The following is a 144,179-nucleotide window of genomic DNA, read 5'->3' on the forward strand; positions in this document are numbered from 1 at the left end:
CCTGGTTCCAGTGTAGCACAGTTTGTCGTAAGGGTTCTGTGGGAACAAATAAATTATCCTTAATGTAAACTAAGTTCCCCTTTCAATAGGTATCAGAAGGAATTGATACAGTATGCAGTGCCTGTTGTAAGGTGACTAGGAAATCCTTGGAATCGCACAAAGTAACTACCTTATGTTCAGGAATAATTGGATCAGCGGAACCATTTAGTTTATCTGCATTTGGATAGTTTAGTCATGAGAGAGTGTCAGCTTTTGTTGTTCTTTTGTGGGTCTATAAGTGATAATGAAATCAAATTCATTAAGCAACAATAGCCATCTTAATTGTCGTGGTGTTAAAGCCTTTACGTTTTGATAAAACTGGAGGTTACGATGATCAGAATATATTGTGATCGTATGACGAGCTCCTAGCAAGTAGTGCTGCCATTCCAGAAAGGCTAGTTTATTTATTTATTTTTTTAAATATTTTTCTTTTTTTACAAGGCACGGTCAGTCATGAAAAAACAAAGCCAGTACATCTGCGAGCCAATATGTAAAAACACAAAAACAAACATGAGCATGAGCTGAGAGCATTTATAACATTTGCGTCTTAACTGGATCTGTACATATGTTCGTGAATAAAATTGAAAAGACATACATTTATACACAGGTCAGCCTAAAAGTAATTGCAATATAAATCAATCAAATAAAATAAATAAAGGGAGTAAAGCATAAGACGATAAGGGGGTATGGAATTAGCTAGACAGCAGGGGCTTGCCTTTCCTTCCAGTTATTGAGGGGCTCCCATATTTTTAGCCCTAGCATTCTTCCCCTTTTACCTTTCTTTGCATAAATCCCCTTCTCAAGATTATAGGCATTTAGCAACCTGGCCAACCATTGATGCAGAGTGGGTGGAAGTGGGTCAAGCCATGCTGAAGCAATACAGCTTCAGAGCACTGCCATAGCAGCGAATAAAAAATGTTCAAATTGAGGCTGAGTGGTGTCTCCGCTTACCCCAAGCAGAATTCTTGCTGGCGTCAACCTGACCTCTATTCCCAGGGAGCTTTTAAAAAAGAATTCGATGGAGCCATGTAGAGGCTGCAAGTGCGGACACGTAGCAAAAACATGTATTATGTCTGCTTCTAAGCTATTGCAGCTGGGGCAATTGATTCCCTGTGTTCCCCCCATTGTGCAATCCTTGCTGGTGCATACTATAATGAGTAAATTGTCTTGTAATGTTGTGCCTGGGGGCCACTGAGCAAAACATTTTCTGACCTAAGTCCAATGACAAACAGAAGACCTCCTGTCCTGTTCCTAGCTTGTCTGCCCATTTGATTTCGTATTTCTCAAGATCATCTTCTCTATTCAATAAGCTCAGCATAGAATTTTTTAATCATCCAGCCAGTTCCACCTTGGATAGCTTCCAAAATTATGTTTTTCCCAAACCCCTTTGGTCCACCTTTTTTAGTGGCTACGAAGCTCCTAACCTGTAAGCACTTAAAAAAATTCCTTGAATTGAGACCATATGTTAACCGAACATCAGCAAATTGACGCAGTCCCTCCACCCCAATCATATCCCCCACCTTTGTTAGCCCCCGCCGCCCCCAGTGTCTGAAAAATCTTCTACGGTAGTGTAGGATTCTGAAATTTCCTAGAATATGCATTAAATCTCCCTAAACCAAACTTTTTTACAGTTTTAAATTTCATTCTTTTAAAATAACTGGGGTCGGTATATTTCAAGAAAGCGTTCTCTGCCTCATCACCAAGCACAAGCACATATATGGTAATAGATCCTAGTGTATCCTCTGTTTCGGTCTCTGCTCCTCCTAGCAGCCCCATCATGTATGGTTGTTAAACCACTTCACCTCAAACATAAGCTGGATTGCCCTGAACAGATAGAGGAATTTTGGGAGAAGGATCATTTTAACGATATTGGTGTGCCCTACTATGGACAAATGTAGATTATGAAACCTATCCAAATCCTTCTTGGCTTTATTGATTATTGGCCCTATGTTTGTCTCTACCAGATTGTCCAGGTCCACGGAGATATTTACCCCCAGGTAAACTCCAGATTGCACCACACGAGGATCTGCGCAATCTGCCTTCCCATTTTTAATGATTTGGGTTTTAGATTTGTTCAGGGCATAATCTGAAACCTGGCCAAATCGCACTGCTTCCACCTCCACCTCTCTTATAGCCTCCGTGGGTAATATAGTGATAACCGCCACGTCATCGGCATAAGCCAAGTTCTTACAAAGACCTCTTTGGGTCTCCAGTGGGGGAATCCTGCTGTTCACCTCCAATTTATGAACTAATGGGTCTATGTACATAGCAAAAAGGAGGGGAGAGCACAGACACCCCTGTCGCGTACCCCGTTTGATCTGGAGGGGCGAGGTGTATCCTGCATTCACCCGAATACATGCTGTGGGAGCTATGTATAATGCTTGTACCGCCCTAATAAAGCCTTCCCCAAAGCCAGATCACCTCAAAACTGACCACAGGAATTCTCAGGAGACCCGATCAAATGCTTTTTCAGCGTCCAGAAGCATAACTGCCATCGTGTCTCCTGGAATTTCCGCGGCGTCGAATAGAGTGATAACTTTACGTACGTGATGTGTTGTGCCTCTTCCTGGAATGAAACCATGTTGGTTAATGCTAACCAGTGTGCCTATTACCCTTGAGAATCTTATTGCCAGTGCTTTAGAGAAGATCTTCGTGTCTGAATTCATAAGCGTAATTGGCCGGTAGGACCATGGTTCTCTGGGTGGTTTCCCTTTCTTTAAAATAATTACTACATATGCTCCTGACCAGGTATCCGGTACTGACAGGCCTAGCTGCGCCTGTTGTATTGTGGTGACCAGATCAGAAGTGAACTGGTCCTACTGCCTTGCCTGAAGGGAGACTTGACAAGGCGGCCATAATCTCTTCTTTCTCCAGAGGTGAGTCTAATATTTCCTTATCGTCCTCAGACAATGTAGAGGTGGGGATGCCATGCAAGTATACTTGGATTTCTATGGGATTTTTTAGTTGTTCTTCCTTATATAATGTAATATAAAACTGTCTAAAAGCTTCACGAATTTCCTCAGTATCTGTAACAACGCGTCCGGTGATATCCTCTATCTCTTTCACTTCACCTAGAGCTGCTTTCTGCCTAACCCGAACCGCTAAGGTGTGGCCCACCCGTTCGCTAACTTCATAGCACTGTTCCCTTTTAGCTAGAAAGGTATCAGCAGCTTTAGTGGCTATGATCTCTTCTGCCTCCGCTTTTGCCCTAGCAACTTTAAGAAGTGCTTGCTCGAGCAGTGCGCCAGTTGCCGTACAGTGTGCCAGATTCTCTTCAGCATCTTGTAACGCCCTACTTAACTCTTCCACCCTTAATCGCTCTCGCTTCTTTTTAAAGAGGCTAAAAAGTAATGTCCCCGCGGACCCCTGCCTTAAAGGCATCCCAAGCATTTCCTGAAGCCGTACTACCCCTATTGACCTTCCAGAAGTCTTTAATCCAAGTTTTCATATGTCTGATATAGTCAACGTCCCTCAATAATCCCATCCCACCCGATCCTGCCTAACTTTTGCTAATACCTCTATTGATAACATTAAAGGGTTTTGGTCGGAAACGATCCGGGGGAGCCTTTCAATCTGCGATTTTGATATTAAAGAGCTCGATATCAAAAAATTATCTAATCTGACACATAGTTTATGAGGAGCAGAGTAATAAGTAAACCCAGGATCACTAGATTTTAATTTCCCCCATACATCCACTAACGCATTGTTCTTTCCAAGGCTCAGAATTGCCCGACAGACTCTCTTCTTTCGGCCCTTTTATCTCCCAATGGAATCTAAACCGAGCCCCCCTGAAAGGCTAGTTTAATTGCCAACAGTTCCTTCTCGGCAACTGTATAGTTCTGTTCTGCAGGCAAGAGCTTTTTGGAGAAAAACGCTACTGGATGAAGATGACCCAAGTCAGGATCCCTTTGAGAAAGAAGCCCTCACACAGCCACCTGAGAAGCATCGGCTTCTACAAAATACGGTTGAGAGGAATCTGGATGACGTAAGATTGGTGCTTCAGTAAAAGCCCTTTTTAGAACCTGAAAGACTTGTTCTGTTTCTGTAGACCATGTTAACTTAACTCCTTTCTTTAACATACAAGTGATTGGAGACACTATGGAAGAGAATTGGGGAATGAAGCGTCGGTAGAAGTTAGTAAACCCCAGAAATCGTTGGACATCTTTTACATAACCTGGGGCTGTCCAATTCAATATTGCTCGAACCTTGGAAGTGTCCATAGCAATTCCCTCAGGAGAAATGACATATCCCAAGAACTCAAAGTTGGTAGCATGAAAGACACATTTTTCGAGTTTGGCAAATAAATGATGTTCACGCATCCTTTGTAGGACAGCCCTGACATGACCGATGTGTTCCTCAGTAGAAGAATACATGAGGATGTCATCTATGTAACAGATGACAAAAATATCCACAAAGTCCTTTAGAACTTTATTAATAAAGAATTAAAATGCTGCAGGAGCGTTGCACAATCCAAAGGGCATGACTGTGTATTCAAATAGACCAACTTTATTCTGGAAGGCGGTTTTCCACTCATCTCCAGCCTTAACTCTTATTAGGTGGTAAGCACCTCTTAAGTCTAATTTTGTAATGATGGTAGAGTTTTGAATCTGATCTAATAGAACTGGGATCAGAGGAACAGGAAATCTGTTTTTAACAGTAACCTTGTTAATTGCACAGTAGTTAATACAGATGCGCAATTCTTTGTTCTTCTTAGGAACAAAGAAAAGTGGAGAACTCATAGGAGAAGTGGAATGTCGTATAAATCCCTTTAATAGTAAGTCTTTGAGGTATTCTCTCAAATACAAAGTCTCTGGTTCAGAAAGAGAATAAACCAGACTACACGGAAAGGAGGCCCCTGGTACCAAATATATACGACACTCATAGGATCGTGGGGGGGCAATTGAGTGGCCCGTGACTCAGAAAAGACATCCTGGAAGAAATTTTTTGAACTGGTATAGAGACTGGTTACAAGAGTTCAGTTGACTCACTTGTGGAGGCACAATGTAAGGGCATTACAGATTGAAGCCTGTTTGTATAACAATGATGCCAACAATGAGGGAATTTAAAGTGATTTTGTGTTTCACCCAGTCAATTTTTGGGTTATGTGTTTTGAGCCAAGGGATACCTAAAACGGCCCCAAACACAGGCGTGTCAATAAGGTAAAACCGGATCTGTTCCGAATGACCATCTGCACAGATCATTGTCAAGGGAGCTTTTTCATGGAGAATTAGACCAGATGACAATTCTGAGCCATCTACAGCTCTTACGGGTTCAGGGGTATCTTTTTTACAGTAGGTATATTCAAGGTGTTGGCCAGCCTAACATCTAGGAAATTTCCGGTAGCCCCTGAATCAAGTAGTATTGGTATTACCTTCCGAAGATGATTTGAAAAAAGCAAGGTCACAATGAGAGTCATATGACACGGAGCGGCTGTAATATCGTCCGCCGGGTATGAGACCGTATTGCCCGAGGTGGTTGATAAGGAGGTCTCAGACCTTATGGGGCTAGGGAGTTTTCCAACTGAGAGTCTTTTGGAACACTTGGTGGAGTGTCAGTAAGACCAATTGCCTCATAAGTAGTGTTTTTTACTGAACATTCCTTAGCGAAGTGTTCGGCTCGACCACAATATAAATACAGATGAAGCCTACGCCTCCTATCTTTCTCCTCTTTTGAAAAAGGTCCCCTGATTCCTCCAATTTGCATTGGCTCAGAAGAATCGGTCAAGGTAAGATCTTTCTTTTCGTTTTTTACTACTACCACTCGCGTTAGATCCCCCCGTGTCTTTTCTCCTCGTCGTTCGCCTAAATTGTGATCAAGACAAACCACTTAATCAATGAATTCTGAGCTATCTGTAGGAGGGTCAACTATTTGGGCTACTGCATCCTTTAATTCGTCTCGAAGACCTCGGTAAAATATTGAAGTCCTCTTTTCTTCTGGCCGCTCTGTTTCAGTGAGAAGTCGATTAAAAGTGGGTATATAGGACAGTAGATCTTGTTTTCCCTGTTTTAGGTTTAGTAACTCGTTATTGCTTGCCTTTACAAAGCGATGTCTAGCAAAGAGTTTCTGGATAGTGTCCTTAAAACGTTGGAAATTGTGTAAGATTGGATCGTCTCGATCCACATACGGAATGGACCAGGTAGTGGCAGTGCCCCCCAAATAAGAAAGAATAAACACAATTATAGTTGTGTCATCAGGAAATGCAGATAGGCGACACAAAAAGTGCAACTGGCACTGATTCATAAAGATGTGGAATTTTGCTTGATCTCCGAAAAAGTGTTTGGGCCGGGCTAAGGGAACCGGAGTAGGAGTAGTGACAGAAACAGTTACTGGTTGACTACTAGAAGTGGATGTGTCTGAGCTAGTAGGCGTAAACTGAAAACGTGGTGCAAGAATCACCTGCTTGGGACGCACTGAACCATCATCCCAAGGTAATTCCCTAGGTTTATACCACTGTAACTCGCACTGTAGATGGTGGTTTGTTTGCTTTCAGACAGTAACCTCAAAACCCTTAGCTAGGTCTTGAACGTAAGGATTCTCAATAGCAGGGACATCCATTGTCCAGGAAAATAGTATTTTTGTGGCTTGGCATTATGTCAGGTGAGACTCCAGCCACTCACCTGAATGTCCAGGAAGATTTGCAGGGGCGATGCTGATTCTCCTATCCTCTTGAAACAATTCCCAAGGCTACTGAAGTAACAGCAGGCTTGGCAATTATTTAAAAAGGGAAGGGGATTGGGATAAACAGAGAGAAAAGAGAATACACTGCAAATGTCTGCCACCTGGACCAGCCAGGATCCGAGTACTTGTAAGCAGGTGTTTTGTGTTGTATCTTCTATCTGTGGAACAATAAATGGATTGAAATTAGAGATCTAATCAGCATAAATCACTTCTAAATAAAATGGAAACTACACTAAAGATACCTTATAATGACTGTAGTTTCACCTTTACTCTCTCTGTGTTTAGGACTGACTGTATGCTGAATTGCCGGCAATCTTAAATGACTAATTACTGTTCAAGGAAACACAACACACTATGAGAATGGGCATATACTTTTCCACATTTGTTGAATAAAATTCCTAGAGTTTTACCCAGTGAAATAAGTAGAAATGTACCTAAACTCCAATGTGAAAAAATACGCACTTGAAGATTCACCCAAGTGTCCTCAGAACCAAAATGGAATTTTCCCATAAACATTCACATAAATATTTATCTGGATCTGCTTCTCTGGAACCTCACAAAGTTAAATATCACTGCCGAGGTTTAATCACAATGTCCAGCAATGCTGGTCTTTCACAAGTCTTTGTGTACGTGACCCTTATTAAACGTCCTAAGAAGCTGGTTTTCCTTTAAAAACACAAGCGCACTTTATTTGTGCTTGATTTACTCTATGAAAGTCACTCAATCCTTGGAAATTCTGAAGCGCGTAGCTTCAAGAGCCTTTTCAAGTCAAACACGCTTCAATTGCCTGGAAACACTCATGCGCTATTAAATGTGAACTCAAAAGCGTTTATAAATCACACGCGCCTTTTAAACACGAGTGCTTCCTCTGTAAACAGCGTGTTCTGTCAAATACGCTTCAAAATTCTAACGTGAGTTAAACATGCTTAGTATTCCTTGACAACGCGATGCTGGTGGGGGTAACATCACCCATTGAACCTAAACAATGTATCAACAACAACAATTAGGAAGTGGATGGCGGTCAGGAGCCACAGCCACTCTGTACTAGCAGAGGCCGCCCCTGAAGGGGGCCTCGATGGCCAGCACTATAACGGCCATTAGAGCCCCTAGAGAACGAATCCGGTTGGCGCTGGTTTGCACCACCCGGCGGAAAGCACCGAGGCTTGCTCCCTCCCCCTTCCAAGGACAAAGAGAAGAGAAAAAGTGGAAGGAGATATAAGGCGACGCATCCGCTGGGCACCTCATTTTTCAATCAGGGAGCTGGGGGGGGCAGCGCCAGCGGAATTCAAAGTGCTGGTGAGCAGCGTGGTAAGAATTTTAAAAAGCTGCTCCGCTCACCTAGTGCTGGACTGGTTGTTGGCCGGTGTTTGCCCAGCTCACAGTGCCCGTTTTGCTGAGAACCGGGCTTTTTGGGTCCAGGACGCAGAATGCCAAGATCCAAGATCACGTCTCACCATGATTCCCAAGATGGGGGCCCAATATTTGTGATTGGCTCTATTACATCACATGTGAGGTTATGAGCATTATAAAGGCCTATTGCTAGGCTCTGCCACAACAAACTGAGGGTTGATAACCACCTATGTGCACACACTTCAGACGTGTGGGGTGGTTCACTGTAGGCTCTGGCATTCAGACAGACACTGCACTCAACCACCCATGGACAGTCATCCCCTTCAGCACATGGCCTTTGACCATGCAGCCTGGATTTACCAAAGAGCCTGGCTTAGCATCAAAGCCTCTGTATGAGCCCCAAGACCAGGTTCAAGGGCCTTTGAAGCAACTCTGGGGTATATGAACACAGCTATGGCATCAGTTAATCCTGAAACAAATCAAACATTTTTATTGACTTTTAACTTAAGGGGTGTTAGGAATTCTCAGGTTCATGTAGGAAACTCACACCTTTCCTGTATCATTTGCCAACATCCTTCTGGAATATATCTTAATCATGTCATGTGTTGTTAAAGAAAACATCTTGTGGCTATAAATCATGTTCACATTGTGCTAAAATTCTTGTTCTTAAACTCTTGTTCTTGCCAATGCTTGTTTGTATATTGTACTGTGCCAATGCTTGTTTGTATATTGTTCTGTGCATCATTGTCAGTTAAAATCAATATCACACTTGGAACACGTAATGGAGGTAGAAACCACACCCTTGGTTCACCTATAAATAGACACACCCAAAAAAAAACAGTGCTTGGCTTTAAACCGCGATGACAGGAAAGGAAGAAGATCAATGTTTTTGAAGACCCACGAGGAGGACTTCCTGGATTCACCCAAGCCGCAAGAAAGCAGGTAGACTCTCCTCCCAGACATAGCTAAGTGGCAATTTTGTGTGCATGCAGTTACGTATAGAATTATGGCCACAAAAAGCGTTGACTGCGTTTCGACCGCTGTATTATTGTACGGTCATCATCAGGACTGGAATTCGCTTGAGCATTACAAAGCTTTCTAGGAAGAGGACGGACCAAACGATAATGGATGGCTGTCAAGATAATTCCAGCTTGCGAAAAGCAGAATTCAGAAGAGACACACTGTGTTCAAAGATTGCAATTTTATGGATAATTGATGTCAATAGTCCACCATATGAAGCGCCCAATAAATCGGCGGTTTAAATTCCCGGCACACGATTAAAGTTCCAAAAACGCCTCGATAGAATACTGTATGCCGTCAACGCTTTTTGTGGCCATAATGTTTTAAGGACACATTATTTTTGTTTGTGTTGTTCCTTTACACATGTAATGTTCTTTGTTAAGCCACATGTTTGGTTTGTGATGTTTGTTTTTTTGTATACTAACATTCTGTCTTGAGCGTAACCATCCTTTTTAACTTTTAAATATATGGAATAAACTATAATGTTTCTTGAAATTTAAACATTCTTTCTGAATTTATCTATTAATAGGCTTCTTTTTCTTTTTCCTTTTCTTCTTCATTTTCGATTTTTACTGTATGTGGGAAGTTGTATTATTTATGTGATCTTTCCCCCTGAACCTTCTGTTAGGTGTATCGATTGTCTGTCCCTGGTTCAGGGTTGTTGGACTGCTTCCAAACAGGGCCAATCAGAATGAATGCTTACATATTTGCCATGCTTTGTAATGAATATCGAAACTGTTGCAGCAATATAGAATTGCGATATGTTTTGCTTACACAGATATATCCGCTACGACTTGCAAAGCATATACAATACTTGTGGCATTAATTTTTGAATTTTTTGTCATTTAATGTGAAATGGTCAAATGTGTCGTAACAATAACGAAAATAATACATCATTTGGTAATATGTTATCAAGACATTGGGTGCACTTATATGTTGCGCAATTGTTGTATATTAATAGAATGCCTGAAGTATATGCTTATTACAATAAGTCTGCCGCTTTTTCGTGTTGTAACTTGTGCACAAGGGTGTTGGGTGTTTTAAAAATGGCTGTCAGCACAAACTTGATGAGCGTGACCAAGCCTTATAGGCAAAACGCGTTGTGGAGACTTTTCATCTGCCGCAATAAATTCCTTAACAGAAGCTCTGGGTGTCCTGTGTTCTTCTTTATCGTGAAGATTTTTTAAGCAAATTTAATAGCCTGCTGGTGGCTACGCAGGACCGCCCATTGACAGCCTGACCTTCTCACCAGCACTAGTGGAATATATATATATATATATATATACATATATTCACTGAAAAAAACATAGGTTTCACACCAGTTATAGTTAGCTGGAAATTTTACTGACATAAAACCATTGAAATTCCCACGTTATAGTTAGTTGGACTCACTATAACTTGCGCGCCTGCAATGCACTGCTGATGACGTCACATATTACATCACTCATGACATGGTCAGTGACATCACTCATTTTAATAGCAAATTTCTATAGCTATGAAATGTAATATTTTTTATAATGAATCATATATTGTATATTTATGTAATACTATTTTTTTATGTATATTGTTCATGTTTTTTTTTTTTTTTTTTTTTTTTTTTCCCTGGAGCGGTTCCGGTGCGCGTCCCGGTGAGCGCACCGGTAAGCGCAGTCTTGCGGCGCGCCCCGGAGCGCGTACCGGTGAGCGTCCCGTTAGCGCTATTGCCGCGAACGAAAACATCATCGTGAATTATCGCGTAGCCGCGTCCGCGTGATACGCACGGCGTAAGCGCACCCGGAAGCACTCGAGCGCATACGATCGTGCTACGTAACCATCCGACGCGCTTACGCGGCGCGCCCCTGGGCGCGCTCCGGGGCGCGTAGCATAAGCGCGTCGGGTCATGTGACCTAAAAATAACACTTTTTATTGGTTCAGGACATTTTTGGTTTCCAAATGATGAAAGCCCTGGTCATGTGACCTGAAAATAACACTTTTCATTGGTTCACAACAGTTTTTTTTCCTAATGATGAAAGCCCCCACCTTTTTTCCTCATTCTCACTTTGTACTTTGAGTGAGGAAGACCTGTTTCCATAGCTATTACTAATTTGTACTCAGAAATGGCTTTAGTAGCAGCAGCAGCAGGAGCATTTCAGCCACCACCACCACCACCAAGAGGACCACCACAACACCACAGTGGTGGAGATGAAGAAGAGGAGAAGGAGGAGGAGGAGGAGGAGAGGAGGAGGTTCCTGCCAAAAGATAATACCCCATATAGGCCAAAGCAGCACATTATCTGGGAGTTTTTTTCAATCCCAAAGGACCTCAAAACAGTAAATGCGCCAAGGGTCATCAGTGATGTCATCAGTGATGTCACTGACCATGTCAAGAATGATGTCATTTGAGATGTCATCAGTGATGTCATCAGTGATGTCACTGACCATGTCATGAATGATGTAATATGTGACATCATCAGCAGTGGGTTGCGGGTGCGCGATATATAGTTATTGCATCTAACTATATATGCGAATTTCTATGGTTTTGTGCGAGTATAATAAGGTTTTGTAAATGCTAATCCCTAACTATATATGGCCTAAAACCTATGGTTTTTTCTGTGAATTTCAATGGTTTTTTAATAGCAAATATCTATAGCTGTAACATATATTTTTTTATTCTAATTCACAAATATTTTTTATATATATTTGTATTATATGTTTTTAATTCAATTTATATTATAGTTTAAATTATTTTTTCTTGTTTCGTTGCCGGTCCGCGAATCGGTAAACGTTCCGTTAGTGTAAATACCGCATTAGAAAGGCACATCGTGACGCGTCCCATAAACGCAACATATCGCGTTACTACGTAATGCCCCTTATGACGTGCTGCGTTAGCGCACCCGGAAGCATTCTGGAACGCGAACAAAGGCGCGAAACGTAAAGCCCCGGAATCGATTTAAGGCGCGGTGCGGAACGCGGAACGTAAGCATAACAGGTCATGTGACTAGTTAATAAAACTTTTCATTGGTTGATTTTACATTTAGTTTCCTAATGATGGAACGCTTGATCATATGACGTAAAACAAACACTTTTCATTGGTTTAGAACATTTTGTTTTCTCAAATGATGAAAGTCCCACCTTTTTTCCTCACTCCGACTTTCATTTTTATGAGAGAAAGACCTGTTTTTGTTTGCTAAGACATGGCATTTCTATTAGCTGCAGCTGGTGGATCTCCACCACCTCCACCACCACCAAAGAAGACAGGACCGACTAGCCAGGTCATCTTCGACCAGGAAGAAGAAGAGGAAGACGAGGAACAGGAGCAAGGGACAAGTGGCTTTCTGAAAGAAATGCCAAGAACGTCCCGTGTGAAAGTGAATTTTATCTGGCAATTTTTTTCTTTTCCTTCTCATGAAAAGAAAGTTAATGCTAGGTACGTTACCTGCCTCATCTGCAAAAAAACACTCTCGAGAGGGACCGAAAAAAAATATAGCTTTGGTAATCATACCATGCATCGGCACATGGAGACTTGGCATCCTCTTAATTATTCTAGAGCGCAACTTCGAGATTTGGTGGATAACCCCCGACCGGCAAAAACATCCACCAATGACTTTACAATAAGTGAGTCAGAGGCAAGGGAAACGATTCCAAATCTGCAAAAGAACTTTAGACAGATGAGATTGACCTGTGTACAGTGTGGAAAATTAATTTCATGCGGAGAAATGAGTATTACTTTAATGTATAGATCATTTGAAAATCATCAATGTCCAAAACGTCCTAGAAAGTAATTTTTTTTTTGTTGCTCCTGTTGAGCCCTTTGAAGTAAATCATTTTTGTTTCTCCTTCCTCAAAAAAAACACAAAAAATATAAAACATCAAAAATTTAAAAAAAAGTTCTTTTCAGAACTACCTTCCCTTTTCCAAAAAAATTGCAAGAATGTTTAGCATTCTAGCATCCTCTATTTCTATTGATACGCTTCCCAATTAGTGTCCGAGTACGCGAACCGGGAGCGAAGTAAAAAAAATATTTTTTTTAAAAAAGACAAATTAATAAACAGAGAGTAATGTGAAAACAAAGAAAAATAGAGTGAATAACACACAGTTACTGTAGAAAGAGGAATTGATAAAAAAAGTGAAAAGAGTAGTATAAATAAGTAATAGAAAAAGAAATAAAGGAAGTAGCAAAGACAGGAAACTAAGGGTTACAAAAAAGAAGCAGAGGAACTAATAAAAGTTAAATCTGATAGACATGTAACGAAAAAAGTAATAAACGCTTACCTTATAATTGTCATTACCATACTGTATTGTCATTTTCATACTTTTTATCTGTGTAAAAAAGAACAAAAAAATTTAAATTAATACAAGATGGTAAAAAAAGAGTGAGCATAAGACAAAATGAATGTTAAATGTTAAATGTGGTATACTAGTAAAGCGTACAGCTGACCCAGCAAAGAAGCGTCCCGGCGCAGTATTTTGCTGGGGAACCCATCCTGGCTTTCCATGTGAGATAAACCCTCCTGGGCATCCCCAAGGTGATGCCAGGCATCCCCGGCGCTGATGGAGCTGTTAATTGAGATTAAGCAAGCTATTACCCAAAGTTGCTGAGTGGGACCTATGGTTGGAGTAGGCACCGAAGCAAAAATTATCAAGTCTGCTGACCAAGGCCCAGGCCGACCTCTGCTTCTGGGTCTACCGCCTCTAATCAGTGAGCCACACCAATCCATATACATATTACAAAATCACAATTCAAAGTAGAAAATTAATTAAACATATTTAATGGTTTATTTTTGCTGTTATCAGAAAAAATCAAATTTCACTGAAAACAGTGAGTTGAAGGTATTCATCATATAACAGCGGGGAAAAAAAAAACACAATCAAAATGATTGTGTTTAAAAAACCCAAATAATATAAATAAGCAGAAATAGGAACTTCTCCAAAGTAACTTACTTTCTATGACGTCAAAGGATATCCTATGAACAGCTTATACTCAGTTGTGCTGTTACTATTTTCTGCCCGCCACTTTCTGAAAAATAAACTCAATTGTTTTAAGAAAACTGAGACATACAAAGCAATTTGAAACAGCACACTAAGTTACAGCAACACCTAGATTCATTGTAGTCCAATTACCTACCCTAAATTCTGACTTCAAAAATCAAGTTAAAAGGCAACATTGCTTCATACTCAATTAGTAATGTTTGCTGAAAGAATAGCCATTTTTAAAATTTTAAATAAGCTGTGTAATATCCAGATGTTGTCAAAGTACCAGCATATTATGTAATAACTGCAGTTGCAAATGTTCTTCCTGAAATCGATGACTGTGTAGCAAAAACATTTTTAATTAGACTGGACAACTTATTTTCTTCTAGTTTATGTAGTTGAAATTGTAAAATGACGTTTCATCCATAAGTTTTCAGAAATAATGTGGACAGCATTGCAGACTTACATTTCCTCTACTCCTTTTTTTGATCTGCTGCTTGACTTTGCTTATAAAAACAAATAGTTTTCGCTCTGTACTACAATTATCCACAAGGCCATATATAGTAGGAGCCATTAGAACCTCTGTAAATTCCTCTAAACAAATCCCAAGCTTCCTTTCCTAAAATTTTGGTTGTAAGAACACCAGGTAAGAATTTTGAAGGTGGAAAGGCAATCTTTTTTTAAAAGTTAAAACAGAATCATTGCAGAATGACCATCCGTTTCCAGATTTCAAATAAGCTGTGTAATGTCCTGAATTAGTTGAAGGACCGTTATGATATATAATTGCAGTAGTTTTAAAAGTCCTTCCTGATATTGACAACTGCGAAGCCACAAAATTATTAATTAAAGTTGTCAATTTAGTTCCATCAGGCCTACATCGTTGGAACATTAAAATGACATACTGGCCATAACTTCGTAAAATTAGCGTGGACAGCATTCCAGACTTACATTGCCTGCACTCCATGTTTTGATCGGCTGCATTTACTACCTCATTGAAGGATACTGATTTACTGTCAGGCAAAGTTAAATATATAAATCTTTCTGAGTCTACACTAGTAGTACTTGATAGCCTACAGTTCTCGCAGTCATGCTGCCATTGATAAGAAAGGCCAAATAGATAATCTACATCTACACCCTCATCTTGCAATACATCAAGCATATACATTAAAAACTCCTGACAATCCTGCTGAATATTTTCAGAGAATTCTGTTTGACCTGAACATTCGTCTAACAGAAAACGAATTTCAGACACACTTTCTACTCTTGTTTTATCAGCACTACATTTCTCTAACACAGAATTCAACAAACAGCATAAACTTTGTTCCAAATTGATCACAATCTGTTCTTTGAAAGTCTCTAGTGAAAAGAGAACATTAACAACTACATTAGCATAGCAGTTGACACCAGAACTATTTTCAAATTTAAAACCAACAACATTTTCAACAGAATTCATTTTATTCCTGCTTCCACTTTTGGGTTCATCGACTTTTGCTCTTTTTGCTACAACCTCCCTACTATTACTGATATTTATTCGTTTCCGGCCTACCACACGTTTCTCAATCAAAGGATATTGAGGCAAATGTGGCGCATACTCTCTTCTTAACCTATTGTATTCCTTAACACAATCTAGATCTGCACAAATGTTTGTGACATCACAGTCAATCAAGTACAAACCCAATAAAGTTTTGACTCGTGACAATGCTACATAAGCCATACCCTCTTTGAATACAGAACTGCCAATATTCACTAAAGCAGTGTCTACACTTAAACCTTGCGATTTATGAATTGTCACTGCATATGCCAAGCAAACAGGAAACTGCTTACGACGAACATATAAGTCTTTAACAAGCAAAAACCTAGCAGAGCAACGACCAATTAGCTGTACTTCCTCAATGCCATCAAATTTAATTTTTAAAAATCAATTCCATCTCCATTTCTGTATTTCTCGAAATCAACAACATTACCCATTGATCCATTTACCAGACCTCTTTCAACATGTAAATTCCTTCTCAAAATGATTCGGCAATTTAAACACACATTCAAAGTCTTTTCAAAACCCGCAGTTTTAGATATAGTCTTCTCTAATGAATCCAATTTAGATTTCAAATTCACTGACAAAATAATTGTTGCTCCCATACGCTCTATTTTACAATCTCTTGTTTTTCTAAATTCAACATTTTGTTGTTGAAGATGGAACATTCTGCAAGAGTTGGCATCAAACATATTCCAGATTTCTTCACAGTAATTTTCTGAAAAATATCCTCTGGCAAAACGTCTTCTTCTGGATATAAATTTGACAGTAATCGTGCATGTAAAGCTTGTTTACCACGCTCAGTCACTCTCCCGATTCTAATATCTTGTAGAATATTCTTGTAATCTTCATCCTTCGCCTGACGCATATTTTCACGCAGCTCAGCATAACTGAAGTTTAACCATATGTTAACGTTGCCAATGCTCCCTAAGCACTTCTTGGTATCTTCATGTGTAAGCAGTTTAAACACTGGTTGTCCTTTCACTGGTGTCAGCTGCAGAAGATCACCAAAAACAATGATGTGTTTGCCACCGAATAACACATCATACTCTGTTTTAAGAACTTCCTGCATTCTTAAATGCACAAAAGCAAGCATGAGATTGGAAACCATGCTTACTTCGTCAATGATAAGAAGTTTCATCTTCTTCAAAACTCGAGATACTTCACAACAAGCATCTCCAGATAACTTGTGGTATTGTAATTTGTTATCATGCTCCACTGGCAGCATCAGTAACCGATGCAAAGTAATCCCTTTAATGTTATGAGCTGCCAGTCCAGTTGGAGCGGTCACAACACAAGACAGTGATGAATCAGTCCTTTTCTGCATATAACATGAAATTGCTTTAATAAGGAAACTTTTTCCAGTTCCTGCTTCTCCACTCACGTACAGTCGGACAGGCTTCAACGACGTACATGAGCACTCTTTCTTCTCATGACTTAATCCATGCTCAATTTGGTTGGTAACTTCAACATATATTTTCCTCTGCTCAACGTTAAGTTGTCTTTCCAATTCTTCTAAGTTAACCGCATCCTTCTGAGCATGTGCCATGGCTCTTTCCACTTCAATCATGGCAGTAGCAGCTTCATTTTCAACAACTGGTTCTCCTAGTGGATCCTGACTCAATGAAACAGAACTCTGACTGTCCTGAGAACTGTCTCTAGCAATCTCGGCTGCAATTGTTGCTTCCTGCTCAATTTCTGCATTCAACATTTGTAGATATTTTGGAAAAACAGGACATTCTATGGACTCCTTGGCTGCATTGAAAGAGTCTTCATAACAGAGGAAATCTCCAAGCAGTTCCTCTTCTGCACGCCAAGGCTTGAAAAGTTGCAAAAGAGCTAAATAGAAAAACTCTTTTCTTTCGGGAGATTCGCAATCCAATTTTCGATGATTTATCAATTGACATTTTTTTTGCTTCACCAGACATCCCTCACTTCCAATTACAGCATACACACCTTTATCAATATCTTCTTTGATGTTCCTCTTGAAAATGTAATTTTGAAGAACTTCATACAGACAAGCATTCTCCAGGTGACTGCTTCTATTTGGATAATATGTATCCAACATGTTGCTCTTCAAAATATCTGTACTGTTTGGCTCCTTCTCCGCCAAATACTCAATTTCCCGTACAGGTTTCAGAACTCGATTACGCGTTGCAGCAAGACCAAGACTCGCCCAAATGATACTCCTAGATTTGGCATACAGACTTGCTGAAGATAACCGGTCAGAACATTCATAAGCTCCAATTTCTCGATGCGACAACATCTTCAGACTGAAACTGTACAACTTCTTACTGAGGGTCTTTTCATGGGAAATATACTCCCACATATCCTTCAGTTCTGTCTTTTCTTTTTTAGTGATGTAAGACGTCACATACCGAGCAACAGCCATACAGTTGTCAGCCACAAACTGTATATCCATGTTAGCATTCCACATGGACAAAATCACTGGGTTGTAGTCGTTGATGTACTTGGACTCTTCGTTTCTTTTCAAATTGTATGTGTTTTTGGGTGATTTACTCGTCACATTATGTCGCAGTGATGACATCAAATTGTTAACTCTTCCTTTAGATATCACCGACCGTGGAAATGAAAAACGACATTTGGTGTAGTATTTGTCCTTGTTTCTGAATTTTCGACGACAGTACTTTCCACAACGATGACTTTGAAACCGTAAAACTTGTTCTCTTAGACTTTTGTCTTCATTTGTCTTTGGAACAGCACATGTAGCATACTGTTCTATGAAACTCATCACTAAGTCATCCGGATCTGTTCCAAATTTAGGTGCATCTTTGATCCATAGTAGCATATGTATAAGAGGAGCACCTCTTGCTTGATACTCCTTTCTCCAGAAGAAATCCAACACCTCTTCAAGAGGAGGATTTTTCTTGTTTGTGATGAAAGACATCATAGCTTCAAATCTATGATTGAAGTACCTGCAAACATTCACAGGATCCAAAGAGCACGGTTCTCCAGGTGTCTTAAATTCAATATTTTCAATGTTTCCATTTACCTCTCGTAGAAATTCAAGTACGTCTTCCCAGCCATACTCAGCACAGCTGAGAGTGAGGAACCATGTGGGAGTTCCTAAGTTCCTCAGCATACATTTTAAGTCACCATGACGGCGGTACCAATACTCATTAGTACCACGCTGACAAGCCATGAGATTAATCAGGTGAGAATACAAAATACTGTCTTGCACATTGACTTTATCCATAAAGTCCCTTGCCGAGATATTTCGCAGTTGTAAACCACTTTTCAAGATGTGGTTCACTGCATAAGACAATCCAGAGAGATCACTTTCAAACAATAGATGAAATAAATAGGGAATGCATTGTCGAAACCTAGGATCTTCTGTATACAATCGTAAAGTCTGGTATTCTGAAGCAGGAATTTGAACAGGTCGCTCATCATAACGTCCTCCTCGACCTGTGGGAAATAACTGTGGGAAACACCGAGCTTCCAAACTTTCCTCCCAAACACTAATAGGACTCCCTTTGGCTTGTTTCATTTGAAACAACTCAATAGCATTCCCCATGACTTCCTTGGAATGCAAAGGATGAACACTATAATGTTCATATATTTCTTCCTTTTTAGAGGATTCTATTTTCTCAATTTGACCCACGCTGCCCATGCCTAGCGCCGGCCCTAAGTTAAGGATAGAGTTACACTTCTCTAGTATAATTCAGAATTGACTAAGAGTTTATTTGATAATTTTCTTCATATTTCTACTTCCAATTTGATACCATACACTGCCCAAAGAAAAAAACACTGTATAAATAACCAAACTGCCTGTCTGTACTGAAACCCAACAGTGCCCTATCTGTACTGATATATTTTAAAAAAATTCATATTTCAGAATTCAAAATGGAAGGAGAAGTAAACAACTTTAAAACTGAAACAGAAAAAAAAATGAGACAGAAGTTGACATGGATTTCTACGACGACACAATAAACAATGAACTTGTACAATGTGTAGATGCAGTAGATTTTCTACTGAAAAATGAAGAAAAAAATGATCACGATTTTTTAGATTTTCTTTTAAATTTTGAAAAACAATCTGAAAAATAAATTTTAATTTCTTAATTCAAAAATTGTTTGACACATTATTTATTTTATATATATATTGAAAACTAGTAGCAAATTGATTATAACGTGAAGTCAGACTTTAAATATACTGTGCAACTTTTTGGTGTTACATACTAACTTTGTACATAGTTACTTCCTTTCTCCCACTATATTATCTCCAATGTGTATTTGCAAAAACAACAAGTGACATCAACAACATCTCTTTATCATCTCCTACCTCCATGTTGTTTCGGCTTTCCAGACAGACTATGGTATGAATTCCATATACCACAATAACTTCTTTAACAACAAACACATATCTACAAAGGAGACGGCGTTTATTAAATTATACACTCTACATTGATACCTACATGTAGCTTCCTAAATAAAAATAAACAAAAAAAAACAACAAAACGAACAATCATTCAAGTTTCAATATAATACGTACGCTATCTAGGACGCTGTCACAGATATATCTGTTTTTTTAAATGTTAATTTCTCAAAATCCACTGGAGCACATATATTGAGACCCAGCAAAGGCACATCGGGCTAACAGTCCCTACAATTTTGCCAAGTTTTGTGTAAATCCATTCAGCCGTTCGAGCTAAAAGTGAGGCCAAACGCCCTATGGAAATTAACATGGGAAAAACGCGTTTTGGGACCCCCCTTTTTTCTCGGCCCCCCCTTGACGAAACCCCCCCAAATTTTCAGGGGCTGATCAAAAACAAAATGTGCCATTTTCCTGAAAATTTCAGCCGATTCCGTCCACAAACGCCAAACTTATTAGACATAGAATTTTCAAAAGTTCCATAGAGAAAAAATCCTAACTATATATACCTACTGGTGACCGCCAGTAGGTAATATATATATATATATATATATATATATATATATATATTCCAACGTAAAGGTTACCCCCAAATGGAAAAGCCAACTTCCAGGTAGGTGAATTCTCGTTTTTATTTGCAAGTTACCAGCGTGATGCAGATGAAACAAAGTCCAATTCCATTTGATAGCCTGACGCGTTTCATGCTCGGTGAGCATTTCTTCAGAGGCTTTTAAACACTGTGTGAAGCGCCAGAATCTTCAATCACTAACACCTGCCCCAGTGGGCGTTGGCTCACCTCGAGCCTGCTGGTGTTCGTAGTCCAAAGTATAGCTGCAGTGAGCTGCTTCCCAAACAGTGTTCTATTCAAAAAATAAAAAAGTCTAACCCCAGTGGGTGTGGCAGTTGTCACACTGTCTCTGCGCTGTGAAATAATTCTTGCAAACACGACCTTCCTGGCAGCGCTGTTTGTCAGGTGACTGCAGCTTGTACCACTTTCAAGTGGCAGGGCTTTTCCGCGACCGGGGTCGGCCGCAAAACATTCCAACGTAAAGGTTACCCCCAAATGGAAAAGCCAACATCCAGGTAGGTGAATTCTCGTTTTTATTTGCAAGTTACCAGCGTGATGCAGATGAAACAAAGTCCAATTCCATTTGATAGCCTGACGCGTTTCATGCTCGGTGAGCATTTCTTCAGAGGCTTTTAAACACTGTGTGAAGCGCCAGAATCTTCAATCACTAACACCTGCCCCAGTGGGCGTTGGCTCACCTCGAGCCTGCTGGTGTTCGTAGTCCAAAGTATAGCTGCAGTGAGCTGCTTCCCAAACAGTGTTCTATTCAAAAAATAAAAAAGTCTAACCCCAGTGGGTGTGGCAGTTGTCACACTGTCTCTGCGCTGTGAAATAATTCTTGCAAACACGACCTTCCTGGCAGCGCTGTTTGTCAGGTGACTGCAGCTTGTACCACTTTCAAGTGGCAGGGCTTTTCCGCGACCGGGGTCGGCCGCAAAACATTCCAACGTAAAGGTTACCCCCAAATGGAAAAGCCAACATCCAGGTAGGTGAATTCTCGTTTTTATTTGCAAGTTACCAGCGTGATGCAGATGAAACAAAGTCCAATTCCATTTGATAGCCTGACGCGTTTCATGCTCGGTGAGCATTTCTTCAGAGGCTTTTAAACACTGTGTGAAGCGCCAGAATCTTCAATCACTAACACCTGCCCCAGTGGGCGTTGGCTCACCTCGAGCCTGCTGGTGTTCGTAGTCCAAAGTATAGCTGCAGTGAGCTGCTTCCCAAACAGTGTTCTATTCAAAAAATAAAAAAGTCTAACCCCAGTGGGTGTGGCAGTTGTCACACTGTCTCTGCGCTGTGAAATAATTCTTGCAAACACGACCTTCCTGGCAGCGCTGTTTGTCAGGTGACTGCAGCTTGTACCACTTTCAAGTGGCAGGGCTTTTCCGCGACCGGGGTCGGCCGCAAAACATTCCAACGTAAAGGTTACCCCCAAATGGAAAAGCCAACATCCAGGTAGGTGAATTCTCGTTTTTATTTGCAAGTTACCAGCGTGATGCAGATGAAACAAAGTCCAATTCCATTTGATAGCCTGACGCGTTTCATGCTCGGTGAGCATTTCTTCAGAGGCTTTTAAACACTGTGTGAAGCGCCAGAATCTTCAATCACTAACACCTGCCCCAGTGGGCGTTGGCTCACCTCGAGCCTGCTGGTGTTCGTAGTCCAAAGTATAGCTGCAGTGAGCTGCTTCCCAAACAGTGTTCTATTCAAAAAATAAAAAAGTCTAACCCCAGTGGGTGTGGCAGTTGTCACACTGTCTCTGCGCTGTGAAATAATTCTTGCAAACACGACCTTCCTGGCAGCGCTGTTTGTCAGGTGACTGCAGCTTGTACCACTTTCAAGTGGCAGGGCTTTTCCGCGACCGGGGTCGGCCGCAAAACATTCCAACGTAAAGGTTACCCCCAAATGGAAAAGCCAACATCCAGGTAGGTGAATTCTCGTTTTTATTTGCAAGTTACCAGCGTGATGCAGATGAAACAAAGTCCAATTCCATTTGATAGCCTGACGCGTTTCATGCTCGGTGAGCATTTCTTCAGAGGCTTTTAAACACTGTGTGAAGCGCCAGAATCTTCAATCACTAACACCTGCCCCAGTGGGCGTTGGCTCACCTCGAGCCTGCTGGTGTTCGTAGTCCAAAGTATAGCTGCAGTGAGCTGCTTCCCAAACAGTGTTCTATTCAAAAAATAAAAAAGTCTAACCCCAGTGGGTGTGGCAGTTGTCACACTGTCTCTGCGCTGTGAAATAATTCTTGCAAACACGACCTTCCTGGCAGCGCTGTTTGTCAGGTGACTGCAGCTTGTACCACTTTCAAGTGGCAGGGCTTTTCCGCGACCGGGGTCGGCCGCAAAACATTCCAACGTAAAGGTTACCCCCAAATGGAAAAGCCAACATCCAGGTAGGTGAATTCTCGTTTTTATTTGCAAGTTACCAGCGTGATGCAGATGAAACAAAGTCCAATTCCATTTGATAGCCTGACGCGTTTCATGCTCGGTGAGCATTTCTTCAGAGGCTTTTAAACACTGTGTGAAGCGCCAGAATCTTCAATCACTAACACCTGCCCCAGTGGGCGTTGGCTCACCTCGAGCCTGCTGGTGTTCGTAGTCCAAAGTATAGCTGCAGTGAGCTGCTTCCCAAACAGTGTTCTATTCAAAAAATAAAAAAGTCTAACCCCAGTGGGTGTGGCAGTTGTCACACTGTCTCTGCGCTGTGAAATAATTCTTGCAAACACGACCTTCCTGGCAGCGCTGTTTGTCAGGTGACTGCAGCTTGTACCACTTTCAAGTGGCAGGGCTTTTCCGCGACCGGGGTCGGCCGCAAAACATTCCAACGTAAAGGTTACCCCCAAATGGAAAAGCCAACATCCAGGTAGGTGAATTCTCGTTTTTATTTGCAAGTTACCAGCGTGATGCAGATGAAACAAAGTCCAATTCCATTTGATAGCCTGACGCGTTTCATGCTCGGTGAGCATTTCTTCAGAGGCTTTTAAACACTGTGTGAAGCGCCAGAATCTTCAATCACTAACACCTGCCCCAGTGGGCGTTGGCTCACCTCGAGCCTGCTGGTGTTCGTAGTCCAAAGTATAGCTGCAGTGAGCTGCTTCCCAAACAGTGTTCTATTCAAAAAATAAAAAAGTCTAACCCCAGTGGGTGTGGCAGTTGTCACACTGTCTCTGCGCTGTGAAATAATTCTTGCAAACACGACCTTCCTGGCAGCGCTGTTTGTCAGGTGACTGCAGCTTGTACCACTTTCAAGTGGCAGGGCTTTTCCGCGACCGGGGTCGGCCGCAAAACATTCCAACGTAAAGGTTACCCCCAAATGGAAAAGCCAACATCCAGGTAGGTGAATTCTCGTTTTTATTTGCAAGTTACCAGCGTGATGCAGATGAAACAAAGTCCAATTCCATTTGATAGCCTGACGCGTTTCATGCTCGGTGAGCATTTCTTCAGAGGCTTTTAAACACTGTGTGAAGCGCCAGAATCTTCAATCACTAACACCTGCCCCAGTGGGCGTTGGCTCACCTCGAGCCTGCTGGTGTTCGTAGTCCAAAGTATAGCTGCAGTGAGCTGCTTCCCAAACAGTGTTCTATTCAAAAAATAAAAAAGTCTAACCCCAGTGGGTGTGGCAGTTGTCACACTGTCTCTGCGCTGTGAAATAATTCTTGCAAACACGACCTTCCTGGCAGCGCTGTTTGTCAGGTGACTGCAGCTTGTACCACTTTCAAGTGGCAGGGCTTTTCCGCGACCGGGGTCGGCCGCAAAACATTCCAACGTAAAGGTTACCCCCAAATGGAAAAGCCAACATCCAGGTAGGTGAATTCTCGTTTTTATTTGCAAGTTACCAGCGTGATGCAGATGAAACAAAGTCCAATTCCATTTGATAGCCTGACGCGTTTCATGCTCGGTGAGCATTTCTTCAGAGGCTTTTAAACACTGTGTGAAGCGCCAGAATCTTCAATCACTAACACCTGCCCCAGTGGGCGTTGGCTCACCTCGAGCCTGCTGGTGTTCGTAGTCCAAAGTATAGCTGCAGTGAGCTGCTTCCCAAACAGTGTTCTATTCAAAAAATAAAAAAGTCTAACCCCAGTGGGTGTGGCAGTTGTCACACTGTCTCTGCGCTGTGAAATAATTCTTGCAAACACGACCTTCCTGGCAGCGCTGTTTGTCAGGTGACTGCAGCTTGTACCACTTTCAAGTGGCAGGGCTTTTCCGCGACCGGGGTCGGCCGCAAAACATTCCAACGTAAAGGTTACCCCCAAATGGAAAAGCCAACATCCAGGTAGGTGAATTCTCGTTTTTATTTGCAAGTTACCAGCGTGATGCAGATGAAACAAAGTCCAATTCCATTTGATAGCCTGACGCGTTTCATGCTCGGTGAGCATTTCTTCAGAGGCTTTTAAACACTGTGTGAAGCGCCAGAATCTTCAATCACTAACACCTGCCCCAGTGGGCGTTGGCTCACCTCGAGCCTGCTGGTGTTCGTAGTCCAAAGTATAGCTGCAGTGAGCTGCTTCCCAAACAGTGTTCTATTCAAAAAAAAAAAAAAAAAAAAAAAGTCTAACCCCAGTGGGTGTGGCAGTTGTCACACTGTCTCTGCGCTGTGAAATAATTCTTGCAAACACGACCTTCCTGGCAGCGCTGTTTGTCAGGTGACTGCAGCTTGTACCACTTTCAAGTGGCAGGGCTTTTCCGCGACCGGGGTCGGCCGCAAAACATTCCAACGTAAAGGTTACCCCCAAATGGAAAAGCCAACATCCAGGTAGGTGAATTCTCGTTTTTATTTGCAAGTTACCAGCGTGATTCTGGCGCTTCACACAGTGTTTAAAAGCCTCTGAAGAAATGCTCACCGAGCATGAAACGCGTCAGGCTATCAAATGGAATTGGACTTTGTTTCATCTGCATCACGCTGGTAACTTGCAAATAAAAACGAGAATTCACCTACCTGGATGTTGGCTTTTCCATTTGGGGGTAACCTTTACGTTGGAATGTTTTGCGGCCGACCCCGGTCGCGGAAAAGCCCTGCCACTTGAAAGTGGTACAAGCTGCAGTCACCTGACAAACAGCGCTGCCAGGAAGGTCGTGTTTGCAAGAATTATTTCACAGCGCAGAGACAGTGTGACAACTGCCACACCCACTGGGGTTAGACTTTTTTATTTTTTGAATAGAACACTGTTTGGGAAGCAGCTCACTGCAGCTATACTTTGGACTACGAACACCAGCAGGCTCGAGGTGAGCCAACGCCCACTGGGGCAGGTGTTAGTGATTGAAGATTCTGGCGCTTCACACAGTGTTTAAAAGCCTCTGAAGAAATGCTCACCGAGCATGAAACGCGTCAGGCTATCAAATGGAATTGGACTTTGTTTCATCTGCATCACGCTGGTAACTTGCAAATAAAAACGAGAATTCACCTACCTGGATGTTGGCTTTTCCATTTGGGGGTAACCTTTACGTTGGAATGTTTTGCGGCCGACCCCGGTCGCGGAAAAGCCCTGCCACTTGAAAGTGGTACAAGCTGCAGTCACCTGACAAACAGCGCTGCCAGGAAGGTCGTGTTTGCAAGAATTATTTCACAGCGCAGAGACAGTGTGACAACTGCCACACCCACTGGGGTTAGACTTTTTTATTTTTTGAATAGAACACTGTTTGGGAAGCAGCTCACTGCAGCTATACTTTGGACTACGAACACCAGCAGGCTCGAGGTGAGCCAACGCCCACTGGGGCAGGTGTTAGTGATTGAAGATTCTGGCGCTTCACACAGTGTTTAAAAGCCTCTGAAGAAATGCTCACCGAGCATGAAACGCGTCAGGCTATCAAATGGAATTGGACTTTGTTTCATCTGCATCACGCTGGTAACTTGCAAATAAAAACGAGAATTCACCTACCTGGATGTTGGCTTTTCCATTTGGGGGTAACCTTTACGTTGGAATATATATATATATATATATATATATATATATATATATATATTACCTACTGGCGGTCACCAGTAGGTATATATAGTTAGGATTTTTTCTCTATGGGATTTTTGAAAATTCTATGTCTAATAACTTTGGCGTTTGTAGACGGAATTGGCTGAAATTTTCAGGAAAATGGAACATTTTGTTTCTGAGCAGCCCCTGACAATTGGGGGGTTTCATCAAGGGGGGGCCGAGAAAAAAGGGGGGTCCCAAAACGCGTTTTTCCCATGTTAATTTCCATAGGGCGGTTGGCCTCACTTTTAGCTCGAACGGCGGAATGGATTTGCACGAAACTTGGCAAAATTGTAGGGACTGTTACCCCGATGTGCCTTTGCTAGGTCTCAATATATGTGCTCCAGTGGATTTTGAGTAATTTAGGTTCAAAAAAAGATATATATCTGGGCGGAGCCTAACCACACATCTGATCTGATTGGCTGTCAGCACTTCATCCAAGAAGTGTTGACAGCCATCTTGGGACCAATATACATGATAGCACCTCATTAAAAAGCATTGTAGTTAATAGAGGGTTTTAGGACTTTAGTTACATTAGAAATCATTTGTTGATGGTACCATACTCGTTTTAGGAATTGTGGTGGGTTCTAAGGTGATTTTACCATGTGAAAAAACCTTCTGCTGTGATATCATGAATATTGTTTGAAAGAAAACTAATATCTCATGATTTTCCCACAGTGGTTTGGAAGGGGATCTATAAGCTAAACTGAAAGCATATTTTCTGTAAATTCACATTATCTTTCTCAGTCATGTGAAAATGAAGTCTGACATTCTCAGTAAAACATGTACATCCAACAAGGACAGAGACTGTCAGTTGATTCCTTTGTGTTCTACTGCAGCCTCCTAGAGTGTTCTAAAGAACAACTAGAGCGCTAACAGTCCTACTTATTACAAAGGTATGGCACACCTGAAGCCATCTTGATTGGAATAAAGTGGTAACTCTTAAAACATTTAATTTAAAAAGAAACAAAATGAGGGGGCATATTTTGCCATCGAAAGTATGATTAGTGCTGCAGAATGAAAAATTAGGGCACATTTTGAGTGACTTCTCAAATCCTTTTCTATTTCATTAAAACATTCTGACATGCAGTCTCCCAAAATGGCCACCAGAGACAAAAGAGCCCAAATGTAGCCCAAATATCACCCAGATGTAGCCCAAGTATAGCCCAATGACAGAATGTCCCAGAGTGTTCTAAAGAACAACTAGAGCGCTAACAGTCCTACTTATTACAAAGGTATGGCACACCTGAAGCCATCTTGATTGGAATAAAGTGGTAACTCTTAAAACATTTAATTTAAAAAGAAACAACATGAGGGGGTATATTTTGCCATAGAAAGTATGATTAGTGCTGCAGAATGAAAAATTAGGGCACATTTTGAGTGACTTCTCAAATCCTTTTCTATTTCATTAAAACATTCTGACATGCAGTCTCCCAAAATGGCCACCAGAGACAAAAGAGCCCAAATGTAGCCCAAATATCACCCAGATGTAGCCCAAGTATAGCCCAATGACAGAATGTCCCAGAGTGTTCTAAAGAACAACTAGAGCGCTAACAGTCCTACTTATTACAAAGGTATAGCACACCTGGAGCCATCGTGATGGGAATAAAGTGGTAACTCTTAAAACATTTAATTTAAAAAGGAACAAAATGAGGGGGTATATTATGCAATAGAAGGTATTATTAGTGCTGCAGAAAGAAAAATTAGGGCACATTTTGAGTGACTTTTCAAATCCTCTTCTATTTCATTAAAAAATTCTGACATACAGTCTCCCAAGATGGCCACCAGAGACAAAAGAGCCTAAATGTAGCCCAAATATCACCCAGATGTAGCCCAAGTATAGCCCAATGACAGAATGTCCCAGAGTGTTCTAAAGAACAACTAGAGCGCTAACAGTCTTACTTATGACAAAAGTATGGCACACCTGAAGCCATCTTGATTGGAATGAAGTGGTAAGTCTGAAAACACTCAATTTAAAAAGGAACAACATGAGGGGGTTAATTTTGCCATAGAAAGTATGATTAGTGCTTCCGAAAGAAAAATTAGGGATCATTTTGAGTGACTTCTCAAATCCTCTTCTATTTCATTAAAAAAATTCTGACATGCAGACTGACACATGCACTTTGAATACCAGCAGCAGACGTCCCTGGTGAGCAGTAGCTTTACTACAGTGATCTAATGTGCAACTAGAGTGCTAACATTCAGAATTTATGGCAAATGTGTGACACATCTGAATGCCTTCTTGATGGAACCAAAGTAAACAAGCATTGAAAATGCAATAGATCTCGCCCTCGTTTAAGTTAAAGCCATTCTGTTTGTAATGAGGTGGCTTTTTAGCTTTGCTTTTATTAGTGTTTTTTCAACTTTCATGTAAATAACATGCATCTGTATGCATATAAGTATATGTATGCATGCATTTATGTTTGTATTTATATAGATATACAGATGATATATGTTTATATATGAATGTATATATATATATTCACTGAAAAAACCATAGGCTATAGACCATATATAGTTAGGAATTAGCATTTACAAAACCTTGAAAATTCACTGAAAAACCATAGGTTATAGACCATATATAGTTAGGAATTAGCATTTACAAAACCTTGAAAATTCACTGAAAAAACCATTGGTTATAGACCATATATAGTTAGGAATTCGCATTTACAAAACCTTATTTTACTCACACAAAACCATTGAAATTCCATATATAGTTAGTTGCACTAACTATATATCGCGCACCCGCAATCCACTGCTGATGATGTCACATATTACATCATTCATGACATGGTCAGTGACATCACTGATGACATCACTGATGACATCTCAAATGACATCACTGATGACATCACTGATGACAACATCCAGTGACTGTATGTTTCTGTAAAGTTAAAATATGTCTTACATATTGAAGAATGAGTGGATGTATAAGTGTCTGGATGAAGGATTTAGTAGGTTCATGACTGACTGTATGATTGAGTGATTAAATGTGTCTCACTGAGTGCATGGGTTAGTGACTAAACTGTCTTAATTTGTGCATCATTATGTCTGTTGTTCTGTAAACTGTTGCATGTGTTGATAAGTAGCTATATGAGTAACTATATGGGTTATTGATTGGTTGCCCAAGTATTTGTATGGGAGACTGAGTGTGTGTGTGGGTGGCTGGGAGGTGTATGACTCTGTGCATAGATGTGTGAGCAGTTGATTCACTAGATGTATGGTTTCAAAAGTGCATGTGGAAACAGCTGTATGGGCGGTTGACTGTGTGCATGAGTGTATTGGTGAGTGAATGGATATCTCAGTGGTACATGTCAAAGTAAGTACATATGTAAAACACAGTACATGTGAGAGTTGACATATATAAATAACTGTGCATAAGAGCCAGTGAATGTGTGAGTGGCTGTATGGATCATTGTGAACTTGTATCAGGGATTGTATAAGAGAGTAAATATGTGTTAGTATATGTTTGAATAAGTAAAGTTTGTATAACTGTATAGTTGAGGAAATGGAGGTGTGATTGATTCTTTGCATGACTGACTAGGTGTGTGAGTAACTCCATGGATGAGTGACAGTCTGTGAGTGTCTGTTTACACTGATTGTATCTAAGGTTATATTAGAGTCTGAAGAGGTTCATCGTATTATCACATGAATGATATCATCAGTGATGTGATCAGTAATGTCAAATGAGATGTCATCAGTGATGTCATCAGTGATGTCATTTGAGATGTCATCAGTGATGTCATTTGAGATGTCATCAGTGATGTCACTGACCATGTCATGAATGATGTAATATGTGACATCATCAGCAGTGGATTGCGGGTGCGCGATATATAGTTAGTGCAACTAACTATATATGGAATTTCAATGGTTTTGTGTGAGTAAAATAAGGTTTTGTAAATGCGAATTCCTAACTATATATGGTCTATAACCTATGGTTTTTTCAGTGAATATATATATATATATATATATATATATATATATATATATATATATATATATATATATATATATATATATATATATATATATATATATATATATATATATATTACCTACTGGCGGTCGCCAGTAGGTATATATAGTTAGGATTTTTTCCCTATGGGATTTTTGAAAATTCTATGTCTAATAACTTTGGCGTTTGTGGACGGAATTGGCTGAAAGTTTCAGGAAAATGGCACATTTTGTTTCTGGGCAGCCCCTGAAAATTTGGGGGGTGTTCGTCAAGGGGGGGCCGAGAAAAAAGGGGGGTCCCAAAACATGTTTTTCCCATGTTAATTTCCATAGGGCGGTTGGCCTCACTTTTAGCTCGAACGGCTGAATGGATTTGCATGAAACTTGGCAAAATTGTAGGGACTGTTAGCCCGATGTGCCTTTGCTAGGTCTCGATATATGTGCTCCAGTGGAGTTTGAGAAATTAACGTTCAAAAAAATATATATATCTGTGACAGCGCTCCGGGTAGCGCTCCGGTTCGCGTACTTTTCGCGTAACGGAACTTTGCGAAGCGAAGCTGATTGGCTCTCCGGTGTCTGTCATCATTCTAAACAGTCCGGAGCGGCCGCCATCTTGTCTCTCGGTAGGATCCAGAGACAAGAGGAGGCCAAAACGAAGGGGGAAATGACCATAAGGGGGCATAGTAGATCCTCCCTGACCCCCTAGGTTTGATGTGGAGGCTTTAAAAGGGCCCCGCGGGGCAAACCAATTTTTTTTTTTTTTTTTTTGCGTGGGAAGCTCCCGGTTCGCGAACCGGGAAGCGGCCTGGGGAGCGTTCTATGAGGAAAAAAGAATGATAGACTTTTAAAATATTGTATGTTAATTGATTGTTTGTTTTGTTGATTTTTTTTTTATTTACTATGTAACACAAAAAACTTGCACAGTATATTTTAAGTCTCATTTTATATAATATCTTTTGGGTACTTTTTCAGCATTTTCAAATAAAAAAGAATAATGTCTGAAACAATTTTAACTTATAAAATTTAAATTTATTGCTCTGATTTCTCAAAATCTAAAAGTATTTGCAACATTATTTCATCTGGTATGTCGTCCTTTTCATTCCATTCTTCAATTTCATCAACACATTTAATTAATTCTTGGTCCACAGTCTCATCCAAAAAGTCTATGTCATCTTTTTCTTCCAAAGGATTGTTATCCATATTTATTTCAAATGAAATATTATTTCCTTTGGTTGGGCTTCCATTTTCTTGCTGTAAATTGCATAAAAAATAATTATATCAGTAGAGATAGGGCACTGTTGAGTTTAAGTTCAGAGAGGTACTTGTGAGTTTATAACAGAGAAGTTATCTTTGGGCAGTGTATGGTTTCAGGCGTGAAGTAGTACTATTAAAAAGAGCCTGTGAAGAAGCCTAAGTAAATTCATAATTATACAAGCCTTTCTCAATGTTTAACTGTTACAGAGGGACAGTATATAACTATCTGAAAATGTTTTTCCAAAATAATTTAAAGTGCATAACATACTTCTCCTTTCAAATTTATAAAATAACATCTTACCTTTAAAAAAAAGTTGAAGTTATTAGTGAAAATCCTATTGAAATGTACACCAGGAAGTAGTAGTCAAAATGGCTGTGTTTCTTTCTCTTCCTTTATATATATTCAGGTACATAACCAATCAAATGTCAGGTAAAAAAAAAATGAAAATGAAAGTAACATTTTCATTGGTTGTCAATTCCAACACTTCATATGTGTTTTGTGAAGTAATTTACCTCAGGGTATTTAGAGAGGTCTACAGGCTAAATGGCTAAATGTAATTCCAAACAAATTTATGAAAATGGTAGGGATTGGTATGTAGTATGAGCTAATCTATATTTGGTGATAGTGTTTCCAGTCATTTTTCTGTAAATTACTTTCCCACCTTTTTTAATGGAGCGCTTCCCGGGGAGCGTCCCGGTTCGCGAACCAGCAGCGTTACGGGAGTCCACCATTTTGTGTTTCAGTCGAATTAAGATACAAGATGGAGGGCAAATAATGTTGAGAATGGGTAGAAGGGGGCACGGTAGACGTATCTTGACCCCCTAGGTTTTCTGAGGGTGGCTGAGGAGGCCCATATGTGCGGGAAAAAAAACATTTTTTAACAAATTTTGCGCGGTTAGCTTCTGGTTCGCGTACCGGGTAGCGCTCCGGGGAGCGTATTTTGTTAAAAATTAGTGAAAAAAGTTAGAGTAAAACAATAATTGTGAGTGATTAGATGTAGGGTAGCTCTGAGAAGAGCTTTTGGGTTTATGGTACATTTAGGTACTTATAAGTAGGTACCAATGCACAGTCTTAAATTCAAAATGAAAATTCTGTTGCCTTCATCTGAGAAGTGAACTCCATCTCGTCTGTAGATTTCTTGCATTCAGTAACGCAAGTTATTGTTGTACATGGAGCCCATTCCATGGTCTCTCATGTAAGCTGAAACAGATTTGTTTACATGCTTCCTCGACTTCTCAATTTGTGGACAAAATTGGTTCGACCACCTCCATTTCTGTCTTTGGCATATATTGGAATATACCAAGGCAGTTTGAGGAAAAAGTTTCATTAATTGCTCAAAGGTGTCCTTTAAAAGCATTTCCAGACCTACCCCAGTCAAAGTGCCCAAATCATTACCTCCACAGTGCACAATTAACAGGTCAGGTTTTGGCAAATGCATAAAGGTTTTCACCAATGGTATCAATTGGTGACATTTTAATCCTCTTTGGCCAAACCACTTAATTTCCACATCTTGTAAATTGAGGTTAGGTAAATTTCTGTTCTCAGCATACCTTTGAGCCCAGTAGATGTAACTATGTCCAACAATCCAGACAGTACACATGATGAGTGAATTTTCTGCTGCAGTCAGATGAAGTGTGGTAATGAAATGGCAATTGAAATAGTAGGAGTTTGTGAAGAAAAAAAAACTGTGGAGTTTCAGTGCTAATGATTCACTAGCAGTGATTGGTGTATTTCCATTTCTGAAAACAGAAAGTTAGGGTGGATGGATTTGTTCTTTGAAAGATGTAATTTGAATGGTCAAGGAAATAACATTTAATGAAAGATTGCACTGGATAAGCAGGTGCACTGAGAGTTCAGAGTTCAATTGAAACATTGTTGTGTGAACTTGCAAACATCAGAGGTCTTTCAGGAGGTGGTTGCTATGCAAAAAAAGGCAGAGAAGGCAGAGGGGGGAAGGGTTTTGATTTGAAAAAAGTGAGGGAAGAGTTTTGATTGGCTAACATGAGAGATATGTGTAATGAATATCAGCATTTCTGTGCTTTCTATAGCTGCAGCCTCTGGAGTGCATACTCTTTGTTCTGCTGAAGACAATTTGGTGTATTTCTGAGACTGTTTTGAAACTCATAAAAAATTTGTTAAGGTGAGAAAAGATTTATTTAATTTACATAGACTATAGTATGCTTTAAGGACAAAATTATGAAGAAAGCTGTGTTTTTAAAATGTTGCTTTGTCTAAAGTGTTTTACAAATAGATTTTGTTTCTTTGAGAAATTGTAATTGAAAATAATGTGAAGTATTAGCACTGTCAGGGTGTTTCTGTACATAGGAGCTGTGCAGTGTTTTCAAATTATTACTTGAAAATCGCTTTTGAGGAAAAGGAATGCTTTTAAAATTTACCACAAGGAAATAATGGTGTCTGCTTCTTTATAAGGCATTTGAGTGTCTCTGATGTTATTTTTCTCATTTTAATTGAAGAGCTTTCTCCGTGGGGCAAGTTTCTTGTAAATATGCTCCCACCTGTGCTTGGCAAATTTAGATTTTGATTCTCTGAGTTACATAGCCATGTTAAAAGTGTCCCAATAAATGGTGCAAGGACAATCAAAAACCCTTTTCATGTGTCTTAAGGATATTTTAAGTCATTTCTTCTTGAATGTAGGTATACAATTGATTTATATGTTGTGTTTAAAAACGTTTTTTTTTTAAATCAATTACATTTCTGGATATGTACTGCTAGAGCTTCATAGGTTGTTTGGGGCATATTTATAAGGCATTTAAGTGTCTCTTATGTTATTTTTCCCATTTTAATTTAAGCCTTTTCCCCGTGGTGCACGTTTCTTGTAAATATGCTTCCATCTGTGCTTGGCAAATTTAGATTTTGATTATTTGACTTATATAGGCATGTTAAAAGTGATCCTAAAATGGTGCAAAGGCTTTAAAAAACACTTTCATGTGTCTTGGGGCATTTTAAGTCACTTAGGAAACACAGGTGATGTGATTGTGCAATGAGGAAAAGAAACTCCTCATTTTTCAATTTCATCACCTGTGTTTCCTAAGTTTATGAATAACATTGTGCAATTGAAGTTTAGGTCTGTCCACGGACACAAAAGAGGTCTGGCCTTTGTTCAAAAGTCAAGTGGACATGACTTACTTCATTGGTAGGCCTTCACATGTATTATCTCCTCTGTACTCTGCAGCTGATTTATTTAATTAAGATAGACTATAGTATGCTTTAAGGACAAAATTATGAAGAAAGCTGTGTTTTTAAAATGTTGCTTTGTCTAAAGTGTTTTACAAATAGATTTTGTTTCTTTGAGAAATTGTAATTGAAAATAATGTGAAGTATTAGCACTGTCAGGATGTTTCTGTACATAGGAGCTGTGCAGTGTTTTCAAATTATTACTTGAAAATCGTTTTTGAGGAAAAGGAATGCTTTTAAAATTTATCACAAGGAAAAAATGGTGTCTGCTTCTTTATAAGGCATTTGAGTGTCTCTGATGTTATTTTGCTCATTTTAATTGAAGAGCTTTCTCCGTGGGGCAAGTTTCTTGTAAATATGCTCCCACCTGTGCTTGGCAAATTTAGATTTTGATTCTCTGAGTTACATAGCCATGTTAAAAGTGTCCCAAAAAATGGTGCAAGGGCAATCAAAAACCCTTTTCATGTGTCTTAAGGATATTTTAAGTCATTTCTTCTTGAATGTAGGTATACAATTGATTTATATGTTGTGTTTAAAAACGTTTTTTTCAAATCAATTACATTTCTGGATATGTACTGCTAGAGCTTCATAGGTTGTTTGGGGCATATTTATAAGGCATTTAAGTGTCTCTTATGTTATTTTCCCAATTTTAATTTAAGCCTTTTCCCCGTGGTGCATGTTCTTGTAAATATGCTTCCATCTGTGCTTGGCAAATTTAGATTTTGATTATTTGACTTATATAGGCATGTTAAAAGTGATCCAAAAATGGTGCAAAGGCTTTAAAAAAATACTTTCATGTGTCTTGGGGCATTTTAAGTCACTTAGGAAACACAGGTGATGTGATTGTGCAATGAGGAAAAGAAACTCCACATTTTTCAATTACATCACCTGTGTTTCCTAAGTTTATGAATAACATTGTGCAATTGAAGTTTAGGTCTGTCCACGGACACAAAAGAGGTCTGGCCTTTGTTCAAGAGTCAAGTGGACATGACTTACTTCATTGGTAGGCCTTCACATGTATTATCAAGTCAAGTTAAGTCAAAAAGCTTTATTTCGATAAAACAATTATCATAAAAGCAACACAGTAAATCACATGGTACAATTAAGAGCAAATATAGGTTTAAAAAAGAATTTTTTGGCCTGTGTGCTTAACAATATAAAGGACAATAGTTTCAGTAATAATTGTTTTGCACAAGTAAAACTAGTCGATTAATTGATTGAGTTTTTACAGTTTAGTAAATCAGGACAAAAATGGCAGTTCATTTAGTTAGGACATTTTTAAAATAGAATTAAACAGTTAATTTGAGCCTTTTGGCTCGAATGGACCAAGCCCAAGATAAAAATTTAGCTAAGGCACAAGCATAGGACACACGGCTATCGGATATAAGTATCCTAATTGCAGCCTCATGGCTCCTAGTACCCAACTGGCGACATAAGTTTTTGAGCCAGACCCTCCTTGGAGTTGCATACTCGCTGCACTCGAACATAAAATGTGCCAATGACTCCGGTTTGGCGAGGCATACTGGGCATAACTCGGACATTTCCACATGGGATTTCCATCTTGCGGTGAAAGAGTTAAGAGGAAGGGTTCCTGCTCTGAATCTGAAATACAAGGCCCTATCAAAAGGTTTTCCAATAACATCGAAGTACAATTCCCGTCTGGGACGATCTTTGAACCTCAGGAAATCCTCCGTGAGCCTGCCCAAGGTGGTACTAGTATTCCTTTGCAAGCGGATCCAGTCCCAGTAAAGCTTTTTAAGGACTAGCTTCGGGGGTGAAGTTCTGTTAGTCCATGAATCAATTTGGCCCAGCTTTGTTAGCAAGATCTTCATGTCTCTCAGCCATTTGATTTTGTGCCAACTTGGCGATGACATGATTTCTGCTAGACCTCTGGCATATCCACTTAGTTCTTCCACCCGCCAGATGCGTGCCCATAACAATAATGGGCGAAATTTTGCAACATCATCAATCTGGCAGCAGCCTAGGTCCAGCATTAGAGGTAGTGTAGGGGTGCCCTGCGGGAGGGACATAATTGCTCTACAAAATTTGTTTTCGGATCTCGGCAGAGCATCAGTAATGGATGAACCCAAAAGTTCGGCCCCGTAGAGGGCAGAGCTAACACCTTTAGCTGAATAAATCTCGAGGACTGTAGCTATAGGTCTTGTTGTGCAGGATAGTTGCTCTTTCAAAAGGGCTCCTGTAATCCTCTTGTGGCTCATCAACATTTTATCCAAGTGTGGGGTCCAATCCATTTTGTGCGATAGGCGTATCCCAAGATAGTCAAAGACCTCTACCCTTTCCAAGAGCTCGGCATTCAGAGAGGGAGAGCGAACTTGTTGTTTAGGAGGATTCAGCACAAGGTACTTAGTTTTACTTGTATTTATTACCAGACCTCGTTTGGTGCAAAAGGATTCAAAATTGTCCAAAAGTCTCTGTAGGCCCATTGGGGATTTAGAGATTAAAAGCGTATCATCCGCGAAGAGGAGGGTCGGTATTCGTTCGCCAGCCAGGGATGGTTCATCGGAAGGATGTTTCTGGAGATGCTCAACCACCCCATTGATGTAAAGAGAGAAAAGGGTGGGAGCTAGGACGCATCCCTGGTGGACACCTCTCTCAACCGGGATACTACCCGTTTTCTCCACTCCATGGCCCCACCTGACTTGGGCAAAGCTATTTTGGTGCAACCTAACTAATAGGGAAAGCAAATAATGGGGCATCCCCATATCGGCAAGTACTTTCCACAAAGATTCCCTAGGTACAAGGTCAAAGGCAGTCTTTAACTCGATAAAAGCGAGATAAAGACTGCCTTTGCCTATGACCACCACCTTCCAGTACACCATCATGAGTCTGAAGGCTTGCTCAATCGTCCCAGTGCCCACTCTGAAACCTGCCTGATAGTCAGAGAGAATTTTGTTTTCTTCTACCCAGTTTAAAATTCTGACTAACAGGACTTTGCTGACTACTTTTTGGCCAATGTCTAGCAAGCTGATCGGCCTATAGTTGGATGGATCACCCCTCGATCCTTTTTTGTAAATAGGGACCACCTTGGCCCCTTTCCACGATGAGGGAATAGGGGCACCTTTACAGATGGCAGCAAGGAGAGAGTGAATCAATTTACCCCATTTTGCGCTGTCAGACTTTAAGAGGTCACCAGGAATGCCATCGGGGCCAGCCGCTTTTTGTGGAATAATAGTGCTTATTGCATATTCCACTTCCTTGATCGTGAAATGAAAGTCAGTAGGCCGGATAACATAATTTGTAGTGAACAATGGTAGAACCACCCCGCCCTCACCTAAATCACCATGACAGGTGTAAAGTTTGGAAAAATGATTGGCCCACGCCTGGCTTGGGATATTGCAGGTTATCAGATCACTATCTGGTCTATTACGGGCTCTTATGGTATCCCAAAACCATTTCGAGTCTTTTTTAGAACTAGCTTTTTTGAGAGTTGACCAGTAGGCATCTTCCCACTCCCTTTTTGCTAGCTCCAATGCTCTTTTATGTTCTTGCCTAGCCATCTGTATTAGGGATTGGGACTTGCCCTTGACCGCCTCAATTAGGCGTGTCTTGGCTTTCCTACATGATGCAGAGTACCAGTCGTGTCTCCCTTTAGTTTTGTTTTGGGGCATGGTTTTCCCTGCGGTCCCTTTTACCCACAAAAACCTCCCCTATTGTTTTTACGGCTGCTTCATATATAGATGTTACCCTATCTGCTGCCATAAGTGGGTCTATTGAACTAATTTCTACTTGTGAGACTTTAAGCACTTCTTCAATAGTGGAGAGTTTATCAACATTGCTCGAGATTTTGTTCCACTTAAGGCGTCTTCCACAGGAGGAGACAGTAATCCCATGTGGACGATTGGATGATACTAACGGCACTCCGGAGGACCAAGGATTCATTATGGATAGAGAAAGTGAATTATGGTCACTCTCTATGGTCGGTATAATAGCCATATCAATGACCGAGCTCCAGAGCCCCCGGTCCAACAGAATATAGTCAATCCTCGAGGAATGACCAACTCTGTTGAATGTTGGGGCACCCATCCAGTCAGAAGATGTGCGGCCATTAGCTGCTCTTAGTCCAAACTCCAGAGTCAATGCGTTTAGCTGTATTGCACTACGAGTCCAGCGCTTGATAGGAGGGATAGAAAGTGTGGGAATACCCCATCTGCTGTCCTCTTCTCCTAGATCAGGAATTCCTTCCAGGGGAAGTGGCTCATATGTGCAGTTAAAATCTCCTGCTATTAGAATGTGATCAGGTTCTTTATGATCCCTAAGTTGAGCCTCAAGTTCGGATATTACAGGTGAAGTACACCCATTTTTGGAACCTCTAGCATAGACATCGTAGAGATCTAAAGTCAATCCACCACGATGGCCAGATAGAGAAATACCAAGAATATCTGGATTATCTGTCCGCTTGATAGTTATTCGACAGTTGAGTGAGATGCTTACCCAAATGATGAGCCCCCCTGAGGGACGCCCCTTCCTTTGCTTGGGTTTTTCAGCTGGTACAAAAATGGTGACAAACCCAACCCGGTACAGTGGCTCAGTGCTCCAGGTCTCCTGAAATACACAGATCTTATGATCTTCAATCAGGTCGTTCCACTCAGGCAAACCTAGTTTCCTAGTGATCCCGCAAGGTTCCAACTAAGAATTTTTATTTCACCTTTTGTTAGTTTACCTCCAATGTTGGTAGTAATTTTGGGGTTAGTTAGATCTTCACAGTCCCTAGTTGGGGCATGGGATATTCGTTTAATAGCTGCCAGAGTTGGAGATTTGGGACAATTAGAATGAGAGTTGGCTGAGGAAGCATCCTCCTTATCCCTATTAATAGCAGGGTTTAGGGCTGAAGCTTCCGTAAGGTTAAGTCAGTCAACCTCGTCTAACACACAAAATCTGTTTGGATGGGCAAACTGTGAAACAAAGGGATCAAAGGGAGGGGGCAATCCTTGCCACGGTTGTTGCCACTAGTGGTTAGCATGTTGTGTGGGTTGGGGAGGTTGCTGCCACTGCTGGGTAAGTTGTTGGGGGGGTTGTGGAGGCTGAAAGGGTTGTTGCCACTGAAGAGTAGTGTATTGTGGAGGTTGTGGGAATTGTGGAGGTTGCTGCCACTGATAGGTGGTATGTTGTGGAGGATGCATGAACCCTCTGCTAGTTGAGAAAATAGGCCTATGGAAGTTTTGTCTTGGGGGCATGGGTAGGAAGTAGGACAAGGGGAGTGGATTGATTTGGGTGGCAGGTCCGCTGTTAGGTGTGCTACATATATAGCTTGCTGCCCCTATATCCCTGAAGTTAACTGTAATTACATCGCCTGCTATGGTCTTCGTGTTCCTACCCACCCAATCACCTCTACGTACAGAGAGAATTTCGCCACTCATATGGCTAGGTAGGGGCTTGTGTAACTGGAGCCACTGGGCGCATTTATTTCTTAGCTCTACAAAAGATTCTTTTACTCCTTCCTTCAGTGGCGGAACGGCCGTCAGGACAACCACAAAGGGAGAGACTTCTGCCGGCAGGCTAATTGTCTTAAAGCGTGCCTGCTTTGTCTTAGATTCTTGAGGCTTGTTTAGAGAAGAAGATGCTGTTGAGTTAGTGGCATTCCCATTTGGCTTGTGGATTGTCTGTTTTAGTTGGACCAGTAGATGTTTGCGTAGCTGAAGCAGAGCCTACCACATTAGGGGTAGGTAGGGGTGCAACAGGATTGTTCCCTGTTTGGGTCAAATGTTGTATAACTGGTGCCTTACTAGCTGATAGAGTATTAACCTTGATAGATGGGTCTTTTACATGCTTGGTGCAAGGTATGTTTTTAGAAGGTACTTCTTTTGCCCCTTGCGGCTGCGTAGACCCAATCCCACTTGTCTTGTTAGCACATTTTGAGTTTATTAGCGACGTTAATCTGTCAAGCTTAGAGATTAAGGGCTTGATTTGCGCCGCTATTGTGGCTTCAAGATCCGATTTTAGGTCTATTACCATATTTTCGACCCAGCAGGGTATGCCTGATACAGAGTTCGGGGTGGGCGAAATCAGGTTGTGATTCCTAGCTTTGGCTTTAGGTTTTTCCTTAGTCTTAGGCGCAACCTTTGCAGTAATAGTAGCCCTTCTCCCAGAATCAGTCAATGCAGGAACCGCTCCTGTGTCAGGTTGCCTATCTGTGCTCAGTTCTGGCTTATCAGATGGTTGACAGGCTTCTAGATCTGGAGTGGCTTCAAGGTCAACATAGGACGGATCGGAGTCAGATTGAGTCACTGATAAATCGACAGCGTTCGGGACTCTGAACGTGCCAGCAGCAGTTAGGGGTAGGGGTAGGGAACAATTGTTTGAGGCTTGCTGGGAGGGAGAGTTTGCAGTTGCAAGAGAGCCCAAAGACGAGCGTTTAGCGTTCATAAGGTCCAAGGAAACTCTTTTTTCCAACAGGATGATGCTCTTGTCGATGGTTTCATTTACCCGCGAAATAAAATGGTCTATAGGTCCAGTCACTTGCGCCACGGCCATAGCTTTTTTGGTGCTACTTCTGGTTCTATTGCGCATGGTGGACATCTGCACTATGTAGCCAAATACAACAAAATAGCCCTCACAAAGGGTAGATATTGAGACTTGTGGACGGCCACTCTATACTGGAGAATAAGATGAGAATCACAGGGCCGCCTACCTTGCGTATGATTAGGAGAAGATAATGCAGGGGTTCTGGGCCAGGGCCATCCTCTGCCGTCCTCGAACGGCCTCAAACGGCCCTGTCTTTGCCCAGTCTTCGCCCGGGCTGTGTCCCGCGCTGCGGGAATAGGATGCTATGATATAGGGGGCGTAATGGGCGGGCCAGCAGGGAGAGCAGACCGGAAGCTAGCCATCGGTCTTGCAGGGACTTCTGGGTATTGAAGTCTCCGCACGCTCGCAGCCCCGCTGAAGCCTCACGCCCGTTACCACCTTGCCGCCTCTGCCAAGCAGTGCTCCTCTGTGATGGACAATGCCCCGTCACCTACGGGCGAAGGGGCACCCGCGAAGCGGCACCCGCGAAGCGGGTGCGGCGAGAAGTGGGCTTGGTGGGCTGGTGCGCTGCTATGTCTCGCTGGTAGAGCCAGGGATTTCCACCAACAAACGATCAGGTGAGTGTCCCACATGCTAAAAGTGAGGAACACTTTAAAAGAGCCTTCGAGGGGCGGGGGCGGGCCAGCAGGGAGAGCGGACCGGAAGCTAGCCGTCGGTCTTGCAGGGACTTCTGGGTATTGAAGTCCCCGCACGCTCGCAGCCCCGCTGAAGCCTCACGCCCGTTACCGCCTTGCCGCCTCTGCCAAGCAGTGCTCCTCTGTGATGGACAATGCCCCGTCACCCACGGGCGAGAAGTGGGCTTGGTGGGCTGGTGCGCTGCTGTGTCTCGCTGGTAGAGCCAGGGATTTCCACCAACAAACGATCAGGTGATTGTCCCACACGCTAAAAGTGAGGAACACTTTTAAAGAGCCTTCGAGGGGCGGGGGCGGGCCAGCAGGGAGAGCGGACCGGAAGCTAGCCGTCGGTCTTGCAGGGACTTCTGGGTATTGAAGTCCCCGCACGCTGGCAGCCCCGCTGAAGCCTTACGCCCGTTACCGCCTTGCCGCCTCTGCCAAGCAGTGCTCCTCTGTGATGGACAATGCCCCGTCACCCACAGGCGAGAAGTGGGCTTGGTGGGCTGGTGCACTGCTGTGTCTCGCTGGTAGAGCCAGGGATTTCCGCCAACAAACGATCAGGTGAGTGTCCCACACGCTAAAAGTGAGGAACACTTTTAAAGAGCCTTCGAGGGGCAGGGGGCTGGCCAGCAGGGAGAGCGGACTGGAAGCTAGCCGTCGGTCTTGCAGGGACTTCTGGGTATTGAAGTCTCCGCACGCTCGCAGCCCCGCTGAAGCCTAACGCCCGTTACCGCCTTGCCGCCTCTGCCAAGCAGTGCTCCTCTGTGATGGACAATGCCCCGTCACCCACGGGCGAGAAGTGGGCTTGGTGGGCTGGTGCGCTGCTGTGTCTCGCTGGTAGAGCCAGGGATTTCCGCCAACAAACGATCAGGTGAGTGTCCCACACGCTAAAAGTGAGGAACACTTTTAAAGAGCCTTCGAGGGGCGGGGGGCGGGCCAGCAGGGAGAGCGGACCGGAAGCTAGCCGTCGGTCTTGCAGGGACTTCTGGGTATTGAAGTCCCAGCATGCTCGCAGCCCCGCTGAAGCCTCACGCCCGTTACCGCCTTGCCGCCTCTGCCAAGCAGTGCTCCTCTGTGATGGACAATGCCCCGTCACCCACGGGCGAGAAGTGGGCTTGGTGGGCTGGTGCGCTGCTGTGTCTCGCTGGTAGAGCCAGGGATTTCCGCCAACAAACGATCAGGTGAGTGTCCCACACGCTAAAAGTGAGGAACACTTTTAAAGAGCCTTCGAGGGGCGGGGGCGGGCCAGCAGGGAGAGCGGACCGGAAGCTAGCCGTCGGTCTTGCAGGGACTTCTGGGTATTGAAGTCCCCGCACGCTGGCAGCCCCGCTGAAGCCTCACGCCCGTTACCGCCTTGCCGCCTCTGCCAAGCAGTGCTCCTCTGTGATGTACAATGCCCCGTCACCCACGGGCGAGAAGTGGGCTTGGTGGGCTGGTGCGCTGCTGTGTCTCGCTGGTAGAGCCAGGGATTTCCGCCAACAAACGATCAGGTGAGTGTCCCATGTATTATCTCCTCTGTACTCTGCAGCGGTGGTGCAAAAGATTTGCTATGTGGCGACATATTTTCAACTTGATGCATCTAGACAGATGTGTCATGCTGTAAAGTCCTGTGCCACATGAAATTTGCGTTATGTTTCATATAGGTGTTTTGTTGCAGGGTGGGCATTCATTTGCATGAAAGCCCTGTAAAAGTAACACAGTGAAATTTAGAAGATTTCACTGAGTCAGCTTTATAGCATTCCTGAATCAAATCCTTATGGCTGTTTGAAACAGGCATAAGGAGTGAAGCACCATGCAATGTGTGGCTTCCACCTGTGCATTGCAGTAGACATGTCGTGTTTACGACGTGACTTGTGCAATGTGTTGCTTTTGCGGCACCGATGCGTGACGCATCTGTGCTGTTTTTATTCAATGGTGTTCCACAATGTAAATGTGCCACACCATGAGTAGCAGAGCAGTGGTGCACATTAACTGGTGCATTCCTGGGGATGTGTCAGTCAATATAAATCTGTCCCTATACATTTAAGTATGTGTAGGGGACACAGAGTCAGTGAGGCTTATCTTAGGTTAAGAAGAGATAAGTCCTGTTTACTAAAGACTTAGACATAGGCCTCACCTCTTCAGCATCGCAGGACATGGCTAAATAAAAGCTGCAATATGATTCTCTTGTTAAACAATTTTACTATTCTAGCCTCTGAGATTTGTGTCTTAGTCTCCAACATCTCATTGTTGTTCTCTTTTTTTAAAGATAACGACAACATCAAGCATGAGTGATAATGAGCAATCAGTTGATCTCGATCTTATCGTTGAACTTGTCATTGAAACGTCAGTGGAAGTAGATCCTTTAGATCATTTAAATCCTGAGGATGATGAAGAATATGATGAGAATGCCGATTTGTCAGAATTGTATGATATAGGGTGGGAAGCTGATCTGCTTGAGCCTATGTAGTAAAAATGTAAACCATTTCATTTAAAATTAAACAATAGTTTAAAAAATAGTTTGTGTGTAGTGTTTTTATTAAAATAATTAAATATGCTCGTAAAATTAGTTCTGATTCACAAATAAAAGAACACAGGTAAAACAATTAGCAATTGCTACTATTTGTGATTTCTAAATTTGCCAATGCACTAAAAATTATTCTATGTTAAAATAACAAGGAGGGTGTTAAGTTTTTGATGACTGTTATTGATTTACTGTTTGGTAATAGTGATTAATAAATTTTTTTATTATATTTTAGCACAGATTCAACTGCAGATTATTTCAAAATTTGAAAATGCCAACTAAGAATCGAATTAGAAAGGCTACAAGACGTCAAAGACAGCAGGTCCATCAATTACTGCAGCAGTCCTCTACAAAAAAAACTTGTCAAGTCACCAAGAAAGCACCGGGTAAGACCACGAAAACATTCATAAGAAAAATTTGTAGTAAAAAAAGTATTTCTACAGAAAATGTTTCAGTCCAGAAAAAGAGAAGCAATTTAAACGAAAAGGAAGGGCCAATCAAAAATGTTACTGCTAGAGCAAGAGATAACTCTGTGCATGATAGCAGAAGGAAAGAACAGTTTAGGGACATTCGTAAACGAATGTTCCGCAACAGGATAATTGGCAATTTGTTAAAAAATATTAACAAAGGTCAACAGAAAGTGGTTTTTTATAAGAGAAAAAAAAAAGTTGAGAAAGTTATTGATCAAGCATTTGAAATTAAACGAAAGTTATTTATTTTGATAGTCAACAGAATTAGGAAGGTAAACAAGGTAATTTATGATTTCAAAACTAATAGTAGATGGAAGAGAATAATTAATCGGAGTAATTTTTGTGATGTTTTCTCAGGAGACTGGATGCATAGTTCAAGTTCTGAGGCATTTTTAATGAGGAGAGTTATTTCCAGGATAATGATTTGGTGCATGCAGTTGACACCAGTGGTCGAGCTTATGAAGTGAAAGATGGATGTCCAGTTGAAAAAGAAAAACTTGTAACAACAGACACAGAAGAGGTGTTAGGTAATGAGGTTTTAGGAAGATGTCCTAAGGGTCCTGTGTACACCTGGAAGTGTAGTAGTATTTGCAGTGTGCGACAGGATTCAATTGATTTGCTTTGTGATTTTGTACGGACATTTAATAAGAAAAGTTTGAAGCAGAAAATGAAGTTGTTGCAAGAATTAGATACTTGCAGAGTGAGAGAAGTGACAGGTTTGCATGGTCATTCACTGGCTTGTCTTTCCAGGAGAGTGTGCCAGAGTGTTTTTCATAATTTTAGGATGCTAGCAGTGCATCATAATAAAGTGAGGAAATTAATTAGAATGTTGTATTATGCTAAGAGTCCAGCAATTATGCTTAAACAATGATGTGCTGCTCTTTTCCATGGTTCTGAAATAGATGTGAAGAATATTTGTGAAGAAATTGAGTTTTGTTACTTTGGAAGTAAAGAGGAGAATGTTCAAATTGACCCAGAAGAAGAGGGTAATGTTGAAGATAATGTACAGGTTTCCAGTACAGATAATTTTCAGAAGGAAATTGCCACGTTTCAGGTGAAATCAAGTGAGAGGCCTAATTTCACTTGTGTGTGTTGTCGACGGACTTATTATAAGAATCAGACTAAGTTAGTGGATTTATATGCAAAAAGTGAAAGGGAAAATAATAGTGAATGGAAAGATTTTGCAACATACTTGATGGTAGAAAATTGTTTTGATTTGGGATCGGATCAACGTGTGTGTACTTATTGTTGTAACAAATTAAACCAAAACCAGATGCCAGCTAGGGCGGTTCATAATAATCTGGAATTGGTAGAGATTCCTTCTGAATTGAAGGATTTAAATACTTATGAATCTATTTTGATTCAAAGTATCCATCCCTTTCAAGCTATTGTAAGAATGGAGCCAAAGACAGGGAAGTTGCCTCCCTCAGATTTACAGAGAGGATTAAAGGGAAGAGTTGTTTATTTGCCTCTAGATTTGAACAAAAACATTAACACAATTGGAGTAGAGAAAGTGGAAGAGGAACCTCTAGTTATCATAGTTAATGGTGTTCCGACAAAGAGTAAGAAAATATGGCAAGATTTAGTGGATGTTAGGAAAGTCAAAAATGCAACATTGTATTTAAATAAAAATAATAAGTACTATAAGAATGTATATGTTGTAGAAGAGGAAGTAAGTGAGGAAGAGGATAGCGATTTGTGTCCTGGTCAAATTGAAAAAGTAGAAGCCTCTAAAAAGGAAGAAATTTATGAACATTATAGTGTTCATCCTTTGCATTCCAAGGAAGCTATGGGGAATGCTATTGAGTTGTTTCAAATGAGACAAGCCAAAGGGAGTCCCATTAGTGTTTGGGAGGAAAGTTTGGAAGCTCGGTGTTTCCCACAGCTATTTCCCACAGGTCGAGGAGGACGATATGATGAGCGACCTGTTCAAATTCCTGCTTCAGAATACCGGACTTTACGATTGTATGCAGAAGATGCTAGGTTTCGACAATGCATTCCCTATTTGTTTCATCTCCTGTTTGAAAGCGATCTGTCAGGACTGTCATATGCAGTGAACCACATCTTGAAAAGTGGTATACAGATGCGAAACATCTCGGCAAGGGACTTTATGGATAAAGTCAATGTCCAAGACAGTATTTTGGATTCTCACCTAATTAATCTCATGGCGTGTCAGCGTGGTACTAATGAGTACTGGTACAGTCGTCATGGTGATTTAAAATGTATGCTGAGAAACTTAGGAACTCCGACATGGTTCCTCACTCTCAGCTGTGCCGAGTATAGCTGGGAAGACTTACTTGAATTTCTACGAGAGGCAAATGGAAACATTGAAAATATTGAATTCAAGACACCCGGAGAACTGTGCTCTTTGGATCCAGTGAATGTATGCAGGTACTTCAATCATAGATTTGAAGCTATGATGTCTTTCATCATGAATAAGAAGAATCCACCTCTTGGAGAGGTGTTGGATTTTTTCTGGAGAAAGGAGTACCAAGCAAGAGGTGCTCCTCATATACATATGCTGCTATGGATCAAGGATGCACCTAAATTTGGAACAGATCGGGATGACTTAGTGATGAGTTTTATAGAACAGTATTCTACGTGTGCTGTTCCAAATGCAAAGGAGAAGAAAAGCCTAAGAGAACAAGTTCTACGTTTCCAAAGCCATCGTTGTGGAAAGTATTGTCGTCGTAAATTCAGAAACAAGGACAAGTTCTACACCAAATGTCGTTTCAACTTTCCACGACCGGTGATTTCTAAAGGAAGAGTCAACAGTTTGATGTCTTCACTGCGACATAATGTGACGAGGAAATCACCCAAAAACACATACAATTTGAAAAGAAACGAAGAGTCCAAGTACATCAACGACTACAACCCTGTGATTTTGTCCATGTGGAATGCTAACATGGATATACAGTTTGTGGCTGACAACTGTATGGCTGTGGCTCGGTATGTGACATCTTACATCACCAAAAAAGAAAAGACAGAATTGAAGGATATGTGGGAGGATATTTCCCATGAAATGAGCCTCAGCAAGAAGTTGTACAGTTTCAGTTTGAAGATGTTGTCGCATCGAGATATCGGAGCTTACGAATATTCTGACCGCTTGTCTTCAGCAAGTCTCTATGCCAAATCCAGGAGTATCGTTTGGGCGAGTCTTGGTCTTGCTGCAACGCGAAATCGAGTTTTAAAATCTGTCCGGGAAACTGAGTATTTGGTGGAAAAGGAGCCAAACAGTACCGACATTTTGAAGACCAACATGTTGGATACATATTATCCAAATCGAAGCAGTCACCTCGAGAATGTTTGTCTATATGAGGTTCTACAAAATTACATATTCAAGAGGAACATCAAAGAAGATATTGAGAAAGGAGTGTATGCTGTCATTGGAAGTGAGGGATGTCTGGTCAAGCAAAGAAAATGCCACTTGGTAAACCATCGAAAATTAAGTGGCGAATCTCCAGAAAAAAAAGAGTTTTTCTATTTAGCACTCTTGCAACTTTTCAAGCCTTGGCGTGCAGAAGAAGAACTGCTTGGAAATGTTCTTTGTTACGAAGACTCTTTCAATGCCACCAAGGAAACCATAGAATGTTCTGCTTTTCCCAAATATCTAGAAATGTTGACTTTGGAAATCGAGCAGGAAGCAACGATTGCAGCCGAGATTGCTAGAGACAGTTCTCAGGACAGTCAGAGTTCTGTTTCATTGAGTCAGGATCCACTAGGAGGACCTGTTATCGAAAATGAAGCCGCCACAGCCATGAATGAAGTAGAAAGAGCCATGGCACATGCTCAGGAGGATGCGGTTAACCTAGAAGACTTGGAAAGACAACTCAACGTTGAGCAGAGGAAAATATATGACGAAGTTACCAAGCAAATTGAGCATGGATTAAATCATGAGAAGAAAGAGTGCTCATGTACGTCGTTGAAGCCTGTCCGATTGTACGTGAGTGGAGAAGCGGGAACTGGAAAAAGCTTCCTCATTAAAGCAATTTCTTGTTATTTGCAGGAAAGGACTGAGTCATCGCTGTCTTGTGTTGTCACTGCTCCAAATGGACTGGCAGCACATAACATTAAAGGTATTACTTTGCATCGTCTACTGATGTTGCCAGTAGAGCATGACAACAAATTACAATACCACAAGTTATCTGGGGATGCTTGTTGTGAAGTTTCAAGAGTCTTGAGGAAAATGAAACTTCTTATCATTGACGAAGTAAGCATGGTTTCAAATCTCATGCTTGCCTTTGTGCATTTGAGAATGCAAGAAGTTCTCAAAACAGAGTATGATGTGTTATTTGGTGGCAAACACATCATTGTTTTCGGAGATCTTCTGCAGCTAACACCAGTGAAAGGACAACCTGTGTTCAAAATACTCACGCATGAGGATACCAGGAAGTGCCTAGGGAGCATTGGCAATGTCAATATATGGCTAAACTTCAATTATGCTGAACTGCATGAAAATATGCGTCAGGCGAAGGATGAAGATTACAAGAATATTTTACAAGATGACCGACCATGCGAAAGAAGCTTTACATGCACGATTACTGTCAAATTTATATCCAGAACAAGACATTGTGCCTGAGAATATTTTAAAGAAAATTACTGAGAAGAAATCTGGAATATGTTTGATGCCAACTCTTGCAGAATGTGCCATCTTCAACAACAAAATGTTGAATTTAGAAAAACAAGAGATTGTGAAACTTGAAGCTATTGATAAAATAGAGCATATGGGAGCAACAATTATTTTGTCTGAGAATTTGAAATCTAAATTGGATTCATTAGAGAAGACTATATCTAAAACTGCGGGTTTTGAAAAGACTTTGAATGTGTGCTTAAATTGCCGAATTATTTTGAGAAGGAATTTACATGTTGAAAGAGGTCTGGTAAATGGATCAATGGGTAATGTTGTTGATTTTGAAAAATACAGAAATAGAGATGGTATTGAATTTTTAAAAATTAAATTTGATGGCATTGAGGAAGTACAGCTAATTGGTCGTTCTTCTGCTAGATTTTTGCTTGTAAAAGACTTATATGTGCGCCGTAAGCAGTTTCCTGTTTGCTTGGCATATGCGGTGACAATCCATAAATCGCAAGGTTTAAGTGTAGATAGTGCTTTAGTGAATATAGGCAGTTCTGTGTTCAAGGAGGGTGTGGCATATGTGGCATTGTCACGAGTTACAACTTTATCGGGATTGTACTTGATTGACTGTGATGTCACAAACATTTGTGCAGATCTAGATTGTGTTAAGGAATACAATAGGTTAAGAAGAGAGTATGCGCCACATTTGCCTCAATATCCTTTGTTTGAGAAACGTGTGGTAGGCCGGAAACGAAGAAATGTGACCAATAGTAGGGAGGTTATAGCAAAAAGACGAAAAGTTGATGAACCTGAAATTATAAGCAGAAAGAAAATGGATTCTGTTGAAGATGTTGTTGGTTTTAAATTTGAAAATAGTTCTGGTGTCAACTGCTATGCTAATGTGGTGGTTAATGTTCTCTTTTCACTAGAGACTTTCAAAGAACAGATTGTGATCAATTCGGAACAAAGTTTATGCTGTTTGTTGAATTCTGTGTTAGAGAAATGTAGTGCTGATAAAACGAGAGTAGAAAGTGTGTCTGAAATTCGTTTTCTGTTAGACGAATGTTCAGGTCAAACAGAATTCTCTGAAAATATTCAGCAGGATTGTCAGGAGTTTTTAATGTATATGCTTGATGTATTGCAAGATGAGGGTGTAGATGTAGATTATCTATTTGGCCTTTCTTATCAATGGCAGCATGACTGCGAGAATTGTAGGCTATCAAGTACTACTAGTGTAGATTCTGAAAGATTTATATATTTAACTTTGCCAGACAGTAAATCAGTGTCCTTTCATAAGCTAGTAAAAGCAGCTGATCACAACATGGAGTGTAGCCAATGTAAATCTGAAATGATGTCAACATTATTTTTACGAAGATATGGCCTGTATGTCATTTTAATGTTCCAACGATGTAGGACTGATGGAACAAAATTGTCAACTTTAATAAAAAAAATTGTTGCTTTGCAGTTGTCAATATCAGTAAGGACTTTTGTAACTGCAGCAATTATATTTCATGACGGTGGTACAATAACATCAGGACACTATACAACTTATTTAAAGTCCAGAAACGGCTGGTCATTCTGTAACGCTTCTGCTTTAACTTTCAAAAAGAAATTGCCTTTTGACCTTAAAAATTCTTACCTGGTGTTTTTAAAACCAAAATTTTAGGGACAAAATCTCGGGATTTGTTCTGAGCAATTTCTAGAGATTCATGGAGTAGAGGGAATGTAAGTCTGCAATGCTGTCTAGATTATTTATCCAAACTTTGGATCATAATGTCATTTTAAAAATTCAAAAATATAAACCTGATGCAAGTAACTCTGCTTCATAGTAAGCAGTATCACTGTCATAGGAAATGTAGAACATGAGTGAGCAACAAGGGTAAGATATTAATAATCCAGGATTGTGAAAGTAATCTTAAACATTCTCTTTCTGAAAGTTGCGAAAATAGAAAATGACGGGATTTGCGTACAAGAATTCCAAGAGTTGTAAATCGCTCTAACATGATTTGGCCATGTGGAAACATGTGGTAGAATGTGAGAAGTATTTTATCGTATGCAACATATTTTTCAAAACGATGGAGGTTTTCTTTCAGAAAGTGGCGGGCTGAAAATATTAACAGCACAACAGAGTGTAAGCTGTTCATAGGACATCCTTCGACGTCATGGAAAGTAAGTTAATTTTAAGGAGTTTTGAATTCTGATTTCTTATGTTGTATGGGTTTTTTAAACACAATCATTTTGATTGTGTTTTTTTTCCCCGCTGTTACATGATGAATACCTTCAAGTCACTGATTTTAGTGATATTTGATACATTCTGAGAACAGCAAAAATAAACCATTTAACATGTATAATAAATTCTCTACTTTTTGTACTTATGATATACATTTAGAAATGTGAGGTAGACATGGAGAAACTGAGGCTTCTGTAAGTGTCAAAGTTAATGCATACAGTGCTGCACTTCTGGGTACTGTTTTATTTTGATACCTGAGTAGGCCTCACCTCAAACAAACCTCTGGAAAGGACACATCTTATTTGCATCCTGAAACAATCATTTAAAATGTTAGGGACAAGTTTATGATGGCTTTACATCTCTTTTGCGCTGCCATTGCATCACTGTTGTGAGACATCAGCAGTGCAAAAGATGAACCATGTTCCAAAATAGGCCTCACTTCATCAGCATCAAGATACTGTTAGTTTAAAATATATATCTTTAGGACTGTGTAGGGGGCCTAGAGAAGCAGAGGCTTCTGTAAATGTCAAAGTTGTTGAAAAACTGTTTGTCCTTCAACCTTTTCCCTTGTCTTTTCTAATTTTTAAATTCATGTTTTAATATTTTTCAAATGTTTGTTCTCTCTTTCACAGATTGAAAGTATGAAAAAAAAGTGAATGATTATAAGGTAAATGTTTTCTACTCTTTTTGTTACATTTCTATCACATTCACCTACTATAGGGCTTCAGACTAAAGAGCTTTAAACAAAGTTTAACTAAATGTGGCAATTTGGAGCTGTGCCCGTGGCTTTTATGTCAATGCGCAAGTGCATTGACCTAAAATTCATGTGCACATTACCAAATCGCCGTCTGTTCCCTCAGGCGCACTCCTCCCACACCTTTGAAGTGAAGATTAGCTTCACTTCAAAGGCCCCGGCTGCTTTACACCCTCATTCTGCTGTCCCCGCTCCGTCCCCTCCCCTGTCCGCCGTGTGCATTTCTCGTCCCCCCCCCACAGTAACGCCACTCACACACGCAACGCCACTCACACACGCAACGCCACTCACACACGCAACGCCACTCACACACACAACGCCACTCACACACACAACGTCACTCACACACACTACGCCACTCACACACGCAATTCATCCACGCAACGCCACTAATCCACGCAACGCCACTCATCCACGGAACGCCAATCATCCACACAACGCCAATCATCCACGCAACACCACTCATCCACGCAACACCACTCATCCATTTGCAAAACAAAAAGGACAAACTCTTCTATTGTGAGACCTATTGCTTTTTCAATGCTTGATTCTTTCACTTCCTTATCTATTTTGTTTTCCACAATTATATCCTCTTCCATCTTTTCTTCGGTAAATAAATCTATTAAACAGCATCTCTGGTTTAGTCCCTATAGCTCTCTTTCTTTTAACATTACTCTCTGTTTACTTCCCTTGTACTTACTCCTTTATTTTTATTTTTTTTAATTTTGGGTTAGCTCCCGGTTCGCGTACCGGCGAGCGAACCGGAAAGCGAACTAAAAAAAAAAACAGCTTGCCAGAGTGTTACACTTTCTAGCAATTTTTGTATAAAGGGGAGGTAGTTCTGAAAAGAACTTTTTTTTAATGTTTTTGTAGTTTTATATATATTTTTTTTCTTTTTTGAACATTATTTGTTTTTTTTGTTTTTTTTGAACAATTTTATGTTTTTTTTGTTTTTTTTGAAAGGGAAAGAACAAAAAACAGGCATTGAAAAGGGCTCAACAGGAGCAAAAAAAAAATTATTGCATGGGGCGTTTAGATCATTGGTGTTTTTCAAATGCTAAATTTATTAATTTAACACTCATATTAGCACAAGAAATTAAAGTGCCACAATATAAACAAGTAAACTTCATATGAACACATTTTTTGGGGATATTTGGCACTGTTTCTCGTGCCTCTGCAACCGTCAGAGAAATATCAGCTGATGTCCTGGCCGCAGAAGTTGGAGGGTTCTCTTGCAGGTCACGCATCTCTGCCCGGCTATAATTAAGTGGATGCCACCTCTGCATATGACGGTGCATTGTGTAGTTTCCAAAACTGTACTTTTTTTCAGTGCCCCTGGATAATTCATCTTGGCATATAAGGCACGTAACATAGCGTGCATTAACTTTTTTCTTTCCTGCTGGAATAGAAAAAAACTGCCAGATAAAACTATTTTTGTAATGAGATACCCGGGGTAACTCTTTCAAAAATCGTGGTGCCTCTTCTTCCTCTTCCTCTTCTGGATCCTCTTCCTCCTCTGGGTTTCCAAGGAACTGTGGAGGTGGTCCACTCTTCTTAAAGGGAGGTGGTGGTGGTGGTGGTAGGGGTCCAGCAGCTGCAGCTACTACTGAAGCCATTTTTTTCACAGAGCAAAATAGGTCTTCCTTTCTCAAAGTTGAAAGTCAGAGTGAGAAAAAAGGTGGGGGCTTTCATCATTTGGGAAAAAAATTGTTCTAAACCAATGAAAAGTGTTATTTTTAGGTCACATGACCTAGTCTTACATCATTAGGAAACCAAAAGTGAAATGAACCAATGAAAAGTTTTATAAACAAGTCACATGACCTGTTCCGCTCATGTTACGCGCTGCGCGCCGCGCCCCGGATCGCTTCCGGTTCGCGGTCCGGAGCACTTCCGGGAGCGCTAACGCAGCACGTCATAAGACGCATTACGCGACAACGTGATATGTCGCGCTTCCGCGACGCGTCACAATGTTGATTTCTAATGCGGCAGTTGCGCAAACGGAACGTTTACCGGTTAGCGGACTGGGTCGCGGCATCAAATTGAGCTAACGGAAAGCTTCCCGGTTCGCGAACCGGTAGCGAAACAAAAAAAAATAATTAAAAAAAATATAAATAAAAACATTCAATTACAATAATTTTAAATATATTTTTGAATTAGAATAAAAATACATTTTACAGCTTTTGATATTTGCTATTAAAAAACCATTGAAATTCACTGAAAAAACCATAGGTTATAGACCATATATAGTTAGGAATTAGCATTTGCAAAACCTTGAAAATTCACTGAAAAAACCATAGGTTATAGACCATATATAGTTAGGAATTAGCATTTACAAAACCATATTTTACTCACACAAAACCATTGAAATTTCATATATAGTTAGTTGCCCTAACTATATATTGCGCACCTGCAATCCCCTGCTGATGATGTCACATATTACATCATTCATGACATGGTCAGTGACATCACTGATGACATCACTGATGACATCTCAAATGACATCACTGATGACATCACTGATGATATCACCCAGTGACTGTATGTTGCAGTAAAGTAAAAATATGTCTTACATATTAAAGAATGAGTGGATGTTTAAGTGTCTGGATGAAGGATTTAGTAGGTGCATAACTGACTGTATGAGTGAGTGATTAAATGTGTGTCACTGAGTGCATGGGTTAGTGACTAAACTGTCTTATTTTGTGCATCATTATATCTGTTGTTCTGTATACTGCAGCATGTGTTGATCAGTTGCTATATGAGTAACTATATGGGTTATTGATTGTTTGCCAAAGTATTTGTTTGGGAGACTGAGTATGTGTGTGAGTTGATGGAAGGTGTATGACTCTGTGCATAGATGTGTGAGCAGTTGATTCACTATATGTATGGGTTCAAAAGTGCATGTGGAAACAGCTGCATGTGCAGTTGACTGTGTGCATGACTGTATTGCTGAGTGAATGGATATCTCAGTGCTACATGTCAAAGTAAGTACATATGTAAAACACAGTACATGTGAGAGTAGACATATATAAATAACTGTGCAGAAGAGCCAGTGAATGTGTGAGTGGCTGCATGGATCATTGAAAACTTGTATCAATGATTGTATAAGAGAGTAAAAATATGTTAGAATATGTTTGAATTAGTAAGGTGTGTATAACTGTATAGTTGAGGAAATGGAGGTGTGAATGATTCTTTGCATGACTGAGTAGGTGCATGAGTAACTCCATGGATGAGTGACAATCTGTGAGTGTCTGTTTACACTAAGTGTATCTAAGGTTATATTAGAGTCTGAAGAGGTTCATCGTATTATCACATGAATGATGTAATCAGTGATGTCATCAGTGATGTCATTTGAGATGTCATCAGTGATGTCATCAGTGATGTCACTGACCATGTCATGAATGATGTAATATGTGACATCATCAGCAGTGGATTGCGGGTGCACGATATATAGTTAGGGCAACTAACTATATATGAAATTTCAATGGTTTTGTGTGAGTAAAATATGGTTTTGTAAATGCTAATTCCTAACTATATATGGTCTATAACCTATGGTTTTTTCAGTGAATGTATATATATATATATATATATATATATATATTACCTACTGGCTATCGCCAGTAGGTATATATAGTTAGGATTTATTCCCTATGGGATTTTTGAAAATTCTATGTCTAATAACTTTGGCGTTTGTGGACGGAATCGGCTGAAATTTTCAGGAAAATGGCACATTTTGTTTCTGAGCAGCCCTTGAAAATTTGGGGGGGTTTTGTCGAGGGGGGGCCGAGAAAAAAGGGGGGTCCCAAAACGCGTTTTTCCCATGTTAATTTCCATAGGGCGGTTGGACTCACTTTTAGCTCGAACGGCTGAATGGATTTGCACGAAACTTGGCAAAATTGTAGGGACTGTTAGCCCGATGTGCCTTTGCTAGGTCTCAATGTATGTGCTCCAGTAGTTTTTGAGAAATTAACGTTTAAATCAAGATATATATCTGTAACAGCGCTCCAGGCTGCGCTCCGGTTCGCTTACTTTTCGCGAAACGGAACTTTGCGATGCGAAGCTGATTGGCTCCCCCGTGTCTGACAACATTCTAAACAGTCCGGAGCGGCCGCCATCTTATCTCTCGGAAGGACCGAGAGAGAAGAAGAGGTGAAAAACGAAGGAGGAATTTAATGAAAGGGGGCAAGGTAGACCCTTCTTGACCCCCTAGGAATGATGTTGGGGTTATTAAAGGGTCCCGTGGGGAAAATGAAAAAAAATTGATTTTTCACGGTAGAAGCGCTTCTCGGGCCGCGAACTGGGCCGCAAACTGGTAGCGAAACGGGAATTCGCCATTTTGTGTTTCGTTTTAATTAAATTACTAGGTATAAGGGGGTGCGGGAGACGTATCCTGATCCCTTATGTTTTCTGAGGGTGGCTGAGGAGGCTCATATATGTTGATATATGTCTTCCAGCGGCTGTGCGTGCGCCATCTTGTCTCTCGGTAGGATCGAGAGAGAAGAAGAGGTGAAAAACGAAGGTGGAATTTAATGAAAGGTGGCAAGGTAGACCCCTCTTGACCCCCTAGGAATGATGTTGGGGTTATTAAAGGGTCCCGTGGGGAAAATAAAAAAAAATTGATTTTTCACGGTAGAAGTGCTTCTCGGGCCGCGAACTGGGCCGCAAACTGGTAGCGAAACGGGAATTCGCCATTTTGTGTTTCGTTTTAATTAAATTACTAGGTATAAGAGGGTGCGGGAGACGTATCCTGATCCCTTATGTTTTCTGAGGGTGGCTGAGGAGGCTCATATATGTTGATACATGTCTTCCAGCGGCTGTGCGTGAGCGTTTTTTTTTTTTTTGCTGCGTGACGTCTGTTAACGTTCGATTCGATGGAAATCAGGAAGTGTTGACCGCCAATTTGTCACTCCGATAAAATATTTTGTTATAAATGAATCCTTATTGATAAACATTGTATGCGCCATCTTGCCTTTTTTCCAATGGCACAATTTTGTCGTGCACGGCAGCCATTTTAGATGCCTTGACCAGACCCACTCTCTGCACGCCGTCGATTCTCAGCACGGCTCCCCACCCTCGCAAGCATCTCCCCCACGCACTGGTCACCCCCGCTCTCTCTCTCAAGCATGGGCCATAAACTTCCCCCCATCTGCGCTGCTCTTCCCTGAGAATCACACCCTGTGCCCGCCCGACACCTCCCTTTCACCCTATTCACTACCGCACCCTCTGACACTCCTCTTCCTCTGTGTCCGATTGTCCAGGCCGGACCCAGGCTATCACCTAGCCCTGCGGATGTAGTTTATGGCCCCAGCTGTAGAGAATCCAGACATGCCAACCCTCCCGATTCAGGCGTGAGACTACTGATTTCAGTGCTAGTCTCCCGCCTCCCGATTTCTGCAAGCAAAAACCCGGGGGCATATTACCAACAACTAGCGATAATTTTTGTCTCTAACTTGTTTAGAGACAAAAATTATCGCCGCACATCGGCGATTTTTATCGCAGATAAACCTTGCTATTAGCAAGGTTTATCGCAAATGCGATAAAAAACGGCCGCAATGCATGAATATCGCAGAAAAGTCAGCGATATTCATGTATTATCGAGCAAATGCTCTTAGCCATGTTATCCACCTCCCATTGGATAACATGGCTAAGAACTGCTCAGGGCACTATCACTGACATGCAAAGCGGGGCCCACGATGGTCGCTATCTCCTTTTAGCTGTCACTAACTGGTGTTAGCGACAGCTTGGTAATAGGGAGATAATTTTATCTCCGCTAGCTTGGCTTTTAAAGCCAAAAAAGCGGAGATAAACCCCCTTGATAATATGCCCCATGATTCCTCGGGGGTTTCAGCTGACAGGGCTTGGTATTGTGTTACGTGGTAATTCTTCCAGGAAACGTCAGAGGGTCGATGCAGGGGTTCTAGAAGGGGTGATAAACCATTTAAGCCTCATGAACAAGCGCATGGTCTTTTAAAGATCTGTGAAGTACTCGGGGCGGCGGTGTGTGTGTGTCCTCTTTCAGGAGCGGGCGGGGGGGGGGGCACTGCCAGCAACTTCCAGGCCAGGCAGTGTTCAACACTTGCATCACCCTTTCTCTGCCTGCTATTGCGCTCCATGCTTCGGAAAGGTAAGAAAAAGAACGTGCATTTGAGTTTGAAATGTCCGATCCTGTAGCAGTACACTTTCAAAGCCCACACATGACAATAACCCGATTCAAGGCCCCATTCACCCGTTTAAAAAAAAATTTATAACACTCCAACAAAGTAAGATTATAAAACGTTATTAACTTTTAAATATAATGAACGGAACAAAAACTGTAAAAACTTTTAAACATTTTTCACCAAAAAAAGCAACAATTGTCAGAAGCTGTCTTTTGTGCGAATAGTCCCAAGGCAGCACAACGTGCTGAGTTCTGGACGGCACCCAGGTGATGTCGCCTGGGTGCCGCACTGGTTTTGGTATCCTACAATGCTGCTCCGAAAATTGGCGTGGGGCGTCCCGGGTGGTGCGGGGGGAGGCCTCGTCAGTAGCGGTCTGTTGTGCGAATAGTCCCAAGGCAGCAGAACGCGCTGAGATGTTGATGGCACCCAGGTGATGTCCAGTAAACTGCCGCACTGGTTTTGGTATCCTACAATGCTGCTCCGAAAATTGGCGTGGGGCGGCCCGGGGGGGGGGGCGTGGGGGAGGCGGCGTGAACGGGCCTCCCCAGGTGGCGGCCATCCAGCTGAGTTGCGCCCGCTCTTGCGGCTACAGCGTCTCGCTCACCATGTTGTTGAGTTGCTCCCACTCTTGCAGTGCAGCGATAGGCGGCTGCCACATGACTCTTAAAATGGCGGACGGCTCTTCGGTTTTGGGCCTGGTCCACTGAAATGGCCCTGGGACACCTTGGAACTCGGACGCTTGCCTGCTAGGGCTTGGGCTCCATTCTCGAAAAGCGTCCCCTCAGCCGTGAAGATTCTACAAAAGTCTTGGGGGCCCCCGACTCCCGCAGGCTTCCGGTGGGGAGCGGCTGCCATGATTGCTCGCGGAATGACCACGACGAAGCTACGAGATGGTGGTGCTCTCATGCTGACGCCAGCTTTAGTCTGAAACATCCAGAAACAAGGTGGGGCTTTCATCGTTTGGGAAAAAAAAATGTTCTAAACCAATGAAAAGTGTTATTTTTAGGTCATATGACCAAGCCTTCCATCTTTAGGAAACCAAAAGTAAAATGAACCAATGAAAAGTTTTATAAACAAGTCACATGACCTGTTATGCGGCATAGGGCTACAAAAAGCGTAGAAAATCCGTTGACACGTGAGGCGGCGTCAGTAGCGGACCGATGTGCGAATAGGCCGAAGGCAGCACAACGCGCTGAGATCCGGATGGCACCGAGGTGGTGTCCAGCAAATTGCCGCACTGGTGTGGCCATCCTACAATGCTGCGCCGAAAGACGGCGTGTCCAGCTGAGTTCCGGTCACTCTTGTGGTACAGTGAGTCGAACGCGCCGAGATCCGGATGGCACCGAGGTTGTGTCCAGCAAGTTGCCGCACTGGTGTGGCCATCCTACAATGCTGCGCCGAAAGTCGGCGTGGGGTGCCCCGTTGGCTTATGAGGTGATGTCAGTAGTGGACCGATGTGTGAATAGGTCGGAACCAGCACAAGGCGCCAAGATCCGAATGGCAAGTCCTGGATGTTGAGTGCCATAGTTGAGAGTTCTGAGCAGTGCTTGTAAGACTATCTGAAGCTTATTTGCACCTGCTGCAGCTTCACTGTTGCCCAAGGTGGTGTCCAGCAAATTGCTGCACTGGTGTGGCCATCCTACAATGCTGCGCCGAAAGACGGCGTGTTCAGCTGAGTTCCGGTCAGTCTTGCGGTACAGTGACTCGAACGCGCCGAGATCCGGATGGCACCGAGGTGGTGTCCAGCAAGTTGGCGCACTGGTATGGCCATCCTACAATGCTGCGCCGAAAGACGGCGTGACCAGCTGAGTTCCGGTCACTCTTGCGGTACAGTGACTCGAACGCTCCGAGATCCGGATGGCACCGAGGTGGTGTCCAGCAAGTTGCCGCACTGTTGTGGCCATCCTACAATGCTGCGCCGAAAGTCAGTGTGGGGTGCCCCGTTGGCTTATGAGGTGATGTCAGTAGTGGATCGATGTGTGAATAGGTCGGAACCAGCACAAGGCGCCCTGCACTGTTGAGCTTTTTTCAATGCCTGTTTTTTGTTGTTTCCCCTCCATCAAAAACAAAAAAAAAATATAAAACTGTGCAAAAATACAAAAAAATGTTTAGAAAAGCAGTGCTTGTAAGACTGTCTGAAGCTCTTTTGCACCTGCTGCAGCTTCACTATTGCCCTGGTGTGGACAAAGATCGCCCATGACTTAGGCTGATTGAGAGTTTGTAGAAAAATGGCTTCAGATTTTCCACATATTACTCTTCAACATTCTTCCTAAATGTAACAATGTGAGATTCACTAGGAGAACGGCTGTTTATCTTTCCTTTCAAAATGCTGCCAACAATATTTTCTGAATGGAAGACACCATCTTGTAGCATAAAGGGCCAAAAGGGGTTCTGGTCTGGCCGATTGTTGGTGGAGACATTTTGACTATATCTTGGACCTGCCCGGCCTCGCCCAAAATGGCGCCGGTATAAATGGGACTCGTAACTCCTTGCCCGCAAATGTATATCTAGAAAATTTTATTGTAAGTGGCCCTGTCTTATTTTAATTACAAAATGTACGTCCACCGATTCCGCAACTGTTAGACACCTTAGTTCTTGCAACCTAATGGCCCGCTCGTTACGTTCCTCTACAGTGTAAATGTCTCCTCATCATATACGATTTAAGTTTGCTCCGTGGCCGGCCCACGTGGTTATAGGCCCGTATTTGTATACTGACATTTTCACAATAAAGGTTTTTAAAACAAAACACGGTAGTAGTATTTACATTGGTAAAGTTTTTACTTTTAGTCACTGTTTTCGAATCAGTAAAAGGCAAGTGAAATAAAGCAGTCCAATTACATGACGGATAAAAGGTATAATATGTAGGAACGTAGTAAAGATAAATGGTCAAGGGCATTTGTGTTTTCCACTCCTGCAACATAAAGTGATCGATAAGAATCTGATAATCAGGCGTATCGGCGACTAAGACAGCAGGCCGAGTCTCTTTTACTCAACGGCTCCGTCATGGAACGAAGAAACGCCCTTTTTCTCGAAAAAGGAATATATTTTACTTGCAGGACAGTTGTAAATTTTCCGGGAAAGTACATTAGCCTGGAATATTATAACATATATGTTATAAAAAAAATAATGTTCGAAAACAATAAAAAGCGTAATTTTTAGGTCATATGACCAAGCTTTTCATCATTAAAATAACAAAAGTAAAATGAACCAATGAAAAGTTTTATTAACAAGTCACATGACCTGTTATGCTTACGTTACGCGCTGCGCGCCGCGCCCCGGATCACTTCCGGGTGCGCTAACGCGGCGTGTCATATAACGCATTACGCTACAACGTAGGTCAAGAATATAGTCAAAATGTCTCCACCAACCAGCGTTCGGAACACAACCCCTTTCAGCAGTCCAAAAAGTTCTGTTAAATGACAATTGAGGGGACAGGCAACAAGAACCATCAGTCAAAGAGGGGAGGGCAAGTTCTTTTCTTCCGGGTCATGTTGGGGCGCTACCGGAACTGATCGAATTGGTAGTCTACAGTGTTTCTGGATGTTTCAGACTAAAGCTGGCGTCAGCATGAGAGCACTACCATCTCGTAGCTCCGTCGTGGCCATTCCACGAGCAGACATGGCAGCCGCTCCCCACCAGAAGCCTGCGGGAGTCGGGGGCCCCCAAGACTTTTGTAGAATCTTCACGGCTGAGGGGACGCTTTCGAGAATGGGACCCAAGCCCTATCAGGGAAGCGTCCGAGTTCCAAGGTGTCCCAGGGCCATTTTAGTGGACCAGGCCCAAAACCGAAGAGCCGGCCGCCATTTTGAGAGTCCTGTGGCAGCCGCCTATCGCTGCACCGCAAGAGCGGGAGCAACTTAACTACATGGTGAGCGAGACGCTGTAGTCGCAAGAGCCGGCGGTAAACAGCTGAATGGCGGAAGAGGCACAGTGTAGCAAAAGCGGGCGGAATGGCAACTAAAACGGTAAAGGGGCGCCCCACTACAGCGTGTCTTCAGGTCAAACGGATTGTGGGACAAAGTCCAGAATAGAAGAGTCATCAAAAGGCAAAAAGTTCCGCCGGACCCCGGGAGCCGGCCGCCTATGTCGGGGGCGATCTCAGGCTACACCAGTGCTATAAGACTTGGGGAGGGGGTCGGAGCCAAGCGTCTTCTCCGAGTCCGTGCCATCACACCGCCCCTCGGGGGCCTCCGTCAAGCGGTTTAGGGAGGTACCATATAACATTGTTTTCAAATGCAGTCAGGTCCACAAACGACCCTCACTTACTTTGAGAATAGTGAAGCTGCAGTAGGTGGAAATAAGCTTCAGACAGTCTTACAAGCACTGCTTTTGTAAACATTTTTTGATTTTTTTGTATTTTTGCACAGTTTTATATTTTATTTTTGTTTTTGATGGAGGGGAAACAACAAAGCACAGGCATTGAAAAAGGCTCAAACTCAGAACTCTGAACTATGGCACCCAACATCCAGGACTTTCCATCCGGATCTTGGCGCCTTGTGCTGCTTCCGACCTATTCACACATCGGTCCACTACTGACATCATCTTATAAACCAACGTTATGTAAATAGTTATTTAATAAAATGTTTTACCCTGTTACTTTGCTGGTGTGTTGTCTATATTTTTAATATTTGCATAGGGTTTGTCGTTATTTTGGGCGGGGTGGGTGACGGAGCCGAGCTGTCTTGCAGCCCTCATGGTGTGGAGCTCAGTTCATCTCACTATTTTCGTATTTCTCATGAAGGGTTGTTTATAATATTTCTATTTTAGCGAGGTCAAAAAGAGATCCAATTAGTGGCCTACTGATTTTGCTCGATTACTTTTATTTTTTTACATGATTTTTCACGATCTGCAAAGACTAAACAGAGTATTGCGACTTTGTGCTTGTTTGTAAATAGAGAATGAACCAAAGAGAATCAATTGTAAAACAGTAAATGCTTGGATAATAATCAATCAAATGGAGAGACAAGCAGGCAGGACGGATTACAACGGGGGCAAAGGCCTGCGTTAACTACTCTTCACTATCTGCAAAGAGAGAGTACTACTAAGAGAAAAGAGGGGAGGGGGGCAGCGTTCAAAGCACATCAGCGTGCATAAATACGAAAATGTTTTTATCTATCACGTACTTGACATTTTAAAGCTTTTCATATTTGCTATTAAAAAACCATTGAAATTCACAGAAAACAACATAGGTTATAGTCGATATATAGTTAGGAATTTGCATTTACAAAACCTTGAAAATTCAATGAAAAAACCATAGGTTTTAGGCCATATATAGTTAGGGATTTGCATTTACAAAACCTTATTTTACTCGCACAAAACCATTGAAATTCCATATATAGTTAGATGCGCTAACTATATATCGCGCACCCGCAATCCACTGCTGATGATGTCACATATTACATCATTCATGACATGGTCAGTGACATCACTGATGACATCACTGATGACAACTCAAATGACATCACTGATGACAACATCCAGTGACTGTATGTTTCTGTAAAGTTAAAATATGTCTTACATATTGAAGAATGAGTGGATGTATAAATGTCTGGATGAAGGATTTAGTAGGTGCATGACTGATTGTATGAGGGAGTGATTAAATGTGTCTCACTGAGTGCATGGATTAGTGATTAAACTGTATTAATTTGTGCATCATTATATCTGTTGTTCTGTAAACTGCTGCATGTGTTGATCAGTAGCTATATGAATAACTATATGGGTTATTGATTGGTTGCTCAAGTATTTGTATGGGAGACTGAGTATGTGTGTGGGTGGCTGGGAGGTGTGTGACTCTGTGCATAGATGTGTGAACAGCTGATTCACTAGATTTATGGTTTCAAAAGTGCATGTGGAAACAGCTGTATGGGCGGTTGACTGTGTGCATGAGTGTATTGGTGAGTGAATGGATATCTCAGTGCTACATGTCAAAGTAAGTACATATGTAAAACACAGTACATGTGAGAGTTAACATATATAAATAACTGTGCATAAGAGCCAGTGAATGTGTGAGTGGCTGTATGGATCATTGTGAACATGTATCAAGGATTGTATAAGAGAGTAAATATGTGTTAGAATATGTTTCAATAAGTAAGGTGTGTATAACTGTATAGTAGAGGAATTGGAGGTGTGTTTGATTCTTTGCATGACTGTCTAGGTGTATGAGTAACTCCATGGATGAGTGACAGTCTGTGAGTGTCTGTTTTCACTAAGTGTATCTAAGGATATATCAGAGTCTGTAGAGGTTCATCGTATTAACACATGAATGATGTCATCTGTGATGTTGTCAGTGATGTCATTTGAGTTGTCATCAGTGATGTCATCAGTGATGTCATTTGAGATGTCATCAGTGATGTCATTTGAGTTGTCATCAGTGATGTCATCAGTGATGTCACTGACCATGTCATGAATGATGTAATATGTGACATCATCAGCAGTGGATTGCGGGTGCGCGATATATAGTTAGCGCATCTAACTATATATGGAATTTCAATGGTTTTGTGCGAGTAAAATAAGGTTTTGTAAATGCAAATCCCTAACTATATATGGCCTAAAACCTATGGTTTTTTCATTGAATTTTCAAGGTTTTGTAAATGCAAATTCCTAACTATATATCGACTATAACCTATGTTTTTTTCTGTGAATATATATATATATATATATATATATATATATATATTCACTGAAAAAACCATAGGTTTCACACCAGTTATAGTTAGGAATTAGCATTTAAAAAACCTTTGAAATTCACTGAAAAAACCATAGGTTTCACACCAGTTATAGTTAGGAATTAGCATTTAAAAAACCTATTAAATTCACTGACAAAACCAGTTATAGTTAGCAGGAAATTTTACTGACATAAAACCATTGAAATTCCCACGTTATAGTTAGTTGGACTCACTATAACTTGCGCGCCTGCAATGCACTGCTGATGACATCACATATTACATCACTCATGACATGGTCAGTGACATCACTCATGACATCACTGATGACACCATCCAGTGAATGTGTGTCTTTCTGAAAAATAAATTTGTTTTATATATGTATTTGTAAAGGTCGATGGAAGAATAAATGTTTAAATAAGTATGTAAATGGATGATTTTTAAAAAAAATTGGTTGGTTAACTGGCTTATTAAGTGTATCTTAGTGAATACATATATTAGCGAGTATTGTTTAAATATTTAAATGTTTGTATCAGTGTTTCTCTTTGTGTATAAGTGGCTGCAGGGGTTGGTGACTGACTCACTGTTTGTATGTGTTTTGAAGACAGCATATGTGCAGGACTGTATGGGTGGATGAGTGTGTATATGTGTGTGTTAGTGAGTGAATGACTGTCTCACTAGTGTCTTCATTAGTAACGACATATGTTTTAATCTAGTATATGTGAGTATTGATGTATATAAGTGAGTATAGTATATATAGTGAGAGATTGTAGGAGTTCCTGTTTAAATAAGTATGTGTTTCTATAAGTGATTGTTTAAGAGAGTAAGTATGTGTAAGTTTCCTTAGAAGTAAGGTGGTAGTGTGTGTATAAATGTATATGCAAATAAATGGATGTTCAATAGTTTATTTGCATGTGTGAGTATGTGTGTGAGTAACTTTTGGATGACTGCTGATGTGTAACAGGATGTATAGGTGTATCACTACATATGATGAGTGAGTATATATATGAGTGACTATATAGAACTGTTGGTGAATGAGTGGATGTGTATATAGATGGTGGAATTACTGAATTGGTTGTTGTTACTGGTTTGGGTACCTCCATTTTTTTGAAAATGTTTGTTTCTATTTATGAATATGTGTTTCAAGCGTTACATTACACTGAAATTAGGTCTGTCACTCTGTCACAAGGATGGTGTCATCAGTGATGTCATGAGTGATGTCACTGACCATGTCATGAGTGATGTAATATGTGATGTCATCAGCAGTGCATTGCAGGCACGCAAGTTATAGTGAGTCCAACTAACTATAACGTGGGAATTTCAATGGTTTTATGTCAGTAAAATTTCCTGCTAACTATAACTGGTTTTGTCAGTGAATTTAATAGGTTTTTTAAATGCTAATTCCTAACTATAACTGGTGTGAAACCTATGGTTTTTTCAGTGAATTTCAAAGGTTTTTTAAATGCTAATTCCTAACTATAACTGGTGTGAAACCTATGGTTTTTTCAGTGAATTTCAAAGGTTTTTTTAATGCTAATTCCTAACTATATAAGACCTGAAAGCCCACCAGGAATCTCCAGTATGCGCCAGGGGACTGCATTGCAGAGAGGTGTAATGAAGCCAGAACCCTTTTTACACCTCTCTGCAACGCAGCCCCAGTGCATGTTTGAAGAGGGGGAACTAATTCCCCTTGCATACTGGGGGCCCCTGGGGGCCAACTAGCCCACCTGGAACCTCCAGTATGCGCCAGGGGCTGCATTGCAGAGGTGCAATGAGACTATGCCCCTTGTTACACCTCTCTGCAACGCAGCCCACTGCCGCGTTTGCAGAGGGGGAACTAATTCCCCTTGCATACTGGGGGTCCCTGGGGTCAACTAGTCCACCAGGAGCCTCCAGTATGCGCGAGGGAGCTGCATTGCAGAGAAGTGTAATGAGGCCACACCCTTGTTACACCTCTCTGCAATGCAGGCCACTGGCACGTTTGCAGAGGGGGGACTAATTCCCCTTGCATACTGGGGGTCCCTGGATCATATCTGCCCAAACACCGATATTCCGAACGATTGTAAATGACTTTTCTTGAGAAACATTTGGATTTGGATTATCATGTCCTATACTTTGGAATTTTTGAAAGACTGACTTTGAGGATGCTATAAATTACTCAAGTCTGCCCGAATTGTGTGGGTAAAATTGATACCTAGTCACTTTGAATAAGAATATACTTATGTCTCGTCTAACATTTGGAAGAAATATCTAGTTATATGACAACTGGATACCGACATAACTTGAAGGAAATAAGAACGCCCTGAAGAAGTTCTGTTGTACAGAACGAAACCTTTCGGCTGGCTGTGGTACATAAACTTAAGGAAAATAAAAGCATTTGAATATACACCAAGATTCAGCGCTTCAATAAGGACTCTAAGTGATATGATTTGATTGGACTCATTGTGAAAGTGGTGCTGTGCCAAACTTTGGAATATTCTCCACTACTCTCTACTACTTACTCTCTCCGACTCCACTACTCTCAAATACTCACTGTCTACTACTCATTCTCTACTACTCTACTACTCTCTACTACTCTCTCTCTACTACTCACTCCCTACTACTCGCTACTCGCTACTCCCTACTACTCACTATCTACTACTCTCTACTACTCACTCTCTACTACTCTCTCCCTACTACTCACTCTTTACTACTCACTACTACTCTCTACTACTCACTCTCTACTTCTCACTCTCTACTACTCTCTACTACTCACTCTCTACTTCTCTCTCTCTACTAGTCTCTACTACTCACTCTACTACTCACTCTCTACTACTCACTACTATTCTCTCTGCTACTCATTCTCTTCTTCTCTCTACTACTCACTCTCTACTACTCACTCTCTACTACTCACTCTTTACTACTTACTCTCTACTACTCTCTACTACTCACTCTCTACTACTCACTCTCTACTACTCTCTACTACTCACTCTACTATTCACTCTACTACTCTCTACTACTCACTCTCTGCTACTCTCTCTACTGCTCTCTACTACTCACTCTACTACTTACTCTCTACTACTCTCTACTACTCACTCTCTACTACTCACTCTCTACTACTCTCTACTACTCACTCTACTATTCACTCTACTACTCTCTACTACTCACTCTCTGCTACTCTCTCTACTGCTCTCTACTACTCTCTACTACTCACTCTCTACTCTCTATTACTCACTCTCTACTCTCTACCTCTCTACCTCTCTCTTCTTCTCTCTCTACTAATCTCTACCTCTCTACCGCTACCTCTCTACCTCTCTACCTCTACACCTCTACCTCTCTACCTCTCTCTACACGCACACATATACACATATATGCATATATATATGTATGTGTATGTATAAAAAAACAACAAAACATTTTTTTAAACAGCTACTTATAAAACTGTCATTCTTTTTCCCCATGGTACACTCCCCGGTACGCGCACCGGTGCGCGCACCGGTGCGTGTACGGGGCGCTCCCCCCGCGAAAATCAAAAAAAAATTATTTTTTTTTTGCCCCGCGGGGCCCTTTTATGGCCCCCACATCAAACCTAGGGGGTCAAGGGGGGGTCTACTCTGCCCCCTTATGGTCATTTCCCTCTTTGTTTTGGCCACCTCTTGTGTCTCGATTTTACCGAGACACAAGATGGCGGCCGCTCCGGACTGTTTAGAATGTTTACAGACACCCGAGAGCCAATCAGCTTTCCTCACGCAAGTCGCGTGGCGCGCACGGTACGCGCACCGGTGCGCGTACCGGTGCGCTGCTATAGATATATATATTTTTTTGAACCTAAATTACTCAAAATCCAGTGGAGCACATATCTTGAGACATAGCAAAGGCACATCGGGCTACCAGTCCCTACAATTTTGCCAAGTTTGGTGGAAATCCATTCAGCCGTTCGGGCTAAAAGTGAAATCGACCGCCCTATGGAAATTAACATGGGGAAAACGCGTTTTGGGACCCCCCTTTTATCTTGGCCCCCGCTTGACGAATCCCCCCCAAACTTTCAGGGAAGGACCGGGGCGCCGCGAGGCCATTTTCAGGAAATTTTCAGGCAGATTCGTCAACCGGTGCCAAAGTTATTCCAAATAGAATTTTGAGATTTAACATTGAAAAAAATCCTAACTATAACTACCTAGGTAGGTAATATATATATATATATATATATATATATATATATATATATATATATATATATATATATGGTGTATCATGCCTCCACAGGCGGTATCTGACTGTCTCCCATTTTGATTTCATGTACGACCCATGGTGAGAGGAGACAGTGCTGTAAGACTCGAGAGTGCCACGACAGAACGGCAAGGACGGAGCAGAGCAAACCATGGCATTTGTGGGAAGACAGCGGTCAGAGCTTACCAGACGTTAGCCTCCCAGGGACACAGCTAGAGTTTGGTGTCCTAGCACGCGAGAGGATTAACGGCAGGGGCAGGCCCGCAGAAAGAGCAGCAGGAGGCGCGAATGGACGACATGCAGTAGGGTGAAGACGTAAGCCTCCCTGGTGGCGTGGCGAAACAAAAGGTGTATTGGTTTGGTTATGGAAACACACCAACAGGGCGGTGTGTAGAAGGAGGGTCACTCACCCTGGGATGCCTCACGGCTGGGTTAGTATGCCTGACAAAAGTCGGGGTACCAAACGGAGAAAGCCCTCGCAGCCCAGTCCCGGCCAGACGGCAGGGCACAAAAGAAACTAGCAAGGTAGCGAGTTCGGGCCTAACTAGGGGGAAAGGTTACCCTCACACGCAAAGGGGCATGGAAAATAACAAAGAACAATCTACGAGCTGTCAGGATGATTTACGACCCAGCGAGATGCATATGAGCAAAAAACAAACCAGTCATTTATGGCCAGACGATGATTTATGGCCGATGATTTATGATGCCCATGCAGAATTATTTATAACAACAGAATGATGACAGATTTGTAACAGAATGATTTATGACAGTCCGATGATTTATGACCATGTTTTATGATGAACAGGCAGAGTGATTTATAACAACGAAATGATGGCCGATTGCGGCTGAACAATTTATGATACCCGATGATTTATGACACCTGATTTATGATATCCAATGACACCGGAAGGTGTCCAGGGGAATGTACAAATATGATATATGTAATGAGTAATAAAAACTGCGGCCAAATACCACCACAAAATACAATGACTGTTGGCTGTGTTCATAATGCAGGTACACAAGTATGGTACGGTCCCCGGAATAGGCGCAGTATGGACATTATGAGAACAACAGGGTAAGCAACCAAGAACATGGTGGAAATTTCATGGGCTGTGGAGAAATAAAGAGTGTTTTGAAGTGCAGCTTTAAGCTCTGTCCCTTAAATGTAAAGTAAAATAGGGTTGTTGATAAATAAATAAAGGCGCGCAGACATGCGGTGTCGGGAGGTGTGATGGGTCTGCTTTGGAGGAAATCCCACAAACAACACTGCAAGCAGACGAGCCCAAAGGGAAATCAGCGCTGTTCTAAAATTAATAAAGGTGCGTGTCCATGCTGTGTCAGAGGTGGGAGGGGTCTTCTTCAGAGAAAAGGGTAGAAACTATTTTGAAGCACGCAGGACTGTTAATGATTAAATAAAGGCAAGCGGGAATGCCTTGCCGGAGGTGTAAGCTCTGCTTTGAAGGAAAGGCAAGAAACAATTTTTAAACACACAGGCGCTTTTAATGAAAAAATAAAGGAACATGACCACATTGTGTCGGGAGGTTGGAGGTCTGAAAGCCGCACTGTTAATAAATAAATAAGGATGTGTGGCCATGCTTTATCGGAGATTGGCGGGATCTGCTTTGGAGAAAATCCAAGAAACAATATAGAAGCACATGGGACAGTTATTAAATAAATTAAGGTGTGTGGGCATGCTTTGTCAGAGGTGGGAGGGATCTTCTTTGTAGGAAAGGCAAGAAACAATTTTGAAGCATACAGGACTGTTTAAAAAAATTAATAAAGGTGCACAGGCATGCTGTGTCAGAGGTACGAGTGTTCTTCTTTGGGGGCCAAACCAAGAAAATGTTTTGAAGCATACAGACGCTGCTAATAAATAAATAAATGCTCGCAGCAAGCTTGCTCAATGACAGCAAAACAAATAGTGCTTAGAAGTGTTAAATTAACATGCAGCGTATGAGTCCATGTAAGAGGGTCAGTCCATATGAGAGGTTACAAAATTTGAAAAGGAGAGCCTAGAAAGCTACTTCACCACTGAAAAGCCCATGGGCAGTAAAAGGAGCCAATAGAAAAGATGAGAGTGGCTAGGAAAAGTTGAGAGGGGCTTCAAGCCCGTATCCTGAAAAGAATATGTCTCAAAAAGACAGTGCAAATAGTGGGGGCCTTCTGGAAAATAATTTTCCTTGTGGTCAAACTTTGGTCAACATGTTTCTTGCCTTATAATGGTCTAATGTCCCTAGCAGGATCAAATGCAGTTCATCAGGACCAGTTTTATGTTACCTCATCTATGTGAGGTGCTCTGCTTAAGCTGTGTGATGTCTCTACACTCAATTCGATAAACCCACACCAAGTGTGGCACTGTAATGAGCCCTGTATCATGTCAGTTTCAGGTTACCCAGTTTCAGGGAACCTAGATTTGTGCAGCAACTGACCTACAACATAAACTATATATCAGAGATTGTGCTTAACACATAGTGTGGGAAAATGAAACAAGATAAAACCCTGAGCTTGTCCATGACACAAATAATCCAATGTCATGTTTCTTAAAGTTTTTGTTTACAGTCATATGCCTGTTGTCCGGAATTGTGTATACTCGAACTTGCAGCATGTAAAATCGTGCCCATTGACACTGTATGTGTGACTGCACTCAAGCCTTTACTTCAAAAAAGCTCACCCAAAACTCAATTAAAGGCAGGCCTCAGGGGTTGTCATGAAGGAAGAACTGTAATGGTAAACATCTGTATAAAGAAGCGAGAACACTATATTTAGGGGATCATTACGATGTCGGGCGGAGAGCCTCCTCCCGACAGTCGGAATGTCCTCGACCACATCGGAGCCCTTCCGACCGACTTGGTTGGTTTACATTCCAACTGCCCAATCACGATGTTTGCGGTCGGTTTGTAAACTGCGCAGTCATTCCAAATTTGTTCTGAGCTACTCACAGAGTATTCGTGACAGTCGAAACCGCATCGTACACCCCTATGGACAGCTTTTCCGCCCTCGGGGTTACTATGTCGCTTTCAAACAGCCTTTCCACGTTGGCCTGTCTGACATGAAAAGGTTGTCGTAAAGTGATTTTGGAGGTCCCTGGCAGGGCCTCCTAGGCCCCGTGGCCTACATTTGGTGGCCAAGGGGGTACCCTAGGTACCCAACTGTAAAACCCAGTACTGTGTGGCAGGTACTGTGGGGTGCCTGCCACAGGGTGCAGGGTTTTCTGCAAACACCCCATTTCCCCATAGGAGCCTGTGTTATGGTCGGTTGTTCAGCGGAACATGAGCTCCCTTTGGAAACAATGGGAATCCGTCCGAACAGTGTTCGGTTGCATAGTAATCTGGCGGTCAGATCCGCCGACTGCAAGTCGGTCGGTCCTGAATCCGAATCGGGTGTTGGTCGGCGGATTTCCACCGGCATCGTAATGAGCCCCTTAGAGTAGAATTAGGTATCATTATGACCCAAAACGGGGGAAGAAGATGCCAATACTTACTTCATGAAAATTTCCTGCCATGTGTCTACCCGTCATAATGACCTCATGTAGGTCAGGCTTCAGTTAGTACATCTTTAAGAGAATAGAAAATCCCAGGCTTCATTAAGACTATTTGATGAAGTGCACCCATCATCACCCAGAATAGAGGGTGTTCTCAAAATGGCTTCTACCATACCATCATTAAAACTTAAACCTTGTAATTCCACCATACCGTGAACAGTCGGGAACCCAGGAGAAGCCTGTAAATTCTGAATTGTTATATCTATATAGAACAATGTAGGTTGTGGTACGAGCTCAGTACTCACTTACAACTAAATTGCTATGGCGGATATCCTAAATAAATACAGGTGTGACATTGTAAAGGGGGGTCAGGCATGGACAGGACACGTTGCCGTGGTAAAGAGGGTTTTATTTTAACATACAGTTTCTTTTTCCTAAACGTAAGTCTCTCTTTGGCAAACCCTGCAGGATCCGTGATGACAACAAGGATGTATAGGTCCTTTCGTGGTCGGGATGTCAGGCCGGCGTCTCTTCCAAAGGAACTCTCGCAGGGGTTGTGCCGAAAACAAAATAAAGAAAAGGACCAATTACTGCCACGTCCTGATATACTTTTGTTCCCAGGTACCAAGGGGTGAGGGATCACCGTTAAGTGTTTCACATTCTCTTACGGAAAGCTCTGGTGAGGGTTGTGAGGGTCGGGATTTACAGGGCGGGGTAGTGTAGGGATACTAGGGAGGGGTCAGGTCTTTTGAGGTGGTTGAAGTTCCCCGTCTGCCCACCCAGTTTGAGATACGGTCCCGTACCTGTCGGAGCCACACTCCTCCCTCGGGAGCGTGGCACGGCGCTGCGCGGAATCGTTGGCCTCCTGGCACGTCTTCTTCAGACAGGGCTTCACCTTGCTCGTCTGCTTCTCGTCCTCGCGTTGGGGTTTCCACGTCCCGGGCTTCACCCTGCTCGTCTGCTTCTCGTCCTCGTGTTGGTGTTTCCACGTCCTGGCGGCGATCTTCCACGACCTCCTCTCCCCGGTCCTCGCCTCCGGTGGTGACGTCACACGCCGACCTCCACGATTCCGGTCCTTTAACCAATGAAAGGAAGGCTACGTCATCAGGGGCAGTCCCGGCGTCCTGCTCCGTATTCCAGTTAAAGGAGCCGTGTTGCATTTCCGTTGACGATGTTCCCCACGTGAAAGGTTCGTCCTGTGGAGAAGGAGCAACGATTTCTTCAGTGTTTACAGACCACCAGTTACTCTCATTACAGCCGTCCTGACTATCGGTCCTCGACCCGGTCACCTGGTTACAGACATGTACTTTCAGACGTGGCAATAAATGCAGAATGCAAAAAAGAGAAAGAAAAAATAAATAGGCACCAAAGCTGGCCAGAGAAAGCAAGGCTGTGCTAGAAAAAGAACGCAAGCAGGAAAATTACTCTTTCCTTTCAGGAAATACTTTACTGATTCAGAAGTGTATTTTAATAAATAAACACTTTACTATTAAACATGTCACAGTAGAAATAGTGGACTATGCTGACTATCATCAAGAAGACCCTTTCGACTCTATGTGCAAGCCCTGTCACCAAGATATTTGTCAAACACAAAGTATAAATTGCAACTGTGCATAAAATGAAATCAGAAAATATATTGTTTGCCAGTGATCGATGCAATTTCTGCTGGCTGATTAGCATCTCAGTCCATTTTGCTGTCAGCAAGTAAGTTTGTGTCTGGGTGCAATCAGATGATAAAGTACAGGTTTTGAATGAGCTTAGAAGTTCATAGAGACAGCCCTTTGTCCCTCAGGGCGCCCACACACCACGGGATGTAAACTGAATCTCACGCTACAAACAACACAGCTTTCCTTTAATGCCCACACAATGTCTTTTATAAGGTATCCGATTGACAGAATGTTGGCGTGTGTGCCTCAATACGTTGCGTTTCGCCACTTTTTCCCCAAAAGAAATGTATTTTACTTTCAGAGTGCTCGCCTTAGTACATGGTATCAAATGAGCTATACTAAATCATGAGAGGTTACCAGTACAATCACAACTAATTCAAGAAGAAGTTGTGCATCTCCAGATATGTAATAATAATATTTTGCTTACATTGTGATTAAACCTGTTGTGTGACGATAACAGGAATCGATAATTTATACATTAATGGCACTTATTTTATTAATCATGATTGGAGGCCAGGCAGATTTAAGATGTGAAGTCATGACCTGCAGGTCATGAGAAAAGATAGGTGAGAGCACCTAACCTGAGGTTCCATTTTTGTAGAATACACATGGTCAAACCCCACTACATGTTTTGTGTTACATCATCTGACAAAATTCTGCACCCATTTCATTGCCATACCACTACACTACAAATTAAGTATATACGGATTTAAGAATAGTAATTATATACTTAACTGCCAAGGTAAGTATAGGTAAAAAGAATAATTGTATACTTTTCTTGTAATGTAGAGGTAGGGTAGGATGGAACTCTATTGGTTCCTTTAACAGCCACGCCATCTTCAAAATCAGCAGCATAATTTTCAAAGTTATCATAATAGCATCACCACTCTTCTTGCAGACAAGCTAACAATTTCGGGTGTCTGTCGGCACACCCACAGTCAGGACATCATTAGGCTGAGGGCTAAAAATTGTAAATAAAGAAAAATAAGTAACACTGGCCTTTTCCATCTATGCACCTGGTGATCTGGAACAATATCTCTGAATCCATTAGGACTTCCCCAATTCTGCTTCAATATAGGAAAGACTTAAAAACTCACTTCTCTAAAGAACACTGCATTGCAATGCATTAATTTTCCACAACCTAGCGTCCTGTTCTATTTCTCACTCACTTTATGCTCTTATGTCGCAATGAACAGCACTCTGCTGCATTTTGCCCACTTTCTCAATAGAAAACTGCCATATATATATATATATATATATATATATTACCTACTGGCGTTCGCCAGTAGGTATATATAGTTAGGATTTTTTCCCTATGGGATTTTTGAAAATTCTATGTCTAATAACTTTGGCGTTTGTGGATGGAATCGGCTGAAATTTTCAGGAAAATGGCACATTTTGTTTCTGAGCAGCCCCTGAAAATTTGGTGGGGTTTCGTCAACGGGGGGCCGAGAAAAAAGGGGGGTCCCAAAACGCGTTTTTCCCATTCATTTTTCCATAGGGCGGTTGGACTCACTTTTAGCTCGAACGGCTGAATGGATTTGCACGAAACTTGGCAAAATTGTAGGGACTGTTAGCCCGATGTGCCTTTGCTAGGTCTCAATATATGTGCTTCAGTGGATTTTGAGAAATTAACGTTTAAATCAAGATATATATCTGTAACAGCGCTCCGGGCAGCGATCCGGTCCGCTTACTTTTCGCGACACGGAACTTTGCGCGCAGAAAGCTGATTGGCTCTCCGGTGTCTGTCAACATTCTAAACAGTCCGGAGCAGCCGCCATCTTATCTCTCGGTAGGATCGAGAGAGAAGAAGAGGTGAAAAACGAAGGGGGAATTTATTGAAAGGGGGCAAGGTTTACCCCTCTTGACCCCCTAGGATTGTTGTTGGGGTTATTAAAGGGTCCCGTGGGGAAAATAAAAAAAAAAAAGATTTTTCACGGTAGAAGCGTTTCCCGGGCCGCGAACTGGGCCGCAAACTGGTAGCGAAACGGGAATTCGCCATTTTGTGCTTCGTTTTAATTGTTTAGAGACAAAAATTATCGCCGCACATCGGCCACAATGCATGAATATCGTTGAAAAGTCAGCGATATTCATGCATTATCCAGCAAATGCTCTTAGCCATGTTATCCACCTTCCATTGGATAACAGAAAGCTGATTGGCTCTCCGGTGTCTGTCAACATTCTAAATAGTCCGGAGCGGCCGCCATCTTATCTCTCGGTAGGATCGAGAGAGAAGAAGAGGTGAAAAACGAAGGGGGAATTTATTGAAAGGGGGCAAGGTATACCCCTCTTGACCCCCTAGGAATGTTGTTGGGGTTATTAAAGGGTCCCGTGGGGAAAATAAAAAAAAAAATATTTTTCACGGTAGAAGCGCTTCACGGGCCGCGAACTGGGCCGCAAACTGGTAGCGAAACGGGAATTCGCCATTTTGTGCTTCGTTTTAATTGTTTAGAGACAAAAATTATCGCCGCACATCGGCCACAATGCATGAATATCGCTGAAAAGTCAGCGATATTCATGCATTATCCAGCAAATGCTCTTAGCCATGTTATCCACCTTCCATTGGATAACATGGCTAAAAACCGCTCTGTGCGTGAGCTTTTTTTTTTTTTGCTGCGTGACGTTTGTTAACGTTCGATTCGATGGAAATCAGGAAGTGTTGAACACCATTTTGTCACTGCGAGTAAATATTTTGTTATAAATGAATCCTTATTGATAAACATTGTCTGCGCCATCTTGCGTTTTTGTCCAATGCCACAATTTTGTCGTGCACAGCAGCCATTTTAGATGCCTTGACCAGGGCCACTCTCTGCACGCCGTCGATTCTCAGCATGGCTCCCCACCCTCGCACGCATCTCCCCCACGCAATGGTCACCCCCGCTCTCTCTCTCATGCATGGGCCATATACTTCCCCCATCTGCGCTGCTCTTCTCTGAGAATCACACCCTGTGCCCGTTCGACACCTCCCTTTCACCCTATTCACTACCGCACCCTCTGACACTTCTCTTCCTCTGTGTCCGATTGTCCAGGCCGGACCTAGGCTATCACCTAGCCCTGCGGATGTAGTGTATGGCTCCAGCTGTAGAGTATCCAGACATGCCAACCCTCCCGATTCAGGTGTGAGACTACTGATTTTAGTGCTAGTCTTTCGTTTCCCGATTCCTGCAAGGAAAAACCCGGGGGCATATTTCCAACAACTAGCGGTAATTTTTGTCTCTAACTTGTTTAGAGACAATAATTATCGCCGCACTTCGGCGAATTTTATCGCACATAAACCTTGCTATTAGCAAGGTTTATCGCAAATGCGATAAAAAACGGCCGCAATGCATGAATATCGCTGAAAAGTCAGCGATATTCATGCATTAGTCAGCAAATGCTCTTAGCCATGTTATCCACTTCCCATTGAACAAGCGCATGGTCTTTTAAAGATTTGTGAAGTACTCGGGGCGGCGGTGTGTGTGTGTCCTCTTTCAGGAGCGGGCGGGGGGGCACTGGCAGCAATTTGCAGGCCAGGCAGTGTTCAACACGTGCATCACCCTTTCTCTGCCTGCTATTGCGCTCCATGCTTCGGAAAGGTAAGAAAAAGAACGTGCATTTGAGTTTGAAATGTCCGATCTTGTAGCAGTACACTTGCAAAGCCCACACATGACAATAACCCGATTCAAGGCCCCATTCACCCGATTTTTTAAAAAAATATAGTACTCCAAGACAGTTACATTTTAAAACTTTATTAATATTTAAATATAACGAACGCAACAAAAACTGTAAATATATTTAACCATTTTTTGAAATTAACCAGAACTATAACGATAACAACAACAACAACAATAATATAACTTTTATGCCTAAATTACGCAAACATTTAGCTAATCTGCTAAAGGGGGGAGTCGCCATTTCTTTACAATAATCAATAATGAAAAATCCACATCAATAGGGTTGCCCGTTTTCTCGATGCAGCACTATAGTGCAATATACACAGCACCTGGGGTGTCAAGAGTGAACAGGTCTTTCTTTGTTCCTTAAGATGTTATCTCCGAGAATGCTGATGCATTGGTGTCTGTACACTTCTTTGTCAATTCTGTCAAGATGATAACTGCTTTATAAACAGACGATATCTTTGTTTCATCATTAGTGTTAAGTGTGTCCGAAACTACAGTGCCCTTCTGTTTTTTTTTCTTCAGGCTCTACAGAGTTTTGTGTGTTGTTCTTTTGAGCGACAATTATTCCAGAGGTTTCAGGTTCACTTGTTTTGTTCTGCAGTGAGTTAACAGCTTTAGAGAGTTCATGTTTATTTGCTATGTCCTGCTGTTCGTGAACTGCTTCAGAGACGTCAGCCTCATTTTTTATGTTTCAGTAGATCCTGGACCTGCCCGGCCGCGCCCAAAATGGCGCCGGTGTAAATGGGACTCGTAACTGCTTGTTCTGTACTGATTGCCCAACCTTGATATCACGAGATACATATGCAGTTTTGAAGCACATGGCGGAGGCTTGTCTGCTGTAGTGGGGCGCCCCTTTATCGTTTCAGTCGCCATTCCGCCCGCTTTTGCTACACTGTGCCTCATCCGCCATTCAGCTGTTTACCGCCCGCTCTTACGGCTACAGCGTCTCGCTCACCATGTAGTTGAGTTGCTCCCACTCTTGCGGTGCAGCGGTAGGCGGCTTCCACAGGACTCTTAAAATGGCGGCCGGCTCTTCGGATTTGGGCCTGGTCCAGTAAAATGGCCCTGGGACACCTTGGAACTCGGACGCTTGTCTGCCAGGGCTTGGGTTCCATTCTCGAAAGCGTCCCCTCAGCCTTGAAGATTGTACAAAAGTCTTGGGCGCCCTCGACTCCCGCAGGCTTCCGGTGGGGAGCGGCTGCCATGATTGCTTGCGGAATGGCCACGACGGAGCTACGAGATGGTGGTGCTCTCATGGTGACGCCAGCTTCAGTCTGAAACATCCAGAAACAAGGTGGGGCTTTCATCGTTTGGGAAAAAAAAAGTTTTAATCCAATGAAAAGTGTTATTTTTAGGTCACATGACCTAGTCTTACATAATTAGGAAAAGAAAAGTAAAATGAACCAATGAAAAGTTTTATTAACAAGTCACATGACCTGTTATGCTTACGTTACGCGCTGCGCGGCGCGCTCTGGATCGTTTCCGGGAAGCTGCGCCTTGCGCACCGGAGCACATCCGGGTGCGCTAACGCGTCGCGTCATATGACGCATTACGCGACAATGCAGGTGCAGAATATAGTCAAAATGTCTCCACCAACCAGCGGTCGGAATTCCACCGCTTTCAGCAGTCCAAAAAGTTCGGTCAAATCTTAAGAGCGGGAGCAACTCAACTACATGGTGAGCGAGACGTTGTAGTCGCAAGAGCGAGCGGTAAACAGCTGAATGGCGGAAGAGGCACAGAGTACCAAAAGCGGGCGGAATGGCAACTAAAACGGTAAAGGGGCGCCCTACGACAGCGTGTCTTCAGGTGAAACGGATTGTGGGACAAGGTCCAGAATGAAAGATTCTTCAAAAGGGAAAAAATTCCGCCGGACCCCGGGAGCCGGCCACCTATGCCGGGGGCGATCTCAGGCCTCACCAGGGCAACACGACTTGGGGAGGGGGCAGGAGCCAAGCGCCCCCTCTCAGTCCGCGCCATCTCACCGCCCCTCGGGAGCCTCCGTCAAGCGGTTTAGGGAGGCACCGTATCACATTGTTTTCCAATGCAGTCAGGTCCACAAATGGACCGCACTACTTTGAATAGTGAAGCTGCAGCAGGTGCAAATAAGGTTTAAACAGTGTTACAAGAACTGCTTAGAACTCTGAAGTATGGCACTCAATAACCAGGACTTATGCCATTTATGTAAGGCAGTGACATGGAAGCAACTCAGGGACAAAAAGCATGAACGAACATTCACGTATGAAAATCTTATTTGGAGAAGGGGTAGAATCCAAACGCCCCCTGCCAGTTCGCGCCACTACACTGTATGTGGAAAATCTGAAGCCATCATTCTACAAACTCTCAACGCTTGTTATCAGTGCATGACTTTCATGCTCGATCGATTGAGCTAGCCGGATCGGGCAATAAAAAGTATAAAATAGTTATGTAAATAGTTATTTAATAAAATGTTTTATTCTGTTTCTTTGGTGGTGTGTTGTGTATATTTATAATATTTGCATAGGGTTTGCCGTTATTTTGGGCGGTGTGGGTGGCGGAGTCGAGCTGTTTTGCAGCCCTCATGGTGTGGAGCTCAATTCATTTCACTATTTTCGTATTTCTCATGAAGGGTTATTCCTAATGTTTGTATTTTACCGAGGTTAAAAAGAGATCGAATTAGTGGTCTACTGATTTTGCTCGATTACTTTTATTTTTTAACACGATTTTTCACTATCTGCAAAGACTAAACAGAGTATTGCGACTTTGTGCTTGTTTGTAAATAGAGAATGATCCAAAGAGAACCAATTGTAAAACAGTAAATGCTTGGATAATAATCAATCAAATGGAGAGACAAGCAGGTACGACGGATTACAACAGGGGTAAAGGTCTGCGTTAACTACCCTTCACTATCTGCAAGGAGAGAGTACTACTAAGAGAAAAGAGGGGAGGGGGGGGCAGCGTTCAAAGCACATCAGCGTGCATAAACACGAAAACGTTTTTACCTATCACGTACTTGACATTTGACAGCTTTTGATGTTTGCTATTAAAAAACCATTGAAATTCACAGAAAAAACCATAGGTTATACTCCATATATAGTTAGGAATTTGCATTTACAAAACCTTGAAAATTCAATGAAAAAACCATTGGTTTTAGGCCATATATAGTTAGGGATTTGCATTTAGAAAACCTTATTTTACTCGCATAAAACCATTGAAATTCCATATATAGTTATAAGCGCTAACTATATATCGCGCACCCGCAATCCACTGCTGATGATGTCACATATTACATCATTCATGACATGGTTAGTGACATCACTGATGACATCACTGATGACATCTCAAATGACATCACTGATGACATCACTGATAACATCTCATTTGACATGACTGATCACATCACTGATGATATCATTCATGGGATAATACCATGAACCTCTTCAGACTCTAATATAACCTTAGATACAATCAGTGTAAACAGACAGTCACTCATCCATGGAGTTACTCACACACCTAGTCAGTTATGCCAAAAATCAATCACACCTCCATTTTCTCAACTATACAGTTATACACACCTTACTTATTCAAACATATACTAACACATATTTACTTTACTCTCTTATACAATCTCTGATACATGTTCACAATGATCCATACAGCCACTCACACATTCACTAGCTCTTATGCACAGTTATTTATAGATGTCAACTCTCACATGTATTGTGTTTTACATATGTACTTAATATGACATGTAGCACTGAGATATCCATTCACTCACTAATACACTCATGCACAGTCAACCGCCCATACAGCTGTTTCCACATGCAGTTTTGAATCTATACATATAGTGAATCAACTACTCACACATCTATGTACAGAGTCACACACCTCCTAGCCACCCATACACACACACTCAGTTTCCCATACAAATACTTGGACAACCAATCAATAACCCATACAGTTACTCATATAGCTACTGATCAACATATGCAGCAGTTTGTAGAACAACAGATATAATGATGCACAAATTAAAACAGTTTAGTCACTAACCCATGCACTCAGTGAGACACATTTAATCACTCACTCATACAGTCAGTCTTGCACCTACTAAATCCTTCATCCAGACACTTATACATCCACTCATTCTTCAATATGTAAGACATGTTTTAACTTTACAGAAACATACAGTCACTGGATGTTGTCATCAGTGATGTCATCAGTGATGTCACTAACCATGTCATGAATGATGTAATATGTGACATCATCAGCAGTGGATTGCGGGTGCGCGATATATAGTTAGCGCTTATAACTATATATGGAATTTCAATGGTTTTATGCGAGTAAAATAAGGTTTTCTAAATGCAAATCCCTAACTATATATGGCCTAAAACCAATGGTTTTTTCATTGAATATATATATATATATATATATATATATATTCACTGAAAAAACCATAGGTTATAGACCATATATAGTTAGGGATTAGCATTTACAAAACCTTAATTTACTCGCACAAAACCATTGAAATTCGCATATATAGTTAGTTGCACTAACTATATATCGCGCACCCGCAATCCACTGCTGATGATGTCACATATTACATCATTCATGACATCATCATTCAGTCACACACCTCCCAGCCACCCACACACACACTCAGTCTCCCATACAAATACTTGGGCAACCAATCAAAAACCCATATAGTTACTCATATAGCTACTGATCAACACATGCAGCAGTTTACAGAAGAACAGACATAATGATGCACAAATAAAGACAGTATAGTCACTAACCCATGCACTCAGTGAGACACATCTAATCACTCACTCATACAGTCAGTCATGCACCTACTAAATCCTTCATCCAGACACTTATACATCCACTCATTCTTCAATATGTAAGACATATTTTAACTTTACAGAAACATACAGTCACTGGGTGTTGTCATCAGTGATGTCATCAGTGATGTCACTGACCATGTCATGAATGATGTAATATGTGACATCATCAGCAGTGGATTGCGGGTGCGCGATATATAGTTAGTGCAACTAACTATATATGCGAATTTCAATGGTTTTGTGCGAGTAAATTAAGGTTTTGTAAATGCTAATCCCTAACTATATATGGTCTATAACCTATGGTTTTTTCAGTGAATTTTCAAGGTTTTGTAAATGCTAATTCATAACTATATATGGTCTATAACCTATGGTTTTTTCAGTGAATTTCAATGGTTTTTTAATAGCAAATATCAAAAGCTGTAAAATGTCAAGTACGTGATAGGTAAAAACATTTTCGTATTTATGCACGCTGATGTGCTTTGAACGCTGCCCCCCCCCTCCTCTTTTCTTTTAGGAATATTCTCTCTTTGCAGATAGTGAAGGGTAGGTAACACAGGCCTTTTCCCCCGTTGTAATCCGTCGTGCCTGCTTCCCTCTCCATTTGATTGATTGTTATCCTAGCATTTATTGTTTTGGAATTGGTTCTCTTTGGTTCATTCTCTATTTACAAACAAGCACAGAGTCGCAATACTCTGTTTAGTCTTTGCAGATAGTGAAAAATCGTTAAAAAACAAAAGGAATCAAGCAAAATCAGTAGGCCACTAATGGGATCTCTTTTTGACCTCGCTAAAATAGAAACATTATGAACAACCCCTCATGACAAATACGAAACTAGTGAGAGGAACTGAGCTCGACACCCTGATGGCTGCAAGACAGCTCGGCTCCGCCACCCACCCCACCCAAAATAACGACAAACACTATGCAAATATTATAAATATATACAACACACCAGCAAAGTAACAGGGTAAAACGTTTTATTAAATAACTATTTACATGGCAGCCTGCTGCAACATCGATCCAAACAAGCCTTTGTATTTTGGGCTCAAAATAAACCATCAATAGTAAGATTTTCATAGGTGAGTGTAGGTTCATGGTTTTCCATCCACAGACTAAAAGCCTGGAGTGGGAGTGAAAGAACAATAACTAGGTAAGAAGGAAGGCAGAGGTTGTGGGAAGGACTCTGGATATGGTATGTTGCCCGGTCCCTGAGATGCTTCAATGTCACTGCCTTGCACAAATGGCATAAGTCCTGGATGTTGGGTGCCATAGTTGAGGGTTCGGAGCAGCGCTTGTAACACTGTCTGAAGCTTATTTGCACCTGCTGCAGCTTCACTATTCTCAAAGTAAGTGGGGGCTGTTTGTGGACCTGACTGCATTGGAAAACAATGTGATGCGGTGCCTCCCTGAACCGCTTGACGGAGGCCCCCGAGATAATTGCGCCTGCTCCACACCTTATCCCACAATCCGTTTGGCCTGAAGACACGTCCTGCGGTGCCCTGGTCCGACCATCACATATACCTGCACCAGGAGACGGCGTGGGGTGCAGTAGAAGGGAGAGGCGGCGCGAACAAGCCTCCCCCACCTCCCCAGGTGGAGGTTTCTCAGCTACACCCCAGCGCTTCACTCGACCAGCTGACTTGCGCCCGCTCTTGCGACACAGTGTCTCGCTCGGCCAGCTGAATTGCGCCTTCTCTTGCTATTACAACGTCTCACCCGCCATCCAATGGAATTGCACCCAATCTTGCGGTACAGCAACAGGCGGCTGCTACGGAGCTCACGAAATGGCGGTCGGTTCCACAGACTTGGGCCTAGCCTGCAAAGATGGCTCTGGGCAACCGTGGAACTCGGACGCTTGACTGCTAGGGCATGGGCCCCATTCCCAAAAGAGTCCCCTCAGCCTTGAAGATTCTACAACAGTCACCGGGACCCCCGACTCCCGTAGACTACCGATGGGGAGCAACTGCCATGATTGCTCGCGGAATGGCCACAACGTAGCCACGAGATGGTGGTGCTCTCATGCTAACGCCAGCTTCAGTCTGAAAAATCCAGAAATGAAATGAAATGAAATGAAATTTGGGTTTTCTATAGCGCATGGCTGCCCGTGAGCGTCCCAGCGCTGAGATTGCAGAACCTCTGGGGGTGGAGGCCGGTGGTAGGGAGGATAGTTATTGCGGAAAAAGATGCGTTTTAAGAAGCTTCCGAAATTTCATATGATTAGTTTCGGAACGAAGATGAGATGGCAGAGCATTCCAGGTGGTAGCCTCTGTAACCGAGAAGCGACGTCCTCCGGTTCGGGCTTTTTTGATTCTGTGGACTGTAGCCAGATGATCTTGGGCTGAGCGTAGGGGCCTATTGGGTCTATATGGGAAGATCATGGCTTTAAGCATTGGAGGCCCTTGATTTTGCATAACTTTATGAGTGGTACAAAGGGCCTTAAATTTGACCCTCTCGCGGATCGGCAGCCAATGTAGTGCTTTAAGGGCAGGTTTGGCTGAGGCTCTACGGGAGGTCCCTGTGAGGATCCTTGCCGCAGCATTCTGTGTTCTTTGAAGAATGTTCATCGTAGATTCTGGGGCAGCCAGAAAGAGAGCATTACAATAGTCCAGTCTTGATAAGACTAGACCTTGAATTAGCAATTTCTGTGAGGGACCCGGAAGTAATGGGAGGATCTTTCTGGTGGAACGCAGTAACCCCACACATGTACCAGCTGTTTTTTTTGCTTGCGTTTTCAGGGATAGGTCTTGTTCAAGCCAAAAACCCAGGCTTTTTAATTCAGTCTTGGGTTGTGGGAGAGGGCCTAAGCATGCTGGCCACATGGCAGAGGGGAGAGATGATATTTTGTTTCCCAACAGCATGAGCTCGGTTTTCGAGCCATTAAGCTTGAGCCTTGAGGTGGACATCCAAGCATGAATTCCTTCTAAACAGTCATGGGGATTTTTGAGCTTGTCCTCTTCCAGTGAGAATGATACGATCATTTGGGTGTCGTCAGCATATGTGACGGCTTTTATTCCAAAAGGGGAGACCACATCTTCCAGGGGGGCCATGTATGTATTAAAAAGTGTAGGGCTCAATGAAGAGCCCTGGGGGACCCCACACTGGAGAGGGAGGATGTCGGATCGCACATTCCCTTCGCAGACCTGAAATGTTCTGTCTTTTAGAAATGATGAGAGCCAGCTAAGGGCTGTACCCCTTACTCCCAGACTGGAGAGGCGGTCAATCAGAGTTTTGTGATCCACTGTGTCGAATGCAGCGCTTAGATCCAGGAGGATCAGTAACACTGATACTCCCGAATCCAAGATGCATCTGGCCTCTTCGACCACTTTTAGGAGGGCTGTCTCGGTCCCTTGACCAGGTCGGAAGCCTGTCTGTGTGGGGCGAAGAAGGTTGTTGGTTTCAAGGAAGGCAGACAATTGCTGGTTGACCACCTTCTCTGCAATCTTACTTAGGCCCGGTAGGAGGGAGATTGGGCGGAGGTTAGTCAAATCTGCGGGGTCCATACCAGGTTTTTTCTGTAAAGCCTTAACAATGGCGTGTTTCCAATTGGGGGGGACCACTCCTTGATTGAGAGAGGCATTGATAAGGCTAGTGGCCAGCTGCGAGATGGAAGGTCCGACTTGTTTAAGGATGCGAATGGGTGCTGGATCGCTAGGGGAGCCACTTTTCAAGTCAGAGAGGGCTTTCAAAAAGTCGTCATTAGACAGTTGGTTGAAGCTGTCTAGAGTTGGACTAGTGACGAGAGCTGGTGAGACGGCCTGGGGGTTGTGATCGATTAAAGAAACACTGTAGAATACCAATTCGATCAGTTCCGGTGGAGCCTCAATGTGACCCGGTAGAGAAGAACTTGCCCTCCCCTCTTTGATTGATAGTTTTTGTTGCCTGTCCCTTCTCTTGTCATTTAACAGAACTTTTTGGTCTGCTGAAAGGGGTTGTGTTCCGACCGCTGGTTGGTGGATACATTTTGACTATATTCTGGACCTGCGTTGTCGCGTAATGCGTCATATGACGCGCCGCGTTAGCGCACCCGGAAGTGCTCCGGTGCGCGAGGCGCAGCTTCCCGTAAACGATCCAGAGCGCGGCGTGCAGCGCGTAACGTAAGCATAACAGGTCATGTGACTTGTTAATAAAACTTTTCATTGGTTCATTTTACTTTTGTTATTCTAATGATGAAAGGCTTGGTAATATGACCTAAAAATAACACTTTTCATTGCTTTCGAACATTTTTTTTTCCCAAATGATGAAAGCCCCACCTTTTTTTTTCTCACTCTGACTTGTAAAGCAAAGGACCCAGATGCATTTACAGTTTATCACTAACAATGTTCCAGGCTAATGTATTTTCCCGGGAAATTTACAACTGTCCTGCAAGTAAAATATTCCTTTTTCGAGAAAAAGGGCGTTTCTTCGTCCCATGAGGGAGCCGTTCAGCAAAAGAGGCTCGGCCTGCTGTCTTAGTCGCTGATAGGCATGAATATCGGATTCTTATCGATCACTTTATGTTGCAGGAGTGGCAAACACAACAGCCCTTGACCATTTATCTTTACTGCGTTCCTGCGTATTATACCTTTTAACCGTCATGTAATCGGGCTGCTTTATTTCACTTGCCTTTTACTCATTCGAAAACAGTGGCTATTATTCAAAACTATACCAAAAAAGGTACTACTACCATGTTTTGTTTGAAAAACCTTTATTGTGAAAATGTTAGTATACAAATACGGGCCTATAACCACGTGGGCCGGCCACGGAGCAAACTGGAATCGTGTATGATGAGGGGACATTTACACTGTAGAAGAACGTAACGAGCGGGCCATTAGGTTGCAAGAACTAAGGTGTCTAACAGTTGCGGAATCGGTGGACGTACATTTTATAATTAAAATACAACAGGGTCAGTTACAATAAAATTATCTAGATATACATTTGCGGGCAAGTATCATGGGTGACGTTAATTCGAACTTTCAATAGTACAGTAATCAATAACACATCAGAACTTAATATCAGTAGGGATGTCTAAATGTTCAATCAATTCTCATCCCCGCCCACCATGTGCTTCAAAACTGCATACGTATCTCGTGATATCAAGGTTGGGCAACCAGTACACAACAAGGAGTTACGAGTCCCATTTATACCGGCGCCATTTTGTGCGAGGCCGGGCAGGTCCAGGATATAGTCAAAATGTCTCCACCAACCAGCGGTCGGACCGAACACCTTTCGGCAGTCCAAAAAGGTTCTGTTAAATGACAACAGAAGAAATAGGCAAGAAGAACAATCAGTCAAAAGAGGGGACGCTTTCGTGAATGGGGCCCTAGCCCTAGCAGGCAAGCGTCCGAGTTCCAAGGTGTCCCAGGGCCATTTTAGTGGACCAGGCCCAAATCTAAAGAGCTGGCCACCATTTTGAGAGTCCTGTTGCAGCCGGCTATCGCTGCACCACAAGAGTAACCGCAATTCAGCTAGATGGCGGGTGAGTCACTGTACCGCAAGAGCGGGCGGAACTCAGCTGGATGGGGGGTGAGGCACTGTGCCGCAAGAGCGGGCGGAACTCAGCTGGAAGGCGAGTGAAACGCTAAGAGGCGCCCCACTGCAGATGAGGTGCCTCCACCTGGGGAGGCGGGAGAGGCCCGTTTAAGCCGCCCCCCCCCCCCGGGCACCCCACGCCGTCTTTTGGCGCAGCATTGTAGGATGTCCACACCAGTGAAACTTGCTGGACACCACCTCGGTGCCATCCGGATCTCGACGCGTTGTGCTGCCTTCGGCCTACTGTAGCAGCAAATGCGGCCGCAACTCTGCTGAACGGCGAGTGAAACGGCAAAGGGCGCCGCACTGCACATGAGGTGCCTCCACCTGGGGAGGCGGGAGAGGGCCGTTTGCGCCGCCTCCCCCCCCCCCCACGGCACCCCACGCCGTCTTTCGCCGCAGCATTGTAGGATAGCCACACCAGTGCGGCAACTTGCTGGACACCACCTCGGTGCCACCCGGATCTCGGCGCGTTCGAATCACTGTACCGCAAGAGTGGCCGAAACTCAGCTGGATGGCGGGTGAGTCGCTGTACCGCAAGAGTGGGAGAAATTCAGCTGGATGGCAGGTGGGTCGCTGTACCGCAAGAGCGGGCGCAACTCTGCTGAACGGCGAGTGAAACGGCAAAGGGCGCCGCACTGCACATGAGGTGCCTCCACCTAGGGAGGGGGGAGAGGCCAGTTTGCGCCCCCCCCCGGGCACCCCACGCCGTCTTTCGGAGCAGCACTGTAGGATAGCCACACCAGTGCGGCAACTTGCTGGACACCACCTCGGTGCCAGCCGGATCTCGACGCGTTGTGCTGCCTTCGGCCTATTCGCACATCGGTCCGCTACTGACGCCGCCTCACAGGCCAACGGATTTTGTAGGCTTTTTATAGCCCAAAGCCGCATAACAGGTCATGTGACTTGTTTATAAAACTTTTCATTGGTTCATTTTACTTTTGGTTTCCTAATGATGAAATGCTTGATCATATGACCTAAAAATTACACTTTTCATTGGATTGAAACATTTTTTTTCCCAAACGAAGAAAGCCCCACCTTTTTTTTTCTCACCCGGCAATCCAAAAAGGTTCCGTTAGATGGCAACAGAGGGGACAGGCAACAAGAACCATCACTCAAAAAAGGGGAGGGCAAGTTCTTCCCTACCGGGTCACGTTGGGGCTCCACCGGAACTCATCGAATTGATAGTCTACAGTGTTTCTGGATGTTTCTGACTGAAGCTGGCGTCAGCATGAGAGCACCACCATCTCGTAGCTCCGTCGTGGCCATTCCGCAAGCAATCATGGCAGCCGCTCCCCACCGGAAGCCTGCGGGAGTCGGGGGCCCCAATGACTTTTGTAGAATCTTCAAGGCTGAGGGGACGCTTTCGAGAATGGGGCCCAAGCCCTAGCAGGCAAATGTCCGAGTTCAAATGTGTCCCAGGGCCATTTTAGTGGACCAGGCCCAAATCCGAAGAGCCGGCCGCCATTTTAAGAGTCCTGTGGCAGCCACCTATCGCTGCACCGCAAGAGTGGGCGCAATTCTACTGGATGGTGGACGAGACACTGTAGCCGCAAGAGCGGGCGGTAAACAGCTGAATGGCGGAGGAGGCACAGTGCAGCAAAAGCGGGCGGAAAACTGCTGATTGGTGACTGAAACAGTAAAAGGGCACCCCACTACAGCAGACGAGCCTCCACCTGGGCCCGTTCACGCCACCTCCCCCCCCCCCCCCCGGGGCGCCCCACGCCGTTTTTCGGTGCAGCATTGTAGGATGCCAAGACCAGTGCGGCAAGTAAAGGACGTCACCTGGGTGCCGTCCAGATCTCGGCGCGCTGTGCTGCCTTCGGACTATTCGCACAACAGACCGCTACTGACGAGACACAGTGCAGCAAAAGCGGGCGGAAAACCGCTGAATGGCAAGTGAAACGCTAAACGGGCGCCCCACTACAGCAGACGAGCCTCCACCTGGGGAGGCCCGTTCACGCCGCCTTCCCCCCCCCCGCCCCCCCCCCCCCCGGGGCGCCCCACGCCGTTTTTCGGTGCAGCATTGTAGGATGCCAAGACTAGTGCGGCAAGTAAAGGACATCACCTGGGTGCCGTCCAGATCTCGGCGCGTTGTGCTGCCTTCGGACTATTCGCACAACAGACCGCTACTGACCATTGTTGCTTTTGTTTAATTTTTATTTTTTTTAACGTGTTTACTGTTTTTGGTGCTTTGTATATATTTATAAGTTATTAAAGTGTTATAATCCTACTACTTTGTTGGAGTGCTATATATTTTTAATGTGACACATAATTGTGAAGACTTTGATGTACAAAAAGGCATCCCTGGAATCTTCCGCTTCAGGCTCGGTCCCACACACCCTCACAGTGAGAATCCCCTCCCCAATCACAATACAGGATCGTTATCAGATAGTAGGAACGCGTGTGGTGTGACGGATCTCATGAGGTGGGGGCCTTGATCTACTGTAACTCCTTTGAAGAGGGGTGATTCTTTACAGTTGAGGCCATAAACTACATCCGCAGGGCTAGGTGATAGCCTGGGACCGGCCTGGACAATCACACACAAAGGAAGAGGAGTGTCAGAGGGTGCGGTAGTGAATAGGGTGAAAGGGAGGTGTCGGGCGGGCACACGGTGTGATTCTCAGGGAAGAGCAGCGCAGATGGGGGAGGTTTATAGCCCATGCATAAGACAGAGAGCGGGGGTGACCAGTGCGTGGGGGAGATGCTTGCGAGGGTGGGGAGCCATGCTGAGGATCGGCGACGTGCAGAGAGTGGGTCTGGTCAAGGCATCTAAAATGGCTGCTGTGCACGACAAAAGTGTGGCAATGGAAAAAAAGCAAGATGGCGCAGACAATGTTTATCAATACGGATTAATTTATAACAATTATTTTTAACAATATATTTACTCGCAGTGTCAAAATGGCGGTCAACACTTCCTGATTTCCTTCGAATCGAACGTTAACAGACGTCACGAAGCAAAAAAAAAAGTAAAATACGCTCACGCGCAGCCGCTGGAAGACAAGTATCAACATATATGAGCATCCTCAGCCACCCTCAGAAAACATAGGGGGTCAGGATACGTCTCCCATACCCCCTTATACCCATTTCTCACATTGTATTTCCTCCATCTTGTAATTTAATTAAAACGAAACACAAAATGGCGAATTCCCGTTTCGCGTCCCGATTCGCTACCCGGTTAGCGAACCGGAAAGCGCTTCTAACGCTAAAAATCAATTTTTTTTTATTTGCCTAACGGGACCCTTTAATAACCCCAACATCATTCCTAGGGGGTCAAGAAGGGTCTACCTTTCCCCCTTTCATTAAATTCCCCCTTCGTTTTTCTCCTCTTCTTGTCTCTCGATCCTACAGAGAGACAAGATGGCGGCCGCTCCGGACTGTTTAGAATGTTGACAGACACCGGAGAGCCAATCAGCTTTGCTTCGCAAAGCTCCGTTACGCGAAAAGTTCGCGAACCGGAGCGCTACCCGGGACGCTGTCACAGATATATCTGTTTTTTAAAACGTTAATTTCTCAAAATCCACTGGAGCACATATATTGAGACCCAGCAAAGGCACATCGGGCTAACAGTCCCTACAATTTTGCCAAGTTTCGTGCAAATCCATTCAGCCGTTCGAGCTAAAAGTGTGGCCAAACGCCCTATGGAAAACTCAATGTTAAAAACGCGTTTTGGGACCCCCCTTTTTTCTCGGCCTCCCCTTGACGAAACCTCCCCAAATCTCCAGGGGCTGCTCAGAAACAAAATGTGCCATTTTCCTGAAAATTTCAGCCGATTCTGTCCACAAACGCCAAAGTTATTAGACATAGAATTTTCAAAAGTCCCATAGAGAAAAAATCCTAACTATATATACCTACTGGCGACCGCCAGTAGGTTATATATGTATATATATATATATATATATATATATATTCACTGAAAAAACCATAGGTTAGAGACCATATATAGTTAGCTGGACATTTTATTGACAAAAAACCAATGAAATTCCATATATAGTTAGTTGCACTAACTATATATCGCGCACCCGCAATCCACTGCTGATGATGTCACATATTACATCATTCATGACATGGTCAGTGACATCACTGATGACATCACTGATGACATCTCAAATGACATCACTGATGACATCACTGATGACATCTCAAATGACATCACTGATGACATCATCTAGTGTCTGTGTGTTTTTGTAAAGTTTAAATATGTTTTACATATTGAAGAATGAGTGGATGTATGGAAGACTGAGTGTGTGTGTGGCTGGCTGGGAGGTGTGTGACTCTGTGCATATCAATGTGTACTTGTATCAGTGATTGTATAAGAGAGTAAGTATGTGTTAGTATATGTGTGAAAAGTATGGTGTTCTGTGTTTAACTGTATAGATGAGGAAATCGAAGTGTGATTGATTCTTCACAGGACTGACTAGGTGTATGAGTGCATATGATAGTGTTGTAATAATGAGTGACTGTATGTATGAGTGATTGTATGGGTGAATGAGTGAATGTGTGTGTAGACGTAGGAATCAGTGAGTGCGTATGTAGTAACTGGTATTGGTGTGTCATGATGTCATCAGTGATGTCATTTGAGATGTCATCAGTGATGTCATTTGAGATGTCATCAGTGATGTCATCAGTGATGTCACTGAAGTATGGTGTTCTGTGTTTAACTGTATAGATGAGGAAATGGAAGTGTGATTGATTCTTTACAGGACTGACTAGGTGTGTGAGTAACTCCATGGATGAGTGGCAGTGTGTGAGTGTCTGCATAGGTGTATGAGTGCATATGATAGTGTAATAATGAGTGACTGTATGTATGAGTGATTGTATGGGTGAATGAGTGAATGTGTGTGTAGACGTAGGAATCAGTGAGTGCGTATGTAGTAACTGGTATTGGTGTGTCATGATGTCATCACTGATGTCATTTGAGATGTCATCAGTGATGTCATCAGTGATGTCATTTGAGATGTCATCAGTGATGTCACTGACCATGTCATGAATGATGTAATATGTGACATCATCAGCAGTGGATTGCGGGTGCGCGATATATAGTTAGTGCAACTAACTATATATGGAATTTCATTGGTTTTTTGTCAATAAAATGTCCAGCTAACTATATATGGTCTCTAACCTATGGTTTTTTCAGTGAATTTTCAAGGTTTTGTAAATGCAAATTCCTAACTATATATGGTCTATAACCTATGGTTTTTTTCAGTGAATTTCATTGGTTTTTTAAAAGCTAATATCTATAGCTGTAAAATATATTCTTTATTACGTGACGTATCACGTAGCCACGTGAGACGCCTCATGACGCGTCGCATAACCGTGACGTATCGGTTCTGCAGCGCAAACAAAACCCGTAACGTAAGCGTGCCGGAGCACGCTTACAGATATATATATTTTTTTTAACCTTAATTAGACAAAATCCACACGTGCACATATCTTGAGGCCTTGCAAAGGCACATCAAACAAACAGTCCCTACAATTTTGCCAAGTTTGCTGGAAATCTATTCCCTTAATTTTTTTTTTACTGTTTCTCTTGGTTTTCCCCTTGTTACGCTTACCGGGACGCTACCCGGTACGCGAACCGGACGCTCCAAAAACACAAGATGGCGGACTCCCGTTACGCTGCCGGTTAGCTGCCCGGTTCGCGTACCGGGAAGCGCCTCTACCGCGAAAAATCGCGGGGGACTTTAATATCCCCCTCATAAATCCTAGGGGGTCAGGAGGGGTTTACCTTGCCCCCTTTCCTTCATTTCCGCCTTCTTTTTTCACCACATCTTGTCTCTCGAACCTACCGAGAGACAAGATGACGGCCGCTCCGGACTGTTTACAATGTTGACAGCTACGCTGCCGGTTAGCTGCCCGGTGAGCTGCCCGGTTCGCGTACCGGGACGCGCCTCTACGGCGTAAAATCGCAAAATATTTTGCCCCGCGGGGCACTTTAATATCCCCCTCATCAATCCTAGGGGGTCAGGAGTGGTCTACCTTGCCCCCTTTCCTTCATTTCCCCCTTCGTTTTTCACCACATCTTGTCTCTCGATCGTACCGAGAGACAAGATGGCGGCCGCTCCGGTTTGTTTAGAATGTTGACAGACACCGGAGAGCCAATCAGATTCGCTTCGCGAAGTTCCGTTACGCGTCAGGTACGCGAACCGGGGCGCTAACCGGAGCGCTGTCACAGATATATATATTTTTTTAAACGTTAATTTCTCAAAATCCACTGGAGCACATATATTGAGACATAGCAAAGGCACGTCGGGCAAACCATATCTACAATTTTGCCAAGTTTCATGTAAATCTATTCAGCCGTTCGAGCTAAAAGTGAGTCCAACCGCCCTATGGAAAAATGAATGGGAAAAACGCGTTTTGGGACCCCCCTTTGTTCTCGGCCCCCCCTTGACGAAACCCCATCAAATTTTCAGGGGCTGCTCAGAAAAAAAATGTGCCATTTTCCTGAAAATTTCAGCCACTTCCGTCCACAAACGCCAAAGTTATTAGACATAGAATTTTCAGAAATCCCATAGAGAAAAAATCCTAACTATATATACCCACTGGCTATCGCCAGTAGGTAATATACATATATAAACATATGTAATCTGCATATCTATATAAATATAAATGCATGCATACATATACATATATGCATACATATGCATGTTATTTACATGAAAGTTTTAAAAACACTAATAAAAGCAAAGCTAAAAAGCCACCTCATTACAAACAGAATGGCTTTAACTTAAACGAGGGCGAGATCTATTGCATTTTCAATGCTTGTTTACTTTGGTTCTATCAAGAAGGCATTCAGATGTGTCACACATTTGCCATAAATTCTGAATGTTAGCACTCTAGTTGCTCATTAGATCACTGTAGTAAAGCTAGTGCTCACCAGGGAAGTCTGCTGCTAATCATGGTTTGCAGCCATTTTCCCGCATTTTTTATCCCGCAGACTTTCAGTCCGCATACCATTATCCCGCAAGGTCATTGAGCTCGCATACCATTATCCCGCATTTTTTCAAAACGCATGTGCATTTATCGCGCATGCCTTTACAAAGAATTACGTTTTAAAGGCATGTATGGTAAATGCATTTGCGTTGTGAAAACCACGATGACGAGAGAGGTAAGTGGGTTTGTGTTAATTTTTTCGTGGGTTAGTGATTGTGTAGTGTAGTGTTGTGTAGTGTAGTGTTGTGTTAGTGTAGTGTAGAGTTGTGGTGGTTGTTTAGTGTAGGGTCATGCTGGGGGTAGTGTTTTAGGGTTTAGGGTTGTGGTGTAGTGTTTGCGTAGTGTAGGGTCATGCTGGGGGTAGTGTTTTAGGGTTCAGGGTTGTGTTGTAGTGTTTGCGTAGTGTAGGGTCATGCTGGGGCTAGTGTTTTAGGGTTTAGGGTAGTGTTGTAGTGTTTGCGTAGTGTAGGGTCATGCTGGGCGTAGTGTTTTAGGGTTTAGGATAGTGTTGTAGTGTTTGCGTAGTGTAGGGTCATGCTGGGGGTAGTGTTTTAGGGTTTTGGGTAGTGTTGTAGTGTTTGCGTAGTGTAGGGTCATGCTGGGGTGTAGTATTTTAGGGTTTAGGGTAGTGTTGTAGTGTTTGCGTAGTGTAGGGTCATGCTGGGTGTAGTGTTTTAGGGTTTTGGGTAGTGTTGTAGTGTTTGCGTAGTGTAGGGTCATGCTGGGGTGTAGTGTTTTAGGGTTTTGGGTAGTGTTGTAGTGTTTGCGTAGTGTAGGGTCATGCTGGGGTGTAGTGTTTTAGGGTTTTGGGTAGTGTTGTAGTGTTTGCGTAGTGTAGGGTCATGCTGGGGGTAGTGTTTTAGGGTTTTGGGTAGTGTTGTAGTGTTTGCGTAGTGTAGGGTCATGCTGGGGGTAGTGTTTTAGGGTTTTGGGTAGTGTTGTAGTGTTTGCGTAGTGTAGGGTCATGCTGGGGGGTAGTGTTTTAGGGTTTTGGGTAGTGTTGTAGTGTTTGCGTAGTGTAGGGTCATGCTGGGGGTAGTGTTTTAGGGTTTTGGGTAGTGTTGTAGTGTTTGCGTAGTGTAGGGTCATGCTGAGGGTAGTGTTTTAGGGTTTAGGGTAGTGTTGTAGTGTTTGCGTAGTGTAGGGTCATGCTGGGGGTAGTGTTTTAGGGTTTAGGGTAGTGTTGTAGTGTTTGCGTAGTGTAGGGTCATGCTGGGGGTAGTGTTTTAGGGTTTAGGGTAGTGTTGTAGTGTTTGCGTAGTGTAGGGTCATGCTGGGGGTAGTGTTTTAGGGTTTAGGGTAGTGTTGTAGTGTTTGCGTAGTGTAGGGTCATGCTGGGGTGTAGTGTTTTAGGGTTTTGGGTAGTGTTGTAGTGTTTGCGTAGTGTAGGGTCATGCTGGGGGTAGTGTTTTAGGGTTTAGGGTAGTGTTGTAGTGTTTGCGTAGTGTAGGGTCATGCTGGGGTGTAGTGTTTTAGGGTTTTGGGTAGTGTTGTAGTGTTTGCGTAGTGTAGGGTCATGCTGGGGGTAGTGTTTTAGGATTTAGGGTAGTGTTGTAGTGTTTGCGTAGTGTAGGGTCATGCTGGGGGTAGTGTTTTAGGGTTTTGGGTAGTGTTGTAGTGTTTGCGTAGTGTAGGGTCATGCTGGGGGTTAGTGTTTTAGGGTTTTGGGTAGTGTTGTAGTGTTTGCCTAGTGTAGGGTCATGCTGAGGGTAGTGTTTTAGGGTTTAGGGTAGTGTTGTAGTGTTTGCGTAGTGTAGGGTCATGCTGGGGGTAGTGTTTTAGGGTTTAGGGTAGTGTTGTAGTGTTTGCGTAGTGTAGGGTCATGCTGGGGGTAGTGTTTTAGGGTTTAGGGTAGTGTAGTGTTTGCGTAGTGTAGGGTCATGCTGGGGGTAGTGTTTTAGGGTTTAGGGTAGTGTTGTAGTGTTTGCGTAGTGTAGGATCATGCTGGGGGTAGTGTTTTAGGGTTTAGGGTAGTGTTGTAGTGTTTGCGTAGTGTAGGGTCATGCTGGGGTGTAGTGTTTTAGGGTTTTGGGTAGTGGTGTAGTGTTTGCGTAGTGTAGGGTCATGCTGGGGGTAGTGTTTTAGGGTTTAGGGTAGTGTTGTAGTGTTTGCGTAGTGTAGGGTCATGCTGGGGTGTAGTGTTGTAGGGTTTTGGGTAGTGTTGTAGTGTTTGCGTAGTGTAGGGTCATGCTGGGGGTAGTGTTTTAGGATTTAGGTTAGTGTTGTAGTGTTTGCGTAGTGTAGGGTCATGCTGGGGGTAGTGTTTTAGGGTTTAGGGTTGTGTTGTAGTGTTTGCGTAGTGTAGGGTCATGCTGGGGGTAGTGTTTTAGGGTTTAGGGTTGTGTTGTAGTGTTTGCGTAGTGTAGGGTCATGCTGGGGGTAGTGTTTTAGGGTTTAGGGTAGTGTTGTAGTGTTTGCGTAGTGTAGGGTCATGCTGGGGTGTAGTGTTTTAGGGTTTTGGGTAGTGTTGTAGTGTTTGCGTAGTGTAGGGTCATGCTGGGGGTAGTGTTTTAGGGTTTAGGGTAGTGTTGTAGTGTTTGTGTAGTGTAGGGTCATGCTGGGGGTAGTGTTTTAGGGTTTAGGGTAGTGTTGTAGTGTTTGTGTAGTGTAGGGTCATGCTGGGGGTAGTGTTTTAGGGTTTAGGGTAGTGTTGTAGTGTTTGTGTAGTGTAGGGTCATGCTGGGGGTAGTGTTTTAGGGTTTAGGGTAGTGTTGTACTGTTTGTGTAGTGTAGGGTCATGCTGGGGGTAGTGTTTTAGGGTTTAGGGTAGTTTAGTTGTTTAGTGTATGCTAAAGGCATATTCGTTCTAAATGTTTTCGTTATTTTAATTTGCGGCCTAATAGTACATGCGGGATTTTTTTTGCGGACTGATGGTATGCGGGATTTCGTCATATATTCGCTAATCATACTTTCTATGGCAAAATGAACCCCCTCATTTTGTTCCTTTTTAAATTAAATGTTTTAAGAGTTACCACTTTATTCCAATCAAGATGGCTTCAGGTGTGCCATACCTTTGTAATAAGTAGGACTGTTAGCACTCTAGTTGTTCTTTAGAACACTCTGGGACAATCTGTCATTGGGCTATAGTTGGGCTACATCTGGCTGATATTTGGGCTACATTTGGTTTTTTGTCTCTGGTGGCCATCTTTGGGCTACATTGGGCTACATTGGGCTACATTGGGCTACATTTGGGCTCCAACATATATATAGCCCAATGTAGCCCAATTTATATTTTTCAAAGTTAATTTTCGTAAAAACCACTGGAGCCTATATCTTGAGACATAGCAAAGGCACATCGGGCTACCAGTCCCTACAATTTTGCCAAGTTTGGTGTAAATCCATTCAGCCGTTCAGGCTAAAAGTGAGGCCAACCGCCCTATGGAAAATTGCATGGGAAAAACACGTTTTGGGACCCCCCTTTTTTCTCGGCCCCCCCTTGACGAAAACCCCCCAAATTTTCAGGGGCTGCTCAGAAACAAAATGTTCAATTTTCCTGAAAATTTCAGCCAATTCTGTCCTCATAAGCCAAAGTTATTCGACATAGAATTTTCAAAAATCCCATAGGAAAAAAATCCTAACTATATATACCTACTGGCTATCGCCAGTAGGTAATATATATATATATATATATATATATATATATATATATATATATAGGCAATGCAGTAGATGCAACATTTATGAAGGATGCTATTATCATAGCCTAAGTGTGCAGTGCACAGATAGAGCCTTATTTTGAGTCAGACTCACAGGGGGATGGTGGTGGTGGTCCAGCTACTGTCACACAGATGGTCTTACCGCCATATAACAATGGGGGCCCCTCATTCACCCTGTGTTCATGCACCCCCAGTTCCAGAACGGCATAGACTTCATGGTCCATGCTGTGCTGGAACGCGCTGTGGCAGTCCTGCTGCAGTGCCTTTCTAAGGCATACATAGGTGCCTTTGAAAGGCCCCACCGCAGAACCGCCACAACTCCAGCCCTCCAGACCACAAAAAACCTGTAATCTGGCTAGTGGACTACAGCGCTGAAAGCAGTCCTGGAGGAGGGTGGGGCATGGCGGCCAGCTCCAGGACTATGTCAAGTCAAGTCAAGTCAAAAAATTTGTATAGCGCACTACATACCCAGAGGGTTTCAAGGCGCTTAGGGAGGGGAGGAGGATTATTTATCAAATATCCACGTTTTAAGCAGCTTTCTGAACGCTAGGTGGTTCTGGGTGAGGCGAAGGTAAGCGGGGAGTGAGTTCCATGTTTTAGCAGCCAGGTATGAAAAGGATCTGCCTCCCATGGTGGTCTTGTTGATGCGAGGTACAGTGGCGAAGGCTTGGCTGGAAGAGCGGAGTTGGCGGGAGGGGGTGTAGAAGGACAGTCGAGAGTTGAGGCAATCTGGTCCGATGTCGTAGAGTGATTTGTGTGCGTGGGTAAGCAGTCGGAAAGTAATCCTCTTATTGACGGGTAGCCAGTGGAGGTCTTTAAGGTGACCAGAGATGTGTTCGTTGCGTGGGATGTCTAATATGAGCCTGGCTGAGGCGTTTTGTATTCGTTGTAGTTTCTTCTGGAGTTTAGCGGTGGTACCTGCGTAGAGGGTGTTTCCGTAGTCCAGTCGGCTCGTTACTAGAGCGTGGGTGACTGTTTTCCTTGTTTCGGAGGGGATCCAGCGAAATGTTTTTCTGAGCATGCGAAGAATGTTAAAGCAGGAAGAGGATACGGCGCTGACTTGTCTGTTCATTGAGAGTGAAGAATCCAGGATGACGCCAAGGTTCCGTGCGTGGTCTGTCGGGATGGGTGCTTTTCCGAGGGCTTCCGGCCACCAGGAGTCGTCCCATGCAGAGGGGGATGTACCTAAGATGAGGACTTCTGTTTTGTCTGAGTTCAGTTTCAGACGGCTTTGTTTCATCCATTCGGCGACTTCTTTCATTCCTTCGTGTAAGTTAGTTTTGGCGGTGCTGGGGTCCTTGGTGAGAGAGAGGATCAGTTGAGTGTCATCCGCGTAAGAGATGATGTTGAGATTGTGTTGGCGAGCGATGGCCGCAAGGGGGCTCATGTATACGTTGAAAAGGGTGGGGCTGAGTGAGGATCCTTGAGGTACGCCGCAGATGACTTCAGAGGCCTCGGACTTGAATGGTGGGAGGCGGACTCTCTGGGTTCTTCCGGTGAGGAACGAGGTGATCCAATCGAGTGCTTTTCCTTGGATTCCGATGTTTCTGAGGCGTTGTAGAAGGGTGCTGTGGCAGACTGTGTCGAATGCTGCAGAGAGGTCGAGGAGGATGAGGGCGACTGTGTCACCATTGTCCAGTAGAGTTCGAATGTCGTCTGTTGCTGCGATGAGGGCGGTCTCGGTGCTGTGTTTGGCTCGGAAGCCAGATTGTGAGGGGTCGAGGGATTTGTTGGCTTCGAGGAAGGCGGCGAGCTGGTTGTTGACGGCTTTCTCGATGACTTTGGCCGGGAATGGAAGAAGCGAGATGGGGCGGTAGTTTTTGAGTTCGGTGGGGTCTGCTGTTGGTTTTTTCAGAAGGGCGGTGAGTTCAGCGTGTTTCCAGTCTTCTGGGAAGGTGGCGGAGTTGAAGGAGCAGTTGATGACGTCTCGGAGGTGCGGTGCTATGACGGAGTCTGCTTTGTTGAAGATGTGGTGAGGGCAAGGGTCTGTGGGGGATCCAGAGTGGATGGAATTCATCAGGCGGATGATGTCCTCAGTGGAGATTGGGTTCCAGGCGTTAAGGGTGTTTACGGGGGGAGATGGTCAGCAGATGGTAGGGTGGGTTGGCTTCCGGGTTGGTTGTCAAAGCTATTGTGGATGTCAGCGATCTTGTTGTGGAAAAAAGAGGCTAGGGAGTCGCAGAGGGTTTGAGAGGGGGTGATGTCGTTGGAGTTGGCCGAGGGGTTGGAAAATTCCTTGACGATGTTGAAAAGTTCCTTGCTGTTGTGGGCGTTGTTGTCAAGTCGATCCTTGAATGCTGTTTTCTTGGCTTTTCGGATCAGTTGGTGGTGAGTGCGGGTGGCGCTTTTGAAGGCGTCCTTGTTGCTGGTGGATGGGTCTTTTTTCCAGGCCTTTTCAAGGGAGCGGCATAGTTTCTTGGATTTCTTGAGATCATCGTTGAACCATGAGGCCTTCTTGTTGCCAGGTTTGCTTTGACGTTTTTTCAGTGGTGCTAAGGTGTCGGCGGTGTTGGATAACCATAGGGTGAAGTTGGCGGCGGCTTCGTTTGCGTTAGAAGAGTGGGCTGGGGAGTTTAGAAGGAGCGATGCGGAGATCTGGTCCGTGGTGATTTTGTTCCAGTTTCTTAGCAGAGTTGGTTGGAGGTGGTTGGTGGGTTTTGGTTTGTTGTAGGTGAAGTGAACGCAGCTGTGGTCGGTCCAGAGGAGATCCGTAGTGTGGCTGAAGGAGACATGATTGCTGGAGGTGAAGATGGGGTCGAGTGTATGACCTGCGATGTGGGTGGGGGAAGTGACTAGTTGTTTAAGTCCGAGGTTGGCGAGGTTGTCTAAGAGGGTGGCGGTGTTGCGGTCGTTGTTCTTTTCAAGGTGGAAGTTGAGGTCTCCCAGAAGGATGTAGTCTTTGGAGGGGAGCGCGTGTGGGGTGATGAAGTCCGTGATGTCTTCACTGAATTTTGCGCGGGGTCCTGGTGGTCTGTAGAAGAGGGTGCCTCTAAGAGTTGTCTTGGGGTCGATGTGGATCTGGAAGTGAAGGTGTTCGGAGTTAGCGAGGTTGGCGTCAGAGCTGGTAGAGATGCGGATGGATTTCTTATGGACGATAGCGATTCCTCCTCCTGTGTGGTCGGTGCGGTCCTTGCGTGTGATCTTATAGTCATCAGGGATAGCGATGGTGATGTCTGGGGCGGAGGAAGCGTTCATCCATGTTTCCGTTAGGAAGGCGACGTCTGGAGAGATGGTGTCTAGTAGATTCCATAGGTCAATGGCGTGCCTGTGGACCGATCGGGTGTTGAGAAGGATGCATTGTAGGTGGTTGGGGTCGGGAGTCTGATGTGTGGTCGTAGCGGTGATGTTGTCGGTGCCGTAGAATTTGCAGGAGTGGCATGAGAATGGTCCATGGGTGCGACCAGGAGCGGCTTGGACGCAGTTGGGAGCGCGACCGGGGTTAAGGGCTAGGAGGGTGGCGGCATCGTAGGTAACGCGGGAGGGCTGGGCAGCGCGAGGGGCAGGGGGTCTGGCGCTGGGCGCGGTCCAGGCGCGGACGGGCGTAGACGGGCTTACCTTTGGCGCACCTTCGGCGTGTCCGAAGCGCGTGGACGCTGCGCGTGGGACCATCTGACATTAATGGACAGAGGAAGGGGAGGGGCGAGGGCGGTTCAGCTGGGAGGCGGGTCGGGCTGAGGAGGTCAACAATAACAAAATGGAGGCGGAGGGGTTAGGACGGAGAGAGCGCTTGGGGGGGAAATACCAATGCTGACAAATGCAGTGAAATTGTGAAACAGTGAAAATCAACTCATAATCGGGCCCTTAGACATTTGGACCTGTTGAAAAGTAATCTCAGGCTTTCTGTCAGTTTCTCATGAGCATCTGAACTTTTGAAAGCTAATATAGGCCACTCAGATACATATTTGGTGCATGATTGTTTTTCCTAACCATGAATATTGAAAATCTTCACATTGCAGAGAATTCGTATGTTTGACCTTAGAAAATTAGAATATTTAAACACAAATCTCATTTTTTGAGATTTATGGCAATTGCTTATATATACATGTCTTTCCTTCTGCCATGAGCCTTAACAAAACGAGCAGTATTGGGGATTCTTTTCATTACTTACTCAACCTCTTGGCCTGTGTCAAACAGTTGTAAAGGTTTGGAAAAGCAGTTAGCTATGTGAAAGGTGATGTAAATGGTTTTAAAAAACACAAAATTAAGACTTTTCCGTGCTCATCTTATATCAAATGCATTTTCCTTTTTTTCGATCACTTTTCAATCAGCATTCACTACATTCAAACACCACACAAAGAGACCGTTCTAAACTGAGTACGTAGTTTTTTTTAATATAGGGCTTCAATTTAGCCCATTTTATTTATCATCACATGTAGCAGAGCAATAATAAAACGAATACATATTTATATATATATTTCCCCAAATACAAAACATACTTCATATAGAGCCAAAATGGTTCATAAACATGTTCATACTTTAAAAATAGAAAATGTTCACAAAGTCAAACGCTGTGCTCCAAAGAAAATTGCATGCCCCAAGGTGCCATATTAAAATGCAAGAAGCCAGCGCATTCACAGACCAGCTGAACACTTTTGCAGAAAATCATGGCTCATTTAGAACAATTACTCTGAAAACACAGTAACATATATTTTGTTGTGCCACTTCAGAATAATGGTTGCAGGTCGAGCCTTCCAGTGCTGTGCTGATGGTGCTCTGCCCAGCAAAGTCCATACAAAAGTTAAATTAATCTTGGCTTTGAATCCCATTCCCCCCCTTCCTCACTTTCCCAGCCTCCATGAAGGAAAGGCCGAAATTATATTTAAGTGACATAAGGAGCCCACGTCTAGAAATAAAGAAACAGGCCCAGTGGTGCTGGAACACTTTTTGGAGTGAGGGTGTTACATCATGGATGCCATAGAGATTGTGAAAAATCCAAGTGTCACACAAATAATATATAGCAAACGAGCCCTGCCAATTCATTCAGCAGAAGAGTGGTAAAGTTGCAGTATATAATTGGTGGTGAATTTTGGGGCAAACTGTTGCAAATATAGTACTAAAGCATTATGTGGTAGTGGACTCTCATTTACAGATAGCACATTTTCCATTGAAATGGTAACAGATTTCACAATGACCTTCAGTTTTACTAATAAAACTATATAGAGCACAAACGATAATGTTCGGAAACAGGGATTCAAAAAATATCCGTCAATTGTACATCACCAGGTAAAGTGTCTTGATTTGTTAAGATCCTATTAAAATCTTTGTTTCGATTAGACTTCATAATTACATAAAATGTGCTTCTTTTGTCCTTTCCTACCGGATATATTTTGAAATATTTTACAGTTCATTTACAGGTATTCAACTGTTGTTGTGCGTTACAAACAAATTGACATCCTACAACCTTCCCTTTCACACCAGCTAGTTTGTCAGATAGCTCACTATTCAAAATCCTGTAATTTTGCAGTCAGAGAAAGAAAAGTAAGCTCCAATTACATGACAAGTAGAAGACAACATTCAAAGGCATCTTTATTGCTCATTTACCTTCTGTAGGAATGTGGATATCTGACTATATGGTTACCCCAAACTTTTGCCTAGTGTTTAGCTGGTTTTCGACTGGCCTGGGATCCTTGTAATCAGGGCCCCAGGCTATCTGCTCTCACTGTAAAATGGACTCTATGCACTTTAGGTACATCTCCAATTGGATATTGGGTCATCTTATGAGCCCCTGTATAGTGTACCATAGGTACCCAGGGAATAGGTGCATCCAAGACCTACCAGGGGCTGCAGCATGTATTATGCCACCCCTGGCTGGCCATCCAAACTGACACAACTGGCTGATCACTCAGCTAGGGCAAGGTCGTGTAATCACCCCTTGCTTAGATATAGTATTCCTATATCTAACCTTATGTATAGACACATATGCACCTATAAGTCACTCCTATGGCAGGCCTTGACAATCCTGAAGGCAGAGTGCTTAGTTTTATGTGAGATGGTGCTCTAGCATGAGCTGAGCCTGTCTGCAGCTTTCGGAACCATGTCCTTATAGCTGTTCTATGACATAGCTATACCATATACTCTTAAGTGCATTATGATCCTCGCGGTTAATGCTAACTTTGGTTTGGCTTTATCGAAACATGTCGTGTAAGGTGTCATACGCTTTGGAATACTACCCCCTCACCAGTTCTGGTGATGGAAGTAGCACTCCACCCTTCTAGAGGGAGAAGGCTTGTAGTTGTAGCATTACCCGGTTAAAGTTAAACAGAGCCTCAGAATCACAAAATGGATGCTGCTGCCACAGACACAAGTCTGACCTCCTGCAGCTGGGAGCCCTTCCAGTGAGGGAGGCCTGGACAATAGATTTCCTGCCTGGGAGGTGCTAGCACCTCCCCAGACAGGCTATAGTGTATTTGAGCAGGGTGGGTTGAATGAAATGAGACACTGCCTGGGGCACACAAGGTGCTCCATGCATAGCCCGGTTCAAGCCAGAGACTGGGGCACTCCAGCCCCAGCTCTGGCATGAAACTGGACAAAGGGAAAGGGGTGTAACCACCCCTTCCCAGGTTCCACCCATAGGAGGGACCTAGCAGGTAATCCAGCCCCTTTAATCAGTATAAAGCTAGGGGCTGAGTCTAGAGACTTTAGATTATCCTGAACTGAAACTCTGAAACAAAACTCTGGACCTTCGACATTCTACTGCAAGTAGAAGACTGAAGGATCTCCCTTGTGGTCAAGGAGTGACCACCCTGTGCAAACAGGCACCAACTAGTGAATTGACGGTTTGCTTTGTCGATGCTCCCAAAGGATCCCGACAACTCTGCTTCACAGGACTGGACTTCCAGACTTTTCGGACCCCGAACCACACCTCCAGCAAAGCTGAGACCCATGGCGGACACGAGAGACGTGGGACCGGACACCTGGCCATTTTGCTCTTTGCTAAACGTGCAGCTTTTGAGGCATCCTCGAAGTTGTGCATTGGGGACTGGGAAGCCTCAACCCTGAGCCGTAAGTGCACCAAAGCTCAGCCCTCCGCACTCCACGAGTGCCACGTGGGGCCTGCTCTTGCATTATTCCTTGATGCGTCTTTGTGGTTGATAGCCCTTTGGCTAGGGGCCATCCTGAAGACACCATTTTGAATCAACGCTGCTTGCCTGGTTGCTCTGGGCTTGCTCTTGCTTTCCTCTAAAGGGGAAGCTCCACAGACCTTGCTGGTCTGTACAAGAAGCCAATCTTTACTTCCTGTGTGGGTTACCTTTGCCAAGACTTGTTGTTCCAATCCGGAAGCCAACACCGCCAACAGCGAGAATCTTTGTGGGACAGTCCGTTTCCAGCTCCTGGTTGTCGTTGACACCTCCTGGTCCACGTGGCTGCAGAGACAAGCTTCACTTCTTCACCTGTTTGCAGCTCGACATCGCCTGGTTCCTTCCTGGTTCCTTCCTGGTCACTGGCTAGTGACCCAGACTCTGTCCCCTCTGCTTTCATGTTATTTACTTCTTCGATCCACCCTGGGATCCATCCGGACATCTTCCTCCTGGTCGCCTGCAGCATCTTCTTGCAGCTCTCCATAGGATTCGACGACAAAACCCGACACGACTTCACACCTATGCACCCGGCTTCCCTGGGTGAGGTAACTCGAGTACTCCAGTGCTCCCGTGGGTAATAACTATCCAAGTGTCCTACTGTAACTGGGTTTTCCCGTAGTCCACCCGGAAGTGTCCGAAAGCAACTACTTTGTTAACTTTACGTTCCCGTTGAAAGTCTATGAGAACTCGCATGTGTGTTTAGACACTGCACACGCATCCTGCGAGACTCCTTCTTCCTAACCTGTGGTTGTTCAGTGTAGTCCCAGTGATTCCCCAGGCCCTAGGCCTATTCACCTGTTCTGAAGTGGTTCTTATACCACTTACTTAGTATATGGTTCGTGAGGCCCCTAGGCACCGAAGACAAGCCAAAGAGAAGCCCGTCTGCGCCCGTCCGTGACTGGACAGGGCCAGGGGCCATGAACCCTAATCCTCCAGACTGGGATTTTAGCGCATCTAGGCATGTCAGCGATTCGACCCAGAAACTATTAGCTTTACGGACTGCCCCTTTGCAAGGCTGCGCTGGGGAGGCTTGGCCATGCCCGGAAGGTCTGTTTTCCTGCCGGCATCGTCAGTTTTAGGCCTCCTATGTCAATCAGTCTTCAGTGCCCCCTCTGGTTGCTACACATACACCAAATGGGTGGAAGAACCGGCTCTGCAATGTTAGATCCCTGCCAAAACATCATAAAGAGGTTTGGGATCTTATCTCCACTGCGCAGCCTGAGCTGTGCTTTCTGACAGAGACGTGGTTGAAGCCCCACTCGGTCCCTGCAATCACCCTGGGTATTCCAGAAGGATATAAAATGGCGAGGTTGGACAGACCTACTAAAACTGGTGGAGGTATCGCCATAGCTTATAAAAGTGGGATAACCGTTTCCATACTGGATCATAGTTGCACTGCCAATATGGAATTAATGATCTTTAGGATCAATACCCCCACAAAGGCTGGCTGGAAAGGAGCTTTGGTCTACCGCCCACCGAGCCCTTGTAAGACATTTGCCATCTCATTAGTCGAAGCATTGGCCCCGCACATTAAATCCAGCAATGATTTTCTATTGCTGGGGGACTTTAATGTACATAGTGATTTGGTGGATAACGCAGAGGCACTGTAGTGTAGTACCTATATTCCCAATAGGCTCTGCGCATTGGAATAATATATTCAGCAGTGTAGACGTAGGACTGAGGTCGACTAGGTCTCTACTGACTATATTCGACTTAAGGTTTGCCAGCTAGCTCAGAGGTCACTAGAAACTTTCTCGAATAAACGAGGAGGAGTTTAACCTCCCTGGATAGACAAGAAGGGATTAGCTTCCGACAACCATATAACATGACAACTTTGCTCCCCCAGAATAAGAGTGTATCTCTAGAGTCGTGTGAAAACAATAGACAGCTATTTCACTCAGTCATTGTGCGTACTTAGCTTCACCAGAGTGCAGAGAAAAGAGAGACGGGCGTTTTCAATAAAAGGTGTAATTTATTGAGCAGTCTTCTTTCTCATGCAGGAGAAATGAATTGCATTATTGCAATACTTAATGTAAAGTAAAGTGCGTACAGTAAAAGGAGTATTATAAAATAATACTGTAAAAGCATTGATATGGTTTCTTAGCCATAAGATACTTTAAAATGGATAAAATATATACATACATATGTACATTGACTAACGTACTCAACTGGTGCTTCTATAAATACGCCTACCCCGGTGTACCTGACCTAAGCCTAATACGTGGAAAGGAGTAAATAAGTAGCGGTTTAAGTTAAGTTGGTTTTGCCAAGAATCTGACTCAAGAATTCTCTTCAAGGGTTTAGTCAGCTCCGTACATGGGTAAAAGAATGCAGGAGGTCTGGTATCTCTCTTTCAGGACTCGATATCCCAGCAGCCCGCGAAGGCGGCTGAGAACACCGGAGCTGGATTTCTCGGCAGGAGAAAAGACAGCGTCTCTCTCAGTGCGTCAAAGAGGAGGGGCAGCGTCCGTGGGCTCTCGCATCAGCTGGGCTCTTGGGCAAGTAGATGGCTGCTCGGCTCCAAAACCACCACCGTGTGTTTGCTTAAGGAAACATTGGTATATTTATACCTGAAAGGTGCCGAGTTTGACGTAAGGTTTGGACATAAGACTTCAATAAAGATGTCACTAAGAACTGACTGTTCCTGTAGTGTTCGCAGGAGTTTTAATGACAAATCAAAACAAAAGCAAACAGGGATTTCCCAGGTTGCTGGAGGTTTGGTGTGTCGAAAGAACTCGTTGTGCTTTCTAGGAATCCAAGGAAGTAGCTTCTGTCATTCTTTGGACTGCAAGGGCTATTTACTTAAATATGGATCTGATTCCTTATGCCATTATAGAGATATTATTGATTATAGCCGTACAAGGGCATAAAATAGCAATATTGATTCGGGTTCCTAGATAAAACACAATACCCACTCCACGGTCTAATGTCCATCATTACTAAAACTAAGCAATAGTAAACATTTAATGTACATGTGTATTCCATCCCACCCCAAAATACATTTTATGCATTCGAAATGGTGTATGCAGAATACACGAAAATGATTATCGGTACTGTACGCTTTTTAAGCAGTGTAATCATTCAGTTAAACATGCTTATATATATTAGCTGAACGATTTGCGAAAATTACACATGAAATGGCTCTTAATACAGAAAACAAGGTCGAGACCATTCCATCACATATAAATACAGTTGCTGTAAAAATGTGCTAGAGGCTGAGGTAATATATTGTCTCTAGAGTTTTCTAAAAATAGAAGCTCTGTTCTTTAAGAATAGTTCTACTTTAAGCAAAGTTCATGTGCCAGAAAAAGGTAAATATTTAGGAGTTTTGAAAAAAACAATTTTCTCTTTCAGGGGAAAAAATAGTTCCAAATGTTTTCAGTAGCTCTTGTTTATCAAAGCTGAAGGCCGAATTCAGAGTTCAGGGGAATGCTGTGTGCTCGTTGCTTAAAAAGTTATTCTTTTGGTTCAGGGGAGAACATCATTTCAGACAGACTCGCAAAAAATTGGTCTATGTATTCAGGTGAAAGTTCGACCAAGTTTGAAAGTGCCGCAACAGTGCAGTCGTGAGAATGATTGCTATCATCAATGTTAGTATCAGCAATGCTCACACAAGGTCGTACCTGGGTGATGCTGCTCTCATCTCGTACTTCACTGCCACCTGATCGTAGTGGTGAAGTCTCAACGAATACTGTCATCAGAATCGGTAGCCGCTGGGGACAACACAATGCATGAGCCGTAACAGGACTTAGCAAAGTATCTGTATCCAATGGTACTGCTGATGGTAGTGTAAGACAGATGTCCAACATGCATTCTTCTCCGCATACCATACATCAAAGCACAGGTAAGATGCAATTTTGCCAAATAGGTCTGAATGAAAGAAACCAGGTCATATTTAGATCTCTTAGCCGGGCTAATCCAAGGACTTTAGTTATGCGGTCCCGATAGCGTAGAGCTAGTATCGTTTCTTCCATTGTTACTGGAGTCTTGTCTGCGACTTGGCTTGCCATATCGGAGCAGAAGGGTCAAAAATAAAATTCCTGCTACGAGTCCCAAAAGAAGTGGTAGGCCGCCAAAGACAGAATGGACAAAATTGGGAAAAATGCCCAGAACGGCTTCGAAGGGTGTTAGCAGTCCCGAAAAAATTGTCTTAAATATATGTGGGATGCCACTGGCATCAGACATATTTAGGATTTGGATTAGCATTTCTACGAAATGCACGGGGCAATTTGTTGATAAAAGGGTATGTATCTCTGCTGTTGTCCTTGCAACTAGGAGATCATACATTTCTTTTGATGACGTTAAAGGCACTGTTGTATGTAAAAGAACAGACTTCATTCTGCTTAAAGTATCAATTCGTATAGAAGAGATTTTCAAAGAAGGCCAAATCGTTGCCTCCGTATCTGGAGACCTGTTTGGATACAATACAAGCATACAGCAAGTGACCATGGAACTAACGCTTACAAGATAGGCTTTCCCTGGCACCATGCCACAACAGCTGTGGTCCATTATTAGACTATAGCTCCCGTTAGAAAGCCGTCTAAAGAATGGCTCTATCTGTGCTGCAGGTGTGCCGTGCTGGTGACATGAAAGGTTATTTGAAGTCCCCTCACAGGCCCCATGCAAATTAATACCTTGGCACAGAAGTATACCGCTTAGTGATTGTTTACAATTGTTACCACTAAGAAATACATTCTGTTTCTTTTCACTATAACATGTGTGTGTGTAAGGCAATTTCCATGATGACTTAATATACCCTTTACCCAACCTTTCATACTGGCCTGCTGGTATATACTCTTGGCAGTATTTAAACTGGAAAGTTGTTATCGGAATTGTAACTATCCCATGAATTATCCATTCAATGACAGGACTTTCTGACATTGACAATGGTAATCTCTCAAGTTTTTCAATACTCAGAATTGTATAGTCTGCTACCTTTTGTGCCAAACTGATTTGTTTATCAGTATGGTTAAAGATAGAGAATAATGACGTTATGTTGATTAAACGCCATGGCACGTAGCCTGAACGCAGGTTTTGCAACGTCCAGCCTAGCTGTACAATAGAACATAATTGGGACTGACCATGTTGTAACATTAGTAAGTCCTGATCTATTATATCGATTGCAGATGATACAATACTGTCCAGTGAATATATTCTGGAGGACAGAGTCATTAACCCATTGTCCACAACAGAAAGTGATTTTTCCAAATTAATACGATCAATTTCTCGTATTTGTTCTGCTGTCTCAATTTGAGTCACTTTCCATGCTTCGTTGTACGCAGCGTATATACCGGCCGCTATGAAACGTTTTTGACGCTGTTTGCGTGGTCCCATTATGAAATCAGGCAAGTCAGCACCGTCTTTAAGTAAAGTCATGTGTTGCTTAATTTCAGCCCGTGTGGATGTCTGTAGCCATTCAAGGCATAGTTTCCCTACACTGTATGTTGTTACTATCCCTGGATGTTGTCTCTGAGAGTATCTAGGGTCTGGTCTGGTCATTTTGAACCCCTGTTTTTTGTTCAGGAATCTATCTTGACAGTTGTTTGTGTCTGCTGGCCAGATCAACCATTTTTTCCAATCAGGATGTATTCTGTTTTGGTGTAAAATATCGGATACGTCTATCTTAACATCTGAAGTGCTATTACTATCAGGTATTGGCTTTGGAATAGACGGTTTGTTTAAGTCTTTAATCTTAGCTAGGCCAAGACAAGTAGTCTGTTGAATGGTGTCATTCAGAAATATTATTTGTTCGGGGATCATGCAGGCTCTAAATAATGCTTCTGAACCTTGGACCTGCCAATTTTTTGTGCCTCAGATGGTTTTTCTTTCAATGTTGTCTTTCCAGAAATCAAAACCAAATGTAATCATTTTTTCATAAAATGTTTCAGAATAAATCAATTTAGTATTTGTCAACATTGTTTTCATCCCTGTCTTATTTAACACTTTAAAATAAAACGTTTCTACATCACTTGTATTAAACCCTTAGAAGTATGGGAATTTCTCATAAAATGTTTTTGAACTGGCTTTTGGTGGAGTTGCACAATGTTCCCATTGATTATACATAAAAATATTTCTAGGTTGAGCAGATTTATGTAAATAGTGATGTGCAAAGTGGTTATAGCAGTACATCTGTTCATAATTCGACGAACCCTGTAAATAATCATGTTCTGTAAATTTTGCTGACAATACTAAATCTGACATCATATTATTTATGCTTTCAAAGTCCCAATCATTGGGGAATGTGCTTGGTTTTACAAAGTCACTTAATGAAACCTTGAACTGATGTGGATATTTCAAGAGTTCAACCGGGCCATAGACTTCGTAATCCGTTTTGTCCCAAGCTACCCCACCGGGTATTGGAATGGCAGTGACATTCACTGATGATAGTTCTCTTTTCTCGATGTGAGAGGACTTGTGGGGTTTTAGGACCAAGTTGATGTTCTGACTTGCTGTGTCCATTGTACTGTATTTTCCCTCAATGAATCTTCCCAAACAAAGTACCATGATGAGCCAAAGCAGGAGGAAAAGTACACCTAACACAATCCAAAATTCAATCTATGGAGAAATCAGATATGTTTCTTTGAGTTGATGAAAAATTTCAGTTAATTTGTCTTTGCAGGTTCTTATTCTTGGCATTTCTTCAGGTTCGCTTGGATCTTCAGAAAAGTTATCGAAATTGATGAAGTAGCCAGATGCAGTTCTGTCAATTGTTGGAATTGCTTCCGGATTTTCTTTTGTTTTTTCATTTTTCCTTTCATTAGCATAGTCTGAAGCTACATCGTCGTAGACGGGTGTTTTTTGACGAACTGTTTCAGTTTGGGTTTCAAGAGGCACAAGTTCCATGGCATTGTTGCATAGTCCTTTTTTATTCACTGCAGGTTTATCAAATGTGATTAGTCTCTCAGTTTGAACCTCTTGGATTGTAGCAAATTTCGGTATTCTGCTATTTCTTGGGAGTCCACTGGGCCTACTACTTATTATTGGCCACATGATTGTGGTTTTACCAGGTCGATGGATACGACTCGGTTCTCTTTTTTACCAGCAAGGGGCAGTAGTACAACTGATCTTGTTCGCTGACAGCTAAGACAGGTACTGCTTTTCTGTAAGAAGGCCCAAATTCCTTCTTCACCGTGATCTTCTCTCTGACCAGATCCCCAATCTTTGGAATCTAGACAGGCCTTGCTGGGACAGGTGGTTTATCTTCAGTGGCTGTTGGCTGGTGTTTTAACTTTATGTTGCTCAGGTCTTTTCTTCTTTCGTTCAAGTTCTGTAAGACAGCCAAACGATCTTTGATGTCAAATCATTTTCTTTCTACCACTGAAGTCTGACTATCTAAGTCCTGAATATGCATTCTAGTTCAATAGTTCGTACGGACTGAAACCTTTTAGAGAATTTCTTGGCAGATTGTTAAGACTACGTTGGACACTTGTTAAATGTTGGACCCACCCATCACCCGAACCAAATACCCTTGCCGTTATAGATTGCTTTATGTCCCGGTTTTTTCTTTCCACAATCCCATTTCCCTCAGGATGAAAGGGACAAGAGTACAGCAATGCAATGCCCATGCTGGTCATGGCCTCCTTATAAGCTCGAGAGCTAAAAGTAGGACCCTGGTCAGAATGTAGCATGCCAATTGCGTATGTGCCGATATAGACTCGCAAATCTTTTATAACAGTTCTGGCATCAGCCGAGCGCTGGTGTCTAAATTTTTAAGTGTATCTAGTCTTAAAAGGATTTAAATGGGATGCTGGTTTTTACGTATAGATAGCCTTATGCTAACTACAAGAATGGCCATGGCATTACTCCGGTCGGTTCACTGCTGCGATCTCTGTTGCAGTTTGGACAGCTCTTTACAAATTTGTAATGTTGTAGGCTCAACCCCGGCCACCAGTATTCCGATTGTAATTCTTTCAGAGATTCTTTGATCTCATGGTGCCTTAGACCCAATCCCATGTGTGCGTCCGCTATTAAGAAGACTCTCCTGTTCATGTTTGGAATTACCCTATCCCCCACTACAGGGATTCGAGCAAAAGGAACGGAGTTTGCATCACTTATGTATGTATAATTGAGTGGATAGTTCACGGGTAGTGCTGCACAGTCGCTTTTTGAAGACGTTTTTACCGCCAGCATAGTTTCCCCGTCTATGTATTTTTCTGTACGCTTTTTTGTGGCTACGGACGCCGGTTTAGTTGCTTCCGCTGTGGCTGTATTAGCCAATGAATTCCCTGCAACGTGAACGCCATCACGTTGATGACTCAGTGTATGTATCACGTGAGTCTTTCGTATTTCTTTCTGCAAAAGAACTACTTGTTCCCAAAGCTTTTCATGCTTTATTGTGGTACCTGTATCATCCTTATAATCATTTTGAATCCAGCTCTGCAAGTCATTATGGGTAAGATTTGACGCAGAAATGTGAATCACACAGTATTAGTGTCGGGAATTCACGATCGGCATTTTCAAGCGCCGTCTTTAAAGATCTGATTTCAGCTCGCTGAGCCGAACAGTTTCCCAGTGATTCAGTTTTTATTATTTTTGGTCTGAATTTACCACAGCGCCAGCGACCTTTAACAATCGCGCATGCTGCATTGTAGGATTTATTATCCACATCGTAATGTTGTGCAAATCTGTCCATATAGATAACACAAGAGCACTGTAGGAGAGGCAGAATTTCGATAGGCAGAGGATATTCTTCTTCATATTTTAGATCTTTCAGTTTTTTCATGTTCGGGTCAAAATAGTATGTCACGTCTTTTGCAGCAATAGAATTTTCCCACTGTATCCATTTTGGATCTAATGCCACCGTTTTTAGATTAACTGGGCTTAATAACGCCTCAAGGGCTGATTCTGCTGTAAAAACAGTTATTCTTTTGCCTTGGGCTTGGGCTCTTTCTTTTGCTACAATAGTTTGAACCGCATTTACAATATTCTCTATAAGACCGAATGTTTTTTCAGCTTCTGTTTACAAATGTGATTTGTAAGATATTGGTACCTTTATCCCTCATTAGAGGTCAGGTACGTGAATCTGCATCTTCCTGGGATGATTCTGATTACAATGTTGCATGTGTTGTCACGAGTTTGTAATTTTGTTTTAGCAAACATGTTTGCAATGATCTCAAAATTTCTGTGTGTTTCTGAGTCCAATTGATTGGTTTAAAATTAGGTTTTATTAATTCATAGAGAGGTTTAACCCTCTCTTCATAATTTAGAATGTAAGTTCTTCCGAAATTCAGGAAACCTAGTATTGATTGTAAGTTCTTCAGCGTTCTTGGTGCTTGGAGTACAGCACACTTCTCTAAGAAGTTGTCTGCTAGGCTTTTTTTCATATCCTAAAAACAGGACAGTTAGATGGGCAATTCGTGACTTTTTAAAGTTGAATTTGTTACCCTCTGCTGCGAACCCAAGTATTATGGTGTTCGCTCTTTTCAAGTCAGTATCCAGGTCATCATCTGTGAAATAGATGTCATTGACATACGATAATGCCTCATCATCATATATTTGTAGTAACTCTGTTACCCTTGCTGAGAATAATCCTGTGCTATTCTTGAATCCCTGTGGGATCGACAGAAATTTTTCTGTGAACCCATTATTGAGAAAGCGGTTAAATACCTGCTTTCAGGTGCAATATTTTGACAAAAGAATCCATTAGAGATGTCTAATGTTGTTTTGTATTTTTTGCGAACAATGTTAATCATTAGTGCTGCACTGTGTGAGTTTTGTACAGCAAATGTCTTGGAACATGAGTTAAGGTGTCTGTAGTCCAAGACTAGACAATATGAATTGTCTGGTTTGGAGACAGGAAACAAAGGATTGTTCATTTGAGAGGTGCATGTTTCAATCACCCCTTGGTATTCAAGTTGATCTAATATTTCCCTGACTTGTTTTTTAGCTTCTTGCTTAATTGGGTACTGCCTTTGTGCAGTTGGTTGACATTTTAACTGGATTTTGTGAGGAGGAGAGTCCTCATCCCATCCTACATGATTTTTATATAATGCAGGAGCTTGAGCTACTGCCCATTTTCTTGCATATATGTATTTTCTATGAATTGGAATATGATTTGAGAAGGCAGGCATAATCATTTCTTCGCCATGAGGGCACTCCCTGAAAAAAACTCTGGTGGCCAGTCTTTCTCAGCTAATAGGATGTCATATCCTTTTGAAAGGTTATCCCAAAACAGACCTCTTACTTTCCTAGTCTTATCTCCCTCTATACGTAATGTTATTTTATATAATTTATGAGGTTTGCTAACTCTGGTATCTGCAGTTTCCACCTGAATGTATTCATTCGTGTCCACTGTCTCCAGATGATTCATCAGGATCTTGCGAGCTATTGTCACTTCCGCTGCGCTGTCTAGCATTGTCTGGGCCCACTCTCCATTCTTCAGCTGTGTCCTCGGTATTCTCGGCATGTTTGATTATTTTAATACTGGCTACCTTCTTTCTTGGAAATTGTAATTTTTTACTTTGAGCAGGTTCCTTGTCTTTTGGACTTGACGTGCTCTTCTCTTTGTTCTGACCGTCCTCTTCTTTCCGATTTCTGTGAGGAAGATCGAGAAAGATTGAGTGAGAAGGATTGAGAGGGACGTGTATCAACAACTTGATATCTGTCAGGTTTTTTCAAATTATCCCTATTTCTAAGGATGTATCTTTTTTCAGAGGGCTCCCTTTGGGGAGACCTGTCTTCTCGGCCTGGAGATCTCTCTCTACGCTGAGGAGACCTTCCTCTGGACTGGAATCTTCTCCCTTTGGGAGTGGATTGTTTATTTCCATCCCAGCTCTTTTTTGGAGTGTTTAAATTATTTTTAATAAATATCTTTTCAGGATTTTCAGTTAGTTGGGGTTTTACCGGTTTTCCACCCAGACTTTCTCTGCCTAGCTCTTCATAGGATTTTTCTATGATTCTGGCAGGTTCAAATGGTTGTTCTGCTATATCTGTTTCCTTCAGTTTCTGGCAGATATTTATGTCAGCCAATTGAACTAATTCTCTATATGCCTTTGTTAATTTCAGTTTGACTAGGAGTTGTTCGCTTGACATTGTTTTGTAGTCAGGGTGTGTTGCATAGTCGCATAAGACCGGCCCGTTGCTTCTGGTCTACCTAGTGGACCGAGCCTGGTTATGTTATTATTATGTTTTAGTACAAATTTAAACCAGAGCAGGTGCTCTTGGTAATTTAGTGGGATTTCAACGTCCTCGAAAGGAGTGTATTCATCCGGGGATTCCTCTATTTTGTAATAGTGGAAATCGTGTGTTACAGCGTTTGCTGCTGGAAAGTTTATCCATGAATAGAATACCTCTGTCTGCCGATATTCATGGGCCTCTACCACGAATATGACTGTACCACCTCGTGGTGTCAGTCCATTTTCTATAAGTTTAATAGTTATAGTTTTTCTTATGTTGACCAGAATGAGTATAGCATTCGGGTCAGTCTGTAGGAGACTCGTGTCTTCCTCTAGGAGTTGAGCTGCTATTCTAGCTGCCTCCCTATCGTCTTCCCTTTCCACCATTTTTACTGGTCGAAAGTTTTTTGTTGCAGATCAGGTTTCAAGGAAACAAAGATTAGGTACACAATATTTTGGAACACTGTATCCTTCAACGTTGACTAAACCAAAAAATATACATAGGAATCTCTTCCTACTAAGTTCCGGCGGATTTTTAACCTTTTACCCACTCCAGACGTCTTTTGGAGTATTTACAGGAAAAAGGGTCTGTGTGAAAAAGCACGACTGAGTTACTCTAACGTCTTGCGTTAGTTTTATCGCCTTACCAAACGTTGGGCGCCATGTAGTGTAGTTCCTATATTCCCAATAGGCTCTGCGCATTGGAATAATATATTCAGCAGTGTAGATGTAGGACTGAGGTCGACTAGGTCTCTACTGACTATATTAGACTTAAGGTTTGCCAGCTAGCTCAGAGGTCACTAGAAACTTTCTCGAATAAACGAGGAGGAGTTTAACCTCCCTGGATAGACAAGAAGGGATTAGCTTCCGACAACCATATAACATGACAACTTTGCTCCCCAGAATAAGAGTGTATCTCTAGAGTCGTGTGAAAACAATAGACAGCTATTTCACTCAGTCATTGTGCGTACTTAGTTTCACCAGAGTGCAGAGAAAAGAGAGACGGGCGTTTTCAATAAAAGGTGTAATTTATTGAGCAGTCTTCTTTCTCATGCAAGAGAAATGAATTGCCATTATTGCAATACTTAATGTAAAGTAAAGTGCGTACAGTAAAAGGAGTATTATAAAATAATACTGTAAAAGCATTGATATGGTTTCTTAGCCATAAGATACTTTAAAATGGATAAAATATATACATACATATGTACATTGACGAACGTACTCAACTGGTGCTTCTAAATACGCTTACCCCGGTGAACATGACCTAAGCCTAATACGTGGGAAGAAGTAAATAAGTAGCAGTTTAAGTTAAGTTGGTTTTGCCAAGAATCTGACTCAAGAACTCTCTTCAAGGGTTTAGTCAGCTCCGTACCTGGGTAATAGAATGCAGGAGGTCTGGTATCTCTCTTTCAGGACTCGATATCCCAGCAGCCTGCGAAGGCGGCTGAGAACACCAGAGCTGGATTTCTCGGCAGGAGAAAAGACAGCGTCTCTCTCAGTGCATCAAAGAGGAGGGGCAGCGTCCGTGGGCTCTCGCATCAGCTGGACTCCCGGGCAAGTAGATGGCTGCTCGGCTCCAAAACAACCACCGTGTGTTTGCTTAAGGCAACGCTGGTATATTTATACCTGAAAGGTGCCGAGTTTGACGTAAGGTTTGGACATAAGACGTCAATAAAGATGTCACTAAGAACTGACTGTTCCTGTAGTGTTCGCAGGAGTTTTAATGACAAATCAAAACAAAAGCAAACAGGGATTTCCCAGGTTGCTGGAGGTTTGGTGTGTCGAAAGAACTTGTTGTGCTTTCTAGGAATCCAAGGAAGTAGCTTCTGTCGTTCTTTGGACTGCAAGGGCTATTTATTTAAATATGGATCTGATTCCTTATGCCATTATAGGGATATTATTGATTATAGCCATACATGGGCATAAAATAGCAATATTGATTCGGGTTCGTAGATAAAACACAATAGCACAGTCCCTTCTAGCCAATCTATCCCTACTAGGACTAACACAGCATAATAAGGGCCCCACCCACCTAGCCGGCCACACATTAGACATGATTCTATCCAATTCCTCCAAGATTGTATGCAATCCTCCTATACAGGTGAACTGGACCGACCATTTTGCTATAGAATTTGCCATGCTTGGCATGGCCAAACTTAGCAAACGGCCCTCACCTCCACCCCTGTTGCGCAGACAGTGGTATAAAATATCTCAGGGAGTTTTTTAGAAGACACTTGTTGAACCCCGAATTACAGCTCAGACAATATTGAGCTGGCCTTATCTAAATACAATCATGCCATCTCTACCGCGGTGGACGCCATAGCTCCCATGAAACTGCAAGCTACGCCCTGCACAACAGCAGGAAGTCTGGTTTACTGACCAACTACGTTCCCACAAACAGGCTTGCGGGAAGCTAGAAAAGACCTGGAGATCATCCCATTCTGAGGATGATAAAAACCGTTACTACACTGCCTTGGCCTTATATCATAAGAACATCAGATTGGCCCGAAAGAACTATATTGCCTCGCAACTTACTGAGTCGGGCAACAACCCTAAGGTTTTGTATCGGATCCTTAAATCTTTTACTAAACCCATGGCCTGTGAGAGTCTTGATTTGTCATCAAAACAATTAAGTGATGACATCGCTCTATACTTCACCACCAAGATAGACATGATTTACGATCTAATCATCAATACAAGTCTCTCCACGAGCTGCCCCTTGTTCCCATCTCAGAATAGTGGGGCCCCTAATTCCATCTCGTTCACTGAGTTTCCTGCTGCCTCCCTGGGTGAGGTAGAAGCCCTAATTGGTCAAATCAAGAGTGGATCCCCTTTAGATCTTATTCCTGCAAGAGTTGTGCCATCTTTAGGCAAGTCACTCGGTCCCATGATCCAGTCCCTTGTCAACCTCTCCCTTTCCGAGGGTCGGGTACCACAGGAGTGGAAGATGGCTCAGGTGTGACCCATTCGTAAAAACTCTACCATCCCTTGGACGGAACTGTCCAACCTTCGACCCATATCTCTCCTCCCGTACCTGAGCAAACTAACGGAAAAGCACATCAACATGCATCTGTCGAGCTTTATCAAGCAAACCGGAGGCCTGGATTACTCCCAGTCCAGTTTCTGTCAGGTGAATAGCCAATTTTCCACAGGAGCGAAGAAGGATCCCCACACCTCCAGGACACAGAAGCAAGAATGCGAATTGTACACACTCATGTCTACTGTCCCCTAAAAGTATGAGGGAATTACCCAAGGAGTGTCCACCACTCTCCTCATACGAGGGGTTCAGCAGGGTACAGCAGGAAGCACCGGGGAATGTCCAGGCTAGAAAACAAAATAAGTTATACACGTAATAATCCCCTTGTTACACTGACCTTAATACAGGAGACATTGACATGCGTGGTATTCCAGGTGAGCTTACCCCAACTGTAGGTCAGGGGAACTTTATCGAAGAGTTCATGTAAAGGTAAGCAGGATACACAGTATCGGGGTATGAGGAGTAGAACTCTTGAAGTACATACACAACAAACACAAGCAAAGAAATAAAGAGGGGAGTGAGGAGCACCGGCCGGCTGTCTAGGGCTGAGACAGCGGAGCAGCACACACACACGAGGAGAGACACCCGGCCCTAAAAGAAGGTAAGGGCGGAGCGCTCACTCTCAAAGGAGTCTCTAAACAACTAATAGTGCTGGGTAAATACCAGCCATACAGAAGGAGCAATGAAAAGAAAATGAGCAGAAAAACGCCCGCAAAATGCGTGAGCAAAGTAAGGATAGTCGCGATAGAACACTTGCGTATAAACCAGGAAATGCCGAAGACCGGCAGAAACGCTCACACAGAGTAACAGACCAGCTAGCTGCTGCAGGGCAAGGGGGAGGTTGAATGCAGGAAGGGCAGAGTCCAGGAACAAACGAAGAGATCCGCAGGACGCCACGGAGGACTCGAGCAAGCAACCAGGAAGTGAAGAGGGGGCGTGGTACCGGAACAGTAAGCCAAGCAACGGCTACGTTCTGCCGCGCCTCTTTTCTTAGTTAAGGGAGCGTCCACAAAGAATATAGCTAGCCTGTAGTTTTTTAGGGATATGGGCAAAAGACCACATAACCTGCAATCTCGCATGTCAAGGTGTCTAACTCCTAACAGTACCCCTCCACAAAGGCCTATTCAGAGGACCAGGCTTAGAGGGATGAAGTCTGTGGAATTGTTTAATCAGTCTGGCTGCATGAATGTTTTCTGCAGGTTCCCAGGACCTGTCTGCTGGGGGGTATCCTACCCAATCTATGAAGTACTGAAGTTTGCCTCTGGATTTCCTGGAATCCAGAATCTTTCTCACTTCATATTCAGCTTCTCCATCGATCTGTACAGGTGGGTGAGGGATTTCAGGGACAATAGAAGGGATATATTTCTTTATCAAGGAGCTGTGGAAGACAGGATGGATTTTCATGCATGGGGGTAGTTGCAACTTCAGGGTAACAGGGGATATGACCTTCTCTATGGGGAAAGGACCTATGAATCTGGGTTGGAACTTTTTTGACCCTTCCATCTTGAGATTTCTAGTGGACAACCACACTTTCTCTCCTATGGTATACATGGGTTCTGGTCTTCGGTGTTTATCAGCTTGTTTTTTCATGGCTTCTTTGGCTTTGCCTAGCTCTGTTTTCGCTGTTTCCCATACTAGCTTGTTTTGGGCATGATGTTCATCTAAGAAAGGCACCGAAGAATCCTCGGGGTGTAACATGATAGGGATCATTCTAGGGTGTTGTGCCTGTACAAAGAAAAAAGGAGAGATATGTGTAGCAGAATGACTAGAATTATTGTAGGCGAATTCTGCCAAGGGTAGGGCTTGAACCCAGGTAGAGGGAAGGGAGGTCAACAAGCAACGCAAAAACTGTTCTAGAGTTTGATTGGTCCTTTCTGTTTGCCCATCGGTTTGGGGGTGATAGGCAGTGGATAGTCTATGGTCTATACCCAGTATAGAACACAACCCCCTCCAGAACTTCGAGACAAACTGGGGACCTCGGTCTGAAATTATAACCGTGGGTAAACCATGTAACTTGACAATGTTTTTCAAAAAGACAGAGGCTAGTTCTTTAGAGGAAGGTACTTTCTTCAGAGGAATGAAGTGTCCCATTTTGGACAGTAAATCAACGACCACATAGACTGTGGTAAAACCTTGACAAGGGGGTAAATCCGTCATAAAATCCATACTGATCGTGTGCCATGGATTCGGAGGAATGGCTATGTTTTTTAAGAGTCCTGTAGGAGCACAATGTGACGCCTTTTGGCGAGCACAAGTGGCACAAGCTTGTACATAGGCTGATACATCTTTGGACATAGAGTCCCACCAAAACCACCTGTGACATAGTTCATTGGTTTTCCTAATGCCGGGATGACCGGCCAAGGAGCTACTATGACACCATTCTATGATCTTTTGTCTCAACTCGGAAACAGGAACAAACAGTTTGCTGTCATGATAGAACAACCCTTCTCTAATGGTGTGTAGAGGATCTTTCAACCAGTCCTCTGGTGACAGGTCTAGGAGAAGAAGTTTGATTTCTTCAAGAAGGTTATGGTCTTTTTCCCCCACTCCCAGTATCTTGTTTTCAGGAATTATAGGACGGGGTTGTTCCTGGTCCAAACATTTTTCATGACCAAGACGTGACAAGGCATCAGCCTTTCCTTGCTGTAGCCCTGGGCGATAGGTGATTACAAAGTCATATTCACTAAAGAATAATAACCACCTCATTTGCCTTGGCGTGAGGGCTCTTGCGGATTTAACCCCTTCCATGCTGATGACGGAACCGCTCCGTCATCAGCTACAGTTGAGCTGTGCTGATGACGGAGCGGTTCCGTCATGGCCCGGCCGCCGCGCCTGCGCGGCGCTGATTTCGCGCCTGCGCGGGCGTTCTAAAGAGCGGGGCGGGTCATGACGGAACCGCTCCGTCACCAGCACAGCTCAACTGTAGCTGGTGACGGAGCGGTTCTGTCACCAGCATGCGGCGGCCGCGCGGCCACCCCGCCCCTTTAGCGCTGCGGCGGAATAGCCGCCGCAGCGAAGGGGTTAAAGAATTGAAGATTCTTGTGGTCCGAATAAATGGTAACCACATGTGGGGATCCTAATAAATGATGCCTCCACTCTTGAAAGGACAACTTGATGGCCAATAATTCTCTTTCACCTATAGTGTAGTTTCTCTCCGCTGGCAATAAGGTTTTAGAAAAGTACGCGAGAGGATGCATTTGTCCTGTCTCAGGGTCTCTTTGAGAAAGAATGCCTCCAACAGCGTATTGAGAAGCATCCGCCTCTACAAAGAATGGCTGTGAGTTATCTGCGTGACGAAGGATAGGAGCTGAAGTGAACTGGGTTTTTAAGTCACAAAAGGCTCTTTCGGCATCGGCCGACCATTTAAAAGGAACCCCTTTTTTTCAGGAGTTGAGTTATCGTGGAAATTGTATCGGAAAAGTGGTCAATAAACCGCCGATAGAAATTGGCGAACCCTAGGAAAGATTGTATTTCCTTAACAGAGTTAGGACTTTTCCATTTAACCAAGGCCTCAATTTTCTTGGTGTCCATCTGCAGACCATTAGGTTTGATGGTAAAGCCCAAGAAATCCACTTCAGTAGTGTGAAACATGCTTTTGTCCAATTTGGCAAACAACTGGTTTTCCTTAAGTTTGGCTAGGATCTTTCGTACGTGTTCTACATGGTCCGTCTCATTCTGAGGGAATATAAGGATGTCGTCAATATAGACGATGACAAAAATGTCTATATATTCTCGTAGTATGTCATTGATAAAATATTGAAACGCAGCCGGGGCGTTACACAGACCGAATGGCATAACGCAATACTCATAGAGTCCAAATTTAGTGCGAAATGCGGTCTTCCATTCATCGCCCTGTTTGACGCGTATTAAATGGTAAGCACCTCTGGTGAAGATTTTTGCTCCTTTGATCTGGTCCAGAAGGACCGGAATCAGGGGCAGCGGATATTTGTTTTTTATTGTGATTTTATTCAAGGCTCTATAGTCTAGACATGCCCTGAGCCCACCTTCCCTCTTATCTATAAAAAACAAAGGAGAAGACACGGGGGAAGTAGAATGTCTGATAAAACCTTTCGCAAGCATTTCATCCAAATAGTTTTTTAGATAATCATTTTCTGCGGGAGTTAAGGCATAAATTCGACTACAAGGCAAATCACCGCCTGGTATCAAGTCAATTCTGCAGTCATAACTCCTGTGTGGAGGTAGTTTAGTTGCTTCTTGTTCACTGAATACATCTTCAAACTCTGAATACTGTTCAGGTAATCTCAGGTCTACCCCCGTTTGGACTGCACAATATAAGGGGAGTTCAGGTTCTCTGGCTTCTAAGTAGCAGTGGGATTTGCAATACGGAGATATCAAGCTGACAGTTCTTTAAACCCAGTCTATCGTAGGGTTGTGCACTTGTAACCATGGTACGCCCAAAATGACCCCAAAATTAGGGGCATCTATGAGATCAAAGACAAGACTTTCCGAATGCCCATTATTAAAAACAATAACCACAGGCGGGGTTTGGTAGCTTATCAACCCAGAAGATAACTCTGACCCATCCACTGCCCATATAGATTTGGGCTGGGGTTTAGGAACAAAAGACAGTCCTAGTTGTTTGGCGAGTTTGATATCAAAGAAGTTTCCCGTCGCTCCAGAATCTAGGAGGACAGACATGGTGTATTGTTTTTGACAACTGTAAGTGAGTGTAATGGGTAAGGTAAAATGTTTTACTACATGTACCTTGTTGGTAGAGATCTGCTGAGGTATGTAGCTTGAGGAATTGACCTCTCTGTTCCTCAAGCTTTCTAGTTTTCCGAACTAGAAAGACTGCTAGCTGATAGTATTGGTGTCTTAGGACGAACTGGACAGTCTTTTGCAAAGTGCCCCCCTTTTCCACAGTACAAGCATAAATTCAGTTTCCTTCTCTTGTCTTTTTCTTCAGTTGATAAAGGACCTCGTATGCCCCCTATTTGCATGGGTTCAGGGGCATCTTTGGGTAAGGGTTTCTCAGCTCTGGGTAAAATAAACCTAGGTACAAGGCTGCGAGTTTTTTCCCCTTTTCTCTCATGCAATCGATGATCCAATTTAACAGCAAGATCAATAAAGGAGGCACAATCTTCCGGGGGGTTCACTATTTGGGAGAGTAAGTCTTTTAACTCATCACCTAACCCACGATAAAACAAGGAAGTGCGCTTGTCTTCTGGCCAATGAGTTTCCGCCACTAAGCAATTGAAATTAGTTATGTAAGACAAGAGATCTTTGGAGCCTTGTTTGAGATTGAGTAACTCTGTGTCACTTGCTTGCATATATGAATGTTTGGCAAAGAGACTTTTCATCTTTTCCTTAAAGAGATCAAGATCATATAACACTGGATCATTACTCTGAACTAAGGGAACCGCCCACTCCGCTGCATTCCCTGCAAGATAGGAAATTATGAAGGCCACTTTGGCAGAGTCATCGGGAAAAGAGGCAGCCTTACATAAGAATTGGAGTTGGCATTGGTTCATAAATACGTTATATTTGATGCTATCCCCTGTGAATCGTTCAGGCATTGCTAGGGGAACAGGGCTAGGGGTATTCACTGTGACTTGAACAGGGGAGATGTTAACCTCGCCACTAGCCCCTTTGTCTGTTTCTGGGGGAGCTAAAGTGAACCTAGCGGGTTGTATATAGTTTTTTCGGGATTTAGGTATGGTACCTGTTTCTCTCTCTCCTGTTCTTAACTGATGTACCTCAGCTAATAGTCTTTGATTTTCTACTCCCAATCTACCTACTTCTGACTGGAGGGCCACTAACGCTGCAGTGAGGTCTTCCATGGTATGGGCCTGGTGGTCAAGAGGGCCTAAAGAAGGGTCAGGATCCATCCTCGCTCGGGGGGAAGTACAATTCGTGGGCTTGGCTTTCTGTCAGGTGAATAGCCAATTTTCCACAGGAGCGAAGAAGGATCCTCACACCTCCAAGACACAGAAGCAAGAATGCGAATTGTACACACTCCTGTTGACTGTCCCCTAAAAGTATGAGGGAATTACCCAAGGAGTGTCCACCACTCTCCTCATACGAGGGGGTCGGCAGGGTATAGCAGGAAGCACCGGGGGATGTCCAGGCTAGAAAACAAAATAAGTTATACACGTAATAATCCCCTTGTTACACTGACCTTAATACAGGAGACATTGACATGCGTGATATTCCAGGTGAGCTTACCCCAACTGTAGGTCAGGCGAACTTTATCGAAGAGTTCATGTAAAGGTAATCAGGATACACAGTATCAGGGTATGAGGAGTAGAACTCTTGAAGTACATACACAACAAACACAAGCAAAGAAATAAAGAGGGGAGTGAGGAGCACCGGCCGGCTGTCTAGAGCTGAGACAGTGGAGCAGCACACACACACAAGGAGAGACACCCGGCCCTAAAAGAAGGTAAGGGCGGAGCGCTCACTCTCAAAGGAGTCTCTAAACAACTAATAGTGCTGGGTAAATACCAGCCATACAGAATGAGCAATGAAAAGAAAACGAGCAGAAAAACGCCCGCAAAATGCGTGAGCAAAGTAAGGGTAGTCGCGATAGAACACTCGCGTATAAACCAGGAAATGCCGAAGACCGGCAGAAACGCTCACACAGAGTAACAGACCAGCTAGCTGCTGCAGGGCAAGGGGGAGGTTGAATGCAGGAAGGGCAGCGTCCAGGAACAAACAAAGAGATCCGCAGGACGCCACGGAGGACTCGAGCAAGCAACCAGGAAGTGGAGAGGGGGCGTGGTACCGGAACAGTAAGCCAAGCAACGTCTACGTTCTGCCGCGCCTCTTTTCTTAGTTAAGGGAGCGTCCACAAAGAATATAGCTAGCCTGTAGTTTTTTAGGGATATGGGCAAAAGACCACATAACCTGCAATCTCGCATGTCAAGGTGTCTAATTCCTAACAGTTTCAGGCCAAATTATAGCACCGAATCAGCACTCCTCTCGGTGACTGATGACATCCGAATGTCCCAGGACAAGGGTAGCTCAATGATTTTGGTGCTATTGGACCTGTCAGCAGCGTTCGATATGATATTCATTGGTTGCCGATCTGTCAACGGATCAAATTTAAGACCTGCTGTGTTGTCCACACGGGCATACAGGGACTGGGCCCTACGTATCTGGCTGAAAGGTTTGTCCCCTACAACCCAGTACATACCCTCCGTTCCAGTTATCAGTCCCTTCTTCAAATCCCCACTGTCAGAAGAGCGATACAGGTTGGAAGGGCACTTTCCTATCTTGGCCTATGCCTCTGCAACAAACTTCCCGATTCCCTCAGGCATTGCACAGACCATCTGGTATTCAGGAAACTGCTAAAAACATTTTTGTTTCAATCCCAGCACCTTCCCTAGATCTCTAGTTCTTCCACTCTTGGTCTGTCACTTGCTTTAGGCGCAGAGATACTCCTTCGGGAGTCGATTCTAGCGCGGTACAAACCCATAAATAAATAAATAAAATTGTATTTGTGCAACTTATAGTATGTTTATTAAGTCACTTGTGCTGTATCTCGAACTCTGACCTCATAAAGAGCACAGAGGGGTTGTGTTAGTAATAAATACATATATATTTGATATGTACCTTGTGTGGTGTCCTTTCATTTGATATTCAAGGGGTTATTATTGGTAAAACAACTGGCTTTACATGCTCTCTGCAGTTTTAGCCTAAGACTGCTTTGTCCATGCTACCACTAGGATAGCTGGTCTATAAGGTTGACTTTACAACCATCACCATAAGGGTTGTTTGGACTGATACAGGGAGCCCACTAGAATTGTGGATATCACAAATCAGGCCAACTTCTCACATTGGTGGGCAGCGGTTGGGATAAGAGCTTGCTGATTGTTTTACCATAATATCTTGAGATATCATTTGAAAGATCACTTTAAGGTACCTTGAGGTACATATAATACAAGTCTTAAAATACTTAAGTTCTACTGAACTTAGTTGTTGTAGAGTAAAGCGCCTAGCACACCCTGACTACAACTCCTAGAGAAGTTTAGTAAGTAACACTTAGTGTAGGTAGGTGCACACACCACACCTCACTAGATCATGTCTTTGAGAGCAGAGCCAAGTAGTTCTCTCCCAGTGGAGGTAGATCCTTTAAGGATACCTTCCAGATATGATACCCTAACTTTCCATGATTTAAGGCACTAGTGCACTTCAAGAAAGTTAAAACAGGGTTCAAACCCTACCCTCAAGCAACTGATTGAGCTCATGGAAGAGTATGATGCTAGGAAATCATCTAACACAGGTCTTACAGGCAATGCAGAAGAGGGTAAGCCCTCAACAGAGGATTCCCCTGATCACAATCTAGTTGAAGATAGTGAAGTGGGGGAGGATGATAATGATGATGATGCTGATGTCAATCTTGACCTGGTCCAAGTGGGTGTACTTAGCCAGGACAACCTAAGCCTACATGGGGCTGGAGGGGGCATAGCCCCATACAGACCCCTAAGCAGGCTTAACCCTGAACACAGAAGGAGGAGATCCCTATCCAGGGAATCTCAACATTCTGGTGTCTCACTAGGCTCAGATGTTGTTAGGAGAATGTCTTCCCCTGAGAGAAGGGAACATCAGGCCAGAATGAGAGAAGTCAATCTGAGGATTGAGAGGCAAGAACTTGCCCTTGCCAAAGAGAGACTTGCTCCTGCAAGAGAGCACAAGTTAAATGGGCTAGAACCCACTGGTGGCAGCAATATCCCTAAGGATAAAGATAGGTCCTATGATACTAGAAACCTAAGTAAGATTGTCCCTCCCTACAAAGTTGGGGATGACATCCACAAATGGATAACTGCTTTGGAGAGGACTTGCAAAGTACAGCAGGTACCCCAAAGTCAGTGGGCAGCAATCATATGGCTCTCCTTTTCAGAAAAAGGTAGAGATAAGCTCCTCACAGTTAGTGATGAGGATGCTAATAACTGCAAAGTCCTGAAGAGTGCTCTGATTGATGGGTTTGGCTTAACCACTGAGCAATATAGGTTGTTGTTCAGGGATACCCAGAAGACACAGACTCAGGACTGGACTGATTTTGTAGATTGTGCTACTATGGCTCTGGAGGGCTGGTTATTAGGCAGCAACGTACATGACTATACGGGATTGTATAATTTGATTATGAGGGAGCAGATTCTTAGTAATTGTCAAAACCAGCTTCTACACCAGCACCTGGTGGACTCTGATCTGACCTCTCCACAAGAATTGGGTAAGAGGGCAGACAAATGGGTCAGAACCAGGATTAGGCCTAAACATCAGGGTGGTGACCAGAAGAAAGATTTTAGCAAGCCTCAAGAGAAAGGTGGGGATAAATCTAAAGACAAGTCTCCTACAGGGTCCCAAAACTCCATTGGGTGGGGGTAGGTCCTGAAACACTTCCTCTAACCCCAAGAAACCTTATTGCCATGTCTGTAAACAAGGAAGTCCCACAAATAACCCTAGTTGGGTGATATAATTTTGTAGGTGCCCAAAATTATATTTTTACAAATACCAATCACACATTGTTATACCCAAATCTTATTCGTAGCTCTATTAGGTTGTGAAGCAGCCAACATCTAAATACAAACAGTTCAGGATTTATTTAATACTCATACTCTCCTTGAGTTTTATCAAGTTTTAAAGAGGACAGGACGTTAGGTTTTAGAAAAATATAACAATGTATATTTATTTCGAAGTCACAAGTCAATCGCAAAAAACACAAGTAGTTAAAAACAGTTTATACAGTAACGAGTTTAAAAACATGTTAAAAAAAAAAATCAGTAGTATACACATCAAGCAAATAGTTCATACATAAGAATTTATACACAAAAGTTTTTTACAAGAAATCACACAAGAACAGGGGTCGACGCGGCGTTTCGGTTTTTGGAGAAACGATTAAAAACCTTCTTCAGGACCAAGTTCTAAAAAGAAACATACAATTACTTTTTTGCGTTTAACAAGTATTATGTGCATATACAGAACATTTTTTACAACGACCTTATGAACCTGAATTATTTCCTGTCATTTAGGGAAACAGAACACCTTATTTCTATTTGTGGTTGGCACTAACCTGTTTAAAGATTTTAGTAAAGATATTGGTATTTGTAAAAAACATATTAAATCCAAAAGAGGCACATCACTAGTGGATACCAATGTTTGGTTTACAATATCTATCCGATACTGCTGGCATTGATTGCCTTAATATCAAAAAGAATTTAATAATTCTAACATCTCTTGGTGATATCGTTGTGATGTTATTAACATACCACCATTAATTTCTGATTTTAAAGCAAGTGGTAGGTAGCTCTTGTCCCTTGCCTGATGTGAATGGACATTTTATAAAGCTGGTTACCTTAGTTATACAAAACTGTCATCCCGATAAATCAGAGAAAACTGTCTGCCCAATTACACTTTTGGGTTTCAGCAGGGCTGCATATTACCAGTTATGGACATAATTGTGGTACCTGTGAGTAAATAATGTTGAGAAAGCCTGTATTAGTTTCCAACCAGACATGCTATATAAGATAAGGGGCAGATAGTGAAATACAGCTACCTTATAGTTTCCTTGAGTAATTTCATACGTTAATAGTAGGAGCCACCGATATGGGTATTTCGTAGGGCTGAAAGATAGATTAAAATGAAGATACTCTAATCACTATCTTTTGGGGTCGTTCTCAATAGTCCAAAAAAAGGGGGGCTGTATTATGTTCACTTACCCAGATTTTTAATTACTGGATCCCCACTTTAACACGACCTTTTCATTTGGCGCTCTGTTAAAGAGTGCTGCCTTATGTTAGCACGTTGCTCCTTGCACTGCAGGTGGAGAAAAGGGGGGTAGTTTATAAAAGGTGATGGAAACTAACTCCAACTCTGCAGGTAATTCTTTAATGGTCTATAGTTAGCGTGTTTATCTTTTATTCATGTTTATATTTTAGTTGCAACATCCTTAACGCAATCTAAAGTCTGTTGTAGATGAGTCAAATTTCATAAAGCCCTGAGCATTTATTGGGCATATGCTAGGACCTGAGGTAGTTGAATCTGGTTTAGTAAAACCATGAGCATATATGGTACATTTACTAAGACTTATTAGCAAATATAAGAAGAATATCAATGCGAGCCTCTTTTGGTTATTGGAGCCGCGTTACCCAGTGTGTTTCCTATTTCGTAATGTGTAAAGCCTAATATCAACTCCACATGTTGTTTTCTGTATTACGATAATGGGAGTAAGTGGGCTTTCAGTCCCGATGTCAGTTGCAATTGTTCGCGTAGATATAAATAGCGGTTTGATCTTAAAGTAAAAAGGTCGTGGGGAATTCTTGCTACGCACAAGAAAACGGCATGGTAGATTGCGGCTGGCTTACCTTGACTTCGTGATTCGGCCTCCCTGCTCCTACTACTACGGTCCTTCCGGGATCTGCAATAGTTTGGTATGTGGAGGTGGGAGCCGTCCGTGCCGATTTTATGAGCCGGCGCTTGTAATTGGGAGGCAGTTAGTTGCGTGTTGATTGGCTCTCTAGGAGTCACGTGTCCGTAGGCTATGTTTACATTCTGCTTCGTGTGTTGCCTTTTTTACGCGGTCCTGTGTTGCATACAATGTGTTAGGCTTACTCGTTTGTTTATGCAGATATTATGAAAAACGTATGTATCTTGTCATATCCCATGGTAAACCAGAGACTCGCTCTTTCATTTTCGCTTAGGTTTATTATCTAAAACCAATGCAGTGTGTGTTTTTGTAAACTATGCATACCTTACCGGTTTTAAGGAAGGAGTGAGGTAATGAAAATAAAATTTTTAAGGAATATGCATGAACGAGGTAAAGCAGACGCTGTGTTTACATCGTACTAGTGAAGTTTATGTTTGTATTAAGATCTGATGAGGGAGACTGTTGATTGATCTGGCTTAGGTTGCCGTGTATCCTTACTTCTTGGATAGATTACATCAGACTATTCTCTCCCAATCTTCCCTGCTGTTCAAGCCAATGCGGACACTGTTACATTTGGACATGTAGAATTGTTCACGTCTCTTTCTTTTCTGTGTCAAGTTACCTCCTTTGATGTTGAGGCTTACGTGTTCAACACAGCACCAACGCAGGTCGGTGAGCTTGTGTTTAGCGGTTTTCCAGTGCTCAGTAAGTGGGGCCCCTACTTTGTTGGTGCGTAGGGCTGACCTGTGTTCGTTCAGTCTAACACGTACCTCTCTAGAGGTTTCTCCTATGTAAATCAAATTACATGGACAGGTGATAAGGTATATCACGCTCTTGGTACGACAGTTCATGAAACTAGTGGGTTTGATGACGGCATCTTTGATGGTAATGATATCGCCACGGATAATGTCTTTACAATTATTGCACCCTGAACAGGGAAATGTGCCTGTAGGTAGGGGTGCATTGTTGATACAGGGTTGACTAACAGATTTATTTTCCCTGTACGTGTGTACTAAGCTGTTCCTGATCGTGTGGTTCCTCCGATAGGAGAAACGTGGTTTAGGCAGTGTGTTGTGTTGTTTATCAGTAATAAGGTGCCAGTTCCTGTTTATAATGTTCTTTAGTTTGTTACTGATTGCATTGTAATTAGTAACAAAGGCGATTGGTTGAGGTGTACAGTCTTCATTGTTCTTTGGCAGAAATAAACTTTCGTGGTTATAATATTTGGCACGCTTGTATGAGTGTCTTATTAATCTTTTTGGGTACCCTCGCTCCAGAAACTTAGTTTTCAAAATCTCTGCATGTTTTTCAAAGTCGTGAGTTGTGGTACAGTTTCTCTTCAATCTTAAGAACTGCCCGAATGGGATATTATTTATTTGGCTGGGAGGGTGGTTGCTTTTGTGGTGCAGCATAGTATTCCTGTCCGTTGGTTTTGTAAAGAGTTCTACTGTTAATACACCATCAGTATGTTTAATGATGATATCTAAAAATTCAGTGTTTTGATTGTCAACGTGGGATGTGAACTTCAAATTTTGGTCGCCAAGGTTTAACCAAGCAATGAATTCTCTCAATGTCTCTACGGGTACCGTCCAAATAAAAAAGACATCATCTATGTAGCGATACCACATAGATATGTTCTCATAAAAAGGTGACACCGTGTTATATATATGATGCTTACCAAATTTTGATACGTACAGACAGGCCAGACTGGGGGCACAGGTGGCCCCCATGCTGGTCCCCTTGATCTGTCTGAAAAGTGTTTTATTAAACAAAAACAGATTGTTTCTTAATACTACAGATATGCAGTCTATGATGAAAGTTTTGTGTGCATCAAGATCTCGATCTTCATTATTGAGCATAGATGTAATTACTTCTATTGTTGCATTCTGTGGAATATTAGTATAAAGTGCTTCTATGTCTAGTGTGACAAGAAGCTGAGACTCTGGATCAAATTCTAGGCCTTCTAATCTGTTGATAATATCCGCTGTGTCTTTAATAAACGCTTTTTGGCTAGTGACAAGGGGTTGTAGAAAAACATCTACATATTTACTGAGTGGTTCTGTTAGAGACCCAATGCTGGACACAATGGGCCTCATGGGGGGGTTTGAAATGTCCTTATGGACTTTTGGGAGTCCATAGAGGGCAGGGATAACAGGATCTTGATTGTTAAGGAAAGAGTATTCCTCGTCACAAATAATGTCATCATCTTTGGCTTGCTTGAGGAGGGTCGATATGGACGATTTGAGGGATGCCCATTCCTCCATGCTCGCTGGTTTATAGTGTTCCTTGTTGCTCAGTAGCTTAAGCATCCTATTGTTGTAGTCAAGGGTGTCCATTACTACAATGCCACCCCCCTTGTCTGCCGGTTTGATAGTCAGTTCGGTGTCATTCTGCAAGGACTTGAGGGCTAATGCCTCATCTTTGCTGAGATTATGGTTGATCCAGTGCTTGTGTTTCAGTAAGTCATCTATACTTTTATCCACGCTCCGCTCGAAAGCTTCTATGTCTTTCGGGATCATGTTGACACTGGGAGTCCAAACTGACTTGTTCTTCAGCCCTGATTTATTTTGGCTGGGATGACGTTCTTTTCCCTCAAAGTAGATTGCTAGCCTGATTTTCCTAAAGAAGCTTTGAAGGTCTCTCTCTAAGGAATATCTGTCAATGTTGGAGGAGATTGCGTAGCCTAAGCCCTTTTCTAACAATGTGATTTGTTGAACAGTGAGTGTAGTTTTGGAGAGATTGATGATGGGGGCTTTGTTGTGATTGGCTAATCCCATTGTTTCTGACTGCGTGTGTTGGGACGTCGTAGGAACTGCGGTGTCGTATTGTAGTTCCCTCGTCCTCTGCCTCTCCCCTTCGGTTGGCCCTGGTTTTGTTGGCGCTGTTCCAAAAAAGGGAGAAGGGTATGATTTGGGGTGTTTGAGGTTTCTCTATCTCACTTATTTCTATTCTCATTCTGTTGTTCACCCTCAGATTCAGAACTGGTGTAGGAAGTATCAAAGAACCTGACTTTTCTTTTTTGGAAATTGCGGGGAGGGTTCTGCCATGGTCTACGCTGTGGGTAATTCTCTTTGCTCCTCTCGTAGAAATCCTTCTGTAAGTATGGATAGACATATTCGGGGTTGTAATTTGCTATGTCCTTTCGTAATTTGTTGCTCTTTTTATTCATTAGGTAATCAGTATACCCTGATATGTCCTTCTCTATTTCCTCTAGTTTTTGTTTTGCTTCATGTAGTACCGGACTACCTTTCAGTTGGGCTTCCTGATCTTCTATTTCTTTACGTTCTACTACTAGTACTTCATGGGCAGTCTCGATGATAAGGAGGATCCAATCCCGGCTACAGCGGTTGGCTACCAATGTCCAGTTCTCTATAAATTTTCTATTGTTTATGAAAATCCCTGGCTCATTTACCACCTGAAGACCTTTAGGAATCACTCCTTTTTTGCAGTATTCCACTAGGAATTCTGCATGTAGCTCAGCCCTAACTACCTTCTTTTTTAAATTCCACAGGGTCCGCCACTGTTCTTCGTCTGACTTGTCCAAGCAAACGGCAGAGATGTTTTTTACAGGGGGCCTGTGGATGATCTTATTAAAGTGGTCCTCTGTGTAGCTAAGTACTTTGAAACCTTCCATGTTTCCTGATGCAAGACTAGGTGGGACAAGGAATGCAGCGTTGGGAATACTGTGATGAAAATGTGTGTGGGATGTGAATATCGCAAAAGTACCTCCTCAGCTAACTAGCTGGGTAAAGCAAATACAAATGAAGGAGGCCCCCTTATCTGTCGGTGCTGGGACAGGGGAGAATAGGTGAGAAGACAAGGAAGTCCCACAAATAACCCTAGTTGGGTGATATAATTTTGTAGGTGCCCAAAATTATATTTTTACAAATACCAATCACACATTGTTATACCCAAATCTTATTCGTAGCTCTATTAGGTTGTGAAGCAGCCAACATCTAAATACAAACAGTTCAGGATTTATTTAATACTCATACTCTCCTTGAGTTTTATCAAGTTTTAAAGAGGACAGGACGTTAGGTTTTAGAAAAATATAACAATGTATATTTATTTCGAAGTCACAAGTCAATCGCAAAAAACACAAGTAGTTAAAAACAGTTTATACAGTAACGAGTTTAAAAACATGTTAAAAAAATCAGTAGTATACACATCAAGCAAATAGTTCATACATAAGAATTTATACACAAAAGTTTTTTACAAGAAATCACACAAGAACAGGGGTCGACGCGGCGTTTCGGTTTTTGGAGAAACGATTAAAAACCTTCTTCAGGACCAAGTTCTAAAAAGAAACATACAATTACTTTTTTTGCGTTTAACAAGTATTATGTGCATATACAGAACATTTTTTACAACGACCTTATGAACCTGAAACATTTCCTGTCATTTAGAGAAACAGAACACCTTATTTCTATTTGTGGTTGGCACTAACCTGTTTAAAGATTTTAGTAAAGATATTGGTATTTGTAAAAAACATATTAAATCCAAAAGAGGCACATCACTAGTGGATACCAATGTTTGGTTTACAATATCTATCCGATACTGCTGGCATTGATTGCCTTAATATCAAAAAGAATTTAATAATTCTAACATCTCTTGGTGATATCGTTGTGATGTTATTAACATACCACCATTAATTTCTGATTTTAAAGCAAGTGGTAGGTAGCTCTTGTCCCTTGCCTGATGTGAATGGACATTTTATAAAGCTGGTTACCTTAGTTATACAAAACTGTCATCCCGATAAATCAGAGAAAACTGTCTGCCCAATTACACTTTTGGGTTTCAGCAGGGCTGCATATTACCAGTTATGGACATAATTGTGGTACCTGTGAGTAAATAATGTTGAGAAAGCCTGTATTAGTTTCCAACCAGACATGCTATATAAGATAAGGGGCAGATAGTGAAATACAGCTACCTTATAGTTTCCTTGAGTAATTTCATACGTTAATAGTAGGAGCCACCGATATGGGTATTTCGTAGGGCTGAAAGATAGATTAAAATGAAGATACTCTAATCACTATCTTTTGGGGTCGTTCTCAATAGTCCAAAAAAAGGGGGGTTGTATTATGTTCACTTACCCAGATTTTTAATTACTGGATCCCCAATTTAACACGACCTTTTCATTTGGCGCTGTGTTAAAGAGTGCTGCCTTATGTTAGCACGTTGCTCCTTGCACTGCAGGTGGAGAAAAGGGGGGTAGTTTATAAAAGGTGATGGAAACTAACTCCAACTCTGCAGGTAATTCTTTAATGGTCTATAGTTAGCGTGTTTATCTTTTATTCATGTTTATATTTTAGTTGCAACATCCTTAACGCAATCTAAAGTCTGTTGTAGATGAGTCAAATTTCATAAAGCCCTGAGCATTTATTGGGCATATGCTAGGACCTGAGGTAGTTGAATCTGGTTTAGTAAAACCATGAGCATATATGGTACATTTACTAAGACTTATTAGCAAATATAAGAAGAATATCAATGCGAGCCTCTTTTGGTTATTGGAGCCGCGTTACCCAGTGTGTTTCCTATTTCATAATGTGTAACGCCTAATATCAACTCCACATGTCACCTGTGCCCCCAGTCTGGCCTGTCTGTACGTATCAAAATTTGAAGAGCATCATATATATAACACGGTGTCACCTTTTTATGAGAACATATCTATGTGGTCTCGCTACATAGATGATGTCTTTTTTATTTGGACGGGACCCGTAGAGACATTGAGAGAATTCATTGCTTGGTTAAACCTTGGCGACCAAAATTTGAAGTTCACATCCCACGTTGACAATCAAAACACTGAATTTTTAGATATCATCATTAAACATACTGATGGTGTATTAACAGTAGAACTCTTTACAAAACCAACGGACAGGAATACTATGCTGCACCACAAAAGCAACCACCCTCCCAGCCAAATAAATAATATCCCATTCAGGCAGTTCTTAAGATTGAAGAGAAACTGTACCACAACTCACGACTTTGAAAAACATGCGGAGATTTTGAAAACTAAGTTTCTGGAGCGAGGGTACCCAAAAAGATTAATAAGACACTCATACAAGCGTGCCAAATATTATAACCGCGAAAGTTTATTTCTGCCAAAGAACAATGAAGACTGTACACCTCAACCAATCGCCTTTGTTACTAATTACAATGCAATCAGTAACAAACTAAAGAACATTATAAACAGGAACTGGCACCTTATTACTGATAAACAACACAACACACTGCCTAAACCACGTTTCTCCTATCGGAGGAACCACACGATCAGGAACAGTTAGTACACACGTACAGGGAAAATAAATCTGTTAGTCAACCCTGTATCAACAATGCACCCCTACCTACAGGCACATTTCCCTGTTCAGGGTGCAATAATTTTAAAGACATTATCCGTGGCGATATCATTACCATCAAAGATGCCGTCATCAAACCCACTAGTTTCATGAACTGTCGTACCAAGAGCGTGATATACCTTATCACCTGTCCATGTAATTTGATTTACATAGGAGAAACCTCTAGAGAGGTACGTGTTAGGCTGAACGAACACAGGTCAGCCCTACGCACCAACAAAGTAGGGGCCCCACTTACTGAGCACTGGAAAACCGCTAAACACAAGCTCACCGACCTGCGTTGGTGCTGTGTTGAACACGTAAGCCTCAACATCAGAGGAGGTAACTTGACACAGAAAAGAAAGAGACGTGAACAATTCTACATGTCCAAATGTAACAGTGTCCGCATTGGCTTGAACAGCAGGGAAGATTGGGAGAGAATAGTCTGATGTAATCTATCCAAGAAGTAAGGATACACGGCAACCTAAGCCAGATCAATCAACAGTCTCCCTCATCAGATCTTAATACAAACATAAACTTCACTAGTACGATGTAAACACAGCGTCTGCTTTACCTCGTTCATGCATATTCCTTAAAAATGTTATTTTCATTACCTCACTCCTTCCTTAAAACCGGTAAGGTATGCATAGTTTACAAAAACACACACTGCATTGGTTTTAGATAATAAACCTAAGCGAAAATGAAAGAGCGAGTCTCTGGTTTACCATGGGATATGACAAGATACATACGTTTTTCATAATATCTGCATAAACAAATGAGTAAGCCTAACACATTGTATGCAACACAGGACCGCGTAAAAAAGGCAACACACGAAGCAGAATGTAAACATAGCCTACGGACACGTGACTCCTAGAGAGCCAATCAACACGCAACTAACTGCCGCCCAATTACAAGCGCCGGCTCATAAAATCGGCACGGACGGCTCCCACCTCCACATACCAAACTATTGCAGATCCCGGAAGGACCGTAGTAGTAGGAGCAGGGAGGCCGAATCACGAAGTCAAGGTAAGCCAGCCGCAATCTACCATGCCGTTTTCTTGTGCGTAGCAAGAATTCCCCACGACCTTTTTACTTTAAGATCAAACCGCTATTTATATCTACGCGAACAATTGCAACTGACATCGGGACTGAAAGCCCACTTACTCCCACCATTATCGTAATACAGAAAACAACATGTGGAGTTGATATTAGGCTTTACACATTACGAAATAGGAAACACACTGGGTAACGCGGCTCCAATAACCAAAAGAGGCTCGCATTGATATTCTTCTTATATTTGCTAATAAGTCTTAGTAAATGTACCATATATGCTCATGGTTTTACTAAACCAGATTCAACTACCTCAGGTCCTAGCATATGCCCAATAAATGCTCAGGGCTTTATGAAATTTGACTCATCTACAACAGACTTTAGATTGCGTTAAGGATGTTGCAACTAAAATATAAACATGAATAAAAGATAAACACGCTAACTATAGACCATTAAAGAATTACCTGCAGAGTTGGAGTTAGTTTCCATCACCTTTTATAAACTACCCCCCTTTTCTCCACCTGCAGTGCAAGGAGCAACGTGCTAACATAAGGCAGCACTCTTTAACACAGCGCCAAATGAAAAGGTCGTGTTAAATTGGGGATCCAGTAATTAAAAATCTGGGTAAGTGAACATAATACAGCCCCCCTTTTTTTGGACTATTGAGAACGACCCCAAAAGATAGTGATTAGAGTATCTTCATTTTAATCTATCTTTCAGCCCTACGAAATACCCATATCGGTGGCTCCTACTATTAACGTATGAAATTACTCAAGGAAACTATAAGGTAGCTGTATTTCACTATCTGCCCCTTATCTTATATAGCATGTCTGGTTGGAAACTAATACAGGCTTTCTCAACATTATTTACTCACAGGTACCACAATTATGTCCATAACTGGTAATATGCAGCCCTGCTGAAACCCAAAAGTGTAATTGGGCAGACAGTTTTCTCTGATTTATCGGGATGACAGTTTTGTATAACTAAGGTAACCAGCTTTATAAAATGTCCATTCACATCAGGCAAGGGACAAGAGCTACCTACCACTTGCTTTAAAATCAGAAATTAATGGTGGTATGTTAATAACATCACAACGATATCACCAAGAGATGTTAGAATTATTAAATTCTTTTTGATATTAAGGCAATCAATGCCAGCAGTATTGGATAGATATTGTAAACCAAACATTGGTATCCACTAGTGATGTGCCTCTTTTGGATTTAATATGTTTTTTACAAATACCAATATCTTTACTAAAATCTTTAAACAGGTTAGTGCCAACCACAAATAGAAATAAGGTGTTCTGTTTCCCTAAATGACAGGAAATGTTTCAGGTTCATAAGGTCATTGTAAAAAATGTTCTGTATATGCACATAATACTTGTTAAACGCAAAAAAGTAATTGTATGTTTCTTTTTAGAACTTGGTCCTGAAGAAGGTTTTTAATCGTTTCTCCAAAAACCGAAACGCCGCGTCGACCCCTGTTCTTGTGTGATTTCTTGTAAAAAACTTTTGTGTATAAATTCTTATGTATGAACTATTTGCTTGATGTGTATACTACTGATTTTTTTTTAACATGTTTTTAAACTCGTTACTGTATAAACTGTTTTTAACTACTTGTGTTTTTTGCGATTGACTTGTGACTTCGAAATAAATATACATTGTTATATTTTTCTAAAACCTAACGTCCTGTCCTCTTTAAAACTTGATAAAACTCAAGGAGAGTATGAGTATTAAATAAATCCGGAACTGTTTGTATTTAGATGTTGGCTGCTTCACAACCTAATAGAGCTACAAATAAGATTTGGGTATAACAATGTGTGATTGGTATTTGTAAAAATATAATTTTGGGCACCTACAAAATTATATCACCCAACTAGGGTTATTTGTGGGACTTCCTTGTTTTCTCACCTATTCTCCCCTGTCCCAGCACCGACAGATAAGGGGGCCTCCTTCATTTGTACATGTCTGTAAACAGCCTGGCCACTGGAAGACTGACAGTAGTTGCCCAAAGGCCAACAATAAGGAGAATATTCCTCCAAGTAACACTCCAAGACCTCCTGTTACTATTAGTTGTAATCCCCCAGGTGATGGAAGTACCCCCAAAACTGTGGCTGGGTATACTTGGGGAACTCAGGTGGACTCTGGCCTAACCAGGTCCCCTAATGCAGAAACTCAAGTCTGTGAAAAGGGCATGGGGTTTGCCAACTTCACTGTTTGTCCCAACACGTTGGGCAAGTACAGACAGGAGCCCCTCATCAATGGCCAGAAAGTTGAAGCCTATAGAGACACAGGGGCTAGCATCGCTCTGGTGAGTGACAGTCTAGTCCCCTCAGGACAACATTTACCTGGGGTCAACTATCAGGTGATCACCATTGATGGAGTGCAGACAGATCATCCCATGGGAGTAGTAAATCTCAGCTGGGGAGGTGTCACTGGCCCCAAGAGAGTAGCAGTGTCTACAAACTTGCCTTTAGATTGTCTACTGGGAAATGATCTAGAAATCTCAGCCTGGGCTAGGGTAGAACAAGAAACCCATGCAGAAATGGTAGGCCTTCAAGAAAAGGTTAGTGGGGCTGTGTTGGTCGCATCCACAGCTCAAGCAGAATTCCTCCCTGAAAAGGTTGGAAGGGCTGTGATGGTCACAGCCCAGGCTCAAGCAAACTTCCCTGAAAAGGTTGGCAGGGCTGTGATGGTCACAGCCCACACACAAATAGAGTTCCTTCCTGAACACAGCCCAAACTCAAACAGATTTTAGTGTTGTGAAGCCTGAAACTATGGATCACTCCACTCAGACAGAGAGTATTGGGGAGGAAGAAAAGTCTCCCTCCCACCAGCCATTAGGTGAGAGTCAGCCTCCTCAGGGAGCTGACCCTACCCCTTGTGAAGAATCTACCCCAGAGGTAGTCAGGCCTAGCCTGGCAGAGCCCCTGATGTCAGTACACCCTTCCAAGGTGGGACCCAGTCTGGAGCAGGTAACCTGCCCCTCTCTACCCTGCCTTAGTCAGCCCAGGGCTGTAGAGGTCAGGGAGGCCAGTGGATCCCAAAGGGCCCCCTGTCCACAGGAACACCTCCATCAGCAGATTAGGGGCACCAAAGCTAGCAGCCCTAGCAAGGTAAACATTCCCAAAACTCCTGAGGGATCTCACTTACACCTAGTTAGGAACGTCCCCCAGATGGACTCTGTTGGGCACAGCCAAACCTGGGACCTCAGGGCCCCAAACCTGACCTGTCCCTCCAGTGAGCCAAAAAAAGGGACCCAACCTCCAGCTGTAGGCAGCCAGAGGTTGTCCCTGGGAGCACAGTGCAACTCAGTGATGGAAAGAAAGGCATACATGGTGGAAAATGATTGGAGAAAGCTGAGCCCTACATTAGAGGAACCTCACTTCAGTACTCCATCTGAACACCAGCCTTTTACTTTGCCAAAACACACCACAGGTATAGATTCCTTATGGTGGAGACCCTATGATACCCTTAGGGTAAGGGATTGCATAGTGGACCATGAGACAGGGGGTAACCATGATAGTGCAGGTACTTCCTTATATGGCCACTTAGGCAATATAGGCTTACCTGGTCTAGAATAGCCTTATCTCCTTTCGTTTGGGGGGGTTGTGTAGGAAGGTGGATATCTGACTATATGGTTACCCCAACTTTTTGCGTAGTGTTTAGCTGGTTTTCGACTTAGTTGGCCTCGGATACTGCTAATCAGGGCCACAGGCTATCTGCTCTCACTGTACAATGGACTCCATGTACTTTAGGTACATCTCCAATTAGATATTGGGTCACCTTATGAGCCCCTGTATAGTGTACCATAGGTACCCACGGCATAGGTGCATCCAAGGCCTACCAGGGGCTGCAGCATGTATTATGCCACCCCTGGGTGGCCATCCAAACTGACACAACTGTCTGATCACTCAGCTGGGGCAAGGTTGTGTAATCACCCCTTGCTTAGATATAGTATTCCTATATCTAACCTTATATATAGACACATATGCACCTATAAGTCACTCCTATGGCAGGCCTTGACAATCCTGAAGGCAGAGTGCTTGATTTTATGTGAGATGGTGCTCTAGCATGAGCTGAGCCTGTCTGCAGCTTTCAGAACTATGTCCTTATAGCTGTTCTATGATATAGCCATACCATACACTCTTAAGTGCATTATAATCCTCGCGGTTAATGCTAACTTTGGTTAGGCTTTATCGAAACATGTCGTTTAAGGTGTCATACGCTTTGCAATACTACCCCCTCACCAGTTCTGGTGAGGGGGTAGCATTCCACCCTTCTAGAGGGAGATGACATATAGTTGTAGGTTTACCCAGTTAAAGTTAAACAGAGCCTCATCATCACAAAATGGATGTTGCTGCCACAGACACAAGTCTGACCTCCTGCAGCTGGGAGCCCTTCCAGTGAGGGAGGCCTGGACAATAGATTTCCTGACTTGGGAGGTGCTAGCTCCTCCCCAGACAGGCTATAGTGTATTTGGGCAGGGTGGGTTGAATGAAATGAGACACTGCCTGGGGCACACAAGGTGCTCCATGCATAGCACGGTTCAAACCAGCTGCTGGGGCACTCCAGCCCCAGCTCTGGCGCGAAACTGGACTAAGGGAAAGGGGTGTAACCACCCCCTTCCCAGGTTCCACCCATAGAAGGGACCTAGCAGGTAATCCAGCCCCTTTAATCAGTATAAAGCATGGGGCTGAGTCTAGAGACTTTAGTTTATCCTGAACTGAAACTCTGAAATGAAACTCTGGACCTTCGACATTCTACTGCAACTAGAAGACTGAAGAATCTCCCTTGTGGTCAAGGAGTGACCACCCTGTGCAAAAAGGCACTAACTAGTGAACTGACTGTT

Source organism: Lissotriton vulgaris, chromosome 8 (genome assembly GCF_964263255.1).
Source record: "Lissotriton vulgaris chromosome 8, aLisVul1.2, whole genome shotgun sequence".
NCBI classification, from domain to species: domain Eukaryota; kingdom Metazoa; phylum Chordata; class Amphibia; order Caudata; family Salamandridae; genus Lissotriton; species Lissotriton vulgaris.